At 40.4% G+C, this 140,217-nt stretch overlaps 10 protein-coding genes across 15 annotated transcripts; 3 read left to right on the top strand and 7 right to left on the bottom strand.

Annotated features, from left to right (window-relative positions):
- Window positions 1-2,368: 2,368 nt before the first annotated feature.
- LOC139466601 (serine-enriched protein-like) lies at window positions 2,369-4,202 on the bottom strand. Its single transcript, XM_071248191.1, has 6 exons — window positions 4,142-4,202; window positions 3,793-3,867; window positions 3,366-3,588; window positions 2,958-3,202; window positions 2,511-2,668; window positions 2,369-2,386 (listed from the first exon to the last, which is right to left on the bottom strand). The coding sequence occupies exons 1-6, from the start codon at window positions 4,200-4,202 to the stop codon at window positions 2,369-2,371; spliced, it is 780 nt and encodes a 259-aa protein (XP_071104292.1).
- An 8,346-nt stretch (window positions 4,203-12,548) lies between these two features.
- On the bottom strand, window positions 12,549-14,376 carry LOC139466593 (serine-enriched protein-like). The gene is made up of 6 exons (XM_071248186.1): window positions 14,316-14,376; window positions 13,972-14,046; window positions 13,545-13,770; window positions 13,137-13,381; window positions 12,690-12,847; window positions 12,549-12,566 (listed from the first exon to the last, which is right to left on the bottom strand). The coding sequence occupies exons 1-6, from the start codon at window positions 14,374-14,376 to the stop codon at window positions 12,549-12,551; spliced, it is 783 nt and encodes a 260-aa protein (XP_071104287.1).
- A 21,710-nt stretch (window positions 14,377-36,086) lies between these two features.
- Window positions 36,087-47,523, top strand: LOC139467035 (uncharacterized). Its single transcript, XM_071248746.1, has 3 exons — window positions 36,087-36,207; window positions 43,697-43,912; window positions 46,050-47,523. Exons 2-3 carry the CDS (start codon window positions 43,704-43,706, stop codon window positions 46,609-46,611), a joined length of 771 nt encoding a protein of 256 aa, XP_071104847.1. The 5' UTR covers window positions 36,087-36,207; window positions 43,697-43,703; the 3' UTR covers window positions 46,612-47,523.
- A 2,494-nt stretch (window positions 47,524-50,017) lies between these two features.
- LOC139466699 (uncharacterized) lies at window positions 50,018-57,536 on the bottom strand. 2 transcript variants are annotated; one of them, XM_071248331.1, is made up of 4 exons: window positions 57,498-57,536; window positions 56,337-56,454; window positions 54,318-54,426; window positions 50,018-53,686 (listed from the first exon to the last, which is right to left on the bottom strand). In XM_071248331.1, exons 1-4 carry the CDS (start codon window positions 57,523-57,525, stop codon window positions 53,576-53,578), a joined length of 366 nt encoding a protein of 121 aa, XP_071104432.1. In that variant the 5' UTR covers window positions 57,526-57,536; the 3' UTR covers window positions 50,018-53,575. The 2 variants fall into 2 exon arrangements, with proteins under 2 accessions (XP_071104432.1, XP_071104433.1); XM_071248332.1 differs by lacking the exon at window positions 57,498-57,536 and adding an exon at window positions 56,972-57,062.
- On the top strand, window positions 57,200-60,853 carry LOC139466698 (C-signal-like). Of its 2 annotated transcripts, none has more exons than XM_071248329.1 (3): window positions 57,200-57,348; window positions 59,102-59,485; window positions 60,452-60,853. In XM_071248329.1, exons 2-3 carry the CDS (start codon window positions 59,122-59,124, stop codon window positions 60,850-60,852), a joined length of 765 nt encoding a protein of 254 aa, XP_071104430.1. In that variant the 5' UTR covers window positions 57,200-57,348; window positions 59,102-59,121; the 3' UTR covers window position 60,853. The 2 variants fall into 2 exon arrangements, with proteins under 2 accessions (XP_071104430.1, XP_071104431.1); XM_071248330.1 differs by lacking the exon at window positions 57,200-57,348 and adding an exon at window positions 58,294-58,304.
- A 1,541-nt stretch (window positions 60,854-62,394) lies between these two features.
- Window positions 62,395-96,768, bottom strand: LOC139466697 (SCY1-like protein 2). 4 transcript variants are annotated; one of them, XM_071248323.1, is made up of 19 exons: window positions 96,688-96,768; window positions 95,641-95,823; window positions 94,259-94,416; window positions 93,877-94,018; window positions 92,727-92,876; window positions 91,629-91,652; window positions 87,695-87,910; window positions 80,641-80,757; window positions 78,839-78,964; window positions 77,842-78,018; window positions 77,269-77,289; window positions 75,276-75,398; window positions 72,430-72,543; window positions 71,626-71,758; window positions 70,996-71,114; window positions 69,332-69,432; window positions 69,007-69,088; window positions 68,361-68,498; window positions 62,395-66,746 (listed from the first exon to the last, which is right to left on the bottom strand). In XM_071248323.1, the coding sequence occupies exons 2-19, from the start codon at window positions 95,791-95,793 to the stop codon at window positions 65,913-65,915; spliced, it is 2,928 nt and encodes a 975-aa protein (XP_071104424.1). In that variant the 5' UTR covers window positions 95,794-95,823; window positions 96,688-96,768; the 3' UTR covers window positions 62,395-65,912. The 4 variants fall into 4 exon arrangements, with proteins under 4 accessions (XP_071104424.1, XP_071104425.1, XP_071104426.1 ...); XM_071248324.1 differs by lacking the exon at window positions 77,269-77,289; XM_071248325.1 differs by lacking the exon at window positions 91,629-91,652.
- Window positions 85,427-86,399, bottom strand: LOC139467073 (uncharacterized). Its single transcript, XM_071248792.1, has one exon. The coding sequence runs from the start codon at window positions 86,397-86,399 to the stop codon at window positions 85,485-85,487; it is 915 nt and encodes a 304-aa protein (XP_071104893.1). The 3' UTR covers window positions 85,427-85,484.
- Window positions 96,769-106,353: 9,585 nt separating the features above from the next.
- Window positions 106,354-115,414, bottom strand: LOC139466890 (trans-1,2-dihydrobenzene-1,2-diol dehydrogenase-like). Its single transcript, XM_071248617.1, has 7 exons — window positions 115,298-115,414; window positions 114,254-114,365; window positions 112,000-112,163; window positions 110,621-110,873; window positions 109,045-109,169; window positions 108,029-108,179; window positions 106,354-106,457 (listed from the first exon to the last, which is right to left on the bottom strand). The coding sequence occupies exons 1-7, from the start codon at window positions 115,412-115,414 to the stop codon at window positions 106,354-106,356; spliced, it is 1,026 nt and encodes a 341-aa protein (XP_071104718.1).
- A 2,202-nt stretch (window positions 115,415-117,616) lies between these two features.
- LOC139467034 (uncharacterized) lies at window positions 117,617-123,128 on the top strand. The gene is made up of 5 exons (XM_071248745.1): window positions 117,617-117,801; window positions 118,595-118,745; window positions 118,870-119,068; window positions 120,149-120,285; window positions 121,476-123,128. The coding sequence occupies exons 1-5, from the start codon at window positions 117,617-117,619 to the stop codon at window positions 121,941-121,943; spliced, it is 1,140 nt and encodes a 379-aa protein (XP_071104846.1). The 3' UTR covers window positions 121,944-123,128.
- Window positions 123,129-125,086: 1,958 nt separating this feature from the next.
- On the bottom strand, window positions 125,087-134,611 carry LOC139467033 (uncharacterized). Its single transcript, XM_071248744.1, has 6 exons — window positions 134,471-134,611; window positions 133,488-133,513; window positions 129,611-129,731; window positions 127,514-127,558; window positions 126,237-126,368; window positions 125,087-125,847 (listed from the first exon to the last, which is right to left on the bottom strand). Exons 1-6 carry the CDS (start codon window positions 134,609-134,611, stop codon window positions 125,659-125,661), a joined length of 654 nt encoding a protein of 217 aa, XP_071104845.1. The 3' UTR covers window positions 125,087-125,658.
- Between the last annotated feature and the right edge of the window lie 5,606 nt (window positions 134,612-140,217).

Here is a 140,217-nt window from a genome sequence, read left to right as displayed (position 1 = left end):
TTCGGCAGGACTATGTTATGGTTAAGTTGGTTTCGATAGATATTTACTTCAAGTTGTTATTTACAATTATTGGTTTGAATAATTCTCTCATTCTTTATCAACTCCAATTATGTTTACGGTTAGAATGGGAAGACAGTGATTTAAGTGATATTATTTCAGATCTCTTTATTTAGGTTATATTTTTATTATGGATTGACTGTTTTAATTTACTTGCATTTCGGCTATACGCCATTATTCCTAAATGAATTTATGTAAAGACTATAAGATAACTTGCATCAAAATTGGCACCCTTTAATGGAATTATCTCCGAAATGTAATTACTATGTTCAGTACAATTTTTTTGTTGAACTTTTTCAACAAAAGACATTCCACATTACATATATATAAAGTTTAGATGTAATAATTTCCGTTAAAAAGTGGAACTTGGGAGATACAGTTACACTCCCCATAATGAACGATTCTGCTTTAATAATTTCTGTTTGTCCAAACACTCTAAATATATTTGAAGATGAATACCATGTGATGTTTTATGTAAACGATATGGCACAAAAAGAAGAAAGGATCTCCCGTCATATTACACTGAATATCTATCTCTTATGAAATGCGCACAGCTGGTGCAAACAAGTTATAATATCTAATATGGGTTTGTTCTCAGCATAAACCTACAAATCAAGAAACACCTAATACCAGAGATCATATAATAGATTAAATGGTTTCTGCTAATACCTTTTGTCATGAAAATATATATGCGTGTGTGTGTGTGTATGTGTGTGTGTGTGTCATGCTATAGTAATGTATTATAGAAATAAATGGTCTGTATTTCTGATAATAAACGTATATAGAAAATAAAGTACTAGTGCAGTTATATTGCTTCTTATCTATGTATAATCAATTAATATATAAAATCATGCATTGTATATTTACTACAATATCATATTTAAATATACAGAAGTACAGATACATCTTCAAAACTCATTCTATGGATGCACATTTGGCCCAATGATTACGCATTTCGCTGTTTAAAGTTGCGTCCCCTATAGCTGCCAGGATCCGCTTCATGACAGCTTTGTCATTTTCCGATCATAAACATGTGTATCATATTTCCATTCCGTGAACACACAAGTCATCAAAATTTATGAACAGATAGATTGGCCACTTGTCTTCGCTGGCACTTGCTCGGCGCGTATTCGGTGCCAGTTTGCTGATGCGGCGTTATTCAGTATCCGTTCATTCATTCATTCACTTTAACATACATTACTCCTCTCACGTGGCACCTTCCACCCGGCCATGCTACAGTATTTGATGATAAAGGACACAGTATTGGGAGGACCGCTTCTTATCTACTGAAGTGAAACACCATTGATCTGAACGACGTTGTGCCGAATTAATCGTCCGGACTCATTTGTGTGGGGAAATGTTTCTTTAAATACGACATGTTTAAGATGTGTAATTTGATGTAATATAACGTATGCGTTTAAAATGTAGACGGACCCGTGAAGAGCCGGGGTAGAATAGGCCTTCAGCAACCCATGCTTGCAGAAAAAGGCGACCATGCTTAAGGGGCGACTAACGGGATCGGGTGGTTGGGCTCGCTGACTTGGTTGATACATGTCACCGTATCCCATTTGCGTAGATCGATGCTCATGTTGTCAATGACTGATTTGTCTATACGTTCATTACTGGACACTATGTAACTATCAACGATCACTGTAAAGTGGAGTCATTTGAAAAATAAAAACGTGTTAAAGATCAAGGGGATGTGAAATGGGTTTTAACGTTTATTACAAACATATAGCATATAGCACATATAGATCAAGAAATTATATGTAATAAATCCGTTGGCCTTGGCACTGCATTGTGATCGTGAAAATGTGATTGATATTAGCAGTCACGCTTCAATAGCCATTCATATAAGTTTACGCCCGTTGCGAGACCTATTGGTTACTCACTACTCTATAATTCTTAATAACGTAATATGATTCATATCTTCAGTTTTATTCCAAGAAAATGTAGAACAAAGTAACGTTTCCCGATGTTATCCATAAATTGTCTACTTTGCCATCCGTCCGTTTTAGTCAAACAACTTATTGAATATATATTCGATAAGGAATGTATCAACGTGACATGGGATCCGCGTGACATGGGACCTCAAATACGTTTCGTAAAACAGAACTAATGTTACGATATTCATCAGGTTCAAATGCTCCCATTCACCTAGATGATGTAATGTACTTGCAAAGGACAACGTCAATTCATGTGGTTTCTATATTCATATTTATTTGTAGTCAGTAATATGTACAATTTGAGCACTACGTGACATACGTCACGCAAGGAATAGCACAACACGGGAGAGCTTCTGGAGAATCTGCTATCGCATCTTGGAAATCTACAAAACACTGGAATAGGTTAGATTGTGCGAAAAATGTTGGTTTTCAAAGATGTATACTTTATTTATTTTTTTTCAAATCGTCTTTATAATCACAGGTATCAAAGTGATATAAGGTACTCACCATCTGAAGGAACAGCTTCACATGGGGTCGCTTCCTGTACTGAGCTCCAGACTTAAGAAGTGCGGGGAGGGTATCGGCTACCATACACATATCGACGAATTCCCAGCAGGCCTTGCGCAGATCATCCAACTGGAACTCGGTGGCGGCACATATCAATCCTAAAAGAAAAGATTTGTATCATATAATAGATGCAATAGGACCTGGTACCTCGGTCCGATAAATGTGTAAATACAAGTAGGAACTGTCAAGCTCCATACATCGAAGCATGCCCTACGTCACCAGTAAAGTATTGACAACAATTTGGCACTATATACGCTTCACTCATTCAGTGTATTCATACGCAGTTTCTGAAGCTTCTTGCGCCTTTTCGTATCACAAACTAGGAATACTAGATCGGTATTTCTTCATAAAAAGGCAAACACATACATTTATATTCTCGGTACTTACCTATGACGGTGTCTGTCGTCACAGTCACGTGACCTAGGTGAACGAATGAGACAACTCTCCTGAGTACCTCGTGGTCGTAGTCGGGGATGGGGATGGTGACGTGGTTGGCCCCGAGGTGACAGACTTGAGTTGCAGGCACGGATTCCGTTTTCTTCGCCTTTTTCTTGAAGAAAGAGAAAAAGCCCCTCTTATCCTCGCTGGACTTGCGTGTTTTCTTCTTTGAGAGAAACAGTTGATAAAAGTACCTGCAATCGAATACGAAAATAGAGATAGAGAGATTATACATCCTTCGATATTACCTATATTTGTACATGTACATTTATAATTTTAGAGTAGGGTGGTGGTACATCTTTCACTCTGAATTTCCACCCAATAGCTGGTTAAGAATAAATCTTTCTTGAAACTCACCTTGATCTTGACCCCATGACCGCCTGAAGTCCATAGACAGGCTCCTTCTTCTTGCCAGCAAGGAATGTGACGTCACACATTTCTTGTACACAGAGGATATACTCCAGTGTGTGGATAAGCGGCTTCGTGCTCTCAAACACCACTCCGTCGTCAACATCGTCTACGTCGCTCAGATCATGCGGACTGCTAGCTCGGGAACTATACCCAGACGTGGCTGATGAACCTGAAAGACAAATAACTTTCATTACACAAGTTGTACTTCAGACCAGTTTCCTTGCATTCAAGAGGAGGCACAGTCTGTGCAGATTTGATCCATGAAGCGTGTCAGAAGCTTGTTATCGGAGGTTCCAAGCTTAGGTGTTTCTTGTGCAAGATCATACCATTACACACCGATTCAGTAAAAAAAACAATACAAAAAGTATCTTACCATCTGTTTCCGATTCATCTGTGGATGAGTAAGCATCATTCACCCTGTAGGCAATACGGCGCCGGTTTCTGGAATCTGAGAACAGCAAAACAAACACAGAGTTAGATACGACGCCTTGATGCACCCTGTACTGTGATTGTACTACATGTATGTTGAATAGTGTTAAGTCGTTTTATTGATATGAACTGTATATGATAACAAGTTAACGATATATCATTTTATACACGCATTCATCTCGGCGTCAAACGGTGATTTACCGTTATTGATTCATCTGTATTTGTATGTTTTATAACAAGCGATATGTTCTACATATTCATCTCGAATCTGATATAAATAATAAAGAACTTACCTCGGGCTTCTAAACTATCCAAAGAAAGCGTACTCCCGTATTGGGCGTTGTTTGAGTTCATGGTGAAGATTCCGATTTTCAATGTCCAAGAGATTTGTCAGAGAACGCTTGCACTGGTCTGAAGTCTGTGCAGATATGACCTTCCAGTTCGATTGCAGCATGTTTATAATCTCCACCAGTAAAAGCTAAGGCGCGTGAGTTCGTTCACCAGTAATAAGGCACGCGACATATGACACGCCATGACATTTGTCATGACGTCACGCGCGCGTGAATTCAGTTCACATCTGATTGCCTCTAAGTAAAGATAAGAGGCGATAATCTACTGCAGTCTCTGGTGTTTGTGTGTCTATCAGCTTGTCTTTCTGATTACATCTCACCAACCTGTGTGATGGCAGGTAAGTGGTAACGGCGTCTATCGTTGCCCTAGTGACGAGGGTACAGGTGAGCACGTGCCGTGGCAAGATGTGAGATAAGTAGTAGGATTATTCTCACTTGTCGAGTTAGCCCCCTTGATGGTCGTATTAACAGATTCGCCAACATCTGTCAGCTTCATTCGACGAAACAATGAAATATTGTATATCTGTTCCATTTGACGTTACAGTTACCATAACGATTCAAAAATTACAATGTCAAAATATTGGGCATCCAAACCAACTTAAACGCATTATTTGCTTATCGTAAAACCTGAAAAGGCTCTGTTCTTTATCCACTTTTACAGCTCAACTTAAACCTAGAATATAAATTAACCAACGCGATGTATTAAATTATATTAAATGTTAATCATTCAAGATTTCCGTCTTAAAGTGCCTAAACTTCCCCAAGCATTACATATATTGTTTATCTCATTCTCGCTCCTCACGCTGAGACACCCGTTGGATTCCCCACATGGGATTTATGTGTGAAGCCCATATATGGTGTCCCTGACGTGATATTGCTTAAATACCGCTAAAAGCGGCGTCAATCCATACATACTCACTCGCTCTAAATTTTCAATGATATAAATTGATTATATATTAATTGAATTATTTGGCAAGACTTTTGTGTTGTTTCATTTGAATATGGACAACGATCTGGAGGAAGTGAAACAATGCCCGAGGTCTAACACGTCATCATTGTATGATTTCTGGCATTTGTGATGTTCTGTTTCTATTTATGTGTAACATACATTGATACTTAATGTTTCTATCCAAGATACGTAAATTTGTATGTAGCATACATGTTGATACTTTATTAATGTTTCTATTCAATTTATAAATTGTGGAGTTGTATTTTAAATTTGATGTTGAGACATTATAAACTGTTGTGATATTAGAATATTGATTGTGCTGTGATATGGAAATCATGTGAAATCAAATACGATATAAATAAAAAAAATCCCTGACTGCATGTTTGTTTATACTCCTATTCATTGAAATCATAGTGTGTCCATAGAACGTCGGTCACCCCTAAACAGACAGTCGGACATACCCACAGGTGTTAGTCCATTAATCCCTGGGTTGTTCTAAGTTTTCCAATGTTGGGAAACCGGGAGTACACCCCTTCACATTCACATTCAAAATCAAGTCAATTGTTCACATGGAAGAACACGGGAACATATGGTATAATTCAAAGTTGGGAATAGCATCGGACACCGATTGGGAAATGTCCTCCACATGTCAACCATAAAACGTTTTGAAGTCTGAACTGAGGCCTTGAATGGGGTGACCTTGATCAAACAACTTTGGAGACAGAGTCGTATGACGCTCTTTGACATGTTCGTAGAGAGAGTATGCTCGATTGTACCTCCAGGTAGATCCGTGAATATCAGAAGGAAACGACGTAGGGTGCGAGGTAAGCACATAGAGTGAGGTATTGATATTCATGACTTGTACCAGACGAAACCTTGCATACATGCGACTTGCACTCCTGCCTATCCTGTTGCTTTATTTAAGTTGTACCTGTCTAAATTACACCCAGAAAACGCCGCTCTCTACCAAGGACCACCAAGACTCACAAACCAATCTCTTGACACTAGGACGCTTCATAGGCACTTAATCGCAACAGCTTATCATAATGAAATCAATATAAGAACATGCACAGTGAGGCAAAACATACACGACCCACAACAGTCACATTTCTGTCTCCTACTGGCGACGAATGCCGTAAATTCATGAAATTGACAATGAAGAATATATCAGATAATGCCGAGTCGTCATCAGCTAAACAGAAGCGGTATTCAACTATATTTGAGGGTGTTTTCATTGGCAATCACGCAGTACCAGCAGGCTCATTCTAGAAAATCTACAGGCTTTTTTTCTTAAAAAGCATGATAGATCAGGTCTGTCACCTGGCTTCGTGCAATTTGTCAATAGCACAGAGACTGTCAACAGCCACTTTGGCAGCCATTGACACAAGTGACAAGTAACCGCGAATTAAGTAGATCAAGTTCGGGTTGGAGGGCTGTTCGTTTTCAATATTTAAAAAAAACTAGACGACTGTTATTGAATAGAGTTTGTTGAGAAATGTATTACTGCCTAAAGTCGCTCTTAATTGTAATAAAGAAGTTATTCATCCATAAATTCTTATCCTTACTGAGAAGTATATTAGTTCAGCGTTTTGTGTTACTATTTCTACAGCAAGACACTCTCCACAAGACGAGAAGAGAGGTGACTTCAACTTTCCCTTTATGTAGACCAATATTCCAGCTGCGCCAGTCTTTGGTGTCTACATTTCACAACTTTTGAGGTACACTCGAGCATGCTCTTTCTACATAGATTTCAAAGAGCGTCATAACATGTGTTTGATGAAGTTATCACACTCACGGCCTCGGTAAGGCTTTCTCTAAATTTCATTAAATCACGCTACGCGTTCGGTTTTAAATGAAATTTAGAAACATTATTCTAATTTTCAAACAAAGTACGTGTATCTCCTTAAAGACATTCTAAATACAAAAATGAGGCAAACGCTATGAAATGTCTACTCTACAAAGACACTGTACTTCAACCCAATGGTTTTATGACGTAACGTTATCAATTAGTGACGCTATGAACAATGCATGACGTCATGTACAATTGTAATCAACAATGCAGCATAATGACATCATACTTCATCACTTGACCAATCAACTTTGGGAATAGTTAAATTTGCACAGATGCAAACCTTGCCGATTTTAACAATCGAGCTGACAATCTTTTTTGATAAAATGCTCATTTCCATTCACACTAGTTTCTTATCTTTCGTAATAAAATAAATGGGGAATGAAGAATCAAACAGTATCGACATAATATCAAGAATAACATATTATGACGTTATTGTCATTTAAGACAATAATAATGTTTCTAACCCATGCATTTTATTGACATGAATATCGTTCAAGAATCATAGCAAAATAAGCTATCTATAAAGATAAGAGCTCCTGATGCGTAACACTATCTCTACGCTTTCTCGGGCCTCTCAAAGATTTCATAATGCTTCCATGTGTGAGACGAGGCGGTCTGATCGTGCCTGTGGTGTACTCAAGAGGTGACGTTGTTGCTGTAGACACGCCTTGCGCCGATGTAGTCGTTGTACATCACGACATCACGAGTATCGTTCTACGCAAATGTGATACAATGACATGCATCAACCTAGTCAGCGAACCTGACCACCCGATCCAGTTATTCGCCCCTTACGCAAGCATGTGTTGCTGAAGACCTATTCTAACCCGTTTCTTCAGGGGTGTATTTTGTCATAGCCTAGGTACTTTCACACAAGTTATTCAATATACGAATGCAACTGAACTATTAAATCATGTGACAGTATTATGTATTGCTATTGGCAGCAATGCCTGGTGGAGTGTTTATTGCAGTCATGATTGGAACTCCATTTCATTAATAGTTAAAAACAAAGAAACACTAACCTAATTGTATTTGTATTCAACATATTTAAAAAATTTAGTTGTTGTATCCATAAACTAATCCGTCTTTTTAATTGTATCAGGTTTAGGTATGAAAAATGTTTGTTACAGATGATTTGTTAATTGGTTAATCAGGACAGGTACCGTCCGGATTATTAGGGTATAACGGCTTGCTATATTTTGTACTGAAAGACTTAATCCTTACTTAATCTTCCCATATGTCAGCCAGTTTCCTAGATATAACCCAATACCCTTTCATACACTGTAACCCGAATAAATTATGTCGCGACCGTTGTATACCTTGTTTGCTGTGCACATGGCACGGGTGCTGGTGATTGAAAGACTGTGTAACAGGCGTCATGTTTTAATGCGTCAGTGAATGTCAAAACAGGATTTAGGGCCCATGCAGTGGAACATAGGGTGCATATACTCATATCTAGAAGGGAGTCTAAACAGCCGGGCAAAAGAAAGGATACACACATGTTAGCTGGTGGCTAAAAATAAACAAAAAAAGAAATGGTTATCCGATGGAGATGTAGTTTATGCGGGTATCATAGGCGATATTACATGCACCATATCAATATGAGTACCTGACAATAGGTGACGTGCACGTGACGCCTCAAGGACCATGGGGTCGCAAGTTTGCAAATTTTTTTGTGAATTTTCAAGTGTCTTTATGACATTTATGATGATTGTGGCAACTATTTTGAAGCGCCTGTAAAATATGCTTAACTTGGTAGTGATTGTGGTATAACATAAGGACGACTTTGACCAGAAATATGGTCTATTTGCGCCCAACACATCAAATGACGTGTCACAAACATAAATACTGGACTAAGAATATTTACTGCACCAAATCAATTAATTTACTATGTTTAAATCAACAGGAAACGATATAAAAGCTATAAATAAGTTTGGTCTCATGTTTATTTCTACCAGACACCATATTATTAGATTGTCTCGTGTATATTTTAGAATGGCCCTTTGACTTGAATCATACAGCTGGTTGGGGCCCAGTATTGCAGCAAGGGAAGATGTTTCACTTTTCTCGAGCACTGCACTTCTAAAATGTTGTCTTATGTTAACATAAAAGACATTCCAATCGGTATTGTTGAACTTTTCAAGCGTATTATCACTACATTCGTCAGACAAAGATGATATCTCCTTATCAACAAAACTTGTGTAGGCATTTAGTGTGCAGTGATCACGGAGTAGTCCATTTGAAACAACTGTTTCACGTCTCTTACGAAAATTGGTAATGCCTGTGACATAGAATTACCTCCCTTGGTCTGTTTTTAACTTTTGACAGTGCGCTACTCTGACGCCACTGAGTAGCTTCTCGGTAGAGTGCAAGTCTATTGAGCTTCTTTATAACTTCTTCAGGGGCTGCGGTGTTGTTTATATATTAATATATACATGCACACACACACACACACACACACACACACACACACACACACACACACACACACACACACACACACACACACACACTCACTCACTCACTCACTCACTCACTCTCACACACACACACACACATGCACACACTCTCTCTCTCTCTCTCACACACACACACACACACAATCTATGTAAAAACTGGTGAAAGTCCCATCTCTCGAAGTCAACGGTTCTGGGGATAAAGACGCCTGTTCCTGTGGGAGTTCCGATTGGATTATTATCCTATGGGAGCTCCCACGGGAATCCAATGTCACACATTTGGTTTCAAGTAAAAACATCTATGTGGGATACATATATCTACTGACTCCTTGCATCTGTACATGTCACAGCACAATTGGGATGTCATAGCTCAAAAACTAAAAACTTCCATGGTATTTTATCACTGAAATAATAACTTAAGTTGAAACAATTTACAGTTATATTAACATATTATATATTAACCAATATTTGATGTCCCCGCGCTTTACACATACCGGTAGATATAATAGTACATACAACTTAAAGCGGCATGTCATCGTATCTCAATTGCGTGGATCGATGCTCATGATGTCAATCACTGGATTGTCTGGTCCAGACTCCATTATTGACAGACCGCCGTCATATAGCTGGAATATTGCTGATTGTGGCGTTAAACAACAAACAAACAAACAAAAAACTTAACATACATTATCTGACTTAATAAAATAAAATCGTTTACTCAATCTAAAGAAGTCAAGGGCAGATTCTATTATTTTCAATCATTATCTTCTGACCGATTAGGCGTATCATACATGACAGTATTCAGATACTGTTATTGGTTTGAATAATTCTCTCATTCTTTATCAACTCCAATTATGTTTACGGTTAGAATGGGAAGACAGTGATTTAAGTGATATTATTTCAGATCTTTTTATTTAGGTTATATTTTTATTATGGATTGACTGTTTTAATTTACTTGCATTTCGGCTATACGCCATTATTCCTAAATGAATTTATGTAAAGACTATAAGATAACTTGCATCAAAATTGGCACCCTTTGATGGAATTATCTTCGAAATGTAATTACTATGTTCAGTACAATTTTTTTGTTGAACTTTTTCAACAAAAGACATTCCACATTACATATATATAAAGTTTAGATGTAATAATTTCCGTTAAAAAGTGGAACTTGGGAGATTCTGCTTTAATAATTTCTGTTTGTCCAAACACTCTAAATATATTTGAAGATGAATACCATGTGATGTTTTATGTAAACGATATGTCACAAAAAGAAGAAAGGATCTCCCGTCATATTACACTGAATATCTATCTCTTATGAAATGCGCACAGCTATTGCAAACAAGTTATAATATCTAATATGGGTTTGTTCTCAGCATAAACCTACAAATCAAGAAACGCCTAATACCAGAGATCATATAATCGATTAAATGGTTTCTGCTAATACCTTTTGTCATGAATGAAATATATATATATACACGTGTGTGCGTGTATCATGCTATAGTAATGTATTATAGAAATAAATGGTCTGTATTTCTGATAATACACGTATAAAGAAAATAAAGTACTAGTGCAGTTATATTGCTTCTTATCTATGTATAAAATTATAACTGATCAATTAATATATAAAATCATGCTTTGTATATTTACTACAATATCATATCTAAATATACAGAAGTACAGATACATCTTCAAAACTCATTCTATGGATGCACATGTGGCCCAATGATTGTGCATTTCGCAGTTGCGTTCCCTATAGCTGCCAGGATCCGCTTCATGACAGCTTTGTCATTTTCCGATCATAAACATGTGTATCATATTTCCATTCCGTGAACACACGAGTCATCAAAATTTATGAACAGATAGATTGGCCACTTGTCTTCGCTGACACATGCTCGGCGCGTATTCGGTGCCAGTTTGCTGATGCGGCGTTATTCAGTATCCGTTCATTCATTCATTCACTTTAACATGCATTACTCCTCTCACGTGGCACCTTCCACCCGGCCATGCTACAGTATTTGATGATAAAGGACACAGTATTGGGAGGACCGCTTCTTATCTACTGAAGTGAAACACCATTTATCTGAACGACGCTGTGCCGAATTAATCATCCGGACTCATTTGTGTGGGGAAATGTTTCTTTAAATACGACCTTATAACATGTTTAAGATGTGTAATTTGATGCAATATAACGTATGCGTCTAATTCGTAGACGGACCCGTGAAGAGCCGGGGTAGAATAGGTCTTCAGCAACCCATGCTTGCAGAAAAAGGCGACCATGCTTGTCTTAAGGGGCGACTAACGGGATCGGGTGGGTGGTTGGGCTTGCTGACTTGGTTGATACATGTCACCGTATCCCATTCGCGTAGATCGATGCTCATGATGTCAATGACTGATTTGTCTATACGTTCATTAGTGGACACTATCAACGATCACTGTAAAGTGGAGTCATTTGAAAAATAAAAACGTGTCCAGGGGATGTGAAATGGGTTTTAACGTTTATTATTACACACATATAGCATATAGCACATATAGATCAAGAAATTATATGTAATAAATCCGTTGGCCTTGGAACTGCATTGTGATCGTGAAAATGTGATTGATATTAGCAGTCACGCTTCAATAGCCATTCATATAAGTTTACGCCCGTTGCGAGACCTCCTGGTTACTCACGCGACATAAAACTAGGACATTCTATAATTCTTAGTACGTAATATGATTCATATCTTCAGTTTTATTCCAAGAAAATGTAGAACAAAGTAACGTTTCCCGATGTTATCCATGAATTGTCTACTTTGCCATCAAGTCAAACAACTTATTGAATATATATTCGATAAGGAATGTATCAACGTGACATGGGATCCGCGTGACATGGGACCTCAAATACGTTTCGGAAAACAGAACTAATGTTACGATATTCATCAGGTTCAAATGCTCCCATTCACCTAGATGATGTAATGAACTTGCAAAGGACAACGTCAATTCATGTGGTTTCTATATTCATATTTATTTGTAGTCAGGAATATGTACAATTTGAGCACTACGTGACATACGTCACGCAAGGAATAGCACAACACGGGAGAGCTTCTGGAGAATCTGCTATCGCATCTTGGAAATCTGCAAAACAATGGAATGGGTTAGATTGTGCGAAACATGTTGTTTTTCAAAGATGTATACTTTATTTATTTTTTTCAAATCGTCTTTATAATCACAGGTATCAAAGTGATATAAGGTACTCACCATCTGAAGGAACAGCTTCACATGGGGTCGCTTCCTGTACTGAGCTCCAGACTTAAGAAGTGCAGGGAGGGTATCGGCTACCATACACATATCTACGAATTCCCAGCAGGCCTTGCGCAGATCATCCAACTGGAACTCGGTGGCGGCACATATCAATCCTAAAAGAAAAGATTTGTATCATATAATAGATGCAATATGACCTGGTACCTCGGTCCGATAAATGTGCAAATGCAAGTAGGAACTGTCAAGCTCCATACATCGAAGCATGCCTTACGTCACCAGTAAAGTATTGACAACAATTTGGCACTATATACGCTTCACTCATTCAGTGTATTCATACGCAGTTTCTGAAGCCTCTTGCGCCTTTCCGTATCACAAACTAGGAATACCAGATTGGTATTTCTTCATAAAAAGGCAAACACATACATTTATATTCTCGGTACTTACCTATGACGGTGTCTGTCGTCACAGTCACGTGACCTAGGTGAACGAATGAGACAACTCTCCTGAGTACCTCGTGGTCGTAGTCGGGAATGGGGATGGTGACGTGGTTGGCCCCGAGGTGACAGACTTGAGTTGCAGGCACGGATTCCGTTTTCTTCGCCTTTTTCTTGAAGAAAGAGAAAAAGCCCCTCTTATCCTCGCTGGACTTGCGTGTTTTCTTCTTTGAGAGAAACAGTTGATAAAAGTACCTACAATCGAATACGAAAATAGAGATAGAGAGATTATACATCCTTCGATATTACCTATATTTGTACATGTACATTTATAATTTTCGAGTAGGGTGGTGGTACATCTTTCACTCTGAATTTCCACCCAATAGCTGGTTAAGAATAAATCTTTCTTGAAACTCACCTTGATCTTGACCCCATGACCGCCTGAAGTCCATAGACAGGCTCCTTCTTCTTGCCAGCAAGGAATGTGACGTCACACATTTCTTGTACACAGAGGATATACTCCAGCGTGTGTATAAGCGGCTTCGTGCTCTCATCAAACACCACTCCGTCGTCAACATCGTCTACGTCGCTCAGATCATGCGGGCTGCTAGCTCGGGAACTATACCCAGACGTGGCTGATGAACCTGAAAGACAAATAACTTTCATTGCACAAGTTGTACTTCAGACCAGTTTCCTTGCATTCATTAAAGAAGAGGCACAGTCTGTGCAGATTTGATCCATTAAGCGTGTCAGAAGCTTGTTATCGGAGAGTTCCAAGCTTAGGTGTTTCTTGTGCAAGATCATACCGATTCAGTAACAAAAAAACAATACAAAAAGTATCTTACCATCTGTTTCCGATTCATCTGTGGATGAGTAAGCATCATTCACCCTGTAGGCAATACGGCGCCGGTTTCTGGAATCTGAGAACAGCAAACACAGAGTTAGATACGACGCCTTGATGCGCCCTGTACTGTGATTGTATTACATGTATGTTGAATAGTGTTAAGTCGTTTTATTGATATGAACTGTATATGATAACAAGTAAACGATATATCATTTTATACACGCATTCATTTCGGCGTCAAACGGTGATTTACCGTTATTGATTCATCTGTATTTGTATGTTTTATAACAAGCGATATGTTCTACATATTCATCTCGAATCTGATATAAATAATAAAGAACTTACCTCGGGCTTCTAAACTATCCAAAGAAAGCGTACTCTCGTATTGGGCGTTGTTTGAGTTCATGGTGAAGATTCCGATTTTCTATGTCCAAGAGATTTGTCAGAGAACGCTGGCACTGGTCTGAAGTCTGTGCAGATATGACCTTCCAGTTCGATTGCAGCATGTTTATAATCTCCACCAGTAAAAGCTAAGGCGCGTGAGTTCGTTCACCAGTAATAAGGCACGCGACATATGACACGCCATGACATTTGTCATGACGTCACGCGCGCGTGAATTCAGTTCACACCTGATTGCCTCTAACTAAAGATAAGAGGCGATAATCTACTGCAGTCTCTGGTGTTTGTGTGTCTATCAGCTTGTCTTTCTGATTACATCTCACCAACCTGTGTGATGGCAGGTAAGTGGTAACGGCGTCTATCGTTGTCCTAGTGACGAGGGTACAGGTGAGCACGTGCCGTGGCAAGATGTGAGATAAGTAGTAGGATTATTCTCACTTGTCGAGTTAGCCCCCTTGATGGTCGTATTAACAGATTCGCCAACATCTGTCGGCTTCATTCGACGAAACAATGAAATATTGTATATCTGTTCCATTTGACGTTACAGTTACGATAACGATTCAAAAATTACAATGTCAAAATATTGGGCATCCAAACCAACTTAAACGCATTATTCGCTTATCGTAAAACCTGAAAAGGCTCTGTTCTTTATCCACTTTTACAGCTCAACTTAAACCTAGAATATAAATTAACCAACGCGATGTATTAAATTATATTAAATGTTAATCATTCAAGAATCCCGTCTTAAAGTGCCTAAACTTCCCCAAGCATTAAATATATTGTTTATCTCATTCTCGCTCCTCACGCTGAGACACCCGTTGGATTCCCCACATGGGATTTATGTGTGAAGCCTATATATGGTGTCCCTGACGTGATATTGCTTAAATACCGCTAAAAGCGGCGTCAATCCATACATACTCACTCACTCTAAATTTACAATGATATAAATTGATTATATATTAATTGAATTATTTGGCAAGACTTTTGTGTTGTTTCATTTGAATAAGGACAACGATCTGGAGGAAGTGAAACAATGCCCGAGGTCTAACACGTCATCATTGTATGATTTCTGGCATTTGTGATGTTCTGTTTCTATTTATGTGTAACATACATTGATACTTAATGTTTCTATCCAAGATACGTAAATTTGTATGTAGCATACATGTTGATACTTTATTAATGTTTCTATTCAATTTATAAATTGTGGAGTTGTATTTTAAATTTGATGTTGAGACATTATAAACTGTTGTGATATTAGAATATTGATTGTGCTGTGATATGGAAATCATGTGAAATCAAATACGATATAAATAAAAAAAATCCCTGACTGCATGTTTGTTTATACTCCTATTCATTGAAATCATAGTGTGTCCATAGAGCGTCGGTCACCCCTAAACAGACAGTCGGACATACCCACAGGTGTTAGTCCATTAATCCCTGGGTTGTTCTAAGTTTTCCAATGTTGGGAAACCGGGAGCACACCCCTTCACATTCACATTCAAAATCAAGTCAATTGTTCACATGGAAGAACACGGGAACATATGGTATAATTCAAAGTTGGGAATAGCATCGGACACCGATTGGGAAATGTCCTCCACATGTCAACCATAAAACGTTTTGAAGTCTGAACTGAGGCCTTGAATGGGGTGACCTTGATCAAACAACTTTGGAGACAGAGTCGTATGACGCTCTTTGACATGTTCGTAGAGAGAGTATGCTCGACTGTACCTCCAGGTAGATCCGTGATTATCAGAAGGAAACGACGTAGGGTGCGAGGTAAGCACATAGAGTGAGGTATTGATATTCATGACTTGTACCAGACGAAACCTTGCATACATGCGACTTGCGCTCCTGCCTATCCTGTTGCTTTATTTAAGTTGTACCTGTCTAAATTACACCCAGAAAACGCCGCTCTCTACCAAGGACCACCAAGACTCACAAACCAATCTCCTGACACTAGGACGCTTCATAGGCACTTAATCGCAACAGATTATCATAATGAAATCAATATCAGAACATGCACAGTGAGGCAAAACATACACGACCCACAACAGTCACATTTCTGTCTCCTACTGGCGACGAATGCGGTAAATTCATGAAATTGACAATGAAGAATATATCAGATAATGACGAGTCGTCATCAGCTAAACAGAAGCGGTATTCAACTATATTTGAGGGTGTTTTCATTGGCAATCACGCAGTACCAGCAGGCTCATTCTAGAAAATCTACATGCTTTTTTTTCTTAAAAAGCATGATAGATCAGGTCTGTCACCTGGCTTCGTGCAATTTGTCAATAGCACAGAGACTGTCAACAGCCACTTTGGCAGCCATTGACACAAGTGACAAGTAACCGCGAATTAAGTAGATCAAGTTCGGGTTGGAAGGCTGTTCGTTTTCAATGTTTAAAAAAACTAGACGACTGTTATTGAATAGAGTTTGTTGAGAAATGTATTACTGCCTAAAGTCGCTCTTAATTGTAATAAAGAAGTTATTTATCCATAAATTCTTATCCTTACTGAGAAGTATATTAGTTCAGCGTTTTGTGTTACTATTTCTACAGCAAGACACTCTCCACAAGACGAGAAGAGAGGTGACTTCAACTTTCCCTTTATGTAGACCAATATTCCAGCTGCGCCAGTCTTTGGTGTCTACATTTCACAACTTTTGAGGTACACTCGAGCATGCTCTTTCTACATAGATTTCAAAGAGCGTCATAACATGTGTTTGATGAAGTTATCACACTCACGGCCTCGGTAAGGCTTTCTCTAAATTTCATTAAATCACGCTACGCGTTCGGTTTTAAATGAAATTTAGAAACATTATTCTAATTTTCAAACAAAGTACGTGTATCTCCTTAAAGACATTCTAAATACGAAAATGAGGCAAACGCTATGAAATGTCTGCTCTACAAAGACACTGTACTTCAACCCAATGGTTTTATGACGTAACGTTATCAATTAGTGACGCTATGAACAACGTCATGTACAATTGTAATCAACAATGCAGCATAATGACATCATACTTCATCACTTGACCAATCAACTTTGGGAATAGTTAAATTTGCACAGATGCAAACCTTGCCGATTTTAACAATCGAGCTGACAATCTTTTTTGATAAAATGCTCATTTCCATTCACACTAGTTTCTTATCTTTCGTAATAAAACAAATGGGGAATGAAGAATCAAACAGTATCGACATAATATCAAGAATAACATATTATGACGTTATTGTCATTTAAGACAATAATAATGTTTCTAACCCATGCATTTTATTGACATGAATATCGTTCAAGAATCATAGCAAAATAAGCTATCTATAAAGATAAGAGCTCCTGATGCGTAACACTATCTCTACGCTTTCTCGGGCCTCTCAAAGATTTCATAATGCTTCCATGTGTGAGACGAGGCGGTCTGATCGTGCCTGTGGTGTGCTCAAGAGGCGACGTTGTTGCTGTAGACACGCCTTGCGCCGATGTAGGCGTTGTACATCACGACATCACGAGTATCGTTCTACGCAATTGTGATACAATGACATGCATCAACCTAGTCAGCGAACCTGACCACCCGATCCAGTTATTCGCCCCTTACGCAAGCATGTGTTGCTGAAGACCTATTCTAACCCGTTTCTTCAGGGGTGTATTTTGTCATAGCCTAGGTACTTTCACACAAGTTATTCAATATACGAATGCAACTGAACTATTAAATCATGTGACAGTATTATGTATTGCTATTGGCAGCAATGCCTGGTGGAGTGTTTATTGCAGTCATGATTGGAACTCCATTTCATTAATAGTTAAAAACAAAGAAACACTAACCTAATTGTATTTGTATTCAACATATTTAAAAATTTGAGTTGTTGTATCCATAAACTAATCCGTCTTTTTAATTGTATCAGGTTTAGGTATGAAAAATGTTTGTTATTACTACGAACAGATGATTTGTTAATTGGTTAATCAGGACAGGTACCGTCCGGATTACCAGGGTTTAACGGCTTTCTATATTTTGTACTGAAAGACTTAATCCTTACTTAATCTTCCCATATGTCAGCCAGTTTCCTATATATAACCCAATACCCTTTCATACCATGTAACCCGAATAAATTATGTCGCGACCGTTGTATACCTTGTTTGCAGTGCACATGGCACGGGTGCTGGTGATAGAAAGACTGTGTAACAGTCGTCATGTTTAAATGCGTCAGTGAATATCAAAACAGGATTTAGGACCCATGCAGTGGAACATAGGGTGCATATACTCATACATAGAAGGGCGTCTAAACAGCCGGGCAAAAGAAAGGATACACACATGTTAGCTGTTGGCTATAAATAAACAAACAAGAGATGGTTATCCGATGGAGATGTAGTTTATGCTGGTATCATAGGCGATATTACATGCACCATATCAATATGAGTACCTGACAATAGGTGACGTACGCGTGCACATGACGTCTCAAGGACCATGGGGTCGCAAGTTTACAATGTTTTTTTGTGAATTTTCAAGTGTCTTTATGACATTGATGATTGTGGCAACTCTTTTGAAGCGCCTGTAAAATATGCTTAACTTGGTAGTGATTGTGGTATAACATAAGGACGACTTTGACCAGAAATATGGTCTATTTCCGCCCAACACATCAAATGACGTGTCACGGACATAAATACTGGACTAAGTTTATTTACTGCACCAAATCAATTAATTTACTATGTATAAAACAGCGGAAATTCTAACAGGAAACGAAAAGTTAAAACGATATAAAATAAATAAGTTTGGTTTCATGTTTATTTCTACCAGACACCATATTATTAGATTGTCTCGTGTATATTTTAGAATGGCCCTTTGACTTGAATCATACAGCTGGTTGGGGCCCAGTATTGCAGCAAGGGAAGATGGTTCACTTTTCTCGAGCACTGCACTTCTAAAATGTTGTCTTATGTTAACATAAAAGACATTCCAATCGGTATTGTTGAACTTTTCAGGCGTATTATCACTACATTCGTCAGACAAAGGTGATATCTCCTTATCAACAACACTTTTGTAGGCTTTTAGTGTGCAGTGATCACGGCGTAGTCCATTTGAAACAACTGTTTCACGTCTCTTACGAAAATTGGTAATGCCTGTGACACAGAGTTACCTCCCTTCGTCTGTTTTTAACTTTTGACAGTGTGCTACTCTGACGCCATTGAGTAGCTTCTCGGTAGAGTGCATTTATGAACGCCCACGGTGCCTCTATGCACACGTTTCCAAGTCTATTGAGCTTCTTTATAACTTCTTCCGGGGCTGTGGTGTAGCCTGGTGGTTAAAGCCGAAGGCCCAGGTTCGCCGTGATATTGCTGGTATATTGCTAAAAGCTGCGTAAAACCATACTCACTCACTCACTGCGCCTTCCCTATTCGAACTGATACGACGTTTAATTCTCACTCACTCATTGCGCCTCCCCTATTCGAACTGATGCGACGTTTCTCACTCACTCACTCACTCTTGAATGAAAACACATTATGAAACCACACACAATAAAATTAGATATTGTTGACAAAAGGAGAAGTACCTACAACTGTAAACAACAACCAGTTGACACGTGCATGACACATAGGGTGAGTGTCCATATGCACCAACGTTCATATAGTTTGGCATGATGCTTGGCTGTACAATTAAAGTGTGGAAGAAACTTAACCTCTTGCTTGATTTAGCATATGCTTGATTTTTAGTTGAAAATATCTTAAGTTTGCGATATCGGCTGCATGTCGTAGTTTCATTTTCAAAATTTCATTTTACAAAATTTAGCATAAGATACAATTGATGATGGGTGTCTTAGACATGTTATCTTTGACTCGACAGGACGGTAAACCAGGCATGTCTTAACAGTGTTTTAGTTCAAGAAAAAGGACAATAGACAACAGGACATTCCTATTTAAAGACCATTCCAGTACAACATCATTTGTTGGCACAGCAGTTGTTTATATATTAATATATACATGCACACACACGCACGCACGTACGCACGCACGCACGCACACACACACACACACACACACACACACACACACACACACACACAAAACTGGTGAAAGTCCCATCTCTCGAAGTCAACGGTTCTGGAGATAAAGACGCCTGTTCCTGTGGGAGTTCCGATTGGATTATTATCCTATGGGAGCTCCCACGGGAATCCAATGTCACACATTTGGTTTCAAGTAAAAACAGTTATGTGGTATACATCTATCTACTGACTCCTTGCATCTGTCACAGCACAATTGGGATGTCATAGCTCAAAAACTAAAAACTCCCATGGTATTTTATCACTGAAATAATAACTTAAGTTGAAACAATTTACAAACAGATTATATATGATACAAATATTTGATGTCCCCGCGCTTTACACATAGATATAATAGTACATACTACCTAGAGCGGCATGTCATCGTATCTCAATAGCGTGGATCGATGCTCATCATGTAAATCACTGGATTGTCTGGTCCAGACTCCATTATTGACAGACCGCCGTCATATAGCTGGAATATTGCTGATTGCGGCGTTAAACAACAAACAAAAAACTTAACATACATTATCTGAATTAATAAAATAAAATCGTTTACTCAATCTAAAGAAGTCAAGGGCAGATTCTATTATTTTCAATCATTATCTTCTGACCGATTAGGCGTATCATACATGACAGTATTCAGATAAAAAAAACAGGAATAGAGTCTGGCGCACAGGTCAGTAAATAAAAATATATACCCCCAATAAGTCTCTACTTACATATAGGGGGTATATATTTTTATTTACTGACCAATAACGAGTTCCTGTGGTCTGGCGGTCGAAAAACCCGATAATGTATAGCGGTGGACGAATGTACCTGGTAATGTTGAAAACAAAATGTGAATTATAGACGACTTTATGCCATATAATGCTTGTTATACTTTGTACAATAATTTAGTTCAGCCTAGATTATCACAGCCATCAGCCATTTTCTGGAAAGCGTAAATTTAATTAAAGGGTGTCGTTTTGACTTTTCGTTTTGGTTTAAGAATCAAACACCCAAATTTGGCTAACCAACGAGAAAAGGGTTGAAGTGTACCTTCACTGAACAAGGAATTGAAATGAGACCGATTTTGGTCATTGTTCCATCGTTAAATCATTTCTGGAGTTTCGAATATGCGCTCGCAACTTAATGATGTTATTTTTTAGAGGCCGAACGATCGCATCCAAAAGTTGGGAGAGATTTGACAATCGGTATTAGCAGAAAATAGTACAGATAATCCACTTGAGGGTGATAATATGCGGGAATTACCAAACTTAACCGTAGAATGGACTTGTCCGACATTTCCTTGGTCGGATTCTGTTAAGGGAGTCGACATTGTTAAATTTTGCGGCATTTTCTCTAAATTTAGATGTGGCATTTAACCCTTATCGAACGCGGCAAATATGCCAAGCCCACAATACCACTTACCGAGGTGCTGTGAGTATTGTATTTTCTCCAACAATATACATATTAATATGGTAGAAGGTGAATTTCATTTCTTAACCAAATGTAACTTTTATGACGACATGCGCTTTAATACAAGTTGAACAGAATCATTTATTTTATGAAAACATTTATGAAGATAATTTTGATTTTCTTAAGGATGATATTAAACTTCAAAATCTTTTAGTTTCACAACTTTATGGTGTATTACAAAAAGCGGCAAACAATGCCATAACGTATTTCTTATTAAATATGTTTTAAGTTACTGTTTAATGTATCCTCTGGGTGTAAAGATATTTGTGTCTCTTGCAGGAGAGTTAAATAGCTTATACACTCGTTCCACTCGCGGGACGTTGTGTTGGTTGGTTAGTTGACGCCGCATTCAGAAATATTCCAGCTATATGACGGCGGCCTGTAAATATACGAGTCTGGACAAGGCAATCCAGTGATTAATATCATGAGCATCGATCTACGCAATCCCATTAGTCACCTCTTATGACAAGCATAGTCGTCTTTTACGACAAGCATGGGTTGCTGAAACCTATTCTACCCCGGACCTTCACTGGTGCGGGACGTTGTGACAGCGGCCGATTTCAGTGGGCAAGTTATGGTTATTGGTTCTAAATTTTAGAATAGAATAATATACATTTATGGTCGATAAGAGATACTTTTAACAAAAATAAGTTTCTTTAAATTCTTTGTTTTATAAACCCTTTCAAGTTTCCATAAAAGAACTGCGCCAGGTTTGGAAAAATTGATTTTTATATATTTCTTCCACCTTTCAAGCCAGCCATTGTGTAGAACTATAAACGGGTTATCAATTCAGTAAATCCACACTCATATATTGTTTATCACTAAAATGGTTTCAGAAATACACATTAAAATCGAGGCAGTCATTGTGTCTAATGCTGATAACACACACACACAAACTTAATACTTCGTGCATTCTTCAACAATGCAAACATTACCCTTATAATCACTGCCCTTAATCAGGAAGAAGTACGAGACATCCTACCTTCAATCGATACCACAAGGGCGGTTGTACCTGACGGTATAAGTAACAGAGTCAGCTGTAAGTATATCAAAACCACTAACTAGACTTTTTAACATGCCGTTACAGTCTTCCAAATTCCCCACAACCTGTTCACAAGAAGGGTGGTAAAAACAGATGTCCTTATTACAGACTAACTGCACTCACAAGCTGCCCAGCTAAAGTACTACGAAAATGAGTCTATAAATATGTCAGTTTTCTTAGAGATATATTAACGTTAAGTAATCTCCAGTCGGGTTTTATCCCAGGTGATTCAACGACTTACCAACTGATCTATTCGTATGACTTTATTCTAAAAGCCGTTGATGGTGGTAAGGAAGTTAGGGCAATATTTTGTGATATAGGAAAAGTAGTTGATAAGGTTTGGCACCGTGGATTAGTAAACATACTAGAGACATATGGTACCAAGGGAACATTATCAACATGGTTGAAAGTTTGTTATGGAAAAAAAGAGAGTAGTTATCAACGGATTTGAATACAAATTAAACTTTGCACTGGGGAGTACCACAAGGGTCTGTTCTTGGCCCGCTGCTGTTCTTGATTTATATCAATGACCTAGTTGATAATATTCATAGTAATATCCGACTCTTTGCTGACGATACTTCCTTGTATAGCGTTGATGGAAACCCAGACACAACAGCTTCAGCGTTAAACAAAGATATGATCGAAATATCCAACTGGACGAAAACTCGACAAGTGAAGTTTAACACTGGGAATACCGTAAGGATTTCATTCTCCCGCAAAACGGTATCATTAAATAAACCACATCTCCTAATGGATGGAATCATTGTAAAAGAAGTTGAAATGCATGAACATTTAGGCCTAGCTCTCCAGCGGGATAAACACTGACATTCTCCTATAGGTAGCGCTGTACTAAAGGTCAGTCCGACGATATACTGTTTTAGAAGTTTAAAATACCGCCTCTCCAAGAAGAATCTCTACATTATGTATTAATCATTCATCTTACCAATTTTCGATTATTGTAGTATACATTGGAATAATTGTACTTAATTACGATCAAGAATTGACACTGGAAAGATTAAATCGGGAAGCCTAAGAACCAAAAGTTGTATACAGAAACAAATCTGAAACTATGGTCACTAAGGCACAAAAATCAATCTTTATATTTATTCTCCAAAATGGCAAACAATTTAGCACCAGCGTATCTCTGCAACCTTATCCCAGACAAAGTTAACGTTTGCAGTGAGCACAGCCTTAGAAACTCCTCAGACCTCCAAACAATTAGATGTAAGACTGAGCATTACGGAAAATCCTTTATACCTAATTCTACAAAAGTATGGAATAATCTATCGGGTCATACTCAAATTTTGGAATTGTACCATATACTTATAAGAAATATTTCTTTAATACAGTTTTTGGAACCATATTCTGTCAAATTTTCCACTGCCGCCTCACTGCAGTCACTGCAGTGACCGAAAAGGACATAAATTCGACATACTCATAACTGACACCCCATGTTGTCCTTGTGGTCACTACTATGAAGACCCGTTACACTGCTTCTTTGTTTGTTCCAATTATGATCACATTAGAAGCAATATATTTTATAACATAAAATGATATGATATTAATATGGTACATATACTTTTACGGATGTGAAGGTCTATCATCTGAAACAAAACAAGACATTAAAATAAGCGCTGTCTTGTTTACCGATCCAAATTTCAATTGAAATAAAAATATGTTTAAACTAATGTAAACATAGCGTTCGTTGCATTTTGCACTAACATTTTTATTTAACATCTGGTTCTGTGTACTTGTACCCCCAGATGTGTATAATATTACCAATTGGTTATTCACCAAACGTGAATGATAATTTCGAATTAGTGTTCTTGATTATGGAAATCGCCGTTATATTGCTGTGGATTCGTCTGTCGTTTCGGAGCACCGTGACATCTACACCCGAAAGGGAGTACAATCTAAAGAATAATTGCGTTTTGTGTTTGACTTGTTAAAATCTTAATTTCGAATAGAGGTGGTATAGAAATAACACCGACTAGTTTTAGAAATATGACTGATCGGCTCAAAAACCAACGCATCCCTCAGTTAAGATTGGCCTGTCAAACGTCGCCTCGGCTTCAACTGACGCCACCTTCCACTGAGATGTGCAAAAGAATATATACAATATTGGTTGGCTAAATAGGTTCTTAAAAGAATGTATTCATGAACGCATCCCACTTGGGGATTACGGGTTAGAATTTGTATCCAACAATGTTTTCGTACGAGACGACTTAACGGATCAGGTGGTCAGGCTTAGTGATATGATTCATTGCGTGTCGTCGTTACGCATAATCACTGAATCATTTACAGGCCGTCTTCATAATGCTGAAATATTGCTGCGTGCCACCGTCAGCAGACATACAGGATGCCGTACGGTGAGACGGACATAGTGATGCCATACAGTTCTGCAGAATTCAGCCGCCATACAGGATGCCGCCGTCAGCAGATATACAGGATGCCGTACGGTGAGGCCGACATAGTGATGCCATACAGTTCTGCAGAATTCAGCCGCCATACAGGATGCCGCCGTCAGCAGACATACAGGATGCCGTACGGTGAGGCCGACATAGTGATGCCATACAGTTCTGCAGAATTCAGCCGCCATACAGGATGCCGCCGTCAGCAGACATACAGGATGCCGTACAGTGATGCCGCCGTCAGTGTTCTGAAGTGGCAATGGACGAATAAAGGTGCTAGTTCTAAAGAACTGGGCACCAACTGTCTGAATTAATGGGAAACTATATCGTGTCATTAAATGCTGCACTTGTGCATCGATTCGATTGTCTGCAATATATTTGAAATAAAATGGGTCATTACTGCCGCAGTTCGGAATCACTTACCTGTAAAACAAACAATATATTTAAAACATATACAACATATCTATTAATTTACATGGGGACACTATTGTTGGACATTAGCAATCAATAGATCAAGATTCAATCACATGGTACACAACAGTCATTAGCTGCTACATGCCCGGTCCATACTATATGCAATACAGGTAACATGACATAATGTGGTATATACATATAAAAACACATGTATATGATTCATGTGTCTCATATATGATAAAGTCACCTATATGACATAACTGGTCAATACCTGCACACTAATGCATCGATATCTATACATATACAGAAAACACTGACAGACTATTTTAAGTAGATGAAGCAAGTTGTTAAGACAGTAGCACTTGCATTTACACGAGGAAACGTGTGTCGTTGATCATGTGATAAATTCAGTGAGTAATGTCTCTATTGTTATGTATAAATGGGAAAATTATTATTATTTTTGCAATGTCATTAATTATAAATTAAGGAATGAATGAATAAACAACAATATAAATATTTCGTTTTTAATGATTTTATGACAAGGTACACACTGTTATTATCTATCGTGAAGACGTCCGACTTTCGATCACAAATCACTTAATTTCGTTAATCCGACATACTCGTTAATCCGACACAATCATGTGCAACCAACGATGTCGGATTAACGAGACTTGACCACACTATGGAACACCTACCAGGAACTTGGACTGGGTTTACAGAAACCTATGCAGTTCTGTAAGGATATGTAAATTAAATAAAATGCATGACACCATATGAGCATCTACACATAAGTAAACAAAGAACACATGTGACTAAGATAAGTCATTGAACACCAACTCTATGAATACTTAGTACATTTCATCCTACATAACAATCCAGCATACGTTATGGTAAGTGCTTTGGCTATTGTCAAGTTGGTTTTCGTGCACTGATTGATGTGCTTTGCTCGAGCAAAAGGAGTGAGTGAGGTTTTACGCCGCTTTTAGCAATATTCCAGCAATATCACGGCGGGGGACACCAGAAATGGGCTTCACACATTGTACCCATGTCGGGAATCGAACCCGGGTCTTCGGCGTGACGAAACCACTAGGCTACCCGACCGCCCTCGAGCAAAAGGAGGTTACAACTGATGGTGTACGTCGCACGAACACAAACGTATTAACATATATATCTATAACTGTTTGCACACAACTCACTAAACATAAAATGTGACACTGCTACACTACATATGGTTATCATTTATGCATTTGGGAATCATTTTTCTGTAGTAAATCATACTTAATAATCTCCATGGTAATTCTGTGTGCAATAAATGTGACACCTGGAATTAATCATATGTATTAATTTAAAAAGCGACTGTGCTTGTCGTAAGAGGCGGCTAACGGGATCGGGTGGTCATGTTCGCTGACTTGGTTGATGCATGTCCTCGTATCCCAATTGCGTAGATAGATGCTCATGATGTCAATCACTGGATTGTCTGGTCCAGACCCGATTATATACAGACCGGCGTCACATAGCTGGAATATTGCTTAGTGCGACATTTAACAATAACAAAAATAACATTGCTGCAGTTGAACAAAATTTGTGCAATTCGTGACACGAGGAGGGGACAAACTGTTGACCAAAAGGCAGGCCCTTGTTGAGCGGACATTGGAGTTGTTTGTTTGTTTGTTTGTTTGTTTGTTTGTTTGTTTGTTTGTTTGTTTGTTTGTTTGTTTGTTTCACGCCGCACTCAGCAATATTCCAACAACATGGCGGCAGTCAATAAATAATCGAGTCTAACCAGACAATCCAGTGATTGACATCCTGAGCAAATTCATTTAAAATTAACTGAACTAAATTATTTAGTTGGGCACCCATAACTCTAGTCTAGGGCATACCATTCTGTGCGTACAGTAAACAGTGCCTCGTATGTACGCAGTATCGCACACAGCCAACTATATATACGTGATATAAGCATACAGTCAATTTAACACGACATAGGACACAGCTGTACATGGTATAGCACACAGCTTGCAGTTGTCCATAATATAGCAGACTGCACATAGCCAATTACACAAAATATAGCTTACTGCACACATAGCCAGTTATACACAATATCGCATAGTGCACCCATAGCCAATTTTCCACATAACAGCATACTTCACACATAGCCAATTATACACAATATAACATTCTGAGTACATAGAAAAGTATTCACAATATAGAATACTGCTCAATCAGCCCCCTATATACAATGTAGCACACTACACGCACAAAGCTCCATCATAGTCATTGAAATGATAACATATATACAGTAGATGGCAGATATACTAACGGGAAAACTTGACTTTATTATCTGTTCTACATCAATTGAAATAGGTGGGGTTTTAACGGGTTTAAACACCTTTTCGATTAAAGACAATGACAACAACATTAAAACTGGACCAGTGCGACACGAAAGTTAGACGAACTATTTCATAATTGAGTACACATAAGAGACTTAAACTGGAAACAAAAAATTCAAATCATTGTGTTTTCTTATTTAATTTCGACTTCATATATAGTCCTTTAAGAATACAGCTTTTCCATGGATTGTCATAACAAATAAGAATGCGTGGTTTTTTTAGTTGGTTGCTTGACATCGGTCGAAGTGCAGATCTTCGATATCTCTGACAGTGTGTTTAAAGCATGTGCCGAGTGGTGTATTTCCCTGCGAGTTTTTACTAGGGGAAGGAAATAGCGGTTATTGTAACCTGTCTGCTTATTTGATATCTACCCACCGGCAAATTTCTAGGGGAAGATTATGTTTGGATGTCTTTCTTTCCGTATATGGCTGCAACTGCCATGCCGACAGAACAGATTGAACACCCTTGACTTTTACACATTGCCACTGATTGTCTGATAAGGCCAGTATGTGGCTGTAGAATATCAATTAACACGTTCGTAATAAGTTGAAAATTGCACTTCAACTTACTTACTTACTTACTTTGGAGATTTAACGTGCGCTTTCCGACTGATGCGTATTTCGCACACGGTGCACTTCAACTGGCCTGTAAAGTATTTGTAAAGTTTGACAATACCGACTAAATGTGCTAATTAGTGAAGACACATTACTAATGATTGAAGTAGCTACATTCCTTGGATCACACATCAAGTATTCATGGCCAGTGGTGTCTTTGTTGTCGCGCACTGAACCGGAAACACCGCTAATTGCCGCTACTCGTATATAACTCGAACAGCATTGGGAGCCGAGATCCAATCTTCGCACTGCTGTGGTATACGATCACTTATCAGGTATGTGTTTTACCACCAACTCTTCATCCACCTGTTCTATACCCCATATTTTTATTTTATCGGTACATGTCTACACTATGTGTTATACCCCGCTCTTTATCTACATGCGATATACCTCCTGTCTTAACTACCCTGTACATGTCTACACTATGTGTTATACCCCGCTCTTTATCTACATGCGATATACCTCCTGTCTTAACTACCCTGTACATGTCTACACTATGTGTTATACCCCGCTCTTTATCTACATATGATATACCTCCTGTCTTAACTACCCTGTACATGTCTACACTATGTGTTATACCCCGCTCTTTATCTACATGTGATATACCTCCTGTCTTAACTACCCTGTACATGTCTACACTATGTGTTATACCCCCGCTCTTTATCTACATGTGATATACCTCCTGTCTTAACTACCCTGTACATGTCTTCACTATGTGTTATACCCCGCTCTTTATCTACATATGATATACCTCCTGTCTTAACTACCCTATACATGTCTACACTATGTGTTATACCCCCGCTCTTTATCTACATATGATATACCTCCTGTCTTAACTACCCTGTACATGTCTACACTATGTGTTATACCCCGCTCTTTATCTACATGTGATATACATCCTGTCTTAACTACCCTATACATGTCTACACTATGTGTTATACCCCCGCTCTTTATCTACATGTGATATACCTCCTGTCTTAACTACCCTGTACATGTCTACACTATGTGTTATACCCCGCTCTTTATCTACATATGATATACCTCCTGTCTTAACTACCCTGTACATGTCTACACTATGTGTTATACCCCGCTCTTTATCTACATGCGATATACCTCCTGTCTTAACTACCCTGTACATGTCTACACTATGTGTTATACCCCGCTCTTTATCTACATGTGATATACCTCCTGTCTTAACTACCCTATACATGTCTACACTATGTGTTATACCCCGCTCTTTATCTACATATGATATACCTCCTGTCTTAACTACCCTATACATGTCTACACTATGTGTTATACCCCCGCTCTTTATCTACATATGATATACCTCCTGTCTTAACTACCCTGTACATGTCTACACTATGTGTTATACCCCGCTCTTTATCTACATGTGATATACATCCTGTCTTAACTACCCTATACATGTCTACACTATGTGTTATACCCCGCTCTTTATCTACATGTGATATACATCCTGTCTTAACTACCCTGTACATGTCTGCACTATGTGTTATACCCCGCTCTTTATCTACATGTGATATACCTCCTGTCTTAACTACCCTATACATGTCTGCACTATGTGTTATACCCCGCTCTTTATCTACATGTGATATACCTCCTGTCTTAACTACCCTATACATGTCTACACTATGTGTTATACCCCGCTCTTTATCTACATGTGATATACATCCTGTCTTAACTACCCTGTACATGTCTGCACTATGTGTTATACCCCGCTCTTTATCTACATATGATATACCTCCTGTCTTAACTACCCTATACATGTCTACACTATGTGTTATACCCCGCTCTTTATCTACATGTGATATACCTCCTGTCTTAACTACCCTGTACATGTCTACACTATGTGTTATACCCCGCTCTTTATCTACATGTGATATACCTCCTGTCTTAACTACCCTGTACATGTCTACACTATGTGTTATACCCCGCTCTTTATCTACATGTGATATACCTCCTGTCTTAACTACCCTGTACATGTCTACACTATGTGTTATACCCCGCTCTTTATCTACATGTGATATACCTCCTGTCTTAACTACCCTGTACATGTCTACTATATGTTTCATGTCCCTTGCTCTTCGTCTCTATATGTTAAACCCCGTATGTGCATCTACATGTACATATATATATACGGGTATTTGTTAAACCCCGTATGTGCACTACATTTACAAAGATCTACGAGTACTCGTTAAACCCCGTAAGTGCATCTACATGTACATATATATACGAGTATTTGTTAAACCCCGTATGTGCATCTACATGTACATAGATCTACGGGTACTTGTTAAACCCCCTATGTGCATCTACATGTACATATTTATAAGAGTATTTGTTAAACCCCGTATGTGCATCTACATGTACATATATATACGAGTATTTGTTAAACCCCCTATGTGCATCTACATGTACATAGATCTACGGGTACTTGTTAAACCCCGTATGTGCATCTACATGTACATAGATCTACGGGTACTTGTTAAACCCCGTATGTGCATCTACATGTACATAGATCTACGGGTACTTGTTAAACCCCGTATGTGCATCTACATGTACATAGATCTACGGGTACTTGTTAAACCCCCTATGTGCATCTACATGTACATAGATCTACGGGTACTTGTTAAACCCCGTATGTGCACTACATGTACATAGATCTACGGGTACTCGTTAAACCCCGTATGTGCACTACATGTACATAGATCTACGGGTACTTGTTAAACCCCCTATGTGCATCTACATGTACATAGATCTACGGGTACTTGTTAAACCCCCTATGTGCATCTACATGTACATAGATCTACGGGTACTTGTTAAACCCCCTATGTGCATCTACATGTACATAGATCTACGGGTACTTGTTAAACCCCGTATGTGCACTACATGTACATAGATCTACGGGTACTCGTTAAACCCCGTATGTGCACTACATGTACATAGATCTACGGGTACTTGTTAAACCCCCTATGTGCATCTACATGTACATAGATCTACGGGTACTTGTTAAACCCCCTATGTGCATCTACATGTACATAGATCTACGGGTACTTGTTAAACCCCCTATGTGCATCTACATGTACATAGATCTACGGGTACTTGTTAAACCCCCTATGTGCATCTACATGTACATAGATCTACGGGTACTTGTTAAACCCCGTATGTGCACTACATGTACATAGATCTACGGGTACTCGTTAAACCCCGTATGTGCATCTACATGTACATAGATCTACGAGTACTCGTTAAACCCCGTATGTGCATCTACATGTACATAGATCTACGGGTACTCGTTAAACCCCGTATGTGCATCTACATGTACATAGATCTACGGGTACTTGTTAAACCCCGTATGTGCATCTACATGTACATAGATCTACGGGTACTCGTTAAACCCCGTATGTGCATCTACATGTACATAGATCTACGGGTACTTGTTAAACCCCGTATGTGCATCTACATGTACATAGATCTACGGGTACTCGTTAAACCCCGTATGTGCATCTACATGTACATAGATCTACGGGTACTTGTTAAACCCCGTATGTGCATCTACATGTACATAGATCTACGGGTACTCGTTAAACCCCGTATGTGCATCTACATGTACATAGATCTACGGGTACTCGTTAAACCCCGTATGTGCATCTACATGTACATAGATCTACGGGTACTCGTTAAACCCCGTATGTGCATCTACATGTACATAGATCTACGGGTACTTGTTAAACCCCGTATGTGCATGTACATGTACATAGATCTACGGGTACTCGTTAAACCCCGTATGTGCATCTACATGTACATAGATCTACGGGTACTTGTTAAACCCCGTATGTGCATCTACATGTACATAGATCTACGGGTACTCGTTAAACCCCGTATGTGCATCTACATGTACATAGATCTACGGGTACTCGTTAAACCCCGTATGTGCATCTACATGTACATAGATCTACGGGTACTCGTTAAACCCCGTATGTGCATCTACATGTACATAGATCTACGGGTACTCGTTAAACCCTGTATGTGCATCTACATGTACATAGATCTACGGGTACTCGTTAAACCCCGTATGTGCATCTACATGTACATAGATCTACGGGTACTCGTTAAACCCTGTATGTGCATCTACATGTACATAGATCTACGAGTATTTGTTAAACCCCGTATGTGCATCTACATGTACATAGATCTACGGGTACTCGTTAAACCCCGTATGTGCATCTACATGTACATAGATCTACGGGTACTCGTTAAACCCTGTATGTGCATCTACATGTACATAGATCTACGGGTACTCGTTAAACCCCGTATGTGCATCTACATGTACATAGATCTACGGGTACTCGTTAAACCCCGTATGTGCATCTACATGTACATAGATCTACGGGTACTCGTTAAACCCTGTATGTGCATCTACATGTACATAGATCTACGGGTACTCGTTAAACCCTGTATGTGCATCTACATGTACATAGATCTACGGGTACTCGTTAAACCCCGTATGTGCATCTACATGTACATAGATCTACGGGTACTCGTTAAACCCTGTATGTGCATCTACATGTACATAGATCTACGGGTACTCGTTAAACCCTGTATGTGCATCTACATGTACATAGATCTACGGGTACTCGTTAAACCCCGTATGTGCATCTACATGTACATAGATCTACGGGTACTCGTTAAACCCCGTATGTGCATCTACATGTACATAGATCTACGGGTACTCGTTAAACCCTGTATGTGCATCTACATGTACATAGATCTACGGGTACTCGTTAAACCCCGTATGTGCATCTACATGTACATAGATCTACGGGTACTCGTTAAACCCCGTATGTGCATCTACATGTACATATATATACGGGTACTTGTTAAACCCTGTATGTGCACTACATGTACATAGATCTACGGGTACTCGTTAAACCCCGTATGTGCATCTACATGTACATAGATCTACGGGTACTCGTTAAACCCCGTATGTGCATCTACATGTACATATATATACGGGTACTTGTTAAACCCTGTATGTGCACTACATGTACATAGATCTACGGGTACTCGTTAAACCCCGTATGTGCATCTACATGTACATATATATACGGGTACTCGTTAAACCCCGTATGTGCACTACATGTACATAGATCTACGGGTACTCGTTAAACCCCGTATGTGCATCTACATGTACATATATATACGGGTACTTGTTAAACCCTGTATGTGCACTACATGTACATAGATCTACGGGTACTCGTTAAACCCCGTATGTGCATCTACATGTACATAGATATACGGGTACTCGTTAAACCCCGTATGTGCATCTACATGTACATAGATCTACGGGTACTCGTTAAACCCCGTATGTGCACTACATGTACATATATATACGGGTACTTGTTAAACCCCGTATGTGCATCTACATGTACATAGATCTACGGGTACTCGTTAAACCCTGTATGTGCATCTACATGTACATAGATCTACGGGTACTCGTTAAACCCTGTATGTGCATCTACATGTACATAGATCTACGGGTACTCGTTAAACCCCGTATGTGCATCTACATGTACATAGATCTACGGGTACTCGTTAAACCCTGTATGTGCATCTACATGTACATAGATCTACGGGTACTCGTTAAACCCTGTATGTGCATCTACATGTACATAGATCTACGGGTACTCGTTAAACCCCGTATGTGCATCTACATGTACATAGATCTACGGGTACTCGTTAAACCCCGTATGTGCATCTACATGTACATAGATCTACGGGTACTCGTTAAACCCTGTATGTGCATCTACATGTACATAGATCTACGGGTACTCGTTAAACCCCGTATGTGCATCTACATGTACATAGATCTACGGGTACTCGTTAAACCCCGTATGTGCATCTACATGTACATATATATACGGGTACTTGTTAAACCCTGTATGTGCACTACATGTACATAGATCTACGGGTACTCGTTAAACCCCGTATGTGCATCTACATGTACATAGATCTACGGGTACTCGTTAAACCCCGTATGTGCATCTACATGTACATATATATACGGGTACTTGTTAAACCCTGTATGTGCACTACATGTACATAGATCTACGGGTACTCGTTAAACCCCGTATGTGCATCTACATGTACATATATATACGGGTACTCGTTAAACCCCGTATGTGCACTACATGTACATAGATCTACGGGTACTCGTTAAACCCCGTATGTGCATCTACATGTACATATATATACGGGTACTTGTTAAACCCTGTATGTGCACTACATGTACATAGATCTACGGGTACTCGTTAAACCCCGTATGTGCATCTACATGTACATAGATATACGGGTACTCGTTAAACCCCGTATGTGCATCTACATGTACATAGATCTACGGGTACTCGTTAAACCCCGTATGTGCACTACATGTACATATATATACGGGTACTCGTTAAACCCTGTATGTGCACTACATGTACATATATATACGGGTACTCGTTAAACCCTGTATGTGCACTACATGTACATATATATACGGGTACTTGTTAAACCCTGTATGTGCACTACATGTACATATATATACCAGTATTTGGTAATCCCTTATTCCTATCTGCATGTCCCATAGATTACTTAGCAGTGCACTTCCACATTGCCATTACATAATTAACCGATCATGTGTAGTCGTACAATGCCATGTTAAAAACAATTGCAGTTGACTCCAGACCTGAGACTATCCACTTGGATTACGGCTTGATATCTTCTCCACAGGGATATTTCTCCCGTCTTTAGATACCCTTTGTAATGTTACACGATACCGTATCTTTCCTGTATTCGACGTAACAACGAGGAAGGTGGAGGCAGATAGTGCCGTGACATGTGACCAATATAACGTTCGTGTACACTTTCCTGGTTCGGCTAACTCCATTGTACTATATAACACAATGCAATAGCCCGGACGTCACCGAAGCAGTATATGATGCGGTAGTCTAAAGATTAATCTGGATTCTGTATAACATGTATGCATGCACACGACATGTACTCCAAATCAGTGCTTGGTTAATGATGTGTTCAACAGAATCTTGATTTAACCGTGCGACGTGAAACTTGCAGTAATTACTGCGTCCATTTGCCGTGTCCCCAAGGGCATGTTATCGAGACGCGAGATTAAAGCGACTAACAAACCATCACAATCGTCATCAGTGGAATTGGTTGCAGTGGTTGCGTCTCTGGCTGATTAGGAATACTGTCTTGAATGTTAATCAGCCAATATTGGAATTTAAGGTTCGCGCCAGCTGCAAGAATATACAGTGCACCACGTGACTGTTACAACCAATAGGCGTCTAGCATGTCGATCAGCGTCTGACAGAGGACGAGCGACTCATACAGTGAAGCTGTTATTCACATCAAGGATTTTTCTCTGAACTTTGTTTTGTGTGGAGTTTTCGGATAAATTATACTTTAGGTGAGTACATCCACTCTTTTTATGATAGTTTTAGATTTGTTACGCGTGAAAGGGCTTCAAACAGCCTTGATCTGAGATTTTTTCCTGGGTGAAAACGCTGACTGACATTTCTGAATATTATTTCCCAGTCCACAGCAGGGTCGAATTGTGTTAGCTAAATCCGCTACAGACGGATGTTTATCAGCAATCAGAATAGGAAAATCATGACAGGAAACTGTTTATGCAACGAAATATATATGTAAAAGCCGTTTCATGGCATTTTATGCCATCCTCTTTAAGGGGTTTATATTGAAACATGGCTGCCGACAATGGGGTCCCAGGGCGTTTCCAGCCACATATTCACGTGACATTTATTTACCTATACCTATCACTATTTAGAGAGACACAAAGGAACCTTTGACATACGTTCTCGGGTTTAAAACGCGACTCTGGTTGAACATGAAGGGGATGGGGCATTTGGCAAGCTTTCGGTATTAAAGGGATATCCACGTAAAATAACAAATTGGGTGTCATGATTTGATAGAATTCCAATTTTATTGCCTCACTTGATAAATTCTTGCAAAACCCGGGAGAGATTGCTCTGTCATGTGTTACACCCACATGGCGTAATGGAAATTCATTCATGAGTTATAGTTGGAGCGCATCTGTCTCTATCTTTGCGATATAAGGAAGGAAACGAGATTTGATCTCTCCGTTCTAAATTCAGAATCAACGTCGAGGGCTAACAGCTGGGCACTTTCCATCAGATAAAATAAAGAAATCCGATGATTTCAGCTGTAAGCAATCCCTACTCGAAGCATCCTCCAACCTTTGCTATCTTGTCACTGAAGCCGCCATGATGACTTGCGCACACGTTTGGCAGCGCTCAGACCTTAGCGAAAGTATGCGTGTAGGGGGAGGGCGGCCTAAGTTTTATAGGTCTAACTTTCATAAATTCCGGCCATGAAATTATCATAAACATAATTATTCATATACCGTTAAAATTATTTATCGATTATTCATTGCTAACGTGTATGAAAAAAACATTCATGATTTCAGTGTTCAAACAACAGCTGTAATGCAAGGACGCATGTATAATTATATTGTATACCTAATGTTTGGCAAAGACGCATGCATTATACAGTGGGTAGCTCTTTTCAAAGCCATTTCAGAAAGTAGCTATTTATCGTCAGAACTAACCGGCTTATCTCCTAATTCGGGACTTTCTCTAGAAAACTGTGTTTTAAGTATCGGCAGTAAATCGTATGTAAGTATGTTCGGACAGCGTTAGTCGCTGTCCGAGGCCTGACGTGTGTCCCACGCCGGGCGTTATCGCTGTCAGCAGGATTATTTATCACAAGGCCGGGTTTCCTTCCTCCACCTCCTGTGCAAATCGCCACACTGGTTTAATATCCCGCAAAATCCTACACACTTATGCATGTTGTTGTCAGGACTACACGCATCGACCCACTTCTATTGTCTCATCTGTGGACATCTCATCGCAGGAAATGCTGGGTCACTGACAAAACTCAGCAGCTATCACTGTTCAGGGTCGTTCAATTAATCCTACATTTGTTTCACTTTATACTTACGTAATGTTGATGACCATGTACCTTAAATAAACGTTCTATAAAAGTAACGGGTTTGCGTGCGTGTAGTCTTCATTTTCTCTCGCATATAACATGTAACGGGAACTAAATTTGAAGTATCATTTCGTCAGTTTTGTGTTGGCAGGTATTTCACACTGGTATAACATTTATCAGTTACTTTGCTCAAGACGTGTGTCAGCCCAACACCGGTTCAACAACACTGGAACTGAGCACTGCTCGCTGAGTTATCGCTTCACGCTAGGCTGCGTAGATAATGTCTCCATTATCTTCGATTAACCTCCAAGAATTTGTCGCTTCGGTTCGCGTTCGAGTAAAATCTAAAATTGCGATGAAAAGATTATGGATGAAATCCTACTTTAACGTGAGAGTGACATGGTCGTACAATCACGCTTCCACTCGAGAACCGGTCCGGCTTTATAAGCCCATGGATGACTAATAATGAAACATTGATGCGCTGCAGATACCGACAGATCTGTATCACTCCGTGTCCCGCCACAACTGTCCAGCACAACACCACCCTCACCAAGTCGAGGTTCATTAGCGCTAACCGTCAGGGGGACAGTGGGAGTATCAAATACAGCTGTAACAAGGTCTCAAGTTACTTAAAACTCGGTACAGTCAAATATGAGACTGCCATTGCTTTTAACAAAGGTATAGATTATGTAACGGCGTGAGGAAATACTAATCGTATAGTTTAATGTACACCATTAAATGGCGAACACAAATACACCTGTACTGTCCAATATACGTACGTCATGTGAAACTGATTCGCCATTGAGGACATTGCTACAATATCCCACCCGTGACAATTATATGAAAAGGAAAGGGATACTTCTATGAGAATACCTAAATAGCATATCTCAATTGTTGCTGAAGTGTATAAGTTCCCACGTTCTGAATGAGCCTATACACATGTCTACCTAACCTCCGGTTACATATCCTCATTCCGGGCCAGAAAGTGACAGTGCACGGACCCACAGACAGAACATTCCGGTGGAGGTGTAGCAATATACTCCGCTTCAATGCACTGTTATCACTTGCACCGACATCAGTTGACAGTTGGCAAAATTAGATTTATAGTTGTAGTTTGTAGACCTGCTCGCCCCAGCCGAGTGTGTGTACTGATATGAAATGAAACACGGACAATGGTAGTTCCAATGTCCTTGTGTGTCATATATCACACTACCACATAGGGCGTGTCGACATTGATACAGTGAAACACGGGTTTCATTAGCTCAGTAACACGTACGTCGAGTGAGGGTTCAGGTACATACGTTATTTCATCCCGTTCAAAGGTGATTTGACAGAGTTAAGCGATATCTACATCTGATGAATAAAACTTAGGTTAATGCAGTTGAATACCTGCAATTTATGCTGAGACTCTGGGTGAACAACGATGAAGCACCTTATCTGAGGTCAGTCTGCAGGTTGCAAGTTTAAGAAAGACATCGGAGCATTGTCCAAGATCAACAGACAAAGCAGAGCTCCTTGTCGACACCGGGATTGGCATATACTGACTGGAAACAGCTTTTAGATTCCGACGTACCTCTACCTATATGAATAGTACATCGCTGTATTTAAACAGTATAGTGTCAGAAATTAAGTGTTTTGATATCAAAAATAGCACTGGCCAATTGAAAACATTTTTATTTTTCACTATCTCATATAAGTATCACCTATACCCTAAATGTGGCGACACCACCTCGCCCGCACGTTCATCTCCATGACGTATCTTCCCAGTACATGTAATTGATTTCGCAAGTCATTTTAAGCCATAATTAATAACATTTCTTAGTTTTATATTCATGTTATGACATAAACGTCCACCTTCTGATGAAGCGAGGAGTGAGAAGTATGTAGAATCCCCTGAGGGTTAATTGTACCTTACTACAGTTCATAACATTCCGATCATTTTCAGGACTTACTCGGAAATACTTTAACAGGGGTCTTTTCGAAGGTATACATAAAATAGATGATGATATACTACACGCAAGGAATGTATGGCATCAGGCGCATTAGTCCTCGATAAAGACGTAGATGTAGTTGTGGTAGTGGTCGTGGTAGTAGTACTTTTACTAGTGGTATGGGGGTAGTTGTTGTGGTCGTGGGATTTGTAGTAGTAGTAGTACCGTTAGTATAAGTAGTGCTAGTAGTAGTGTTAGTAGTAGTGTTAGTAGTAGTAGTAGTAGTAGTAGTAGTCGTCGTAGTGGTGGTGGTGGTGGTGGTGGTGGTGGTAGTACATACTACTTCTTATCCTGAAATACCTAAACATGCTAAAACCCCAAACAATCCCCGAAACAACATTGTCACTAACAGAAAAAAACAGACCAGATCAATACGCATTGAATTGAAAATATGATTTCATTAGCATTACAGCGTTGGTTCGTTTCCCATGACGGTATTCCAATTTATCCTCCGGTAACGCATTACATCTCATTAATAAATGAGATGTCCAATATTCTGAGGCATGTGCGCGAAGGGGACGAGGAGTTGAAATAACCAATCCATTGATGATGATTGTAATTAGTTCGCCACTGGCAGAACTTCATAGATTAATTAGAAACAGCCGCACACGTGTCGGGGCAATATGGACAAATGTCTCGTCAAAATCAGGCGACTCAACGCACTCGGCCACCGCCAACCTGGCGCGTGGCAAGCCATGTCGATCGCAGCATACAGAGAGGGATAGCAATTGATTTGAGTTCATTATGCATTACATAATTTAAGCAAATTGACGCATGCATGAGTGGTATGCATTAATAGCCTGTGTCATGAGAAAGCAGCCTTCAGCGTACTTGTATGTTTGTTTACTTTGCACCGACATGACATGTGATGCTTCACGACTTCAATGTTTGAATTGCATTAAAGAGTTGCATGTTTGTTTGACATGTTTTGTTAATAGACAAGCATTCACTATGTGCAAACGCGCCACTATAAAACATCGTGTGTAGTTATGAAGCTATAATCAACACCGAAGAAAGCTCACACGTCTTTTAAATTGTATATGGGCCTCTCCATAAAGTATCTGCAGAAAATGAATAAATATTTGTGCAGGGGTGCGCGCCCATCCTTTGATCAGCATATGAAACACGTAACCGTATAAATATTATATAACTAACTCAAGAAACATTACACGACAAACAAACGCAATTTGTTCGCGAATTAATTGCATTCGCCCAGCACGTTGTAGGTCAAGTGCACCCATCCGTTTTATATGGCTCCTGTACACCTGAATAGATTAATAGAAGCCTGAAGGATTATTACTGCGGTCAATGTGGAATTGGAACCCATGTTCAGCGGATCCTTGCGTGATTAAGGGAGACAATTCTGCATAGTGAGATGCCTTTTACATGTTCACATAAGTTCTGCTACACTGCCAATCCTTTCTAACAGTCAACAAACAAGTTTATTGAATCCAACGAGCAGACGACAAAGACCATTATCAGTTCAAACACTAAGTGAGTCGTTCTAGTCTCAGGGGCGAGATGATATATATGTGATATATACACATGCAAGTAAGTTAATAACGATATTACTTACATAAATTAGATGACCTGTGCTCTGAACAGACGAAAAACGCGCTCGCGAAGCTTCGGGTGACCAACTAGTTTCCGATTGGTTCAGTGTCTCACGTGACACTGTGCCTGACCCAGTTCGCACTTGGGTAGAACAGTTAGACCATGCCTTGTGTTCACAAAACACTATCTCGCTATCATACTATTTCTAATTTGACGCAAAGTGTCAATATTTTCGATGATGAATAATAAGGCAAAATGTTTGGCAGAATTCTCAACTTTATCAATATACACGAGTCTTACCTAACAGAGAGAGTTATATAAAAAGTTGTTGATGTCACGTGTCATTCAAGAGGTAGCAGTTGTGGAGTCTTACACATCGTCATGACAACTAGTTAAACGAAGCCAATGCACGAGGACCTTCATTTGAGAACCCAACTTTCAACACTTGCAAACAGATTGTATTATATGGAATATAGATATGTATAATGACAGTGTCTTATAACTTTTCAACTTTTGTCACGGGTTTTAGCGTAGTTTTTCTGCAGATTAAGTTTTTTCTGTCGTTGTTTAACGCCGCACTCAGCAACATTCCAGCTATATGACAGCGGTCTGTAAATAATTGAATCTGAGCCACCAATCAATCCAGTAATTGACATCATGAGCATCGATCCACGCGACCGGGATAAGATGACATACATCAGACAAGTCAGCGCGTCTGCCCAACCGATCCCGTTAGTTGCCTCTTACAAGCACAGTCGCATCTTACGTCAAGCATGGGTTGCTGAAGACCTATTCTACCCCGGATCTTCCTGATTAAGCATTATTATTACATTGTTTGATGTGCTGCTACGTCATCCTGTGAAGGACCTTTTTACTAAAACTGTTCCTTGGTTTTAACATTGGACCGACTTTCGAGTCCACCGTCCCAATGTGTGTCACTGACTGACGTGCTATAAATAACAGTGGTGTAACTGCAATGCGTTATATTAGTGGTGGCATGTATAACTGTGTTATATTAGTGCTGACACGAATAACTGTGTTATATTAGTGGTGGCATGTATAACTGTGTTATATCAGTGCTGGCACGAATAACTGTGTTATATTAGTGCTGACACGAATAACTGTGTTATATTAGTGCTGGCATGTATAACTGTGTTATATTAGTGCTGGCATGTATAACTGTGTTATATTAGTGCTGACACGTATAACTGTGTTATATTAGTGCTGGCATGTATAACTGTGTTATATTAGTGCTGGCATGTATAACTGTGTTATATTAGTGCTGACACGAATAACTGTGTTATATTAGTGCTGACATGTATAACTGTGTTATATTAGTGCTGACACGAATAACTGTGTTATATTAGTGGTGGCATGTATAACTGTGTTATATTAGTGCTGACACGAATAACTGTGTTATATTAGTGGTGGCATGTATAACTGTGTTATATCAGTGCTGGCACGAATAACTGTGTTATATTAGTGCTGACACGAATAACTGTGTTATATTAGTGCTGGCATGTATAACTGTGTTATATTAGTGCTGGCATGTATAACTGTGTTATATTAGTGCTGACACGTATAACTGTGTTATATTAGTGCTGGCATGTATAACTGTGTTATATTAGTGCTGACACGAATAACTGTGTTATATTAGTGCTGACACGAATAACTGTGTTATATTAGTGCTCGCATGTATAACTGTGTTATATTAGTGCTGGCATGTATAACTGTGTTATATTAGTGCTGACACGTATAACTGTGTAATATTAGCGCTGCCATGTATAACTGTGTTATATTAGTGCTGGCATGTATAACTGTGTTATATTAGTGCTGGCATGTATAACTGTGTTATATTAATGCTGGCTTGTATAACTGTGTTATATTAGTGCTGGCATGTATAACTGTGTTATATTAGTGCTGGCACGAATAACTGTGTTATATTAGTGCTGGCATGTATAACTGTGTTATATTAGTGCTGACACGAATAACTGTGTTATATTAGTGCTGGCATGTATAACTGTGTTATATTAGTGCCGGCATGTATAACTGTGTTATATTAATGCTGGCTTGTATCACTGTGTTATATTAGTGCTGACACGAATTACTGTGTTATATTAGTGCCGGCATGTATAAATGTGTTATATTAATGCTGGCTTGTATCACTGTGTTATATTAGTGCTGACACGAATAACTGTGTTATATCAGTGCTGGCATGTATAACTGTGTTATATTAGTGCTGACACGAATAACTGTGTTATATTAGTGGTGGCATGTATAACTGTGTTATATTAGTGTTGGCATGTATAACTGTGTTATTTTAGTGCAAGCATGTATAACTCATATCAATAAACGCGTCTTCACCACGCGTCTTCCTCGTAGTTCCAGGATGCCGTCCGACATGATCGATATCGAGGAGAAGGTGAAGATCTGGGGATGGGAGACCTTCATGAAGACCCGATCTAAGGACCACGCCAAGCTTAAATACGAGGACGTGCAGTTGGAGGTCAACTGGAACAGGGTGAGGTTCGTGTCGTCCACGCCGGAGTTCACCGACAGGGTGTCGCTGGAAAAGCCCAACAGTCAGATCGTCTTCAGGTAGGTCAACAAAAAATCATCCTGCCCCAATCTGGGCCCTGTTCCACAAAACAACATTAGCGCTAAGGTGATCGTAAGTCGTAAGTTTAACCTCAAACTTTTGTTAAAGCTGATGTCCTCTTACACGAAACAACTTACCTCAGGTTAACCTTAAGTTACGATCAAAACGTAAAGTTGGTCCGGTCCGGCCCAACCTTAACTCACTACCGTTGATATAATGTATGTATTTATTCAACGTATTTTGTTTTAAAGGGGAAACAATTTATATGTTAAATACATAAATTGACCCTTTCTGCTCACGTGTATTCATACAGTTTGCACATCGGTTTGTCGATTCACACCTCAATGAATCGAAAAAAATAAACAGTCAATCCTTAAATATATATTTTCGTAAAACGCATATTTCCAATCATATTTTCTAGTTTCAATCTATCAATTAAAGTTAATACAAATATACACGGCCACATCGTGAAGGAATGCCAATAAATGACGGGCAGCATGGGACACTACCCTTCGAGCAAGTCTGTTGTGATGTAAGCACCTAAATTATATTTCATTCTATTTTTAAAACTCCCTATGAAGCGACTTGTCTTTCTTGTGTTTAAAGAAACATATCCAGTAATTCATAAACGAAGGCTGTAGCCTAAACATGTGTAATGCCGGTGAATGTATTGCTGGTATCGGATTAGAATTAACAACTTATGTATAAAGTAAGGTCGTAAAGAAGTATAGGTAAGAGAGGTAGGGTTGAGTCGATATTTGTAGTAAATTGTAAATTTATTTTAGTGACGTCCATTGTACCTGAATGACTAGAACCGGCATTACTGTCCATGTTTGAGAATTATCACACCTGCTCTGTTATATACAAGGACAACTGACACTTTTACAAATGTATGATGATCATTCATATAAACTGTCGAGTCATGTATCTTATTTGACTTGAGATACTTTCCACGAATGGATTCATATGTTAGGTGTTGAGGTGGACCTTGTTTACGTCTTCTTTGTTTGTTTGTTTGTTGTTTAACGCCGCACTCAGCAATATTCCAGCTATATGACGGAGTAAATGACGGTGTGTAAATAATCGAATCTGGACCATACAATCCAGTGATTGATGTCATGAGCATCGATCCACGCAATTTGGATACGATGTCACGCACTAACCAAGTGAGCGAGCCTGACCACCCGATCCCGTTAGTCGCTTCTCACGACAAACATGGGTTGCTGAAGACCTACTCTACCCCTGAGCTTCAGGGGTATCGTCTCCTTTATACAGAAATTGTTGTGCTATATGTATTTACCTAGGATTAAGTAAATACACATCTTAAATATATGTTCCTAGGTATGCACTGATTTGATATTATATGTTAAGTGCCACCTTATCATTTTTATAGTTCAATCAATGAGCTCCACCCATCTGACTAGTTTTCAGTTTTCAGACAACTTCTTCAGTTTCAAACGTCATTCCGGGGCTTATTCTTTACTCTTAAGGGGGCACGGGTGCCCCAGTCGTCTAAGACGCCGCGATTCGCTGTGCAGAGTTGCGTCCCTTGGGTACGCCAGAAACCTATGATTGTGGGTTCGAATCCCGGTTCGACCTGATTATGTTTCTAGGTTTGTCAGCACCATACCCGTGCTCGTGGGTGTCATCGAAGTGGTAAACGTCTGAGACCTGCATCACTTCGGGCTTTCCTCCCACATTAAGCTGACACGCCGCGATATAACTGGAATACTGTTAAAAGCGGCGTTAAAACCAACTCACTCAATCACTTTACTCTTAACCGGGTGGACAAGAACGAGCCGTAAAACGTTACGAGAGATTGTTACCCATGAAATTGTCTTGTCTTCGTGTTCTACCAACTTCTAATTTCCATAGAAGGCAACTTCTGTATTTACTGTAAAGGCCCTGCTTGACTACGGTATAAGGATCTGTAGATAAACGTCGCCTTTACATTATTTAAAGAAGTTGTTATCCAAAAATTGTGTCTACTTTGTCAGCCGTCAACTTCTAAGTAATATTTATCAAATAATTCAAATTTCCAATCAAAGATTTTACAGAAAAGTGAGTCACTCCAACATTTTAATCCCTAAATACCCCCTCTATCGCAACATGTACACAACCTCCCTAACATTACAGGTCCAAGTACGAGAACTGGACAGCACATGAACAGGAACATTCCTTCCACACCGAGCGCACCACCCTGTCCTGCTGCACTACCGAGGTATCTAAAGGATTCACCAAAGGATTTCACCTCGAGGTCAAACTGGGCTTGCCGGAAGAGGTCGCTTCTGCCACAGCGGGATTTGGTCGCGAGGTGAACATGGAGACGGCCGAGGAGAACACCAAGGAGGAGGCCATGACATGGTCCATCAACAGCAGTATCAAAGTCCCGCCTAAACACAGGACCATTGCCGAGCTGGTGGTCAAGGAACAAGAGTTCAATGCGTCCTTCAAGATGCAGGTCAAGATCAAAGGTCGTGTTTTGGTCGTTGTGACAAATCTGAGAGAAAATAACTGTTTTGTTCAATCGATTGAAGGAGACTTTGCGGACATAATGAAGCGAGAAAACGAGAGAAAAGGGTTTGTGATAGAGAAAAGATTAGTCACATTTGACCTCTCTGGTAACTGTAAGTTTCGGTTTGGAGTTGAACAGCACGTGCAGCTTCACGAAGAAGAGCTGAAGGAGGAAGAAAGATGATTCTTTTTTCATATTTGTGTGATGAAGAGTGGTGTATTTGTGTGATGAAGAGTGGGTATTTGTGTGATCATGACCACAACAGGTTTGGGGGACAACAACATCAACTTGTGGGCTTGTGGATTAAACATCTCCATGACTACGACAAGCATATGAAGGTTTGAGGTAATATTTGATGAATGTATTGAATGCGTCCTGTCCACTGTGTTGTGGTCGAATTCCGTGTTCGCGTCCCAGACCACTTAAAGATATCAGTGTAGATTGAGACGTGATCATTTGTACACGTATAATTCAGTAGGACTTTCGCAAACACTCAAATGACTTCTGTGGTTTTATATCCCTAAAGAATGGTTTTGGGTAATGGATGACTAGTTACTTTCATAAAATGTCACAAAAGCCTATCTGTGATTATTTCAGTTTTATACATGGATCCGACTATACATCTATTCTACTACGGTATCTATACCAGGACAACTTCCCACATTCACGTGCGCGTACGTCGCTAGATAAGTGCTATAATTTGGACGCGACGTTAAACCACATTTCAACTCACTTCACCTGAAATAGCTTTATTTTAAGTCAGATCGGAGTCAAATCCAGTCAAATTACACTAACGTGCAAACACAACTTTGGCAGCGAGTGTGTCCCGGGTATGTATCATAATAGAATTGTGAAATAGTACATTGATTTATCCAATATAAAACTTTAAAACTGGAATGCTTTAGTCCCTAGATATACAAACTGCTGAGTGAAAGTGATTAATTAAACCATATACAGAGAATACTATCTCTGATTACATCTACATTTAGTTAGAGTAGCTGTTTCTCCGAGCATCTTACATTTAGCATTTGTTCATTTAGCGGACTATATTTTGTAGTGGTTTCAACGCCAGCTTGTAAACATTTTTGTTCAGAATCAAACATACATATATTCATGTAATGCTTTTACATATATCTGCATTATTAATAAAGTACATGTTGCATTCCATCCTGGCATTTTTAATATTTGGCCACTGTCCCTGACCCATAGGTTTCAAGATAACTGATTCTTCAGGATCGAAATCACTTGTGTCAGTTACATCCATAGAACTGGGAAGTCCGCATGATCTTCCATGTACGATTCTGAGAGCGGAGCTGGGATTTTAGTCCGAGGACATTCAACATGTCCAACGAACAATTTATTTGTTTGGAAAAAAACGAACAAATTATTTGTTTTCAATTTTAGAAAATTAAATCAGAATAGCAAATCAAATGGTCAGGCCCCTAGAAAAAACACAAAGCATTGGTATTTTAGTTTGACCAGGATCATGTCATTGTGAAGGCACCAGATAGGTCGTCCAGAGTTGTCATCAGTTTCTTATTAAGGTGTTGGGGAAATAGTATACATGTATCTCTATGACAATGAGCCTCTGTTTAAATCTGACTTTGTCTTAATCACTTACTTACCCTAGCCTGTAGACAGCCGTTTCTCCAACCCTTTTCACTTCTGTTTAAGCTCAGAACCTTCTCTGGCTCCTAATCCAGTCCCTACCGTATCCTGTCCCCAAACATAGTCCCTAAACCTTGACCAAAACCTATTTTGCATTTTATCATAGCCCCATACTCTGACCCCATCAGTCCCTACCATATACCTTACCCTAGGTTCTTTGTACCCTTGACCAAAACCTAGTTCCCACCTTACCTTGGCCCCTACTCTGACCCCATCAGTCCCTACCACAGCCCTTACCCTAGGTTCTGTGTGCCCTTGACCAAAACCTAGTACCCACCTTACCTTGGCCCCTACTCTGACCCCATCAGTCCCTACCATAGCCCTTACCCTAGGTCGTGTGTGCCCTTGACCAAAACCTAGTACCCACCTTACCTTGGCCCCTACTCTGACCCCATCAGTCCCTACCTCAGCCCTTACCCTAGGTTGTGTGTGCCCTTGACCAAAACCTAGTTCCCACCTAACCTTGGCCCCTACTCTAACCCCATCAGTCCCTACCATAGCCCTTACCCTAGGTTCTGTGTGCCCTTTACCAAAACCTAGTTCCCACCTTACCTTGGCCCCTACTATGACCCCATCAGTCCCTACCATAGCCCTTACCCTAGGTTCTGTGCCCTTGACCAAAACCTAGTTCCCACCTTACCTTGGCCCCTACTATGACCCCATCAGTCCCTACCATAGCCCTTACCCTAGGTTCTGTGTGCCCTTGACCAAAACCTAGTTCCCACCTTACCTTGGCCCCTACTATGACCCTATCAGTCCCTACCACAGCCCTTACCCTAGGTTCTGTGTGCCCTTGACCAAAACCTAGTTCCCACCTAACCTTCGCCCCTACTATGACCCCATCAGTCCCTACCATAGCCCTTACCCTAGGTTCTATGTGCCCTTGACCAAAACCTAGTACCCACCTTAGCTTGGCTCCTACTCCAGTCCCTACCACAGCCCTTACCCTAGGTTCTGTGTGCCCGTGACCAAAACGTAGCTCCAACCTTACCTTGGCCCCTACTCTGACCCCCACGGCAGTCCCTAGCACAGCCCTTACCCTAGGTTCTATGTACCCTTGACCCACCTTACCTTGACCCCATCACGGCTCCCAATAGCAGTCCCTACCAGTGCCCTTGCCCTTGGTTCTAAGTGCCCTTGACCAAAACCCAGTTCCCACCTTACCTTGGCCCCTACTCTAGTCCCTATTGCCCTTGCCTAGACCCTACACCTTATCCCAACCCTTACCCCTACCAGACCCTACCCAATCCTAGCATGAATCCAAGTCCCTAACCCATCCACTACCCCAACCAAGCTCCTACACTGACCCCTACTGCAGCCCCTTCCCTTCAGATTCAGGAGCAGAATATGTCACAAGTACCAGATGCTTATCAAATGCATACTAAGGAGAATCAGGTTGTTACCATGTTTGACCTGGCTGTATGTGTCATAGGGCCTGGGATAGTTGCTCTGACTTTCAAATAATGATTTCAATAATACTGAGGTTTGATTATTTACAGGCCGCAGTGATCTGGCTAGAACATAGCCGACTGTGATGTAACACATCATTCATTACTACATACCTTACCAGGCCGTCCCCACCACAAACTGTAGCAGGGCCCACCTACACACAGCTATCTTTGCCCTAAGATGATTGTAAATCTCATACCTTAACATAGGCTTACTATAGTCTTAGCGCTGAGATCGATTTGTGCCTTAATCCAGCTCCTACCCTAGATCCATCTTAGCCTAGGCCTTACTACAGTCCCAACCTGAGAACATAACATTGCCCCTACCCACTTGTTTCTACTTTAGTCGGTCACCGGTGTTGTTTTATATAACTTAAACCCTACCCCTTCCCTATGCCTCTCCCCAATAATATAGCAAATATTGTTTTGTGAAAACAATTTCACAAATAACAATAATAACAAGAAAATGAACAAAAACTACAAAAAGGTAAATTTTACTCACTGTTGAAAATACATCAAATACTAGGTGATACAAGTCATATTGCATATAAGACAAAGTATGTTCACAATTCAATATGTTCAACACAGCTCATTCTCCCACCAGCAACCTTAAAATGAATACAATTATAACTTGAAAAATAGCATCATACAAGTGATGTAAAGTTGTCATTTTCAACATTTGCAAAGTGGTCAACAATACAAAGATCCTAAACAGAAGCAGAGTTGATGAAGAACTCTACCAGTCCATGAAAAAAGGTCCAATATCGCTCCATCCACATAAAAGTTAATGTAATTCAACGTAAGAACCAATCTAAAGCTCTACATTCTTTGATGGTTTTATTGTTTTCATTTTGAGGCTGGATAGGGAGAATTTTGATAAAAACAGACTTTATGTTTGGCTAAAAATTAACTTAAAACAACTGCTCTACAAAGGTGCCTCTAAAATAAAAAGGAGACTCCAGGACTCCAGACACTCCATTTATCACCCCATCATAAAAAAAAATATGTGATTTATCTAAACTGTGTCATTGTCTCTGTGTCATTAGTTTTACAAAATTTGCAAAATTAGTTTTTCAAAATGGTATAGCTAATCTGATGACTATTTATTGATTACATATGACAACAGTTAGAACAGTTAGTCGTTGAGCAAATGCTATCAAAATGGCAGTGCCTGTGTAATTCAACAAGTGAAACTCAACAATCATCAACAAAACTGACATGCAACGTTCATCAAATATGCTGGTCAACTAGAAAAATACTATTGATAATTATTTAGGACCAGTAATTCAAAAATTAAAATGCTTCTAACGTGACTAAGGATTTATGCTTCCCAAATAGATTAACAAACAATAATTGCCATATCAAGATGTGATGTCTTGTTTTGTTTACTTTATAATTTCCATGAATAGATGAATGAACAGTATTTGTGATATCAAGATGTGAAAATATGTGATATCGCTTAAAACAGATGATTTGTGGCTGTCTAGCTGTTCCAAAATTTGTGTGACCACCTTATGTTTTGATTGCACTGGTCCTGTTGGCAATCTGAGAAAATTTCAGTTGTTGAACCCTGCAGGTGGAGATTCCACATGTCAGAGAGTAATGCATCATGGGGTATTGAAATTAAAAATAGTTGTTGTCATCTCCTCATTATGCTGTTTGTGTGAACCAATAGTTAAATCATGAATGTATGGTCACCATCTTCCCGAGGCAGGGAAGTTAACTGACCATAAAAGTCCAGTTTCCACCCTGGCTGAACTACGCTAGAATTTCATGGCTCGATTGTTGCACCACCAGTGGCTATAACAAGTTATGTCCCTTCTATGACCCCCTATTGTCATCACTTGCATTTGCTTCAAACAAAATCACAACACCCAGTCAATGCGATCTGATCAATAATCAAGATCTATATTGTAATAAAACAGGCCTTACCTCGCAAAGTGCATCAAATCATTTGAGCACCTTCATTAAAGATATGAAAAGATCTTTAAAATAGCTGTCGACGCCCAGTTGGCAGTACACATGCTTTGCAAATCAATCGAAAAATGCACATTGAAATCCATGTTGTTTACCAACCAGATATCTAGTTCAGTGCACATTTATTATTGGACTATACATAGACTCATTTGTCCAGCCAATATGTAACTCCAGAATTCCAGCCTAATTCGGCAAGGGGGGGAAACAAGACTGTTACAGTCAGTTAACTCCCTTGCCTCGTGAAGATAATGTGTCACAAGAAATGCTAAAGGATGTCAATAAGAAAGGGCGCAAAATGCTACAGTAAACAAAACATGTACATGATGTATGATATAAGAAATTAGTTAACACACAAACATATGAAACATATTTCCCCACCTGTCACCAATCTCTGCTGATTAATTTAATATATAAAAAAGAAAAGGCTGATTCTAAAAAAATGTTCAGAAACACTTTACCATAATTTATGTTTCTTATAATTTCTTTATATTTCTAAACAAAATGGACCAAACAAAATTTGCAACAAAGAAAACATATAACTTTATAGATACCAACTTATTGTTTATTGCATATAGCAACTTTTTGACATAGATTCTTACACCATTATCGATCAATAAAGTTAAATGTTTTCATATCTATTCGCCAACTTCTAGAATGCCAATCATACAGTTAAAATAGCAATGTTATTTATTAAATAGCAACAGTTCAAACCTTACAAAGAGGACAAAGCAATATCTAACAAATGTAAACACATCTGCCAATTACAGTAAACAAATCATAAACATTTGCACTTTAAAAGTGTTAAACAGAATTGGGATATAAACAAACAATGCTGAGTCTCGTAAAATAATAAATTTCAACTGTGCAGATGTATCATTATGTATTCTTTACCTTCTCCAGGACAGCAATACATCCATAAACCAAACACATGTAAGATATGTCTTTATTACATCAACATGCATAATTGTGAGTTATTGATTGAAAGAGTTTTTTTCATATTGAACGTTGTGAATCATAGCCAAATATATCTGATGCCGAGTCCAGAGCATCTATTCCTAAACTTCTATATCTTCTATATCAATTAAATTCATCACAATAAAGTTCGAGCTATGGTTCTTATCAATGAAGTAAACACTACCTATTGGAATGCATACATAAGTCTCCATCTACCACCAGCGCTAACTGATCTTTAATTCTTTGTTCGCCCTTGAACTAATCAGTGCAAGAGCCATCAACTGTCAGCATCACATCAGAAGATAAATTCATTGTCCTTTCATGAAAACAAATATACATTACTTTTACCTTTAACACATGTTGACGTTTTGTTTTGTTCTTCATAAATGAATACAGGTACAACTGGTAAACTAGACAAAGATATAGTCCATGAACCTTTTTATTAAACAATACATTTCTCTCCTCTAAAATTAAGCAAAAATAATTTTCCTGATGAATAGTGAGTGAGTGAGTAACATTGGTTTTACGCCGCTTTTAGCAATATTCCAGCAATAGGGGACACCAAAAATGGGCTTCACACATTGAACCCATGTTGGGATTCGAACCTGGGTCTTCGGCGTGACGAGCAAATGCTTTAACCACTAGGCCACCCGACCGCCCCCCTGATGAATAAAGCTGACTAGACTGGCTTTTACATAAATCTAGATTGGTTTTGATTTCATAAAATACACATATTCCATTAATGGTGCAGGCCTACTGGTAAACCTCAAACAGATGGAAACTAACCAAGATTGATTTGTCAAAACAAGATTAACAAACAAGGAACTGTACCTTAAAACCATGACATGCTAGGAAACCTGCAATATCCCAGGAAAACTTAAATGAGCTGTTTCAGCCTTAATTCTCTTAGCTTGTATCACTAAAACTTTGGGTCATACTCTCACAGTACAAACAGAACATTACCTTCTGTAACCAGCATGGACAAATATTACAATAAACTCAAAGTGATGGTGAAAACAGTAATAGAACAAGATTGACAGCAGAGGCCACATACAGGCTGACCAAACACATCTGGCAGTGGGACACAGAGATAATACAGACTAGTCACTTTCATCAGAGGAGGCTTGTTCCAGCCCTGATGAAGAGAGCTGCACCGCCCAGGAAGACTCCTCCTTCTTCTTGAGGTCAAGGATGATCTGGTCCTTCTTGAACTGAAAAAAGGTAAGTTTGTATCAGTGTCACATTCGATGAGAAAACGTGGACAGACTGACAGTGGACAAGATGGACAGACACACAACGGTTGTTCCATGTCATAATATCACTATGATCTTCGATTCAGGTGATTTAAGAACATAGCATTATTCTACCTCCTCGATTATACTGTGCATCATATTACCATTCTAGTGTATCATATTACCATTCTATTTTAGGAAAACAACTGGACCCATTTGCCAGTATAGCATTAATTTGAGTAGCAGACGACTAAAAATAGTCATCCATTCAAATCACTCTTAAAACAAGAGTCTCACTGTACACTAGAGACAGGAGCGATAGTGACATCACTTCTATGATGATGAAGCTAGGGTCCAAAGAACTTTCCAAATAGAATGGAGATATAATACACTGGATTATCCTTAATATCCATTTTCCATGTTGTTAAATACAATCTTTGGCAATCTTTACATCAAAATCAAACATTACAACTTCTTATCATGTTTATATTTTCATATGAAATTTGTTGTCTTTTGAATATGTTGAAAACAGAAAAGAATTTGTCTTTTATCTTGACTGAAAACTTTGATAAACAAAAAAAAATAATTGAAAACCATCTTGCTACATTACCTTGCAGGAACATTTGTCAGGGTCTATTTCTCCTGGAAGCTTCTTGATAACCTGTTTGTATTTCACAATACCCTTCTTTCTGCGTACTTCTGCTTGCACACAAAATGATCTGGAAGATAAACATTTTCACCCAAGTAAGTATTTACCTCTGCATTCTCAGAGGCTGACATTCAGCCCTGGGCCCACTTGCACCAAACGATCTTTAAACTATTGTAAGCCTAGGTTAAAGTATGAGAGTTAGGATCATCTTAGTGCTAAGATAGCTTTGTGCAAGTGGGCTCAGGTCTTTGAAGAAAGGCAGCGCAAAAAGGAATTAACGAATTTCCTAATTCAGTATATAATGCACCTTCCCGAGGCAAGGGTGTTACTGTTTGGCTGGACTTACATAGTCTTAGTCTTAGCATAGTCCAATCAAATCGAGTAACAAACAAGATATCCTTTTCGTAAGCAACATGGATTTTAATGTGCAGATCTCGGTCGACTGCAGGATTTGCAAACCATGTGAACTGTCAACTGGCCGATGACAGATACTATCCAAATCTTTTCATGTTTTCAATCAAGGTGCTCAAGTGATTTGATACACTTCATGAGGTAAGGCGTTTTATTACTTGCCCGTGAAGAGATCACCCGTTTAATAAACATACAGCTTTATTACACATTGTGTAATACCAAAACGCGTGCTTATGTACTCTCGGAACACGTTTCACGAACAAATATTGAAAGCTCTCAACATCCCCTGGCGTATTCAACGACATTGTATGTGGAGATGATAGATCACTGGGAGGAGCTTATGCACACTCGATGACCCCAGCAACCTTGTTGCTAGGCTGACGTCACATGGCATTGTTTCGCCGATGGATCTTGCAACAAAATTCCACAAATTATGTCATCGGGTATTGTGACGTCATTGTAAACTTTGAGGTGCAAGGCCCCGTTCCACAAGGCGATCCTACGGTAGCGCAACGACAGTCGTTGGTCTAAGTTAAATTATGTGAGTTGTGATAGCCTTAGCGCTACGATAAGTTTGTGGGACAAACGCCTGAATTCTAAAGGTGGACCACTGTATGATATTAAATTCATACGTTTCAACTTTTGACGTATTTGAAGTATTATTCTGTTAAACTCAATTGGATTATGCCATTAGGATCGTGTAGGTGTCAGCCTATTTACACTCAACAGTATAATTCTAAAAACATTATAAATGACAAGTAATAAATAAAATACTAAACTCGCTCTCGTGTAAAACCAATTTTATGAAACTCGTGAATAGTTGTGGTATCTGACTCGCTTTCGCTCGTCAGATACCAGAACTATTCACTCGTTTCATAAAATTGGTATTACACGGGAGCTCGTTTAGTATTCTATATTTATTACAATAGAGATCTTGATTATCGATCAGATTGTATTGACTGGGTGCAGCCAATTTGTTTGAAGCAAATGCAAGTGATGTGAGAGGTGGAAGTTGATCAGTAGGAGGGACATAGAAGTGACGCAACTCTTAATAGCCACTGGTGGCGCTACGATCGAGCCACGAAAGTCCAGCGTAGTTTGGCAAGGGTGGAAACTGGACTTTTATAGTAAGTTAACGCCCTTGCCTTGTGAAGATGTATCTAATGATACATGTAATGTTTAAGTTTTAAAAGATGACTCATACTTCTCTGACAACAGGACCAATCAACATGATTAAGACAAACAGCCTAATGCTAACTTTCAATTACTGCACTCAAAGAATTCCCATGTCTGGACAAAAACAATATTTTCTCCTAATATATTTGCCTGTCATATGTACTTAGTTGCAAATTTTTGATAAATACCTGTTCACCAGATCAAAATATAAATGTTTTCAGACAAAACATTTGATATGCATGTTTGAACACGTTGAAATGTAAGTCACGACAATATCAGTGAACCATATTCACAGAAGGTGGCGATGAATGACATAAACATGCATGAACTTCACTGCAAGAAATCATGCCTATGATCACTGTAAAAGCTGTCAAACTGTGATATCAAACTCACGTTTCCTTAAAGTCTACGATGACATCTGCATTCTTCTTGCCACCAAGGGGTCCCACCTCTAGGCCCTCAACCACCAGCACGACTCTCACAGTCTTCAAGTCCAACTCCTCAGAGGTCACTGACAAAGCACATCGTGTTACATACTGTTACTAACAAGTGTTGCAACTGGATGTACCTAATTTATCAGAAACTTCTATTGTTATATGTAAATCAGGGTCTCATTCAACAAAGCAATTTTAGTGCCAAGACAATCCAATCATATTTCCAATAATTAGACGTACAAATAATAACACAAAGATCACTTTGTTGAAACGGGCCCTGGTCCACATGACAACTGTGCAAAGAAATTATGATTCAATGTCTTGAATCATTGAATTATAATGCATACCATCAGTATCCCTGTAACTCATATGGTTTACTGGATGCATTTTAATCTACAAATTATTTAGAATAGGCACTGTCACAGGGTTCAAAATCAATATCTATAACAGCTATAATCTGCAGAGGAATATTATCTGTCATGACTAATTTCCTTTACTGGATACAAAAACGGTAAAATAATTAAGACCATGGGGGATATTTACTGGTAATCAAGCCATTTGCTATGTCAATAGATAGTGCACCAATAGTCCTACCTATGTTCTGGGCCATATTAAATAAATAGTACTGTATCTCTGTCTTCTCAGCAACTAATCACTACAAATATTTCTGATAATATACGATGAGTTGTGCCTATATTTAGTACAGTATCCCAAAGCACTGTGGGATGCAATATAAGGGAACTAACTCCCTGCTTACCCGTTGCTAACAAGAGTTGGTATCAAGTTATACGCATTTAATTTGCTTAGAGTACTTTACAACTAATGTTAATGGAGCTTGTAATTTATTTCCAATGAAAGTAAGACCCGGAGGATCGATGCCACTCATCCCCCAGTCTAGGCCTAAGTTGTAACCTAACTTCCTTGTTTCGCTTCTACTTTCCCTGGCAGTAACAAACTTTAGGCTTTTTCGGGTAATGTTTTCGTGTCTATGATACCAGATTTGGTATTTAATGCAATACTATATCATTTGATTAGTAATTACTACGGCATATGTATTATTGCTACGTTAATATGTAAAATCAGTTGATGCAAATGCCATTGATTGTAGAATTATTTTCACCTGCGTTTGGTAAACGAGCTTCCGCCATTTTCTCGATACTTTAGAGTTACCCGCCCTTGCATCAAAGGCATTCGGAACCTTCCAATGTGTTTGTACATTGCTCGTAACTTTAAATGACTTCCGAAATTACTTTGATAATAAATACTTTTGTATACTTTGTTACAAATTGTATATCCAGACCCAACCAATAAGCTAGCGGTCGAATATATGTCGGACTATTTTTCTTTTAAAACAAATAGACAAACAAATAGATCTAGATGGATCTAGATGAACCTTGAGTTCATCAGCAACAGCTATACGTCGTTCCCGTTCTTCTTGAACAGACGAAGCGTTACCGCCATTCTCGTTACTCGTTAAAGAAAATTGTAAGAATTAATTATGTATTTCTGATCAGGGCTATTGGACCAAGTGTGAGCACGCAAGCATGCGTGAAAACGTTGTTCTACTCTGGTTTTACAAAAACAGAAAACAAATGGTCGTCCCCAAGGATTTTTGTTATATTCATCCGCCAGCATCTCTCTTGTGATGAAATATGCAACAAAGTTAAGCCTTATAGTCCCCGCCCCTTGAGATAGAATCACGAAATTTTGCTTTTAGCAATATTGCAGCAAAATCACGACGGGGGACACCAGAAATGGGCTTCACACTTTGTACCCATGTGGAGAATCGAACCCGGGTTTTCGGCGTAACGAGCGACCGCTTTAACCACATACGTCGCCCCCACTTGATCAGAACTCGATGATGGCGTGTGTCGCTACCAAAATGGTTATTTCATGAAAAGCGCATTTTACAATTTTTTTCAAAACTGTAAGTAATATTCCTTATCTGCGGAATGACTTGTTTTCACTCTTTCAGTATTACCACACATGCAGCTATCTTCGTTCAATAATAATTGCGATATTTCGTCATTCTATTTCAAGTGGCTATATTAGATTCTTTCTAGAATTTATTTGCAAGTTTCCTTTTGAAACCAATGATAAGGCTGTTTCAAATTCTTTATTTGTCCTAATATTAAATGGGAATATTGTATCTCAGTTCCATAAGGACACCACCCGACCGGTGTGTGACTGGGAATGTTTAATTTCAAATGCAAATGTTACACGCCTCTGCATATTTCGTCCGTCGAATTTCGCAATAAATGATGTTTTTCTCTTTTTGCATATATATCAAAGAAATGTGGTAATGTTTCTTTGTGTGACGCTATTCAAAAACTATGCACGTCAGCTTAGAGACGGCATAACGTCGTCTCCTCTCCTGCCACGTGTACTAACAATGGTATCCGGCAGTCACACACAAGGTCATCCTCTATCATGGGCGCCCCCCCCCCCCCCCCCCCCCCTTTTTTTTTATTTCGAACAAAATCTTTACTTCTGTATAAATTACCACCTAAGACAATAAATAGATCTTAATTGTGCAACAACAACCCCACCCCCTTTTTCAAAAAAGCTGTTTCCGCCCATGTCTATTATCCAGTGTGTAATATCTCCATTCTATAAATTCTCTAACGGAATAGAGATATAACACACTGGATATTCGAGGATGACTTGAAGAAGGTAATACCCAATCACACCGGAGACAATGAAGTCACGTCAAGCTGATATCAGTTTTCAGAAATCAGGCTGCAATGCTGAACCCAAGGTCAGTGTTTATAACAGGATGTTCCAGGGGTATAGGCCTAGAACTAGTCCGGCAGCTCGTGCACCTGCCCCACCCCCCGCGGCATCTCCTAGCTTCGTGTTTAGACCCCACCAACGACGAGGCACGTCAGCTTCGGGACATAGCTGCTGCCCACCCTGAAGTTGTTGTGGTCAAGTTGGACATCAGGAGTGACCAGGATATCAAGCAGGCGGTGGTCACTGCTGAGCAGGTGCTGGGAGAGGATGGGCTGAATTTGCTCATCAACAACGCCGCCATATTGTCCAAAATGTCTGGTGTGAGGGACGTGACGAGGGAGGATCTCGTGGATCACTTCGACTGCAACACGGCTGGTACGCACTAATATTAAAATAATTCGCATTGAAAGAATGTCTCCCAGAATTCTTTCAAATTATTTTGCGAAAATACTCCACTGTCAATGCAAACTTAATACCCTCAGCATCATAATATACTTACTTTTCAGTGTGACTGGTAAAAGCAAGTTGAACTAAATATTAAAAAAATAAGTCAGTTGTGTCTAACGCCAATTAAACATTTTTTATTTATATGACGGCGTGTCGGCACAACGTGGGAGGAAAGCCTGAAGCATGACGGGTGATGTTGATGATAGACCAAGGATTATTATCAGGGAGAATCTAGGAATACAACCACTCGTCATAGGTTCCTGGCACGCCTAAGGAACATAACTTTACACAGCGAACTGCGCCGCAGCAGACAATTCTGCAGAAATAGTCTGTCCCTAAGACTTTTATTGTCAGTTAACTCCCTTGCCTCAGGAACAAGTGAACTTGCTTAAAACCTTAGGCAAGACTTTTAAAACAATTTGGTTTACGAATCCGCCGAATCCCAAAAAAAAATTTGTGAAAAAAATAATGTTTTTATTCCGCCGCCCGGAAATAGGTACAAAGCTAAAAACAACTCATTTATTGTCGCTATCAATATAGATATATTATACTATTATAAAATACTATAATTAACACTTGTTGAACATTCATCTTAAACACTTCAAAAACACTACGAATTATGACGAATCCCAAGAGGATACACAAAATAATATTGGAAACTGGATTTTTGGTATATTTACTTTCTTCGACCAACGGACCTGAATTGTTTGGGCCTAACAGTTGTAAACCAAAAACGCCAGGACATAATATAAAGCTATGTGATATTATTGCAGTCTTTGAACTAACCTAATGTATGGTTCTTAGAAAATTGGTCTGGAGCAAACATAAAATCTTGAAGTTGTCTTGATTTAAGGTACCTAAGGTACTCTGTTTATCATGAGCGTTTTCTCGCAGGACCTATGATGGTGTCCAAGAACCTCCTCCCACTGCTTCTGAAGGCTGCCAACAACAGCTTGTCCTCCCTCAGTTGTAACCGGGCGGCCATCATCAATGTGTCGACAGGACTCAGTTCCGTGTCATTCTGTGTCAAGAATATGAAGCATCCCTGGTATGGCTACATCTGCTCCAAGGCTGCCCTCACCATGGCAACGAACATCATGGGGAGAGAACTCTGTAATGATGGTATTTTAGTGGCAGCCGTGAACCCTGGTCATGTTAGGACGAATATGGGAGGTTCTGATGCACCAATCTCGGTTGAGGAGTGCATAAGAAAGCTTTTGCAGACGCTTGCATCATTCAATGAAAACTCAGTTGGTCTACTTCACTCAACCAACGGAGATGTAATACCATGGTGAAAATGGAAGGAAAATTCAATTTGCATTTGTCCAAAAATCCTTTTCCGACTAATGAAAATAAAAGACTCCAATCTATTGTGTCATTACATGTGAACCATTTGAAGAAATGATATTACTTTGTGTGATAAGAGATGAGTGAATTGGATGTTAATTACTATTAATAATATTCTAGCAATATCATAGCGGAGACACCAGAAACTGCCTTCCCCAATTGTCACATTGGGAATCAAACCGAGCCTTCAGCATGATAAGCGAGCACTTTAACCACTATGCTAACACTGCACCCCTAGCAGATGAGTAAGTTGTGTTTAACAGTAGCTGTGGGCAGTTTGTATCTATTATCTAACTGTCTGTCTGTAAAATATGCAAGGAAAGTCAGAAATGATGCACAAGTAAGTCACATGTGATGCAAGGTAAGTTTTGCTTTTCCAGCTATATGAAGGCGGTCTGTGCAAATAATCGAGTCTGAACCAGACAATCCAGTGATTGACATCATGAACATCAATCCACACAATTGGGATCGATGACATGCATCAACCAAGTCAGCGAGCCTGAGCCTGACTACCCGATCCCGTTAGTCGCCTCTTACGGCAAGCATGGGTTGCTGAAGACCTATTCTACCCCGAATCTAGGCAAGGTAAGTCATATGTAATGCAAGGAAAGTCAGATGTGATGCAAGGAAAGTCAGATGTGATACAAGGAAAGTCAGATGTGATACAAGGTAAGTCAGATGTGATACAAGGAAAGTCAGATGTGATACAAGGAAAGTCAGATGTGATACAAGGAAAGTCAGATGTGATGCAAGGAAAGTCAGATGTGATACAAGGAAAGTCAGATGTGATACAAGGAAAGTCAGATGTGATGCAAGGAAAGTCAAATGTGATGCAAGGTAAGTCAGATGTGATGCAAGGTAAGTCAGATGTGATGCAAGGAAAGTCAGATGTGATGCAAGGTAAGTCAGATGTGATGCAAGGAAAGTCAGATGTGATACAAGGAAAGTCAGATGTGATGCAAGGAAAGTCAGATGTGATACAAGGAAAGTCAGATGTGATACAAGGAAAGTCAGATGTGATGCAAGGAAAGTCAAATGTGATGCAAGGTAAGTCAGATGTGATGCAAGGTAAGTCAGATGTGATGCAAGGAAAGTCAGATGTGATGCAAGGTAAGTCAGATGTGATGCAAGTCTTTGGTGAGTGCAGTGAGCAGGAGTATGATGTTTACAAAACAAGGATCAAGGATTTTGAGAGTTCAAACCAACCATCAAAGAGACTTGTGACACTTCAGGTACACAACACTGTAGGTTACACTGTAGGTTACACTGTAGGTTATGGAGACTTACGGCAGGCAACCCAGTGTCAGAGAGCATGAGCAACACTCTCACTGGGTGTGCACAATGTCACACAATGTCACACAATGTTTGTAACCACCCACATTACACACTTCAGCAGTCGGGGTGCTGAGGAACTACTCTACCCCCACAGGTATAACACCTGACAAACCAAGCCAAATAACACAACATATTTATACGTTTTATTCCTTCATGTATGGAACAAGGAGAATCACAGCCTGCTGTCATCAAATGGCATAGATATGATCAAAGAAGAACAATTGTAAACAGAGCACTTGGAATGGTACAAGCTTCGCAACATGATATTATGGCAAACAATAAATACAAATACACCAAGCTCAGCTCCCTAATGTAGCATTACTGTCCTAGTAAAGAGAAACCAGCTACAACGTCTTACTAGTATTTACTGGAAAAGATAAATCATAATATTGAAGTCAGATACCAACTGAAAAAAAACCAGTGCCACGGCACTGTAGCTCACCTGGATATGTAGTCAACAGCCTTAAATGTCAACAAAGATTGCCACTAAACAAAACTTGCTGTCAGCATCAATATTCAATTTTCAGCAGAAATATTGAAATTAACATTAACATCTAATGATTTGGCCAAAATATCATAAGAATATGCCACAAGTTCATCTCCTTAAATCTGGAAATTTCAGCGAAAGACTTTTACAGAGACAAATATGAGTTTTGAGAGAATACAAGAGCATGGTCATTGTAAAATGTTGAAAACAAACCCAAACATATGTAGTGAATCCCACAAATAACTAAACAAATACCAGATTTAATTAATTTTGTACAAAACTGGTCCATTAATGACAATGAATAGGATTTTCAACAGTGGTGGACTTTGAATATCAGATTCAAACCTCTTGAACAAATAGTTGTTGTTTTTCTGAAGTTTAAACTTCATTGGTCCAGTGGTTTCTGAAAAGGTGTTTACGACACACAATGCCAGACAAACAGAATATGACACAAGCTCACTTGACTTTCAGTCAGGTGAGCTAAGAAAGAAACATGATACACAGACCCTTCAGTCATTGGTTAATGTCAAAAAATGAATTCTTCCAATCACAGACTGATATGTTTGTAGAATGTAAATAAATGTCTTATTATTTCTGACAAAAAGATACTCTTTGTATGGACACAAGCATGAGAATATTTTCATAATATGAAGGAATACTTGCCCAAAAAATAATATTATATACCAGATACAAATTATAAAGAAAAGTAACTACCCCAAAGAATGTGTTAATCATTGGTTAATTGCTTTAAGCAAGCGAGTGAATGCCTAACATTTTCCCAGTAATATAGATGATATAAATGTAACGTCTGTTTGTATGTTTGTTAGTTGTTTAACATGGCACTCAGCAATATTCCAGCAATATCACTGCAGCCAGCAATATTCTGGGCCATACAAACCAGTGACTGATACAATCAGCAATGTCCACAACACCAGAGTTAATGAAATACAACCAAGTCGCTGTGCATGATCACCCAGTCCATTTAGTCGCCTCTTACCGCAAGGTTACTTCGGACCTGTTCCAACCAGGAATCGCCGAGAAGTAAATGTAACACGAGATACATGTTGTGTAACATGGTGCCTTTTCAATTACAACAAATGTATTTCCGTTAAAGCCATAACAACAGGGAATGTTATATAGGCATGTTGACTTCACAGCAATCCGAAGGTCTGATTAAGTGAGTGAGTGAGTTTGATTTTACGCCACTTTTAGCAATATTCCAGCAATATCACGGCGGGGAACACCAGAAATGGGCTTCACACATTGTACCCATGTCGGGAATTGAACCCGGGTCTTCAGCGTGACGAGCGAACGCTTTAACCACCAGGCTACCCGACCGCCCCTGGACTGATTAAAATAATGTACTTGCATGTATACATGTCTTTTTACAGTAACACCTTTCTCTGTACATACAGCATGTGGAGGTGTGTTTGATAGTTAAAAATCAGAATTTTAATCAGACTTCAGATTTTAGTCATTAAAAAAATAGTCTTGACTCTATGGCTCCAACTGCACCAGAGCATAAATAGTCTCTTGAATCTATGGCTCTAACTGCACCAGAGCATAAATAGTCTCTTGACTATGGCTCTAACTGCACCAGAGCATAAATTGTCTCTTGACTCTATGGCTCTAACTGCACCAGAGCATAAATAGTCTCTTGAATCTATGGCTCTAACTGCACCAGAGCATAAATAGTCTTGACTCTATGGCTCTAACTGCACCAGAGGAACAAATGTATAAAATAGCATCTTACATCTGCTTAATAACAACAAATACAACAACACATGTTTAAAGAGATAGTGTCTTCAAACTAGTGAGTGAGTGAGTGAGTTGGGTTTAACGCCGCTGTTAACATGCTACGCTACTCAGTCTAACAGTCCACTCAGAGATGCAAGTCACAAACCAGCCTCAATGTTGGGTTGGCAATATCAAAAACATAAGAAATTTAACATAAAAATACTGACTGACATGTAAAAGAAAGCCCTAAAAAATCTTTTTGATGGAAATGATGTCTTCATGTCCATTAAAACTGACAGGCGTTTTGGTTTCTAGGCAACACAAGATACCTCCTTACCCATTTTATTTTTTCTTACGTCAACATTTGGTTGATAAAATGTTCATGAAAATCAAGGGCAGGTAATTTGAGATCGTGATAACCACGGCAATGGATTCAGACGTTAGTTTACCGAAATGCCAAGCCTGTGGATACAGAGGATGGTACTTGAGGCCACGTGCTCTTTCATCAGTGGCATCTCAGACTTGTAACACAGTGAGATCAATGTCATGTGTAGATAGTTCAAGCAGACACACTCATGTTTAGGAAATAAAGAAAGGGAGGCGCTGAACCTTTGTCCAGGACCATATTTCTACTTTACAGCAGCAGTACTCCAGGTATTCGGAATAGCTTAGTATGCATCTTTTAGAGAACAGTGTCCCAGTTACTCCAAGATGGATCACTAGGACAACTTAAGGCCTTACAGTGTTATCTACAGCACTGCTGCAGGGCCAGTAGGACTGAATGACAGTCAGTTGATGCTATCAGCAATATTCCTGCCATATCAAGGCAAACTGTAATCATGATAACTGGCATGTACTACAAGCATGAAGCACTGGGGCCTCTGCTCACCCAGAATCCACAAGAGTTCAATACGTCACGCATACAAACAGGAAGCTTCTATGACAATTCAGTTTGGAAGATTACTGTCCTGAGTAGGCAGAAGGATGTTTGATTGATGGATATACTCAGATCATAAAACTGTGGTACCTCCACTCAATCAGTAATGTAAGTACAAACAAGAGCATTTTCCCAAACATATTGCACAAATAATCAGGCTCATACATGACCTCAACTATATTAACATAACATTATTGATGACTTGATGACTAGTGTCATTGCTGTGTCTTGAAGAGCATTTGCTACACATTCCCATATTGCTGCATCTTCAACAGTTTCACCTAACAACAACATATTAAGTACTCAGCTTGTCAGACAAGATTTACTTCAAGGGACATGTCTTGAGCAGGAGATAAAAACGATGTTCATAATTTGTCTTTTTCACTTGTCCGACTGTAACACAATGTTTCAAAACCAACTGAAACACAGCTCCTTTTGTAGAGTCCTTTTGTTTGTTATGAGAATAAACCATGGTAACCATGGTAACATTTAAAAATGATCACATAAACAATTCAGCCAAAAATATCAGCTAAGTCATTCCCACTGGGTTTCACTTGACTGGATGTTTGGGGAGTCAGCATTTGGGAATTGGACGTGGGCATGGATCCGGTACTCCCCACACATCCAAAGTTCATCTGGTTCCCCATCTGGTTCCCCATCTGTCCAAAACCTCCATTCATGTTCTGCTGGTATCCCATCATGCCCGGGTTTCCCATCACGCCCACATTACCCACCATCCCCATCCTCTGCCCACCCATCATGCCTTGCTGACCCGGCATCCCCACAGTTCTAGGTTGTGCCATTTCATTCATAGACTTCTTTGGTTGATTTGAACTGGGCAACAAGGAATCAAAAGCAGACATGTCCATTTTTTGTTTGTTCTGGCCAGCAGTGTTCATGGAGCCCATTCCTCCAAACCCAGAACTATTGTTCACTCCTCCAAACCCAGAACTATTGTTCACTCCTCCAAACCCAGAACTATTGTTTGATCCAAAACTGGAACTGTTGTTCATTCCTCCGAAACTGCCCCCACTGTTCATCCCAGTGTAGCCCCCACTGCCTGTTGATGAAGAGCTGGACATTCCGTATGAGCAACTGGACATACCGCCTCCCATCACTGGACCTGACTGGCCTCCCATGGAGGACATGGGCTGAGATTTGGGCGTTGTACTGGACATGTTTCTGAGGTTCGTGTCCATCAAGGTAGAAGTCAGGTCTTTCACTTTGTCATTTGTCTTTGGTTTATTCTGTGTGTTGTGAGCAGAGAGCGGTCGCTGTCCTTTCAGCTTCTGCTCCTGTTCTTGTTGTCGAGCTAGCCTCTGTTTCTCCTCCAAGGACAACGACACCTGCAACATTGAGTGAGTGGGTGAGTGAATGTTGTCTAAGGCCATATTCTAGCTTTTACATCAGCCTGTGTATATAGCAAAGCTTGGGTCAGACAAACTGGTGGTTGACAGAATATGGAACAATCCACCCTGTCAGGATATGAGTGGGTTTGGTTTAACACTTCTTTGAACAGTATTTCAGTACTATAAAGGCATATCAGTTTGATGTGGAAGGAAAGCCTGAAGTGATGCAGGTCTTAGACGATTACCATTTTGGTGAAACCCACAAGCATGGGCATTGTGGTGACAAATCTAGAAACAAAATAAGGGTAATCCAGGATCTGAACCCTTGATCACAGGTTCCTGGCAAGACCAAGGGATGCAACTCTGCAACCTTTGATGACTGGGGCCTTCATGACCCACATCAGGATATGCACACATGCCTTATAGTCAGTACCTTTTGACACAAGAGGCTGTGACAAGAGTGGATGTGTCAATGTTATTTTACTTTGGAGTTGGCAATATTCTAGCAGCATGAAAGTAAGTCTGGGTAAGGCAACCAGTGGTTGACATCATGAGCAACAATGCCCACTGTCGGGGCACAGTGACACACCATCAACCATATTGTGAACACAAGACAACCAGTGGTTGACATCATGAACAACAATGCCCACTGTCGGGGCACAGTGACACACCATCAACCATATTGTGAACACAAGACAACCAGTGGTTGACATCATGAACAACAATGCCCACTGTCGGGGCACAGTGACACACCATCAACCATATTGTGAACACAAGACAACAAGTGGCTGACATCATGAACAACAATGCCCACTGTTGGGGCACAGTGACACACCATCAACCATATTGTGAACACAAGACAACAAGTGGCTGACATCATGAACAACAATGCCCACTGTCGGGACACAGTGACACACCATCAACCATATTGTGAACACAAGACAACCAGTGGTTGACATCATGAACAACAATGCCCACTGTCGGGGCACAGTGACACACCATCAACCATATTGTGAACACAAGACAACCAGTGGTTGACATCATGAACAACAATGCCCTCTGTCGGGGCACAGTGACACACCATCACCCACATTGTGAACACAAGACAACCAGTGGTTGACATCATGAACAACAATGCCCACTGTCGGGGCACAGTGACACACCATCACCCACATTGTGAACACAAGACAACAAGTGGCTGACATCATGAACAACAATGCCCACTGTCGGGGCACAGTGACACACCATCACCCACATTGTGAACACAAGACAACCAGTGGTTGACATCATGAACAACAATGCCCACTGTCGGGGCACAGTGACACACCATCACCCACATTGTGAACACAAGACAACCAGTGGTTGACATCATGAACAACAATGCCCACTGTCGGGGCACAGTGACACACCATCAACCACATTGTGAACACAAGACAACCAAACATTCATTACAGAACACAGCCATGTGGGTCTTGGGTCAAAGGTGTCACTTAGTATCAACAGACAAGCCCATTCTCATGCCTGTTTAAGGTTCACAGTGGATGAATCAGGTATGCTCCATATGTCTTTAAAACTGAAGATCTGTGATAATATTGTAACAGGATGTATTACCTTAGCAGTGCCTGGTGGCTGGACAGAGGGCCTTGGTGTAGAGGGGGCGGCCACCGGCACAGGGCCCCCATTTGGCTCCGTCTGCTGGGAGGCACCCATCAAACCAGCAATCCCAAACCCTGACAGGAACTTGTCCATCTGTGGAACAGGCACACAACACAATCACTTGATGCTTTATACATTCTGATTTAACATAACATACCCGTATACATCTCCATGCAATTATTTAAAATAATAACAAATGATTTTCAGGTTACTTGCAATACTAGATCAATCAAAGTTTAAAAAAGAATATAATCAAATAAGACCCCCAAGTCTCTATAAAAGAGCTACAGCTGTATATATGTTACAGGGAGAAAAGACTTATAATAATATGTTTAATGTTTGCTAAATAAATATCAGAATGAGCTTCAATGTCTTAATGTTGGTAGGATTATTTGTTTGTTTACATAATCTTGTTTAAAATGATCAAGCATAAATCCAATTCTTACTTCATGCCGCAGAGACCCAGTACTGATTATCTGACTGAAGAGTTCAATCCATGAGGATATATTACATTCTTAAAACACAAATCACCATGAACACTGTGTGTGCCTGTAAGCTCTGATAGACACACACAGTTCCCCTCAGTGACAAGAGATCTCACCATCGTCTGGTTCTTCTGCTGCCCAACATCAGGGATCAGGTTCTTGTCTGCCTGACTTGAGATCTTCGAGATCTCCAGAGTCCTGCAGTGAACAAAACACAACATAAACCATATAATAAAAACACTTCACACATGGGAAGGTGCTGACGCAACAGTCCATTCCATCCGATCACAATAACATGCAATCACACAATTCATAGAGCCTGACTACCCGTTCTTGTCAACACTTATGACACGGTGAGATTACTGGGACAAGTTCCACACTGGGAAAGCCACAGGACTGTGACATGTGATGAGGTGTGGTGGCAGCATCTGACCCACTTACTTCTGTTCTTGCTTCATCTGGTCCAGCTGCTCCAGCTTGGTGCGCTGCTCACTCTCGACCTTGCCGAACATTTCACGTACTGTGGCTACAAACGCATTGAACTGCAATCAGACAGAAGGTTGAAGAGGATAATCAGCATGACACTGACATGATGACAAGATGGGAGTAGTGCTTTACAAAGTATAAATCCCTTTTGTACATTCTACATGATCGTGCAAAGCCTTGTTTGTTGTTGAACGCTGCGCTGCAAATTCCCCCTATGTGACGGTGGCCTGTAAATAATTAAGTCTGGACCAGGGTACGATGGCACGCACAGTCAAACAAGCAACCGAGATTGACCTTTTCGTCCAAAAAGGAGCCATTTATGACAAGCACCGGTTGCTGAGAACCAATTCTTACCCAGAATCCTTACAGATGATACGTCCCTGCTCATCAGATACCTCCCTGGTCATCGGATACCTCCCTGGGCATCGGATACCTCCCTGTTCATTGGATATCTCATTGCTCATTGGATACCTCCCTGTTCATTGGATACCTCTCTGTTCATTCAATGCCTCCCTGTTCATTGGATACCTTCCTGCTCATTTGATACCTCCCTGTTCATTGGATCTTTGGATACCTCCCTGTTCATTGGATACCTCTCTGTTCATTCAATACCTCCCTGTTCATTGGCTCTTTGGATACCTCCTTGTTCATTCAATACCTCCCTGTTCATTGGATCTTTCGATACCTCCCTGTTCATTCAATACCTCCCTGTTCATTCAATACCTCCCTGTTCATTGGATCTTTGGATACCTCCCTGTTCATTGGATACCTCTCTGTTCATTCAATACCTCTCTGTTCATTCAATACCTCCCTGTTCATTGGATACCTCTCTGTTCATTCAATACCTCCCTGTTCATTGGATCTTTGGATATTTCCCTGTTCATTGGATGCCTCCCTGTTCATTCAATACCTCCCTGTTCATTGGATCTTTGGATACCTCTCTGTTCATTCAATACCTCCCTGTTCAATGGATCTTTGATACCTCCCTGTTCATTGGACACCTCTCTGTTCATTCAATACCTCCCTGTTCATTGGATCTTTGGATACCTCCCTGTTCTTTCAATACCTCCCTGTTCATTCAATACCTCCCTGTTCATTGGATCTTTGGATATCTCCCTGTTCATTGGATACCTCTCTGTTCATTCAATACCTCCCTGTTCATTGGATGCCTCCCTGTTCATTCAACACCTCCCTGTTCATTGGATACCTCTCTGTTCATTGGATACCTCTGTTAATTGAATACCTCCTTGTTCATTGGATACCTCTCTGTTAATTGAATACCTCCCTGTTCATTGGATACCTCTCTGTTCATTCAATACCTCCCTGTTCATTCAATACCTCCCTGTTCATTGGATCTTTGGATACCTCCCTGTTCATTGGATACCTCTCTGTTAATTGAATACCTCCCTGTACATTGGATACCTCTCTGTTCATTCAATACCTCCCTGTTCATTCAATACCTCCCTGTTCATTGGATCTTTGGATACCTCCCTGTTCATTGAATACCTCTCTGTTAATTGAATACCTCCTTGTTCATTGGATACCTCCCTGTTAATCATCCAAGCTGTAACAAAGCCTGCCTTGTAGGGACACCTATTCTCCTGCTGTGTTCCACTAACCTGGCTGAGGTTGAGGTTGTTATCAATACACAGGGGCACCAGGAAAGGGATCACTTTGTTGGCCAGCATGTCCTTGGTCATTCCCAGCTTGGCATGGCCCATGGTCACCTTGTATATACCTGCACCACCACACAGAATGGTAAATAAACAAGAATGTATTACCTTCCGTAACAGCAAGATACTTGGGTACAGAATGGGTCATTTGCTCTAATATCCCCCACTGGCAGATAAGGTATAAACTTCATGTATCCATGATATGTTACAATGATATGATTATGCTATCACAAACCTGAAACCTATCAAATGCAGTTAAGTGAACTTAACCGAGAATATCTCATTGTGATACCAAGGTAAGTAATCTTGATGTGCTAAATGCATCATCTAGCTGTCAAATCATCCATGACACATTCACTATCACTGACAACATATACTGAACAAACAAAGTTAGGGATCATGAAATATCTTTAGGATATTTTGTTGCAGTGAAAACTATGTTTCTTTAAATGGGTATGGTATACAAATCTATAAAATAATGACCCCTCAAATTACCAGAGTGATTATTAGAGTATAGTTTGATTGCCCCCGGAGTACTACTGTAGATATCAAACCAACATGGCAGTGACCTCTCACCTAGTATGCTCATGAGGACCGCGGGTTCTCTGGAGGGTATCTGTGGGAGGAAAGGGAGGATCTCGTCCAGGACGTACCACCGGTCCATGTACTCCAGCAGCTTGCCCAGACACAGCAGGCAGTTCACACGGATCTGTACACACCAACCACACAGTCTCAGGGCCCTCAGTAGCATCACATACATTGACTGAATATCACAGATATTGACACTTTAACACGCCTGAGAACTCGGACTGCTGTACCACCATTCAATATCATATAAATAGATGGCAAGTGATTAGTATACCTCCATAACAAAGCAAAATGAAGTCAATTCTTAAATAAATGTTTCATATCCAGCAAGCAAGTTGGCTTAATGCTGGTCTGAACAAAATTGCTATGTGTAGGCTTAGGGGCTGAGCATTTAACATTCTAGGGGGTACCTGGGATTTTGTATCGTGGTTGGATATTTTTTCAACTACAGCTAGAAAACCAGATATCTTTTTTATGTAAAACTATGAGTCTGAAATTTTTGTTAAGGAAAAACACCTTGCAGCAATGTACTTTTTTGGGCAGGCAATTTCTTTTTTTCCATCAGTCCGAAGCATAATTATATTTTTCAAAATCCCCCCTCCCTCCACAAGAATATCAAATGGTTGGTCACTTACAGAGAGGAAAATTCTCAAAACCGATATTTATTGTCAACCTTAATTATGGGTATTGTGCTGACAATCCAAGGATCATAATCAGGGTGAATCTGGGATTCCAATCCTCCAACAACAATGGCACACAAGTGACTGTGCCCATGGTTTCCTCCACACTCACTGTTAAGGTGCTGGTTGCCTGACAGAGTTTCTTTATCCTGGGGACTATTGCATTCTTCAGGGAGGAATATTCGATCATCTCAGCAAATGTAGGCACAATGTTCAGGCACAGCTCCTGCAAGCAATCAGAAACATTTGAAATACTTCTCAGCTCGTACACCCTGGCAGCGCTATACTGTCATTCTATCCGGTCACATTTTTCAGCAATTTATTCCTTGTTGTCAGCAAGATAAATCCAAAGCTGTTGGAGACAGTGGAATGAAGCTACACAGAATCTCTTAATGATAAGTAATACATACCGGGTATAGAACGCTAAACGAGCTCCTGTGTAATACCAGAACTATTCACGAGTTTCATTAATTGGTATTACACGAAAACTTGTTTAGTATTTTCATTATTACTTGCCGTTTATAACTATTCTAAAATTTCACAGTCGTGTGTGAATAGGCAGACATCTACATGATCCACAGCATAATCCAAATGAGTTTAATAGAATAATACTTCAAAAACGTCAAAAGCTGACACATATGTATTTAATACCATACAAAGGCCTTCACCTTCAGAATTCAGGGGTCAGTTCCATAAAGATGTCGTAGCGCTTAGGTTATCATAACTCCAATACTTTAACATAGACTTGCGACTGTCATTGACCTACAATCACCATGTGAAACAATAACGTCACAATACCCTATGACATAATTTGTGGAATTTTGTTGCAAGATACACCGGCGAAACAATACTATGTGCTGTCAGCCTAGCAACAGGGTTGCTGGGGTCATCGAGCGTGCATAAGCTCCTCTCTGTGTTCTGTCATCTCTACATGCAATAAGCCGAGGGATGTTGGGAGTTTTCAACACTTGTTAGTGTTTGTTGGTTTGTTGTTTAACGTCACACTCAGCAATATTCCAGCTATATGACGGCGGTCTGTAAATAATCAAGTCTGGACTAGACAATCCAGTGATTGACCTCATGAACATTGATCCACGCAATTAGGATCGATGACATGCATCAAACACTAGTTGCCTCTTACGACAAGCATAGCCGCCTTTTATGGCAAGCATGGGTTGCTGAAGACCTATTCTTTCCCGGATCTTCACGGGTCAAAACTTGTAAGTGAAACTTTTTCCCTCAGTACATAAGCACACGCTTTGGTATTACACAATGTGCAATACATTACAATGTGTAATTCAGCTGTATGTTTATTAAATGGGTGATCTCTTCACAGGCAACTAATAAATCAAGTTTCAAAGATTTGACGAATTATCTGAACATAACGTACTAAAGAAGCAGACTTTAAATGAGGGGAATACGGTGTGATGTTGACTGTGTGTGGCTGTGTGCCTAGAGCCAACTGGCGACCATACTCATGAACAGGCAACAACATCTTACCGCCATGTTTATCATTTACAATTTGACAACATTTACATCAAACTGAGATTTTTTTATATTTAATTTATATATATTTATATACCGCTGGTTACCAGGTATAGTATCTGCACGAATGTGGTTTTATGTGTTCCCCGACTAGTGGATCTGTTTGCATTCCAGTTTTACCATTATATACTCCCTGGGGAGTACACAACCCAAGCTGACTAGGGGTGCTAGAAGGTTTTTACATCCACCTCACATATCGGGTACCCATTCCCTGCTGGGGAAAGAGGGGCACATTTGTATGGGCGGCCATTCGGTAAAAAAATATAAAGTTGAAAAAAAGGACAAAAGTACGCAATTAAGGTCAAATATTACGAATAAAGAACTAAATGTTACTGCTAAAGGTCAAAATACAATATTAATAGTCAAATGTTACGAAAAGACTTATTCCGCCGTGTATAGTATATGATAACTGCATGCCGAGGTGCACAATGTATGAGTGCACGAGGAATGACGTAATACATTGTGCACCTTGGCATGCAGATATCATATACTATACACGGCGGAATAAGCCGATTAAACTCGGAATGTTTTACAAATTGCAGCGCCATCTGGCGTTCTTTATTGTCAACGTCCTTTAGTGTTCACGGACGTTCTTTATTGAAAACTTCCTTTCGTGCTCACTGACGTTCTTTATTGAAAACGTCCTTTCGTGCTCACTGACGTTCTTTCGTACACATAGTTCTTTCTTTTCTTATGACGTCTTTTCGTAACATTTGACTATTAATATTGTATTTTGACCTGTAGTAGTAACATTTAGTTCTTTATTCGTCATATTTAACCTTAATTGTGTACTTTTGTCCTTTTTTTCAACTTTGTATTTTTTGACCGAATGGCCGCCCATACATTTGAACTAAGACACCACAAGTACACTAAGTACGTAATGTACACTAGGGGTTGTGACAACACTGTAAAGACCTGTAAACATTGTTGGTCTCAGGGCTGAATAACACCCCAGTCACTAGCCGGATACGACCTCAGTACACTGTGGGTAGTGACAACACTGTAAAGACCTGTAAACATTGTTGGTCTCAGGGCTGAATAACACCCCAGTCACTAGCCGGATACGACCTCAGTACACTGTGGGTAGTGACAACACTGTAAAGACCTGTAAACATTGTTGGTCTCAGGGCTGAATAACACCCCAGTCACTAGCCGGATACGACCTCAGTACACTGTGGGTAGTGACAACACTGTAAAGACCTGTAAACATTGTTGGTCTCAGGGCTGAATAACACCCCAGTCACTAGCCGGATACGACCTCAGCACCTGGCACTTGCTAGCCAGGCACTTTTGACTGCTTGCCCACACCCTGCATGCCAAGGTTTTATTTGTTGGTATGTTGCCGGGTGAGCTCCACACAATGATCTGATTACGTTTAGTCATAGGACTTTAGGGGGCCTGTCTGCTGGTCACCTGTATCTGTGGGTTGTCCACCTCTAGCGCCCGGTATATCATGGGCAGGATCTGAGTCTTGATGTCTTGTTGGGGTGTCTTGCCAAGGAGCAGGTTCATGTTTTGAAGAAATATCAGCGAGACCTACAACAAGGAAAACACACGTCACACAACCACTCAGCACACATGGATCCCAACATGGATCCTCGGATCAACACATTTCATTCCCCTCACTAACAGATCAGGACCAAGCCAGTACAAATATTGAGAAACTTGCTGGCTCTAAGAATTCAAATGCCATGTAAGGCCACACTATTTAAACTTTGCTTCATGGATTTATTCCAGTTTTTCCACACAAGGTTGGTCGGAACAAAAATACACAGCTATGTCAATTTTTTATTTAATTGTGTTTGTTTGTTTGTTTATTAACTTATATATTTGAAAATCATTCTAACGTGGAGTTAAAACTGCAGCTGACTTTTGGAATCACCTATGGTGATGTAGACATGGAATTTATATATAACATTTTTTATTAAGGATCAACATTAGTAGCAGGATACTTATATGTCTAATTTATGTCTTTTTTGAATGCTTTTCAGTAGGGGCAGCGGGCCTGTGAATCAAAATATAAAAACTGTGTGCCTAAGCTGCAAATGAATATCACTCACAATCTGATATTTACCAACAAGACATGATGAGGCCATAATAAATAGATGGATTTCCATCCCTGAACATCATTCTATTGTCCATAATTAACATTTTGGGTTATAGGGGAGATTTGTTTAGGGCTGTATCATATTTAATGATCTGAATATTTTATGTTACATTTTTTCATGCCTTCCCCCAAATACATCTACTGGTAACAGTTTTCCATGACCCCACCCTCCCTATAATATATGATCAGTCCCTAATTAATGTTCAGTGTTCAAGTATAGTTGTGATATGCTTTGGCGAGCCCTCCTCTTTCGCTATTATTTTTTCATACCCATAAAATGTTGAAGTAAAATGCCGGCAGTGGGCATAGCAGCAACAGCCTAAAAGCTAAACAGTCAATATATACAAAACTAGCTGAGGGAAAATAAACTCATTTAAATCAAACTATTTAAATCAAAACATACCAGAGAACAGCACAACGTGATTGGTAACAAAAGCAGTCTTCTAAATATGCCAAACACTGTGGTGTATTTTTGTATGTATGTTGTTATGACTCAATACTTGTGGAAAAGATGTTAATCCTTGCCCAGAACAGACATCAGTACTGTCGGGGTCTGAAAGGGTTGATCACAGGGCACAATTTACAGAAACTGACCACATGGCTTTCCAATCTGAAGATCCTTGAACATTGCCGTCCCTGAGAAATACTAGCTTTGAATGTTAATTTGTTTTTATCGAAGCCTCAATATCCTACATAAAGGTCCAGATCTTGTAACTACACAAAATAATTAAATCTGAGCGGTTTGATTCTATAAATGAAAAATTTAAAGTTCTATCCTTTGGCATTTAAATCAAACCATTTATTAAAACCAAACTGGCTTTAAGAAATCTCTAAAATGCTAAACTGGACGATGCTCCAGTAATCACAATGACAAACCAGAGCAATGTAAGTACAACAAAACACAAGGCCTGTTATCAGTGCTTGATAAGTGAGCAAACATGGCTCTGTGAGTGTGTGAGTGTGTGAGTGTAGATGGTGTGGTCAGCCCTATTCCAGCATGTCACGGCTGGAAACAGCTGACCAGGGAACGTACTCGCGCAGCCCCTGGGTATCCACACTGCACTGCAGCACCACTGGGTCAGCAATGTCCCAGGGGACAGCAGAACTCGGCACAAAGTCCATTACAGTAAATATGGTTAATATCAGAAATATAAAGACACTTATTAATACATTTAGGACAAGGACACACACTTCGGACATGACACGTTATTTGAGTGGGAAGCAACTACATCTACATGTCTAGCTGGACACATGGTTAGTTGAACATGTTAAGCAGTGAAGATGTGAAAGCAAGTTCACCGTGTATGTTGACTGTGGTCTCTATAAAACAAAAGTAATAAGAAAAGCTAATTATCCAAACTCATCAAACAGACCATGCTCAGAACAGAAAGAAAATCATGGAACATATGCCAAGGAATAACTACCAAATAATATTCAGCTTTAAAGAGTACAGTCATGAAATGAAATGCTGTTAGGACTCTCATTGATTGAATTCTGTGAAATTAATATCCTAAAATATCTATATCATGTATATCTTGATTAATGATATGACTAGGGACACATTTCAAAGTACATTTGTGTGCCAACAGATTTTAGTCTTTGGAGATGCTAAGGACTTATTTATACCATATATATATATAGGCTGCATCATCATCCATGCTCATCATGCGCCTAAAGCATATGTTAGAACTTCCATCAATATCAACATTGAAAATATTAAAAATATTATTCCATGACAGCCCCATTATATGCAATGATAAGAACAACTGCTGTGAATGCTGTGCACATAAGTATCGATACTGTGTGACACAGTTGCATGATACTCATCATAGTCATACTGTAATACTGTAATACTGTAATGTGAGGCTCTACCTGAACTGGGTCGTGTATCTTGAAGAGCGGGATGAGTTCTGGAAGAATGAGGTTGACGTATTCCCGTTCGGTGGACTGTTCAGCAACAAGGAGGATTGTGGGGAGGACGAAGGGGACCATGTCTGGGTTCACACACTCCTTGTACAACGCCGGCAGGATCCGCTGCTGATTCACACGCTGAAACACACACAGATAACTCCTGTACATTCAATCATGGTAGGAGGCGAGAGGTTAACTTTGTTATCAGCCAATCAGCCCCAGGCTTCCAAACATGAGGTACTAGCGAGCAAAACTTTCAGAGCAGCCTATCTGACTTCAGCATCTCTAAAATGAACACAAATTGTCAGTTCCAAGTGGAAATAATAAAGGACCCACTATCATAGTGTTGTGCATATTTTAGACGTTCTGTGTATTTTCTTCTTTTGCAAAGATCAACATTACCAAACCATCAAAGAAATGAAGCTGGATCCTATTAGAAAGGTATTTTCTGATTGGTTCAAGAACACACATCCTTCATCTAGATTTGGCCAAAGTTTACTCAGAGTTCATCCAACATGACCTTCTATGGAGGTTACTGTATCGGAGAAAAAATCTGATTGTGAACCACTCCCTTTGTCAAGAGCACGGTGTAACTATCCTATAATAATATGTTGGCTCTTAAGACAAGAATGGGATATTATGCCACTATTGAGCCCTGGAATCTCACAGGGGTATCACTCAGGAAAGGTTGTTTGCTGTTTAATGCCACCCTAAGCAATATTGGGGTTATGTAACGGTTACCTGCAAATAACAAAGTACGGACCAGAGAATACAGTAAGAGGTATTCTCAGCAACAATCAACCAACTCACTGAGCCTGACCACACAATCCATTATGTAACCTTCTACATCACACCACGGTCTGACCTTGAAAAGGTCAAACCACACGGGGAAGAAGCTAAGTGACATGTAAACAGTGAAGAATGTTGAAGTAACTCAAAGGGTAATAACATGTCCCACCTTTGGCAGTTTGCCAGCTATTTTGGGGAGCCCCTTGAAGAACTGGGACTTTTGTAGATTGTCTCTCTGGAACAACGTGTCCATGTACTGGAGGGTCATTGTCCCCACATCCTCAAAGAAGGACACCTGAATGAATGAAGATTTATAACTTCACATCAGCAAGTTAAAGGGCAAGTTCACACGGGAATGAACCATTTTTTCTTGTACTTTTTCCACATCAAATGTGTTAACATAGAAGTGTCATAGACAAAAATATAAAAACATCATATTTAATTAACATATTTTTTGCACTAAAACGATTTATATTTTTCACATTTACCAAGTGTTCTATTTCCATAACAAAAACACCATGGCTTATGCCCCTTGCAATATGACGTCATTGGTGCCAATTGATAAACATTATGACGTCATCATGCTTTGTTAGAGCCGCTTCACGTGGTGTAGGTACAGTTTTGTGATTCTAGCACCTCAGATGCCAGCCAGAATTGTGTTGTGCTGAGTCACCACTGCGCCGGAGTGTGTCGTAGACCATGTTGTTTTACCGCAAACTGGTCCTTGATATCTTTTGCGTTGAGAATAGACAGGGACCCAGTTGAATTGGCACCAATTACGTCATAATCTAAGGGGGATAACTCAGGCCTATTTCGCTCGTTAAATGAAGGCCTCATAACGGCATATCACTTTCACACTATTGTGAGCTTCCTACTTTCACTGTGAAAAAAAATAGTGTATATTTTCAAACACAGATACTAACTAATTCTAAAATTGCGTTTTGTTTAGAAAAAGAAAGAAAGTGATTTTTGCGTGTACACTTCCCCTTTAAAGGACACCTGAAGCAACACCCAAAACACACATGACAATTCCATGACAACTACAAACACACTGAAGAACTTTACTTATTATTTACAGAAGGAGAAGATGTGTTGCTGTAGACAGTAATAACATGGCCATCATTTCATTGGCCTTTATTGTTTGTTTGCTGAATGCCACTTGAGTCTAGACCAGAGAATCCAGAGACTGATATCGTGAGCAACGATCTAGGCGAGCTGAGTACGATGACACATAATCAACCAAGTGACTGAGCCTGACGATCCGATCTATAAGTCGCCTCTTATGACAAGAATAGATTGCTGCGGACAGTTCTAACCAAGGATCTCAATGGAATTGGCATTCATTAAGTAACATTTTGAAATTGTGTCTGAGAGGAATTAAAATATGTACAAACTAGATTGCGTAGATTATGATGACTGTGATTTGGTCTCACAAAATGCCATTTATCCATTGACAGGTTAGTGAATTGTGTTATATAATAGTACGAATTAGACACAGCAGCTAGTCTGGCAGCCCAAGACATGTGACAATCCAGGAACTAGCGGTGTTTCCCAAAAATATAATTGTTTGACCACTAGCCCCAAATGAGGCTGTGGACCAGTTGGTGTCTATTCCTGACATTGTGTCATCCTAATGAGAGAAATCTTGGAGACACATGTTGTAAAGCCTAACGGTTGTTGATGAAACCATGAGATATTGAGCTGACAGACCAAGGACCATAATCAGGTCAAACACAATAATAAAATTTTTTTTTAAAAATAATAATAATCAGGTCAAACTTGGGATTCAAACCCACCATCCAAGGTCTAGGACAAAGGCTCTGTTTAGAGCAGCCATCCACCTAGATTTCAGGTCAAACTTGGGTCAACCAGTTTGACTATATCACCCAGAAAGATGCCCAGTAGTGAGCCAATATGTACGTAACATCGTGTATGGAAAATATCAATTTTGAAACTGAATGATGTTCTGACTTTTGACAACTGTGCAGGGTCCGGTCTGACAGTGTGCTCAATATTCAGCAACAGTTTGACGTAGTCCCTCAGTTCATCAGGGATGCTGCCCAGTAGGGTGGAGCGGAAGTGTCGCAGCTGGAAGACAGGAGCAGCATCAGTAACAACATCAGACAAGGGACTTCTACACTGGCAGATATCCTACATCCATCACCACGCAGTGTTTGGAATTGAGATTTTGATCCTGCAGTATTTGAAACAAGGGAGCCCCTAGATTTTAAGCCTGTGGTGAGGACTCCTTGACTGTCAAGCTTAATTTCAGGCACTGATCATGCTTGTTACAATGTAAACATTCATCATAAAAACAGACTTAACCCAACTGAAAGTCAAATCTAACCTATGTGAACTAGATGTATCATGGTATGCCTATCTCAAGTATCGATGACTCACGATACCTGAATCACAATGTGATATGTATCCAAATACTGAATTCGTGCTTTTGGGGATAAAAATGCCCATGTTCCACATGGTCCAGCTGATATATGGTTTAGCTTTCAATCAGTTTCTTTTAAACTTGCATGACTAGTAAATCTAGGCTCCTTCTAACAGCATGATTCAAGGTAAGGTAACAACAGCCTGAATAGCTAGCAGGCCAAATTTGTAACAATTATGTTCTGAAAATCAGTTTTGAATACAATCACGCGCGATATTTGAGTAGGGGAATGTTACACAGCGATGCAGTGACATCCCTCTATATACTACTGAGAGCAGTACAACCATGAAATGACACTATGCCCAACAGTGTTTCGCCCCATTGTGTCTATATTATTAGTGTCGTCATTAACTGTTACATAGCAGCACTGTTATAACAGACAATTGAGTGAAAGTTGTTTTGTAGAATTTTCCTATTCGGAATATTCTATAAGTAATACATTACCACTGTTATACCGAGGCTGTTGTCTCCCACAACTGCTGCTATAGCGAAATCTACCACAGAGATCTCAATTACCTCATGCAGCACGTGCGTAGCCACCTAGCTGCCATGTGACACCCTTCACTCTTGTCTCCTGCGAGAGCAAGTGCTCGGGGGACGGACGGGCGGGCAGCAGCCCAGTGGTAACGTATTACTTATAGAATATTCCTAATAGGAAAATTCTACAAATTACATTAAGTAATACGTTACCACTGTTATACCGAGGCTGACTACCACAGTAGGCGGTGGGGAGCACCTACAACCCGAATCCTGACTGCTAGCGTTCCTTCCGACCAGCGGAAGTAAACACCAAGGCGGAAGCACTCGATGCGCATGCACCTAGCTAGGCGTTACCCTATAGGAATACCAAAGCACTGTCAAGCGCATACCGTAAGGCTCAATCGTCATTGCCAAAACGATTGGTGACTCCAAACGGCCCCACTGGATAGGTATTTCATCGCCGCAGCGGATGAGAACACTGTATCCGCGTGAGCTTAATCTTAGATCAGGTTAAACAGTCGAAAAGAGGGAAATTAATTTCCTTCAGACCGTATATCCCAGAGCAAGCCTACTTAAAGTATGCATTAGGCGCGTGACCTAATTCCAGTATTCGTAAGCATGTATCACAAGGTTGGAATACACGACAGACAATTAAATGAATAATTGTCAAAATACAAATAAGGATAAAACACACAAAAAGCCGCCTCACCTGTGGTGTGAGTGCGCTGGTTTGCAGGACCCCCACTCCTGTACCCACGGCGTGGGAACATTGGAGACGACCCAGATTGACCACCGTGCAAGGACTGACGACTGCGGAGTTTGGAATTGCGCTGGACACACCCCCTAGATGACCGCTTGTGCCGCGATCAGCGGCCCAAGACGGTGCACCCCCTCCACGTCTTCATCAGAAACCTTTCTGAGGTAATGATTGGCAAAAACCGAGTCAGAACGCCAGTAACAACCTCGTAATATTCTGTGAACAGAGATATTCGAGTGTAGGGCAAATGTTGCCGCTAGGGCCCTGATCTCGTGCGGGTTTGACCCCGCTACCGGTAACCCCCGAGACCGGTACGCCAGATTGATGACAGAACGAAGCCACAACGCAATCGAGTTGCGAGTTATGTCAACCGTGCGATTAGGGTTACACGATATGAACAGACGGTCACGCCCTTGTCTACGTTCATTCGAAGCCTTAAGATAATACTTAAGGGCCCTAACCGGACACAGCGCTCTGTCCTCAGTATCAGCAGGATGTAAGATTTCTTTGAGGGATCTTACAGTGAATTCTCTCTCTGTTTGCCCGACTCTCTGATTCTTGGCGACGAAGCCCATGAGCAGGCCCAGGCGGACCGCTCCTTCGTCACCCCTATCGAATCGTACCTTGGCGACATCGAGTGCATGAATTTCGGATACACGTGCCGCCGTGGCAAAGGAGAGGAGAAATGCTGTTTTCCAAGTCACATGCCGGAACGAAGCACTATGCAAGGGTTCATACGGAGCTTCCGTAAGTGATTGCAACACTAGGGAAAGATCCCAGGCCGGTGCCCGAAGGCGGCCCTTCTTAAGATCGTGCTGTTTGAAACCCTTGATAATACCCCGTATCACCGGCTCTTTGGAGAGACTGGTACCCATAGCAACGTCCCGTACCGTAGCAACGGACGAAACATAGTTGGCAATGGAACCCCCGGAGAGTTTCCGGGTCTCTCGCAAGTGAGACATGAAACGAGCAATATCCTGCACAGATACCTTATCTGGCGAATGAATGTGATGTTTACAACACCACTTCGTGAAAATAACCCAACGTGCATTATACACCTTCTGGGTAGAATCACGATGCATACTAACGTATGCCCGAGACGCCCGGCGAAAAAAACCTTTACTCCTCAGACCCTCGGTGACAACATCCACGCGTGCAGATTGAACTGCCCTGCGTTTGGATGAAGCTGACGGGTGTGAGGGTGGATCAAGAGATCCGGTCTCACAGGCAGTGGGAGTGGCGACTGCGTGACCTGGGTCAGCAAGTCGGGGGTACCACGATCTGTTCGGCCACATGGGCGCGATCAGTAACATTCGACAGCGAACTCCTCGAAGCCGGCTTAGAATGTGTGGTATCAACGCTGTCGGCGGGTAAGCATAAGCGTCCAAGCCCGTCCAGTCTAACGCGAGAGCATCGTGATCGATGGCCCTCGGGTCCGGGACTGGTGATACAAACAACGGGAGTTGATTGTTGAACCGTGTTGCGAACAGGTCGACCATCGGACGACCCAAACGTTCGCACAGCCACTGAAACACTACTGGGTTCAGCATCCACTCTGTGGGGCTCGGATCCTGAGGCCTCGATAGAGCATCGGCCAGTACGTTCCGCACACCTGGGATGTGACGGGCGCGTATCTGGCACGGGACACTGTCCACCAGAGCGTAAAACTCGAACGTGAGATCGAGTAGCGAGTGACTGTGGGTTCCCCCCAGTTTGTTCACATAGGACACTACCGTCGTGTTGTCGGTCGCCAGCATGAGCCGGGCGTCGACGAGACGATGCTTCCAGTGATTGACTGCGTTGATCACTGCATTGAACTCGAGACAATTGATGTGAAGACCTAGTTCGTCTACGCACCACAGCCCCGAGCTCACCTCCCCCTCTAGATGGGCGCCCCAGCCCACTAGAGAGGCGTCTGTATACAGGTTCAACGTGGCCCGGTAGGGCCGCATAGAGACTCCTGATAAGACATTGTAAGGGAGCGTCCACCACTCCAGATGCGGTCGGAGCCGATCCGGGAGGGCGACGGTCGCACTGTTCACCTCCGTTGCTAACAACTGGATTAAAAACCGTTGCAGCGGGCGGAGTTGGAGACGACCCCGTTCGGTGCAGTCCTGGGCTGATACAAGTAGCCCTAACAGCTGTTCCCAAAAGTGAACAGTCTGTTGCACCGCTAAGACTTTGGCAATCATCGCCTGAATTTTGTGCCACCGGTCTGGGGGGACAAATAGGCGATGGGACACCGTGTTGAACCGACCTCCGATGAACTGCAAGTTCTGAGAAGGGGTTAACTCGCTCTTGGGGAGATTGACAATCCACCCCAATTGCTCCAAGAGCCGACGTGCGAAAACGAGATGGCGTGACAGGGTGTCCGTCATTCGATTTGCTACTAGCGAGTCGTCCAGGTACGCGAAGTACCGGACACCCCTCCGGTGGAGGAACCCCACTATGGGGGTGGTTAACCGGGTGAACAGCCAGGGAGCGGATGAAAGACCGAATGGGAGTACAACCCACTCGTAGTGCCTGCCTTGAAAGACAAACCTGAGATACTTGTGATGATCCGAGTGAATCGGAACATGCAGATAAGCATCCTTCAGGTCGATCGAAGCTAGCCAGTCGGCCGGCATGATCAGTGCTTTCAGGTCCGTCAAGCTCAACATTCTGAACTTGGGCGGCTTGCGCAGGTAGAACTCGTTGAACGATTTCAAGTTGTGAATCATTCTGAGTTCGGCACTGTCCTTCTTGGGAACGAGAAATATCCTGGAGTAAAACCCCGGTGTTATTTCTGGTAGAGCTAACTCCCGAACTGCCCTCTTCTTCACCAACCTGCCGATGGCATCGGCGAGGAAGGGAAGATCGGTTTCCGAATAGAAACCTGCCGACGGGGCAACGGTGAGCGGCGGATTCGCTTTGAGATCGAGCCGATAGCCGTACCGAATCGTGTTGACCACCCACGGGTCGTCGAACACTTGTTCCCAATTCTCCCAATAAGTCTGGAGTCTGGCTCCCACTGGGGACACAGAGGGGGGCCGGACGGGCTGCGGCAGGCGCAACTGTCCAGGGCCAAGTGACTCGGGTTCGCCTACGGGCCAACCGAAGTTGGCGCTGTCGGCATACGAACCCCTCCAATGAGAGTCACCTGGAGGGGCCCTTGCCGTCCTTAGACGACTTGGGCTTCCCCCAGTTCCCCTTCTTCCCGCGAAAGGGCTGCTGAGAACCCTTACCGGAGCCCTCAGAGCGGGGCTTCTTCCCGGAGGAAGAAGGACCCGACCCCTTAGGCCTGCCGGACGCAGCATCCTGGGGCGCGCTCCGCTTCGGAGCGGCACCCAGGCGCCTATGCAAGGACCCCACAAGATCCAGTGTGTGCCGAGAGGCATCGGCAGACACAGCGGCCTGTTGTTCCTTCAGAACCCCAGGGATCTTGTTATTAAACAGGGTCCGAGCAGACCAAGGCTGCGAAAGGAGCACCTCCTGATTGGCAGCGTCCAACCCTGAAGCAGCCAGATACGACTGGCGCCGAAGAAAATGGCACGTGCCGGAAACAAAGGCCGAAGCCCCGGCAACGTACTCCAGGGAAGCATTCACACCGAGCAAGCAGTTGTAAATGCGCTGGTCTCGGTCGGTAGGAGAACCTTCGACCAGACTGGCCGCTGCAGCCAGGTATGTGTCTCCGTGAGACAATGCCAGCATGGAGTGTCGAGCGAGGGTGTCCAGCTGTTGCAAGGTACCTTGTGGTACCGTGGCAACCGGTGGGGCACGGACCCCCAAACGCTCCACATGGGCTTCCGCAGAAGGACCAGCCTCGGGAAAGGCAAGGTCATGTACTGGGAAAGACCCTTTTCTCCACGACGGGGGAGGTAACGGGAGACCCCGATCGGAGGCAGCCGTGAAGGCCTTCTCCAAAGAAGGCTTAATCCCGCGCAGCAAGGTTGATGCCGGGAAAGCCTTGTCGGACGTCTCGTCGTATACCTCGGAGGAACCCACGGAACCGTGGATTCCCCGCGGTATCGGCAGGGGCTTTGGCATGTCCTCAAAGAGGTCATACACCATGGCCACGCGGTCCTTAACCGATAGCGGAAGCAACGGTTCGGGGGAAGGACCGGTAACCACGGCAGCCGCCGCCGTACCGGTGGACCCCGCGTCCGAACCCGCGGCCACCGAAGAGGCCGGGGACGGAACAGCCAGCGGCCTATCTTGCGATAAGGCCGCCAGCTTGGAGTCCACAAGTTTCGACAACAATGCGGCGACGGAATCCCCAGACAGTCCGAGGGCCGCAAGGGGATCCGCCGCAGCCGAGGAGGTGGTTCCCGCACGGGGACCCCGACCCGACGAACCGGCCACCACAGGGGTGGAGACGGACTGTACGTACAGCCGGTACCGCTCAAACTCCGCAGGCCCCAGACCTTCGCACAGGGTGCACCGGGTGTCCCCGCAAGGAACCCTGCACCGCGGGCAACGATCGTGGGGATCCCGGGACGACAAAAACTTTCTGCACACCCCACAACTCCGAGGAGCAGGGGTAGAGGGGGTGGATACTGGGGACATATCCATGTCAGACATTGATTGTTTGCTATAAACAAAGAACAAAACATGGTTACAACGCACGCACCACAATGATTCACAAACGAGCATTTTCACAAGAAAATAAACGAGCAATGTGAACATATAACATACACATATAACTTTTATTAAAGAAATAAGTTATGTTAACCCCCAAAACATACAAGAACAGGGGAAACGTAAAACACAACGTGCATACGCGAACCCCGCAAGTATATAGAAAAAGGGCGGGAAAAATTTTCCGTTTGGCGGGAAAATTATAACCAAGCGTAGCTACCGCAACGCCCCATAAAAGCACAGTTTATTAGAGAATAAACTATAATAAATATCACCAAATGTTCAGGAACGCTTCAGCAGGAGAAAACACGTCTTGCTTAGCAGACGAAAGAGACAAGAGTGAAGGGTGTCACATGGCAGCTAGGTGGCTACGCACGTGCTGCATGAGGTAATTGAGATCTCTGTGGTAGATTTCGCTATAGCAGCAGTTGTGGGAGACAACAGCCTCGGTATAACAGTGGTAACGTATTACTTAATGTAATTAATGTCAGCAATATTCCAGGAATATCACATCATCCTGTGTATAATTGAGTCTGGGTCAGGAAAACGACTGGTTGACAGCTTAAGCACACTATGATGTATCATGTATCATGTATCATGGTTCAGTGGCACACACTGTCACCTCCTGACCATCATTTAAAGATGTCCCACAGAACAGGCACTGGGTGCAGGGAGCTACTCTGATCTACTCTGATGTATGACATAAACATGATAAAAGATGTACCCACCTCTTCTGCATTCTTCTTGAATGTGGATAGTTGAGTCCTGCACTCAAACAGGGGTTTGCCATTGTTGAAGAGTGCAAATATGAGCACCCCTATAGAGTACATGTCGCTGGCGAGACTGCACATCATTGTGAGGGCGTACTCTGGGGCAAGGTAGTCCAGGTGAGGCTGGCAGCATGGGGGGATGTCCGAGTCCCACTCCTTGAACGCAAACATCGGCTACAACACAGGAACAGGTTCAGTTAGTTTGTTTGTTTGTTTGTTTGTTGTTTAATGCCGCACTCGGTCGAATCTTGGATTAAAAAGACCAACACAACCTTTGGATCTTGGTACGGCTTATCGATGCAACTCTGTACAGTAAATTTTCAAAGTCAAGAATAAAAAATCTGTTATTTAATCATGATATAATTATGTTGTCTTATTGTTTCCATATTTTGTTTTGTTTGTTTGTTGTTTACCCCTTCACTCTGCAATATTTCAGCAAATGAGGGCAGCCTGTAAATAATCAAATTTGGACCTGACAAACAAGAGATTGATATTACGAGCATCAATTCACGAGTCTGACCCACCAATCCATGTAGTTCCTTCTGCAACAAGCATGGGTTGCAAGGGACTAATTCCATCCCAGACTCTCCACAGGGATATCATAAAAATACAACTTCCCTATTTTCAACTTCCCTATTTCAACATAGAGAGCATGCTGTCTGGAAATAACCTAGTCTGAGACACAGGCAAACTAGTGGTTGATAGCATCAACAACACTTCATGTTGTCAGGGCATGATGATACACAATTAGTAAGGCCACCCATTCAGTCTGCGACATTAGGCACTTGCCTGTACCTCAAGTCTAGTAAGCTTCATTGTGTCTAGTATTTTCTAGGGTTGGGAATTGGACCAAAAAGTGTATTGCGATATACTGCAATATTTCAAAAACATATTGCAATATCATTATGATATATTGGGAAATAATTTCTACCAAGAGAAAAGCTTTTTTTCATATCCCTTTGACAAATATTAATATTGAAGCTGCAATGTTAACAATTTGGTCAAAATTATGAACCAATTTTAATAAATTGTACTATTATTTTTATCTACAATCAAATAAAGAGTTTGAAGCAATTGTTTTGTCTTTGTTTTGATTTAATAAGGTAAGACTATACATCATGGCATATACATGTCAGTCACAGTCTCCAACCTATTTCAATTAAGGATTGACTGTGTATTTTTTTCGGTTCATTGAGGTATGAATCGAAAAACCGATGTGCAAACTGTATGAATCCGCGTAGCGGATTCTTACAAAAGTTTGCACGTCGGTTTTTCGATTCATACCTCAATGAACCGAAAAAAATATACAGTCAATGCTTATAATTAAATTCGACAACGTAAACCATGTTTTATCTACAATAGTTTAACCCAAAACAGTTGCATATATCAAAACAGAAAAAATGACGACATTGATAAGCATTCCAGGGGTAGGAATACATACAGTGGTGTGACATGAATCAGGTGATCGTTTAATTTATGCACATAACTTGACACGCCTACACAGTGAGTAGCCAATCAACGGAGAGTGGGATTAAAACAATGTTCATTGGACCTGTCAATTAAGGCAAGAGGCGAAAAGAACTGCAACAGTCAAACTGTAACGAACCGGAAGAAATATGTCCGAGAGAAGGCGGCTGTTTCAAATAACATGGTCATTTACCGCGTGCCTAAAACATTACTTCCCTGATTACGGTAAAACACAGTTGGAGAAATGCTAGTTAGAAATGAAACCCGAAGACATGAAAGTTGAACCGAGGCGAGCGGGAAAAAAACAGGCGAGCGAGCCTGCACGTTTGCTGTTTCATTCATTCTCGGCCTTCCGTTTCAAAGGGTAGTTTAGACAATGAATATGCATGAAAGTCGCTAAATGTCCTGTGCATGACGATACACGTGAGCAGAAAGGGAATTCCCTCGACTGTAATATATTGGGATTCCCCGACATTCCGCAATAATAAAAGTAGTGCCCCGCTGTGGGCGTGGCTTAATTTTTTACATTCATTGGGAAATGAATGCAATAACACGTGACCAATTCAGCTAATCAGAATGCAGGAATTTCCATGAACACAACAAAAATTTAATTATTCACATTTGAATAATGTTAACTCTCTGAAACAGTTTGAAAAACAATGAAACATTAACATTAACATTAACATAAATTTAATAAGAATTATACATCATGACAAATTCCATGTCAGTCATTGTCTCTCATCAAACATTGTGAAAAAATTACATTCAATGTCAAAATATTTTCCCTTTTTGTTCGACACGCTGTCAAAGGCGTCCGCCATGTTGGATAAACAATCCAGGGAAGTAACTCTAGTTCCAAGGTGTCAGCAACATTCATTCCCTTTGATTTCCGATTGTAAAATACGCATTTTTATCAGGTGGTGTTTTAATAATGAGGGAAAAACTGATACGCCAAAAAACTTATCGTGATGAATTTGTATTGCAATATACCAGTATACCGATAAAACCGCACATCCCTAGTATTTTCCGTTAATGTATATATGAACACAACGATGAGTTTGGGCCAGTAGACTCATTAAAATCAGATCTTAGTTCTCCCTACCGCTAAACAAAGATCTCAGGACATCCCAATATGTCACATCAGACCGGACTTTTGCAAATTTCAACCGACATGTGGAATGACTGACAAGAAGTTAACATCAGCCAATAAGAAGGCAGTTGTCTTGTGCTTTACTGTTTACACTAGTTTCAAACTGGTGATGGCGCTTCAAAACATAATTTGACAAATTCTTGATTAAAAATTGGGAGAACATTCTACAATGGCTAATAGATGTCGTATCTTGTACTGATTCAGTCGTAAAGCTTGTGACTGTTGTTAAATGTTTCGAGGTTGCATGATTAGAAAACACATTCCTACTGTAATTTCCTGATCTGGTAAGCAACGCTCTGACTGGTTGGATGAAAGATTCCAGTGTGACCCATAATGGGGTGTCCTCAAGATCCTTGTTTAGTGGTAGCAAGAATCTGATTCTAATGAGATTGGTTTGGGACAGACGGCACATCATCAACTCAATCCCCACTTCACCCATCCTCATGGATTAATTGATTGATTGATTATGGCTTTAAGCTGCTTTTAGCAATATTCCAGCAATATCACGGCGGGGGACACTAGGAATGGCAATTCTAATGGAGAAATGCATGCATCGCAACCATCACCAGTCTTCTCAGCCCAATAGAAGTAAATGTTTTTCAACAGATCATAAAGACACGAAATGAAAAAAAGATATCAAATGCATATGCAGTGAACACAGACTGGAAACATAAATGTTTCTTTGGGTGAGTTTCAGCTACATAACACACTTTCACTGTTAACGGCCTAGCTACATATATAACTCCTCGTTGTTTCACATGTCCACTTTAGCTGCACTGAAGGTGAATACACGGTACACATGTACTCCAGATCATTCAAACTAAGCGCCCTAGTTTCAAACCCTGGGTCAATGTGATGTGTGAGTTCATTAGAGTATGAACCTTCATAGAATGATGGCCAAACTGTATGAATGTCGTTTTGTTCACTAGGATAAGTCAAAGCAAGTATATTCGTGGACAGCCATGCAGCCAAACTTTTCCCAATGAATGCAAAAGAGTTAAAGAGTAAAGGAGTATAGGATCAAAATCAAAATAGCCAGAAAGAATGCTTCTTTTTCTATTTGTGCTGGGGAATTAGCAGGGGATGAAATATGTACAACCATCAAACTTTGTTATTCATGAGCTAATTTGAACGTCAGTTTTGAGGTCATGTGACATCCATTGGAAAAGTTGTATATTGTGTACACTTTAGACAACAAAAACATAAATATTTGATGAATATGAAGACACCTTGACCAAAAATAGAACTGCCTCAAAACATATTGATATTCCTTACCACAAAGGAACCAGCTTTAATGAGCTGAAAGAAGCAAGCAGTAAGTGTAACAACCACACGACAAGGCAAACAGTGGCTCAGTTCACATTCATTCTAGTTCCTTCATTCTAATGCATGGTTATGAAGTTAGTAACAGTAGGTTGTTACATTTTATTTTACTTGGGTCACAGATCTGCCGACCATGAAATAGAAAATTGGGAAGGGGGGAACAGAATCAGTATTGCCATTAAGAAATGGTGCTGTCAGCAGTAAAAATCATTCCTAGAAATAAACAGATTCTCAAAATACTTTGCATCTGCCAAATTTTGTAAAAGCAAAACAATACAGAAATTCAAAACTCATGGCCTCATTCTGCAAACAACTATCAAAAATGTGTACTTCCTCTAGTATCAATTATCACTGAAATAACAGATTACCCGATATCCATTATAATGCAGAAAAGACAATAAAACTGGTCAAATTTATTATTTTTTTCAAAGTTTGTGTAACTTGGGCTTGGCAGATCCATAAATAAAGGAAGCCTGACTGTTATGTATGTCTTGGACCAACTACCAACTTCAGTACTGAATCAAACAGCGGTGACAGAGATGACTAGATGTTTGTACCGACTGTTACGTATGTCTTGGATCTACTACCAACTTCAGTACTGAATCAAACAGCAGTGACAGAGATGACTAGATGTTTGTACCGACTGTTACGTATGTCTTGGATCTACTACCAACTTCAGTACTGAATCAAACAGCAGTGACAGAGATGACTAGATGTTTGTACCGACTGTTACGTATGTCTTGGATCTACTACCAAATTCTGAATCGAACAGCGGTGACAGATATGACTAGATGTTCGTACCAACTGTTACGCATGTCTTGGATCTACGACCAACTTCAGTACTGAACCAAACAGCGGTGACAGAGATGACTAGATGTTTGTACCGACTGTTACGTATGTCTTGGATCTACTACCAACTTCAGTACTGAATCAAACAGAGGTGACAGAGATGACTAGATGTTTGTACCGACTGTTACGTATGTCTTGGATCTACTACCAACTTCAGTACTGAATCAAACAGCGGTGACAGAGATGACTAGATGTTCGTACCGACTGATCTGTTGTGTTGCTGTTGAGAACACAGAAGTCGAAGCCCGCCAGCTTCCACGTCCCATTCTTGTTGAGGATGATGGACTCAGGGCAGATGTTGTGGTGCAGGATCTTTGCATCATTGTGCAGGAACGTTAAGCCTTCAATCATCTGGAACCAGAGTCACAACAATCACAACAACGTAGAGCAGGGACAAGTCCAAACTTACAACCCAGGTACTCAATCCCCTATTACCTGACCCTACCCTAGTTGAATACATAATGTCCAACTGGGTATTGTTTTACCAGAGCCCTGGCAAATGCTATTTACTTACACATATAAAATGATCAGATCATGCATACACTGAAGTCGACTGAAGCTTTATCTTTACTCAAACGTATAAAAGTCAGAAACAATGTATCAGGACCCATCCGACCCGAGTACCCAAGTTACCCCCCCCAGCCCTACAACAATGGCTGTCTATCTTATTCTGTAAGTCCCATTATCAGTATAACAGCAACATCACAGCCAGGTAGATTCTTTTGTGTTCTAGTGGTATGTGACTGCTGAAGGCTTGATGATTTAACATTTCATCTGTGCATGCTACACGTCACCATGGCCCTTTACAACAATTGTCAACAATCATCATTAATATGGTAAGAATTTAACACTAGTCCACTAGCCCGGGGCTACTACAAATTCCTGTGGGCTAGTACAAATTGCCCCATTGTCTTAACATTACAAGAGCATTTTATCTTTACCTGGGCTAGTGAAGCTTTTGAGTTTAGTTCTAACCCTGATTTACATGATGAAAATTCTTAGATTTCCCTTTAGTTGGGCTAAACCATTTCAAAATGTTTTCATTATGGCAAAATCATCAATAATTTTTCAAACAGAATGTTTTATAACACACACAAGAGACAAAGCAGTTTTTGTAGCAATGCTATTTAAAAAGTGATAAGGTTATTCTATTACCGTGATTACAGGAGGGTAGGTAATATTACAACAGAACATGAATGAGATGATCAATGTGATGGCACTTTTATTCCTTAATGACTTTACCACTGAAGTCCACAGATCAAATAAAATGGATTCTTCCGTTGCCTGTGGAATGCCTACTGTCCCAAAATATTCTTAACAGTAGACTGTTAGTTGTCCTAGATGCCCTCACCTGCAGCAAGCCATGTCTGACCTCCACATCATACAGCTCATACTCCTGGAGCTCCTTAGGAACTGTTGTCATGTTGTCAAGGTTACCCAATACATTAGCCAAACTGCCGAACACTGGCTCTGTGGCGAACGCAAGTGTTTCCCTGTGAATATGTTGGTACATAAATTAGTCATACATCAAACAAAAGGTTATCAGCTGGTAATAAACTATGTGGGTTAATGAGATATTGAATATGTTATAATGTTTAAGCCATATTGTAGCGAAATTACAGTGGCCTACAAATAATCAAACCAAGGACAGTGATTGGCTTCATGAGCTATGAATGATTCATCTCGTAGTAAAAGATCTACTTGTATTATTCAGATGAAGTTCCTGTATCTACCTGGACTCTTCAAGTGGTTCCATTACAGACAAGACTTTGGGGTGACGCAGTTTAGTTAGCTGCTGAACCCCCTTCCTCAATGAGTCCAGTATCATCTCTCGGTCGCGCCGGGAATACCGCTCCAGGCAACGCTTCTCAAACACAAAGATGGAGGATTCCTGGCACAGAACACAATATACTCAAGTAAGGCTAAAAAAATCATGTCCGTCTGAAAACTTATTATTACAGGGCATTGTAAACATTTGTCAGTTATCATGGCGATGGTATGCTCTGCACTACCTGGTAAGGGCATGATATGCCTTCCTCATGTGGCAATATATACAAAGAATTTCATGCGAACACATCACAGATTAAGTATCCTGATGCCTATCGTATCATCACTCAAGTATCGCAATATATTATTGGAATCAGAAAATACACATTCAAGTCTGACATTGACTTAATCAAACAGAAGGTTATCTGAGTTCACCTGATAAAGTGCAAGAAGTAGTCCTGGAAATACTTTATAAGTTTAAATATTATTTACTGAATATTGTTTACAACTGGACAGAAAGTTTTGAGAAAGAACAGTTTTGTCGCAATATGCAGAAGCAAACATATGCATCAATTTCACTAAAGTGAGGCTGAAGGAGTCGTTGTCGGCACAGGTACTACAGAAACGTACCTAAGGTAATTTCTGTATACAGAAATATACCCTAGCCAAAATCAAAACACAGAAACGTACCCTAGGATGAGTCTATTCCGCCGAAGGGCGCAACGTGCATAACTGGTTCTTTTGGTTTTGGTCACTTCCTGTATGCCAAACCGCAGTTAAATTCAACATGGCAGTACTTATGAGATGCATTCTAGTGTATCATATAGGAAACAATCATACACAGTGACGTGCGTACATTAATGTAATATTCAGCGATGCGCGTATGCACTCGTAATCAGGCAACCGGAACTACAACATGAACCGTTTAGGGTACCAGGTATGCTTCTGTATTCTAATTTTGGTTAGGGTACATTTTCTGTATATTCGGTTAAAGTGAGTGATTGAGTTTGCATAAATGCTGATTTGAACAGAATGTCAGTTATATTCCAGCATCTCTCCATCTTCCCGTGGCAAGGGAGTTCATTGACTTTATACCGGTAAGTTCAGTTTCCACCCTTGCAATACAGTGTTATTGTATGATAAACAACTGCCACTCATCATTTATTTCTTAGATACAATGCTCAGTTGATCAGTATAGAGCCAATCTAAATGATCCATACTATTCCAAACATACAGACAATACAATTGGAATCTCATTTTTATTGGCAAATATCTTATTACCCTGACAGAAAAAATTCAACATTTCTGGAACAAAGGGTTTCTGCAACACAGACTAATTCTGTATTACCTGTTTGGTGGTTTTCTTCATTCCTCCATGTATTTTCCACAACATCCCTGGGCCTCCACTGGCTATTTGGTTGTACAGGTCAAAATCTCGGGATAGTGGGTTGCCAGGCAAAGCATTGCTCACGGCAGTCTTCAATCTGTTAAACATGTCCATCACGTCCTTCTTCTCCTAGTCGGTTAGTGTCTTGAAAACAAAATAAAATGGCTTCATCATCAAAGACATTTGATCACAATCATGATAGTTATATTTCTAAACAGAAAAAAAATAGAGAATATTTCTCATGGAAAATCTTATATGGGATGGGGCAATAGGCAGCTAGTCTTTAATAGCTAAATTAGATTACCATGTTCACCCTTTCTCCTGTCGGTAAAACTACTGAATTCCCTAAAGCCAAATATATCTAAACATCCATAATTGGCTGGGAAAATAGCTGAAGATCCTTAAATATATAATGTATCCCCGATACACATAGTAGGCCCATATGAGCACTGAGAATGTTCATGTATCAAATTAATAGTACTGAATTGTTTTCTTTAGGTTACTGGCAACTGTTATGAAAGACAATATGATTAAAGAGCAGAGTCATTGATAATATTCACAGTACCTGGTCATACATTTTTCCCCAAATTAGTTTCAGTTATATGAGATAATATAATCCAATAGTGTTCATGGGGATGAATGATATAGACGTAAGTTGCCTTGTCTTCGTACGATACTTGACCACTGTTTACCATCAGATCTATTCAATCCCTGTTCAAACTAAAAAGAAATCAATAACAGAATAGATGTCACGTCTGCTGTTTTGCAATAACAACACTGGTATCAAGATCAACTTTGCCAAAGACATGTCACGTTAAACGACAGCTGTCACTGTGGAAAAGACGCAAATTACATCTTCTACTTAGAGAACTAAAGCCAGTCTAGTATCGGGGTAGTTTCTGGATAATCGTGTTTTCGCCACTGCCCACAGACTATGAAACAGGCAATCAGCACAACATCAACAAATGGTATTTCTGCTAACTTAGGAAATAATAAATCTATGTTTACCACAAATAAACCAAATACAACCGGTAATCGGCTGTCAAAACGCCCTGCCGACTTCGTGTAAGGAGCTGAGAGCCATATCTGTGACGTCATAAAATATATGATGATGCACCGATCTCTTTTCTAAAACAAGCATTCCTTCATAGACACTTTTGAAATTTTATGGACAGTAAAATTGAGAACTTTAATAATTACTAATATTCTCTTTATCTAATGTCTTGCCTTATTTTTATATGGTGTCTAAAAACGTAAAATACTACATATATTATTCATGTTGAACATCACGTTCAAGGAACACAACTCTAACACGCACATGTCGGCTCATTTCTGCTAATAAATCTTTGAGCAAAAGTTTCGAGGATCGATCCTCTCATCATCAACTGCACATTCATTTTGCTTCAGACATTGTAGCTATATGCGGAATTGAACCCAGTTTTCGGCGTGATGAGCAAACGTTTTAATCTTTAATTTGTTTGACACATATAGCTACATAAATCTACACCTTCATGCACCTCCAGACCCGTGAAGATTCCGAGGTAGAATAGGTCTTCAGCAACCCATACTTACCGTAAAAGGCGACTATGCTTGTCATAAAAGGCGACTAACGGGATCGGGGGTCAGGCTCGCTGACTTGGTTGATACATGTCCTCGATCCCAATTGCGTGGATCGATGCTCATGATGTCAATCACTGGATTGTCTGGTCCAGACTCGATTATTTTACAGACCGCCGTCATATAGCTGGAATATTCCTGAGTGCGGCATTAAACAACACACAAACAAACAAACAAATCATACACCTCCATAACTTCATACAGCTATAGGTACATACACCTACAGCTACATGCACCTACAGCTACATACACCTACAGCTACATGCACCTACAGCTACATACACCTACAGCTACAAACACCTACAGCTACATACACCTATAGCTACATGCACCTACAGCTACATACACCTACAGTTACATACACCTACAGCTACATACACCTACAGTTACATACACCTACAGCTACATACACCTACAGCTACATACACCTACAGCTACAAACACCTACAGCTACAGACACCTATAGCTATATGCACCTACAGCTACATACACCTACAGCTACAGACACCTACAGCTACAGACACCTACAGTTACATACACCTAAAGCTACATGCACCTAAAGCTACATACACCTACAGCTACATACACCTACAGCTACAGACACCTACAGCTACATGCACCTAAAGCTACATGCACCTACAGTTACATACACCTACAGCTAAAACAGCGATAGCTAAATACACCTACAGCTACACAAACCTACAGCTACATACACCTATATGCAGCTACATCGCCTACATGTACATACACCAACAGCTACATGCACCTACAGCTACATACACCTACAGCTATAGACACCTACAACTACATACACCTACAGCTACATACACCTACAGCTACAGACACCTACAGCTACATACACCTACAGCTACATACACCTACATGTACATACATCAATAGCTACATGCACCTAGAGCTACATACACCTACAGCTACACACAACTATAGCTACATACACCTACATGTAAATACATCAATAGCTACATGCACCTACAGCTACATACACCTACAGCTACATACACATACAGCTACATACACCTACAGCTACATACACCTACAGCTACATACACCTACAGTTACATACACCTACATGTACATACACCTACATGTACATACACCTACAGCTACATACACCTACATGTACATACGCCTACATGTACATACACCTACAGCTACATACACCTACAGCTACATACACCTACAGCTACAGACACCTGCTGCTACATACACCTACAGCTACAGACACCTACAGCTACAGACACCTACAGCTACATACACCTACAGCTACAGACACCTACAGTTACATACACCTACAGCTACATACACCTACAGCTACATACACCTACATGTACATACACCTACAGCTACATGCACCTACAGCTACATACACCTACAGCTACAAACACCTACAGCTACATACACCTATAGCTACATGCACCTACAGCTACATACACCTACAGTTACATACACCTACAGCTACATACACCTACAGTTACATACACCTACAGCTACATACACCTACAGCTACATACACCTACAGCTACAAACACCTACAGCTACAGACACCTATAGCTACATGCACCTACAGCTACATACACCTACAGCTACAGACACCTACAGCTACAGACACCTACAGTTACATACACCTAAAGCTACATGCACCTAAAGCTACATACACCTACAGCTACAGACACCTACAGCTACATGCACCTAAAGCTACATGCACCTACAGTTACATACACCTACAGCTAAAACAGCGATAGCTAAATACACCTACAGCTACACAAACCTACAGCTACATACACCTACATGCAGCTACATCGCCTACATGTACATACACCAACAGCTACATGCACCTACACCTACATACACCTACAGCTATAGACACCTACAACTACATACACCTACAGCTACATACACCTACAGCTACAGACACCTACAGCTACATACACCTACAGCTACATACACCTACATGTACATACATCAATAGCTACATGCACCTAGAGCTACATACACCTACAGCTACACACAACTATAGCTACATACACCTACATGTAAATACATCAATAGCTACATGCACCTACAGCTACATACACCTACAGCTACATACACCTACAGCTACATACACCTACAGCTACATACACCTACAGCTACATACACCTACAGTTACATACACCTACATGTACATACACCTACATGTACATACACCTACATGTACATACACCTACAGCTACATACACCTAGATGTACATACACCTACATGTACATACACCTACAGCTACATACACCTACAGCTACATACACCTACAGCTACAGACACCTGCAGCTACATACACCTACAGCTACAGACACCTACAGCTACAGACACCTACAGCTACATACACCTACAGCTACAGACACCTACAGTTACATACACCTACAGCTACATACACCTACAGCTACATACACCTACATGTACATACACCTACAGCTACATACACCTACAGCTACATACACCTACAGCTACATACACCTACAGTTACATACACCTACAGCTACATACACCTACATGTACATACACCTACAGCTACATACACCTACATGTACATACACCTACATGTACATACACCTACAGCTACATACACCTACAGATACATACACCTACAGCTACAGACACCTACAGCTACATACACCTACAGCTACATACACCTACAGCTACATACACCTACAGCTACATACACCTACAGCTACAGACACCTACAGTTACATACACCTACATGTACATACACCTACAGCTACATACACCTACATGTACATACACCTACATGTACATACACCTACAGCTACATACACCTACAGCTACATACACCTACAGCTACATACACCTACAGCTACAGACACCTACAGTTACATACACCTACAGCTACAGACACCTACAGTTACATACACCTACAGCTACATACACCTACATGTACATACATCAATAGCTACATGCACCTAGAGCTACATACACCTACAGCTACACACAACTATAGCTACATACACCTACATGTAAATACATCAATAGCTACATGCACCTACAGCTACATACACCTACAGCTACATACACCTACAGCTACATACACCTACAGCTACATACACCTACAGTTACATACACCTACAGCTACATACACCTACAGCTACAGACACCTACAGCTACATACACCTACAGTTACATGCACCTACAGTTACATACACCTACAGCTACATACACCTACAGCTACATACACCTACAGTTACATACACCTACATGTACATACACCTACATGTACATACACCTACAGCTACATACACCTACAGTTACATACACCTACATGTACATACACCTACATGTACATACATCAATAGCTACATACACCTACATGTACATACACCTACAGCTACATACACCTACATGTACATACACCTACAGCTACATACACCTACATGTACATACATCAATAGCTACATACACCTTAGGTTACATACACCTACATGTACATACACCTACATGTACATACATCAATAGCTACATACACCTACATGTACATACACCTACAGCTACATACACCTACATGTACATACACCTACAGCTACATACACCTACAGTTACATACACCTACATGTACATACATCAATAGCTACATACACCTACATGTACATACACCTACAGCTACATACACCTACAGCTACATACACCTACAGCTACAGACACCTGCAGCTACATACACCTACAGCTACATACACCTACAGCTACATACACCTACAGCTACATACACCTACATGTACATACACCTACATGTACATACACCTACAGCTACATACACCTACATGTACATACACCTACATGTACATACACCTACAGCTACATACACCTACAGCTACAGACACCTACAGCTACATACACCTACAGCTACATACACCTACAGCTACATACACCTACAGCTACATACACCTACATGTACATACACCTACAGCTACATACACCTACATGTACATACACCTACATGTACATACACCTACAGCTACATACACCTACAGCTACATACACCTACAGCTACAGACACCTACAGCTACAGACACCTACAGCTACATACACCTACAGCTACATACACCTACAGCTACATACACCTACAGCTACATACACCTACATGTACATACACCTACATGTACATACACCTACATGTACATACACCTACATGTACATACATCAATAGCTACATACACCTACATGTACATACACCTACAGCTACATACACCTACATGTACATACACCTACAGCTACATACACCTACATGTACATACATCAACAGCTACATACACCTACAGTTACATACACCTACATGTACATACACCTACATGTACATACATCAATAGCTACATACACCTACATGTACATACACCTACAGCTACATACACCTACATGTACATACACCTACAGCTACATACACCTACAGTTACATACACCTACATGTACATACACCTACATGTACATACATCAATAGCTACATACACCTACATGTACATACACCTACAGCTACATACACCTACAGCTACATACACCTACAGCTACAGACACCTGCAGCTACATACACCTACAGCTACATACACCTACAGCTACATACACCTACAGCTACATACACCTTCATGTACATACACCTACATGTACATACACCTACAGCTACATACACCTACAGCTACATACACCTACATGTACATACACCTACATGTACATACACCTACAGCTACATACACCTACAGCTACAGACACCTACAGCTACAGACACCTACAGCTACATACACCTACAGCTACATACACCTACAGTTACATACACCTACATGTACATACACCTACATGTACATACACCTACAGCTACATACACCTACATGTACATACACCTACATGTACATACACCTACAGCTACATACACCTACATGTACATACACCTACAGCTACAGACACCTACAGCTACAGACACCTACAGCTACAGACACCTACAGCTACATACACCTACAGCTACATACACCTACATGTACATACACCTACATGTACATACACCTACATGTACATACATCAATAGCTACATACACCTACATGTACATACACCTACAGCTACATACACCTACAGCTACAGACACCTACAGCTACATACACCTACAGTTACATACACCTACATGTACATACACCTACATGTACATACATCAATAGCTACATACACCTACATGTACATACACCTACAGCTACATACACCTACATGTACATACACCTACAGCTACAGACACCTGCAGCTACATACACCTACAGCTACATACACCTACATGTACATACACCTACAGCTACAGACACCTACAGCTACATACACCTACAGCTACATACACCTACAGCTACATACACCTACAGCTACATACACCTACATGTACATACACCTACAGCTACATACACCTACAGCTACATACACCTACAGCTACAGACACCTGCAGCTACATACACCTACAGCTACAGACACCTACAGCTACAGACACCTACAGCTACATACACCTACATGTACATACACCTACATGTACATACACCTACATGTACATACACCTACAGCTACATACACCTACAGCTACATACACCTACAGCTACAGACACCTGCAGCTACATACACCTACAGCTACAGACACCTACAGCTACAGACACCTACAGCTACATACACCTACAGCTACATACACCTACATGTACATACACCTACAGCTACATACACCTACAGCTACATACACCTACAGCTACAGACACCTGCAGCTACATACACCTACAGCTACAGACACCTACAGCTACATACACCTACAGCTACATACACCTACATGTACATACACCTACAGCTACATACACCTACATGTACATACACCTACAGCTACATACACCTACAGCTACAGACACCTACATGTACATACACCTACATGTACATACACCTACATGTACATACACCTACAGCTACATACACCTACATGTACATACACCTACAGCTACATACACCTACATGTACATACACCTACATGTACATACACCTACAGCTACATACACCTACATGTACATACACCTACAGCTACATACACCTACAGCTACAGACACCTACAGCTACATACACCTACAGCTACATACACCTACAGCTACATACACCTACAGCTACATACACCTACAGCTACAGACACCTACAGTTACATACACCTACAGCTACAGACACCTACAGTTACATACACCTACAGCTACAGACACCTGCAGCTACATACACCTACAGCTACAGACACCTACAGTTACATACACCTACAGCTACATACACCTACAGCTACATACACCTACAGCTACATACACCTACATACACCTATAGCTACATACACCTATAGCTACATACACCTACAGCTACATACACCTATAGCTACATACACCTACAGCTACAGACACCTGCAGCTACATACACCTACACCTACATACACCTACAGCTACATACACCTACATACACCTACAGCTACATACACCTACATGTACATACACCTACATGTACATACATCAATAGCTACATGCACCTAGAGCTACATACACCTACAGCTACATACACCTACATGTACATACACCTACATGTACATACACCTACATGTACATACACCTACATGTACATACACCTACATGTACATACACCTACATGTACATACACCTACATGTACATACACCTACATGTACATACACCTACATGTACATACACCTACAGCTACATACACCTACATGTACATACACCTACATGTACATACACCTACATGTACATACACCTACAGCTACATACACCTACAGCTACATACACCTACATGTACATACACCTACATGTACATACACCTACATGTACATACATCAATAGCTACATACACCTACAGCTACATACACCTACAGCTACATACATCTACAGCTACATGCACCTACAGCTACATACGAAAATAGCTATAGTCTGTAGAAGCTACGTTTCTCATGCAACAACTTGCTACATTGTATAAGAGTACTCAACTATATGTAATCTTGAATGTTGATTCGTGTTTTTGGTCCACGTTTTTTTTTTTTATATGATTGACTTTCTTACCGCTGTGAAGTCACAGACCCTCAAACGGTGGTGTGTGTGTGTGTGGTGGGGGTGTAGGGGTGTTTGTGTGTGTGTTTATACATTCGTTCTGGGGCCATGGTATTGTTATGGTATGAATAAATAACACACTTATATTTATCACCATTTTCAGTTCGGTATATGAATTCTAATGTGCACACTTGTTTTATGCATATTCCTTTTTTAGTGACATTAAAACCAACTTACGACGCCTTCCATAAACACAGCGGACAACATTGTAATAAATAAACTGCATATAAAGTGCAAAAGTTTTTAATTTATAAAAATACATGGAATACAAGTGATATATGAATAAGAGAACATTTAGTTTTAGACACAGTAACATGATATGCTTTCATGGGTTCCCAGCCGCGTCTACCAAATACACGTGGGAAACAATGCACACAAACACATCTCAACATTTCATTCTGACGTGTTGAAAATGTAGGCTCGTATTTCAAAGGTACTGACAGAAAAGCTTATTGCCCTTTATATTTTCATTGTTCCCTCATTCGTTTCCATCAGTATATATAAGCTGATTTCTATGAAAATGGTTGTGTAAATATTTCAAAACAAGCCTCTCCAATAATTCTCTCGTATGGATAATAAGCTTTATGGTCTATAATGTTGAGGGAAGGGAAGAATCTCTCCATTGGCGCCATGTGATCACATTTCGCACAACCCTAATACCTACCCACACGGATCTGCAGCAAACTGCTCACGAAAGTACTGAATGAAAAAGGGTGGTTGTGGAGCGAGGGAGAGGGAAGGGGTGTGTGTGTGTGTGTGTGTGGGGGGGGGGGGGGGGGGGGGGGGGGGGGGGGTTATTTAAGTATGCCTATATATGTACAAACGTGTAAATATAATATGATGTTAAATGAATATCTCCTACTCCGCCACCGTGGTCTAGTGTTGGAGCCTCCGCCCAGAGAGGTCCGGGGTTCGATCGTTAAAAGATGGTTCTTGTTGTTACCCTGTCCGGCGCTCGGCATTTAGGGGTTACACGGACAGCATGGTCGGCTCGGAGTCAGTATACTGTGTCTGAGTGGGGTATTCATGTTCAACTGCGGCATGGGATCTCAGTGGGCTAGCACTATAAATCGGCATCAGTCCGGACTATTTCAAGCAGACACACACACACACGTACATGCACGTCGCTATATAAGTGCAATAATCTTGGACGCGACGTTAAACCCCATTTCACCTCACCTCTTAAGTTGGCGTGTTTGTGTTCCACAGTGAGCCCAATGTTACGCTTTGCATGTAATGCACATGAAACACGTACCTTTTAATGCACTGAGAGCATAATATTATTTTATCGGGATGAAATATACCCCACGTGGTCTAATGGCGATCTCTCATTGGACAAGAGTGGCTCTGCCTCTGACCATGTATCATATCTGACTTGCGTTATCTGTCAGTGTTGACACGTGGCTGTGCTTCAATAGTAAATGCAGCGTATTATGTTTAGTCCATACTACAGAAAAAAAAAACACAACACGATTTTATCATTGCAACCTGTATCTAATATTTTGAATCAGTATGCTAGATAACATAACATTTGGATAGATAAGCATTATGTAAATATAGCTAAACTTGAACGACTAAAGACAATTTATCCTAAGGGTTGGTGAAAAAGTATCTCTACCCTCGTGTTTCGACGTATATCTGTTTTACTAACATGAATGATTACAATTAATAAGATATTAATTCCTCCCAGACAAAAAGGTAATTCAGCATTCACTCAATCCACCGTGGAGCAAACTTATCAGAAAGCTTTTCCTGGTGTAGACACTTAGGTGAAAATGTCCATGTATCCAGACCGTCATCCCAGAAGTAAGGATGGCTAATCACGTGACTGCAAAGCTTGTGTCAAGGTTGTTTAATGCATTGCTGAGAAGATTCTCAACGATGATCCCGCGAACATACAATACTAAGGGGAATCGTACTGTATACCAAACTGTCGGAGAATCTCGTCCGATATGGCAGCGATTGTTCTGCTCTCTGCGTGGGTGATCACTGGGTTCTCGGTCAGCCCTGAAACATACAGGTTCGCACAACTCAAACATACAGTTACGCACAACTCAAACGTACAGTTACGCACAACTCAGACGTACAGTTACGCACAACTCAAACATACAGTTACGCACAACTCAAACATACAGGTGTGCTCATCTCAAACAGACAGGTACGCACAACATACAGTTACGCACAGTTCAAACAGACAGGCGTGTTCATTTTAAACATACGGTTACTCACAACTCAAACAAACAGGTACGCACAACATACAGTTACGCGTTACTCAAACAGACATGCGTGTTCATTTCAAACATACGGTTACTCACAACTCAAACAAACAGGTACGCACAGCTCAAACAAACAGGTACGCACAACATACAGTTACGCACAACTCAAACAGACTGGCGCGCTCATTTCAAACATACAGTTACTCACAACTCAAACAAAGAGGTACGCACAACATACAGTTACGCACAGTTCAAACAGACAGGCGTGCTCGTGTCAAACATACAAGTGCATGTCTCTAACACTCATCCTTCACATAGGATAACGGACTTGCTTAAAGTGAGGCAGGCCGTAGACGTGTACAACTGCAGTGAAGCATAGGAACATAGCATATTTTACAACGTTAAAATATATACCTACGTACCACCATGAAAATCGCAACATTAGACATATTTACAAATGACATTGAAGCCAATAGGATCACAAACCATAATCTTGTATACATGTATTTCATGGACTACATTCATTGATTCTATATTCAAACTCATACTTATTTGCACATTATGAACGCGCTAGGACAAAACGGCCTGAGGCTCTCTGTTATCACTAAAATGATATGATTAATAACCAGGCATTAAAGAGACCAGGGCCCACTTGCACAAAACGATCTCAGCGCTAAGACTATCCTTAGCCTGTGTTATAGGGGTTAATATCATCTCAGCGTTAAGTTCGCAGGTCAGTGTGCGCCCAGTTATGTTCATTGAAGTGTTATACAAAATTTATTTGAAACGTTTTTCCCCCTTTCCGCTTTAGAGAACAATGTCCCGGAGAAAAAAAATTGTATGCAGCCTTTAACTGCATGCCGTGCTTTTCGTAAGAGGAGACTACATTGGACCGGGTGGTCAGTCTCAGCGACTTGGTTGCATTTCATGAAGTCTGGTGTTGTGGACATTGCTGATTATATCAATCACTGGTTTGTATGGCCCAGAATATTGCTGGCTGCAGTGATATTGCGGGAATATTGCTGAGTGCCATGTTAAACAACTAAGAAACATGTTACATTAAAGTCATGTCTTTATATTACTGGAACAATATAAGGCAATCGCTCGCTTGCCCGTTTACAAATGGAATGGGGTTTTATACATGTGTAGCTAGGAGTGGTGCTCAATGTTGACCTTCATTTGACCCTTGACCAGGCTCCTAAAGTGTACGCCATCGTTCCAAGCGGTGATGATCGTAACTTACAATATCAATAACTACATTGTCTGGCTTAGATTCAATTATTTCCATGAATTCTCGATATAGTTGTACTATACTTGACTGCGGCGCAAAACAACAAACAACCTCACCATCTGCTAACTCACCTTTCTTCAGACAGTCTCTGACGGCATTCTGTTCGTATACAAATCCCGAGGAATACTCATAGTTGTAGTGATAGTCACTGTCAGGAAGAGGGAACTCATAGTCCCCGGTCGGAGTGCGAACCTTAGTTGGAATCCAGAATGGCGCCTCCACCTGAAGGTGTTTACATAGGCAAAAGACGTGGTAAATGTGCTGAAACAACGTGAATGAGTGCGTTTGGTTTAAGTCCGCTTTGAACAGTATTTCGGTTATATCAGCCTGATGTGCGCGGAAAACAAATAGTGGTGCTACGATGTTTTGTTTGTTTGTTATCTGTTTAACACCACACTCAGCAATAATCCAGTTATATGACGGCTGTCTGTAAATAACCGAGTCTGGACCAGATAATCCTAATGATTGCTATCATGAGCATCGACCCACACAACTGGGATACGATGACATGCATCAACTAATTCAGCGAGCCTGACCACCCGATACCGTTGGCCGCCTCTTTCTACACGCGTGGGTTGCTGAAGACCTATTCTAACCCGGAACTTCACGGGAACGATGTCTGTCTACTGACGTCCTAATTGGTCCACAGCAACCTACGCTGGTCGTAAGAGGCAACTTAATGATCATGGATCGTTCCTCATATCAAACAGGGGCCGTTTCCAGACTCGATTATTTACATATATTTGTTTTCATATACTCTTCAAAGTTCGCTCAGGATCACCACTTTAAAAAGTAATACGTCAAATTGTGTGAATCTTCTGAAATAGCCAAAGACAGGAAATTGAGTGAAGACATTTCCACGACTGTATGACTCTGTCCGTTCATCATGAAATTGAGGTCCTGTAGGAATTACCTAATCATTGTGTACCGGGATATTTAAATCTGTATTTTTTGGATATTTTTTGGTTATCATCAAAACGTGATCCTTAGCAAACTTTGAGTAGTATATAACTTGAATATTGCAGAAAGCGGCGTTTAACAAGCTGATTTCCGGCAATAGACAGCGGAACATGGCACTTGTACCCACGTGTATGCTCCCTCGTGTGCCCAGTATGTGCAGGCTGTTGTCGGCCCCTGTTATATGGGTGTGGTATGTCAGCACCGCCATCTTACCCCAGGGATAGCACAGAATGACGCTCCCGCCGGCATCCACTGCAAACAGCATCATCGGATGGTCAATAGACCATGCATCATACGAGAGACGTAGCTACACATAACATCCTCGGTTAACCAGTGCATTATATTACGATAAATACCCTGAATCCATTCCCTAACTTAGCTCAGCATTTCTGGGTGATTTATTTGGACGTCTTTATTCTATTTTAAAACAAAGTTATGGTGGCGAACGCGTACAGGGTATTTATAGTAATTGAAAGAAGGTGTAAACACTTTATAATGGAGGAGGATGTGTGCTAGCACCGGCATTAAACCTCACCCGCTCTCCCATAAAACATCGACGACGCTCTTGCATAACTACACCGCCTCTGTAGCCTAGTGGTACAGCGTCCGCCCGCAGAGCGGAAGGTCCGGGTTCGATCCCCGTCGCGTCATACCAAAAGACGTTATCCTTGTCGTTAACCGTCTGGCGCTCGGCATTAAGGGGCTAAAACAAGGACTGGTCGGCTCGGAGTCGGTATACTCTGTCTGAGTGGGGTATTCATGTTAAACAGCGGCATGGTATCTCAGTGGGCTAGCACTATAAAATCGACATTGGTCCAGACTAGTACAAGGAGACACACACACACACACACACCACACACACACACACACACACACGTGCATGCACTTCGTTACATAAGTGCAATCATCTTGGACGCGACGTTTAAACCCCATTTCCCCTCACCTCACTTCTCGCAAAACTACACTCTGGCCCATCTGTAACACTATTGAGTACAATGCCATTACGAAAGTACCGACTAACACCCCGTTCACATATACAGCATTCACTAACGTAAGCCATTTTACACATGTGTAACTATGCATACGTGCGTATATGTAAATTTACTATGCGTTCACATGAAAAGCATCTTAGGTGTGTAAATAAAGCATGTACATTAAGTAAGGCACACATATTCGTCAGTCCATTCACGACTTTCAACACAAAACAGGTTGTTTTGAAAGTTGAATGAGAAGAGAGTTACTTCACCGAAAAATGTGTTTGATTTAATTTGTACATAAAGTTTTGACTCCTTGAAACCAAAAGAAAACACCGTCCGCTCAACTCTGTATATACGCATAAAAGTTGGCAACTGTTGACAATTTGTTTGGTGTTGACAAAAGAACAGATATTAATTAGAACATATACACGCAGTGCAAATTTACATTTACATTTGCACGTGCTCCAGACATGCAAATTTGCTCCTGGTGTAAATATACACACATGAGTAAACGCGTTCACGTGACAAGCATACTCACGTATGTATTTCTACACACGTATGCACATATACACACATATGTATAGAGGCACATGTGAACGGGGTATAACTCTACCCAAGCACGCACAATAACAAGAAATGGAATTTTATACATAATACATAGTGAAGCTATCAAATTATCGGTATTCAAAATAAAGAATTTGAAAGTAAGATGTTCCTCGAACTAACCACCGTTGTCAGCCATGTCTACTTCGGCTACAATTTTAGTCGGCATTTCTTTGAAGGCGAGAAGTGCAGCCTGGATGGTGTAGCACCCGATGTCCTTGAGGCCTCCCCCTCCCAGCGCCCTCTTCTCGACTCTCTCACAACGGGGTCCTGACATACAGATGGATGTTTGAATCAGCTTCACGTCTCCAAGACTCCCAGAATCCAGTTCCTTCCTTATTTGGTCATACACGGGAAAGCAGCGCGACCACTCACCCTAGGGGTTGAATAAAAGCACTCCTTAGGGGCCGACCATTTGATTTTCGGTCTGGGATTTTATCGCAAAAAATATTTGAAAAAAACCCATTGTTCCCGGAAATTCTTGAAATATATTATTATGCTTCATATTGTTGGGAAAATATTAAATTGCCACAAAAATTATTGCAATTTGTTGTTTCACCCAAGAATATCAAAAGGTCGGTCCTTTATCGCTGATGATAATGCGTGTTTAATTACATTCGGTTTAAAGATGAGTTGAAAATAGCGAGATCCTCGTCCAATGTTTAACCATATGAATATATGTAAGGGTTCTGGAAGTTATTATCATAATTATTGCTATTGCAGTTATATTTATTATTATGTTGATGATGCCACCGTAGGGGTTTCTGGATAAAATAGTTCCCTATACTGGCCGTACGCAATCGACCATGTGTCCAAGGTCGGTGATGTGGACGCTACTGTGTCCTTGTACCCCGACGATTGGATCGTTGCTCATATCGCTGCAGCTAGACGGTTGTAATCCGACGGTTATTTACACACCGCCGTCTTATATATTCTCCAAAAGGCGTAAGGGGTATTCGAAAATAACAGCTGATTACAGAAATACAAAGATGTAACAAGTGATGGTAATGGGTGGATTAGAAATAGGAAGGACTAGGTGTAACATCACAATCAACAGAAAATGGTGGTGGTGTATTGTAAGTGTGAAAGCAACTAGGAAAGACGACATTGATGTCTTGTCAAACAGTGAACGCTTGAGTCTTTATCAAAAATGGACTAGGCCCCCACGATTGGTCAAACATTCGTTTATAGGCGCGGCATGGCCCGAATCAATCTCCCAATGACAATTTGAGGGAGTCTTGTCCACTCTTCTTGCAGCAATTATCCCAGTTCGGCTAACGTAGCAGGTGGTGACTTGGTTGATACATGTCATCGTATCCAAATTGTGTGGATCGATGCTCATGATATCAATCACTGGATATTATGTTCCAGACTCGATTATTTACAGACCACCGTCAAATAACTTGAATATTGGTGAGTGCGGCGTTAAACAACAAACAAACAAACAAACTTAGAAAGACCGCCAAAACGTGTTCCTGCTTTCAATCGCCCTGAATGTTTACCTCCATAAAGAAGAGTTTCTTCTCCTTGGCAACCTTCAGGATCTCCTCGCAACCAGCCAAGGTGAGGGTCATTGGCTTCTCACACAGCACGTGCTTGTCTGCCTTCAGGAACATCAGACACAGTCGATGATGGTCAGGGTTGATCGTAGCAATATACACTACATCTAGAATGACACAACCATGGATGTCTTCAGCCAACTTGACAGTGTTATATAGACATAGTATCAGGTCTGTGACAAAATATATATTTGGGACCACCTTAAAAAGCAAAAACGATCATATATGTATATATCTAAATCCATGTCTATACATCTATAGCTATGATATACTGAACCGCAAAAGAAACGTCACCCCAAGTGACATTGCATGAAGAGTTGTCATTTAAATATCTGGGTAATTTTTGTCAAAGTGTATAAAATTTAACATTACCTTCGTCCGGGAAAATGAAATTTGATGATAAAAAAAACAAAGCAGATGACAATAAAACCGATCGCCCAAACGCATCACGACAACGGCCATGGTAACCTGATGCACGTTCCGTAGTTCCGTGCAAATTGAAATGCACACGCGTTCTCCCATTTTTTGCCCTATAAAAATCCACCCAGATCGGATAACATTCATTCGTTATTGAATTGCTACCACATGCCAAGATTGACAAGAAATCAGCGACACCAGGCCCTTGGACGATCTCAAGCTGTGCAAACCGCCCGGCAAGTAGCCAATGCATTACAAGTCCACATAAGGACCATATACAGGCTCCAGTAACGGTACCAGACCACCAACACTACAGATGACCGACCACGTAGTGGAAAACCAAGGGTCACCACCCGACGTCAGGATTGTCAGATTGTGCGACAGCATCTTCAAGATCGCTTTGTTACTGCTGCGGAAACTGCTCGACAGACCATGGGGACACACCAGCGACACATTAGTGCTGACACCGTGCGTCAACGATTGACGAGCAGACACCTCCACTGTCGCAGGCCACACAGAGGGCCCATTCTTACACCACGTCTTCACTTGTCAACACAGCACCAACATTGGAGCCATCAGCAGTGGAGAAGAGTCCTCTTCTCAGACGAGAGCCGTTTCTGTATCTCAACAGCAGATGGCAAAGAGAAAGTCTGGCGACGCCGTGTGGAACGTTATCCGGATGCTTGTGTTGTTGAGAGAGACTCGTGGGGTGGTCCAAGCATCATGGTGTGGGGTGGAATTGGTCTTGCACAGAAGGTCGGCCCTGTGGTCTTCCAGAACATCGGTCCAGGGAGACGCAATGGTGTCACAGCAGCTCGGTACATTGATCAAGTCTTGAGACCACACGCCATACCTCATTTGGCGCGTCGCCGCAACCACAAGTTTCAGCATTATAACGCCCGTGCCCACACTGTGAGAGCAACAAGAGACTTCCTCCAGCAGAATGGCATCAGTCCCGATTTAAATCCCATTGAGCACCAAGGCCGAAAACTGCAGCTGAACTGTCAGGCGTTTCTGAGAGTGTGGGCTCAGGTGCCTATGGCCTTCACCAACCGCCTCATCCATTCCATGTATCGACGTTGCACGGCAGTCATCATTGCACATGGAGATACTGACTTGTGATGCCATTTTCTCAGAGACTAGTGTTGTTTCACTTTAAGAGCATTTGACATTTTAATTTCAACCTTGATGATCAGTTTTGCCAAGTTTCATCTTTTAAATATGTCTCAAAGTATGTTTAAAGTGTTTGGACAAATAAGGTTTCTCATTTATCTATCCATGGTGACGTTTCTGTTGCGGTTCAGAATATATTCAAAACTCAAAACACATTGTCACATTAAAATATGATTTCACATATACACAGGAATGTAAATGTGCTTATAGATAGATATACGTCCAAATATAGTCTTCATCCCCATCTTCATCTACATCCTCATCCACATCCACACCCACATCAGGTTCATATACACGTCTACATCAACGTCAGCATTCACGTATACATCAACATCAACATCAACACCCACATTCACCTCTTCATCTACATCCACGTCCACGTGCATCGTTTCATCCACACCCACACCCACATCAGGTTCATATACACGTTTACGGCAACGTCAGCAGTCACGTCTACATCAACAGCCACATCAACACCACATCCACCTCTTCATCAACATTCACGTCCATGTCTACATCTACATCTACCGATATCTATTCATCCAGTGTTAACCCTAACCGTACATCCACATCCGAATGTATCTATAAGTCATTTACGTGACCTCACCGATGTCGGGGTCGTCGGCCATATCCTCGTACGACTCGTAAACCTTCTCAATGTTGAATTTCTGGGCATACAGTTCTGCATTGTCATTGAATGTATCGGCGATAGCCATCAGCTGCCAACACAAGACCGTCACATAAGCGGACCAGGTCGGGATGGTGTGTAGTTAAGAAGAATTATTTTTTGGGAGAAGTGAATTAGAAATGGGACTATTGATCTGTTCACTTAAAGCTTTTGAAACATCGAGAAGAGATACTTGATACAATACTGAAATACTTGATGCAAAAGCCAATCTGAAAAAAGCATACGCCGCTGGGAAAATATTAACTCTCGTCTCCAACAAACACTGGGTCCAAAGGCTCCAGATAATATTTATTCACGTTATCATTCACATTGCGTATTGATAGCAATATTCAAAATAATATTACTTTCTTGATTTCAGTTTATTGGGTATTTGTACACCAACGAATAGACATTTTATTAAAATAATTAAGCTTTAATGCTGTTTCAGGTGACATCAAATTGTGTCACACAAGCTCACAACAGCCATATATGTGACTCATTTTAACAATATGCGAAATGTAACGCCTTGTTCATGCATTATTCTAAACAGTAGACTATAGTTTAAGTGATGCTGCATTCTAACAGTAAATAAAGATATGTCATGAAATATAGGTACACAAGGTAACCTCCCTATTGTTAGACGGCATACACGGTGATGAGATAAGTTGAGTGCACCAGTAATTGTTACCTGCTTACCTCGGTGTAAAGTGGAGCTTGGAGCTTGGAGCTTGGAGCATGGAGCATGGAAGCCCTACATATACTCCATGTGGGATTATTCTCTTAAAGTAATGTTGTTTTTGTAAAAGAGATGTCTTACGTAATGGGAAAAGTGTTTTGTAGATTTCAAAGAGACTGTCGTCTGCTCCACTGTCCAGCTATATGGGCGCGATGTTATACGTGTGCCGTGAAACACGAGGCAGGAACAGGAATGAAAGCCAGAACATGGTTCTGAAAGTGGATTCTTTTGTAGAAATATGAACCTACCTTGTGTTCCTCGCGTGGCAGTGTCACCATGGTTGCACAAAAGTCTTCGCATATTCTCCCCGCACCGCAGAATCCCCATCTTGTAGCCATTGTTTCTGTGTGTACAAGTACATGCATGAAATATGCAATTAATGATGTGGTTTATACGGTGGCCCATAAGGGACATGGAGTCTGTTTTTCAATATTTTGATATTTCATAACCTTTTTGAAAATTAACACAATTTGTCATGCAAATATGTGATAAATCATATATAAAAACAACCGAAAACATGGAAAATGTACTTTCAAGTAGCTATTGAATCGCTGAAATGTGAAGCGAAAATGTCAAAAACTAAAATGAATATGTCAAAAACAAAAACAAAAATGTCAAAAACAAAAGCGGAAAACCAAGACAACATACATACCATTCCCCAACTAGCATTTTCATCCTACTGTATCAAATCATTCCAACCGCTGTTTTCATTATTCATAGGTAGTGGAACCCGCACTGTTGATTAACAGTGTATTTTAATATTCAAGTCACTCGCTGGGCAAAGTTATGTTAATAGAAAAGAAGCGCTCTATGTGACGCGAATTTACAGTTAAATTAAGAATTTACGGAAATTAGTACCCGTGCATCACTGACTGTCATGGGAAATAGTTCCTGTGTATCACTGACTATCATTAGATATAGTTCCTGTGTATCACTGACTATCATTAGAAATAGTTCCTGTGTATCACTGACTATCATGGGAAATAGTTCCTGTGTATCACTGACTATCATGGGAAATAGTTCCTGTGTATCACTGACTATCATGGGAATTAGTTCCCTTGCATCACTAACTATCATGGGAAATAGTTCCTGTGTATCACTGACTATCATGGGAAATAGTTCCTGTGTATCACTGACTATCATGGGAAATAGTTCCTGTGTATCACTGACTATCATGGGAAATAGTTCCTGTGTAGCACTGACTATCATGGGAAATAGTTCCTGTGTATCACTGACAATCATGGGAAATAGTTCCTGTGTATCACTGACAATCATGGGAAATAGTTCCTGTGTATCACTGACTATCATGGGAAATAGTTCCTGTGTATCACTGACTATCATGGGAAATAGTTCCTGTGTATCACTGACTATCATGGGAAATAGTTCCTGTGTAGCACTGACTATCATGGGAAATAGTTCCTGTGTATCACTGACAATCATGGGAAATAGTTCCTGTGTATCACTGACAATCAAGGGAAATAGTTCCTGTGTATCACTGACAATCAAGGGAAATAGTTCCTTACATCACTGACTATCATGGGAAATAGTTCCTGTGTATCACTGACTATCAAGGGAAATGGTTCCTGTGCATCACTGACTATCATGGGAAATAGTATACCACTCAAAAGAAGTTAAAGAACATCTATTATTTTATATTACTATAGTTAATCGGTCAATCCTCTTTTGAAAGGTATAAATAAACGCAAACAAAGAATTATTTTTCAGTGTAACAATATCCAAATCTGGCGACCCCACACTGCCGAATAATCATAGGTGACGCCATGATATAACTGGAATGGCGTTCACAAAGCGTTGTTAAAACACATTCACTCACTCCCTCACTCCGTTCCTCACTCACTCACTCACTCACTCACTCACTGATGCATTATGCGAAACTGAAACATCGGTGTTAGATTCATATGCAAGTTAACATTTGAGTGACACAGTTGAGTGTTGACAAGTTCAATTAATCTTGCTTAGATTTTCAATTTGGCCGAGCCTAGTACAACTCTCTCGATCATTTTCTTTGTGATACATTTATCCAACATAGAGGAAACATTCGATAAAAACTTATATTGTTGAGCTAGATATAGTCTGTCATACAAGATCTCTAACAAATGTATCCAAATTAGCCCATGCAAGTCTATCATATTTGGCAAGTCTAAATTACGGATAATGAAGAGTCTCTGGGCTACTGCTTATTATATTTTATTAAGATAATTTAAGAACTGTTTTGCCTGTAAAATATGTTCATTTCAGAGACGAGGTGTTAGTCTAGAGTTCATACAAAAACAATCTCAGACCTTTCGTTGGTTATTATATATATGAATTAATCTGATTATCAGTCAAGTCGCTTAACATGCAACGATTGTTGCTGTGTTCTGATTGTCTGATTCGTGTTTAATATGGGAAAATAAGTTCGTTAATATGACATTTATTTTTAGGCTTTGTGTGAGAAAACAGAAAGCCACATTCCATGACCCGTGCTGGCGTGGGCAATGTCTATGAATAGACTTGGGGGTTTCCCCCACGATATCGGTCACGTGACATAGCGTACTAAAATCAAAATGGCGACGTCCATGACATGTGAAGATGACGGTGGGGAAATAAAAGGACCAGAAACAAAGTGTCGTACCGAGAAAATGGTGTTTATATCTGAGGAAATGGAGCGATGGAACTGCTTGAGGAATAGCCTGGGTTTGGAAGAAAAAGACAACCCAGTTGTTGCAAAATACTTGCTAGATTTGTACAGGTTTGACATCCAAACTCCCACCGATTTATCATTGTAGATCTATCAAGATCTTCACATCTTTTGTACTACAATTATACAGTAATGATGTCTGTTTTACCCCAAGGCGATATCTGTTTATCCCTCGACTCGGATTAAGGCATCTGAGTTTAATGGCATTGCTTTTCTGTAGTCTACAGTGTCAGCCTAGAGATGTAATGATATTAGCGGCATATAGCCTAAAGGCCTGATGGTTAAAACAGTTGTGGCTTGCTTCGACACTGCATTTGCTTCCTTATAATGGAATTCTCCTATGGTAACGTGACCTTTTATTTAAGGATCTACTAACACTCCTATGTCTTAATTACCATGAACATGATGAGATTTTCACTTTTTAGAAACTTATAGTTATTAAAATGAATCACTAGCAGCAACAGTAACACATGGATAGTTTGATCTATATAGGCCTCGAAAGGCATTTAGAAGTGATACACACAAGAAAGAGAATCTATTGATGTCAACTTCTTTATTATGAGGAACACAATGTTTCGGAGTATATGCTTACTCCTTCATCAGGTGATGGAGTAAGTGTATACTCCAAAACGTTGTGTTCCTCATAATAATGAAGTTGACATCCATAAATTCTCTTCCTTATGGATCTATTAGATCTATCATTCTCTTGCATATTTTTGCATATTCTTGTTTATTATTACCGTTACATGACTGAAAGTTGATTCCAGAAATATTAGGTGAGCGGCACAACCTTGTGGTTCTCTAGTTGTATCAATGGTGATGAGTGTTGTTGGTTTTGTTTCAGCAATGTGGGAAGTACTGTCACACAACGAAACATTCACTCGCTTCCAGACTGGTCACCCCCAGGCTCACCAGGCCTCATCACCAACTCAGGTCTTGAGGAGACACGCAAGAAGAGAATTGAGGACATTGCATCAAAAATTAGAAAAAGAAAGGTCAAGATAGAACTTGTGCACAAAAATATTTGTGTTAATTCTTTCTTAAAATGTGATGATGTTTTTATCGCAAGATTCTCTAACATGTAGGGTATCACTACAAATTAACCGTTTTCTCCAACAGCTAAATGATTGTCAAGATTCTCTATCCACTGTGTCGGAGCCACCACCTGCCACCGACCCGGTCAGTCCAGTGTCCAGCCATATTGTGTTCAAGGAGCTGGACGCACACTCAATTATCATGATGTCCAGACACCCCGTGGTCAGTCTGGTCAATGACCAACAGATCCTCGCCCTGGACTCTGCCATGACCTTGTCTCAAGGTTGGTACCAGTCAGAGCAGATATAATTGACTGCAAGTATCATCAGTCCAGAGTCTATGTTGCCTCAATGTGGAGCATCTCAAAGTGCTGAGTGGGTGAGTGAGTATGGCTTAACGTTGCTTTTAGCAATGTTTCAGCAATATCACGGTGGGAGACACCAGAAAATGGGCTTAACTCATTGTACCCATGTAGGGAATCGAACGTGACGAGCCAACACTTTAACCACTAGCCTATACCACCGCCCCCTCAAGGTGGTGAGTTAACCTCTAGGCCACAGAGGTGCTAATAAGAATCTATTTTTCTAGTATGCCAGCACGTTATATAGTACGTCCATTTCTAAGGTAAAGTCTGTTTAAATCATAAACTTGTTGATAAATATAGATTTTTCATAAAGTTTATAAGTGAGGTAAAACACATGCCTCAGTGTTGAATTAAGAAATAAACGATGAGTGGGAGTTTTTTATAATACAATGCAGGGAGAATAAAACATGAGGGATACAGCCCTAAGCAGTTATTTCTCCCGAAGAGTTTTACTGTATGGTAAACAACAACCACGAGTCGTTTGTTCTTATATAACATATCAACATAATGTGCAGCCTATTTAAAGATCTTAATATAATGTACAAGCTTTGTGAATATTTACGCGTATTTCAATAATGATGACTCCCTGAATACAATCCGACCTCGGCAGTGTTGGACAAGTCTATTTTATGAAATGGGGGTTACGTTTGGTATTTCCCAGATATTCTTACAAGTCGATCGATACTGATTGTCATATTTTGCCCACTATTGAATGCAATTGCGATAATCTGCATTGCCCATCTAGATCTATGGGGAACAACTCACAACACACTTTCCTCTCAAAAATAACATTGTCTAATTTACGACATAATTAAGTTGGCATGTTCGTATCTCCAGAAATGACGTCATGACAGAACAATGTTTTATCACGAGAAAAAACATTCTTCCTTCTTCATTGTTCTTTGTGATTGATCGTGTTGCTATTTTATATTGAGATTTAAGTCCCCCAACAGTGTTTTTTGCTACGCTTACAATGTGGTCTTATGTTTTCTGTTCCAGAAAACAGTCGTAAATGGAAGCAGTTTTGTGCTGCCAACCGTGATGGCAAGACCTGCGTGTTGCCAGGCCTGTACAGGCTGTGGCAACAGAACAAGTACCTGGACGCCGTCCTAGTGGTCAACAGGCACCGGGTTGCTGTGAGTTGGAGGATTCAATACACTTCTCAAATTAAGGGGGCCCTTGGGTCCTTAAAGGGTTGCTGCAATGTTATTTGTATCATGGGAACTGTTGTTATTCCAGGTTAGGATTGGCGCTGAGCAACCAATGCTGGTGGTAAGAGGCAACAAGACTGGGTAGCCAGGTTCTGTGACTTGGTTGATTGTGTGTCATCGTAACCTCATGGTGTGGATTGTTGCTCATGATATCAATCACTGGTCGTTTGCATCAATCACTTCCTGTGACACACTCATTTAGTTCCTGGCTGCTATCATAAAGCCACATTTCTCCAGTGTTAAACAACAAATGCATGACAGAATCCTCACCAGTGTACTTTAAATCGTCAAAGTAAAAAAGTTTTAAGTCAAACGCTTCTGAAACTATGAAGACATTAATTTAGGATAAAAATCATCTTGTCAAATATCAAGTTCGGATTTTGGTGAAAACTGGACTTTTTTACAGTCCCAACAGAGTCCGAATTGGACAGATTCCACTGTATCTTTCTCTATACTTGCATCAAGTAAGGAATCCTTAATTAATCTCCATACCATGCTGATATTAATCTGCAGTACATTTCTGTCACTCATCAGTTTGAAATCAACAACCATTCAAAATGACCCTTTAAAGCCAAGTTCTGCATAGATCTCCATTCAAAATAATAACTTATTGAGTCTTCAATATATTTGACTGAATCAGAAGAGTTTTACAAAATAATTTTTTAGCTGGAAAAGATGTATGAATTGTTTGATAGGCATTACTTAGAAGTTGACGGATGACAAAGCAGACACAATTTATGGATAACAACTTCTTTAATACTGTAAAGGCGACATTTCGTTATAGATCCTTATACCGTTGTCAAGCAAGACAGCTTTGACGAAACGTCAGCTTTACAATATTAAAGAAGTTGTTTTCCATAAATTGTGTCTACTTTGTCTGGAAAAGATGTTTCCCTGGGCACAAACATGGGTGGGGACCCCTAATGCTGCAAGATGTTATGGTTATTTTTGAGATTTCACACATACATGAAGTAGAGCAATAATGAAAGACAATGTTATTTGAGTTGGTGTCTATTTTTAGCTTTGTGACATTCAAATTGGACTCAAAACAATGCTTGGAATGTGAATGGGTCTAGAGATTAAATACTAATGGAGGATGTTTGTTTTTCCTGCAGCTCCACAAGATCCTGCTGATTGGAGCATCGCCAGTGCTGAGTGGCGAGTTCGGGCAGGAGCCCATCCACGATATGAACGAGTACAGACTCGAAATAGACAACACTGATATGAACAACACCGTGTTGGTGTCACTGGTGCGCTACCTGTACACCGGGCTACTGGTGTGTAGTCCCCGCCAACAGATGGCGCTGCACAGGCTGGCCAGACTACTGAAGATCGACAGGTTGTGTGCCATGTGCAACAAAGTGAAGCATGCTGGGAGTGCAGACAGGAAGTCAGTGGGGCGGGCAACGAACAAGGGCCATAATGAACAAGACAAAGGTGATGATGTGTGTGTTGAGAAGCCTGTCAGTCGGGAACACAGTGTATCCCTGTTAGGGAATGGACAAGCAGTGAAAGACAACACAGTCAGTACAGACATGCGAACCTGCAGTGGTGACAAGGTCAGTAATGGAAGGTTTGGCTGAGATGTGCAAGTTGACAAGTGATGGCTCCACTGTCTACAAAGTGATGGAAAGTTTACTCCATCAAAGCCCCTACAGAAAATCAGTTCAGATGAACCGGCCCCCCCAAAACGAGGACAACCCAATCTATATGAATGATGAGTGAGTTCTTTAGTCATCAGATGTTGCCTTTCATGATGATTTGTTCAGAAATGTTGATTTTATCAAAAGAAAGCCCACACATTTTCGATCGATGGTGCTCCCTGAAGGGTTAAATATGTGGTGGCACTCAATAACGACAGGGTGTATATTAAATCCACAACCATATAATCATGATAATGGTGTATCCTTTACTATTTACATTTGGAACTGAGCTTTTGTTTTCAAGATCAGATATCTTGGTCTGAATGTTTTACTCACTCCTACTGAAAAATTGCCTCAATGCTGATTGGATAATTAGAAAGTTCTCGATCTTCAATTATCCAGGTTCAGAAAGTTACCCTGATGCAATCTCTTGTGGATGGGTGGTCAGATCTTCACACAGAGATGTGTTATATCAGGGTTAAAGATCTGATGTTAAGGAGACATAAGAACCCAGTAATGAAAGCATCAAGCAGGGTATACAGATCCTTGATTATCCAGGGTGTTGCATCCATTCAGTCATCATCTATACTCTGGGCCAATTCAAAACCTCACCTTTGTTTGGAGTCTGAATTGAATGACATAATGCTACAAATAGCCATCCAATCCAGTAACACTCGTGAACGAGAGAAATTTTGTAGGAAGCTACTGATAAGAAATGCAGATATTTTGACTTCAGTTTCCAAAGGAAGCTCAGTTGCAAATGGCCCAGGGTATTTGTCACATAATAAAATGGAGATGTTCACACTTCATGTTGATCATTTAGGATGGGGTAAACAGTAAATCTTTGTTTGAAGTCAGACATTAACAATCTCTCTGCCCTCAAAGTGGTCTCCTCATCTTCATATTTGTTGTTATGTGACTCCCATAGTTGTTGGACAAAGTGACCGATTCTCTCTGACTTCTGACTGATCAATCATGGGGTTGGGTTGACAGTAAGCAACATGTTAATTACTGTCTGTGACACCATGGGGAGCAATACATGGATTTGGAACTGATATTTAGTAGGCATGTATTCACGGGAGTGGACCTGCTTTGTGAAATCTAGGGTTGGAAGATACGTAAACCCAGAAGTAAAAATAAAGCATAAACATGTTCCTTTTGCATTGTTTCTTTGTTCTCCCAAGGTGTGGTCGAGTCTGGGACAATGGGCAATGATCCATGGTATGTGATAAGACACATGGCCATCCCCTCTCTCCTCCACAAGGGGCCTAGTCTGGCTAACCCATCCTTCAGGAAGTATATATGCACCTTCATCAACTGGCTCCTTTGGTTCAGTCAGCAGCATCTGCCGTCTGTCCAGTACTAATGGAGACACTGATTTAGCAGTAAGCTTTTATTATCAATGGGACAGATTGCAAATATTCATGTATCAAAAATGTAAGAATTTGGGATGCACAAGACAAATAGGCATGTACTGATGATGTAGACGAGGTGAAATGGGGGTTAGCATTGTATTCAACATTACTCACTCACAAAGCAACAAATATGCAAGTGTTTGCTGCTGCTTAAGGCCAGGCTATTTTTATTTTTAGGATTACGGATTTTTCAGCCCAAAGTCCAGGGTTGGAGGAGGGAAAAAAGGCTCAAAAGACCGCCATTTGTGACGATAGAGCCCCTTGTAACAATAAACATTCTACCACTTACAACACGGACAATTATCAAGGGAGGCTATTCATGTTCGGCTTTAGAGATCAACAAAGATCGATTATGTATCTCTTTTCTAGTTTACAATGGTAAATTCATATGTGTTTTATTAAAAGGTGATGATAACAAATCAAATAATTGACTACGTGGCTATCGGCGGGAAAAAAAAAATAGAAATGTGATTTAATTTTTTTTACATTTTCTCAAAAATTAAAGTCGGCGCGCCCGAAATCCGAAAAATATAAAACACCTGGCCTAAACTAACGATAGTCTTATGCCAGGTATATGGCGCTAACAAACTGAGATACCATGGATACCCCACACTGACACAGTATACCGACTCTGAGACAGACAGTCCTTTTTTATCACAAAATGCTGAATGCCACAGGGTAACAAAAAGTACCATCTTTTAACATCTTTGTCACGATGCAGCCAGGGGATCGAACCACGACCATCCTATCCCCAGGCAGACATTACGCTACAGAGGTAGTTTAATAGACACACATATTATAAGAAAATCATTTTGATAATATAAATCATTAAATACTTCTTTTAGATGGAACAAATCCTGAGATTACATAAGTATGAGCAATGCCCACTACACCCCATGCCAAGGCATGTATATGGTTCACAAGTTGACTAAAATACAATGTAATGCCCACTTGGGTATAGAACGTTGCTATTAAAAATTACATCCCTGGTAAAGCACCGAACAATCCTGACTAGATAGGTCCACACTGGAGCACTGCACTCCACATTTTAGGAAGATTTTGAAACTTGACCATTGCCTTTTTTTTCCTCACAAGGTAGATATCGTAACAGTAACTACCTCCTAAACAATGAACTGTTTAACTAAAAGTTCAGCTTGTCAACTTTGAACCCAGTGTGTTTCAGACTTTAATACAACCACTGTGATACATGGTCAACTTCCTGTCTACAGAATGCTATATACCGGTAATAATAAAACTCAACACCATTCAGATAACTTTATGCCATATGTGTCATAATCTTGACAACTGATATAACTTGAAATGTTATTTGACAATACATGTATTTCCAAGTACACATCTTTCAACAGTCTCAATACATATATATATATATATATATATATATATATATATATATATATATATATATATATATATATAAAGTCAGATATATATTGATATATTCTCAAATGGACAATTTCTCTGAAGTACATGCTTAAGGTCAATAATGTAGAATATAATTTTCATCCCGTCAAAAGTGCCCTGCACTGATTCTTAATTCCAATCTTCAAAAACCCGGCCAGCCTCCCACATTTAAGGAAATGTGACCAACAATGGCTTTGTGCAGCATCATAATCATGATAATACATGACATTCCCAATGTGGACCATAAACATAAACATCATAACAATACTGTAAGATCAGCCAAAAAACTACTGTAAAGGTAAACGTGAAACAAGGACATAAAACTAAGATTTTACTTCTTATCTTATCCCTCTTGATTTTTACACCGTGCACAGTGATATCAGTTGATACACTGCTTATATATCATTAGAAAAAGAAAAGCCAAATTAGGTTTTAGTTCTTGAAACACCACACCAGGTAGATCTACAATCCAAATAAACAAGGTTGACCTAATGCAGAATAAATATATTGCATTTGATTGGTTAACCAAACAATTGTTCCTGATAGGCTGATAACAGAATGGGCAGGCTAATATTGCATTATTGCACAAAATGATGTCACTGATTTTGTTGTTGACATATTTGTGTGTGTAAGCAGTCTGTAAGTTATATATTTGTGTTTACAGAGTTATAAACGTAAACATCTGGTGTGCACATTTTGTGTAAATCCACTACTAGTTTGGTCATCGGTTTATATGTTTATATCTCCATAAAAGTCAAATCTTAATTAATCACATTATCCCCCATATGCCCAAGCTTGTCCTGATCAAACCAACACGGTTAGGCATTGGTGTGGTGGAAGCCGTCGGTCTCGTTGATGTTGAGGTAGTTGAAGACCACAGAAGACCCTGGTGCAGTGACTGGCTCACACGCAAACAAACCAATCTTCACATCTGCTTTTTGCGGGTTGTTGAGGTGAGCTATACGGATGAACTCCCAGTTGTCAGAAGAAGGGTCCTTCCTCTCAACCTGAACAACAACACAAGTGAAATGTTGATCGCTGAACAATGAATTATCACATTATTTCAACCATGTCTGCAGAATCAAAATGTTAATTTTGTATCTTGATCATATTATTACTCAAGAGATAACAATATATGAAACAACACTGGGTCAATTTAGTGTCCTCAAAAATAATGATAAAAATTATATCCTTTTATCAAACTTAAAAGGATTTTGGTATTGACAATGTGATTGATGTTGCAACAAAAAAACAATTTTGCTTCGGCAGATTTGAAGACAAAGCAATTAAAAAAAACACTCTGGACACAAAATCCTCCAGATGTGGTTCATAAGGATATATCTTTCATCTGAAGGAATATGAAAAATGGCTGACTGAGTGACAGTGTGTGACCTACCACAATACTGTCTCCCAGTCTGAAGAGTCGCAGAGTGAGCTTGCTGCTGTCCCACTTGGTGGTGGACCAGTCGCTGTTGTAGTTGGTCACCACACAACTCAGCCGCCACGCCCCGTCCGAATACTCCAGACCCTACAAACAACAGTCACAGGTACTTGCTGATTGGCTTGAGCAAAGGGATGTCAGACCAGTGATTGACAGCATGAGCACTGATACACACAATCTGGGCACTATGATAGACTAGCAATCCCATCACACATTGTAACTGTCCAATGCCTATTCTTGTCGGCTGTGGCAACAAGCATGATCACTCGGGACATGTTCTCTGCTACATCTACTCCATGTTTATTAAGGTACAAGTAACATTTTGTTCACTTTGGTGTGTCATTTTCACAACAGTGACCTTTACCTCCAATGTCAGGCACCTCAGAGCAGGTACACCACATTAATAATGTCTGTGAAAACACCTGATACATGTACAAGATCAAATTCAGACACACATTAAACAACCATGTTGTACTCTATAAATGACAGAGAATTAAAATGTCATGACATTAGTCTCTCCTTATCACATATTCCTTGGTTAACATGAGAGCATAACTTGGTGAGTTGGGTTTAACACCGATTTGAACTTGTCACGGTGTGTCAGCTTGCTGGGGGATGAGTAAGTGATACAGGTCTTATATATTTTCCACCTTTGTGAAACCCACGAGCACAAATATGCTGCTGAAAATTAAGAATCCTACTCTGTGAATCTGGACTTAAACCCACGATCTTAGATTTCTGGCAGTACTTATGGATGAAAGCATCGCTGACTTCATCACTGTTTGATGGTGATTCATACACAGATGCTTCACAGCTTGTAGAGTCGGAATTGTACAATGGATTGCCTTTACCAGCTTTAGTTTTCTATGATTACGGAAATGGTCTTTTTGCTTCCTTAAATGACAATTTAGCCACTCCTACCAAGGACAAGACAACAGTACTGTGAGAGGCAGCCTGGATTATCCAGTGCATTATTTCTCTATTCTCCAGTACAATAAATACCCTGGATCTATTTGCCACCATTTCGGAAGTAACATCCCCACCTTCATCTTTCTCATCTCTATCAAAGCACAGAATTCTCTCGCTCAGAAGAGTAATTTTATTGGATAGCTATTTTTAGAATTGTTCTTTTAGAGTAAGGTTCAAAACAAAGCTATGTCCACAAATAGGTCAAGGTTATTTATCATAAGAACATACACTGTAGAATCAAAGATAAGTATGATGGAACTTACGGTCTTGACCCAGTGATCTCCGTCCAGTCTCACCATCAGGCCAGCCTATGGAAACAGATAGAGTCGTCTACAACAGTCACTTGACAACACAGAGTCAGCCACAACACTTGACAACAGATAGAGTCAGCCACAATACTTGACGACAGATAGAGTCAGTCTACAACACTTGACAACAGATAGAGTCAGCCACAACACTTGACAACAGATAGAGTCAGCCACAACACTTGACAACAGACAGAGTCAGCCACAACACTTGACAACAGATAGAGTCAGCCACAACACTTGACAACAGATAAAGTCAGCCACAACACTTGACAACAGATAGATTCAGCCACAACACTTAACAACAGATAGAGTCAGTCTGCAACACTTGACAACAGATAGAGTCAGTCTACAACACTTGACAACAGATAGAGTCGTCTACAACAGTCACTTGACAACAGATAGAGTCAGTCTGCAACACTTGACAACAGATAGAGTCAGTCTACAACACTTGACAACAGATAGAGTCAGTCTACAACACTTGACAACAGATAGAGTCAGTCTACAACACTTGACAACAGATAGAGTCAGCCATAACACTTGACAAAAGATAGAGTCAGCCACAACACTTGACAACAGATAGTCAGTCTGCAACACTTGACAACAGATAGAGTCAGCCACAACACTTGACAACAGATAGAGTCAGTCTGCAACACTTGACAACAGATAGAGTCAGTCTGCAACACTTGACAACAGATAGAGTCCGTCTACAACACTTGACAACAGATAGAGTCAGCCACAACACTTGACAACAGATAGAGTCAGTCTACAACACTTGACAACAAATAGAGTCAGTCTACAACACTTGACAACAGATAGAGTCAGCCACAACACTTGACAACAGATAGAGTCAGTCTGCAACACTTGACAACAGATAGAGTCCGTCTACAACACTTGACAACAGATAGAGTCAGCCACAACACTTGACAACAGATAGAGTCAGTCTGCAACACTTGACAACAGATAGAGTCAGTCTGCAACACTTGACAACAGATAGAGTCCGTCTACAACACTTGACAACAGATAGAGTCAGCCACAACACTTGACAACAGATAGAGTCAGCCACAACACTTGACAACAGATAGAGTCAGTCTGCAACACTTGACAACAGATAGAGTCCGTCTACAACACTTGACAACAGATAGAGTCAGCCACAACACTTGACAACAGATAGAGTCAGTCTGCAACACTTGACAACAGATAGAGTCAGTCTGCAACACTTGACAACAGATAGAGTCCGTCTACAACACTTGACAACAGATAGAGTCAGCCACAACACTTGACAACAGATAGAGTCAGTCTGCAACACTTGACAACAGATAGAGTCAGTCTGCAACACTTGACAACAGATAGAGTCCGTCTACAACACTTGACAACAGATAGAGTCAGCCACAACACTTGACAACAGATAGAGTCAGTCTGCAACACTTGACAACAGATAGAGTCAGTCTACAACACTTGACAACAGATAGAGTCAGTCTGCAACACTTGACACAGATAGAGTCAGTCTACAACACTTGACAACAGATAGAGTCAGCCACAACACTTGACAACAGATAGAGTCAGTCTGTAGCACTTGACAACAGATAGAGTCAGCCAAAACACTTGACAACAGATAGAGTCAGTCTGCAACACTTGACAACAGATAGAGTCAGCCACAACACTTGACAACAGATTACTGCAGTTTCAGTATCTGAAAATGAAGAGAGTTTCTGGGCTCCCTTTTATTATTTTTTTATTAAGATAATTGAACAACTGGTTTTTTTCTGTACGATATGTTCATTTCAGAGATGAGATGTTAGTCTAAATAAAAGGGTAAACAAGAAGATGCAAACATACACAACAGGTGTTTTGGTACAACAAAACAGTATAAATATTGCGTAATGATAACAGAAAAGGCTTTATTGGGTATTACGGTAAATTACAGTGTTGTGATAATATATTGAAGTTTTAACTTTTCTCTCTGAGTATTGGTATATCAGAATGATTAAGGTAACGGGGATTTATTTTGCATATTTCACACAGATGTGCAGCTTATCTCGAGCCCGGCATTACCTGGTCAAACTTGTTGGTACTCAGCACCTCAAACTCGGTCTCCACATACACCTTGTCTTCTTTTATCACTGTGTACAGGAAGTGACCATTATCGCTTCGTAACTCAGGAACATAGTATGTTCTGAAAAAGGATTATTTACCTATTGAATATAATACATCTAAAAGAGAATTCAGAAAATGACTTGGAAAGCTTTTTAATGTGAAGAGATGGTATGTGTAATTCTTGAGTTCCTAGACACCAGGATCATTACAATCACGGATCTTACTCCAATGCAATACCTGTCAGACAACTTCCATAGGTCAAATCAGAACCACGAGTGAACTTAGTCTGCTCAGTCTGAATTAAGGATGAGTGAGTTCTTGAGCCAATCAGATGTCTGCTTGCGAAAATGATTCGGCTTCATTTCTTTTCCACTTCATTCCGGGGAATGTGATTTTAATAAGAGATAAGTCTCACGGAAGACAACTATTCCTTTGATGGTATTCGCTTTTGGTGTTGATGGCATGGTACCCAAAATGTCCAGAAAATACATGACTCAGCCTTTATTATATACATATAAATAAGATATGCTGGTCACTTGTCTAGAGAAATTAGAAGAGGCAAGGGAGCTAACTGACTATAAAAACCAATTCCACCTTTGCCGAACTAGCACCTTGTTTAAAAACATGAAAATATTTGGGAAATATCCGTTAATCCCGAGTTCGCGGTACATATGCTTTGCAAATCCTGTAATCAACCAAATTCTGCCCGGCAGCTTACGAAGCGGATGTCGATTTCATGTTGCGATTTTGATTGGACTATGCATAGACTCGTTAGTCCTTAATTCCAGCCTTGTTTGGCAAGGGTGGAAACTGGACTCATATATCTAGTCAGTTACCTCAGGAAGATGTCCTAAGAATTGATTATAATGAGATTGTCCAGGCATATCTGTGATACATTTCTGACTCTCAGAGCATCTCTTTGCAAGTATATCTCCCTCCTTACCAACCATATTTGTAAAACAGGAAAACAATGTGCATGTTTATGCACATACACATACACTGTGGACATATTCAATTTGACAAAAACTGGAATAAAAAAATTTGAGCCAGGACGTTTTGATGACAAGGCAAAGAAAACCCATACATGTTTAAGAAAATAATAACATTCAACAATATCCCAAATCTTAACAAAATAATTTGCCTGCAAAGGGCATTTTGTTTGGATTTGTAGATACATCCAACTCTGCCATACAGTCATGCTTTAGGCTAGTTAAAGGGAAACCACACAAGAACAACTTTGAAAGTATTGAAATATGGATTGGATTTTTCCTCGTGTATTCAAAATTTGCTTCTTATGGACTATAATATCGTCAACTTGTGTTCTGACCAATCAGAGAGAAGAACTACTAACCCCATATGAGCCTGTATACCGTCAATAAAAATCCAAGATGGTTGTTACTGAGCTACTATGAGACAGTATACTATCAGTAGCAGCAATTTTGGATTTTGCAACACCCGCCTCAAAGATTAAACATGAAAATTTGGGTATGGAAATTCCTTATTAGACACTGTTTGTGTTTTAATATCATTAATTGTGATGCGCAAGGACATTAATGTTGATAGAAACCATATTTGTGATTTTAATAGTAAAGAGAAAAAAAGCTTACAGCGGAGGTCACGGAGTTACAAATAGCAACGTTCCAGAACATAATATAGGATGACGTCACAAACAAGAAACGTGACGTCATTGGATAGATTGCTAAGCAGCCCGTCGTTAGGGGAAAGTGGACTGCTATCAAGTTACATTTGCAATGTGTTTTTTATGAAAATTCTATCCATTTTAGCTATAATACTTGTTTAAATATTTACATTTAGTGCATTATATATTCCATTGTTAACGTTTATTTTCTAAAAAACTAAGCCAGAAATAGCAATCAGCTCTACGCATATTTTCTCCCAATCTACCGGTGATTTGGTAACAAAATACCGAATAAATATAACTTCAAAGAATTTTGATGCAATGATCGGATAAATTGTATCTGAAACTATTATTTTATCATTTATTATTTAATCGAGTTATTTCAGTTGCAATGTTTACTGTATATATTTAAAATAATAATAACCATATGCATAGCATTTTGGAACAACTGATAACTTACAATTGCCGGATATGTTTTACATTTAACAATTTGATCAGTCACAGTGGAGGCCTCTCTCGTTGTTGCTACAGCAAATGAATGAAAACAAAATGCAAACATCAACAAAAGTTACATGAAAATATTAGGCAGTTCCCTTGATCAAGGAATGTATCTGTCAATATCCACATAAAGGACCAATATCCCATACAGCTGAAGCTGTACAAAGACACTTGTTCGATGTCACATCTTTGTAACAATGTAATATTTTGAAATATATGTAGCAATTCAGGATATAATAACCTGTCTTTGTCTCCTATCTGATCATGTAAGTTTGTTTCATGTGTTTCAAAAAGGTGTCATATGTCTCATTGGTCAGCAGAGATGGCACATGTCACATGTATGTGCATGATGTCTGCAGCTCTTTATAAAAAAATCCATTGAGTTAGATAAAATAAGCAAACAATCAATGTATTATCAGCTAAATCCTTTAAACAAAGTACCGTATTCGACGTAATATGTGTCCAGGGCGCTCTCAAAATTAGAAATAGGGGGCTCTTATTAGAATATTATTTTGGTGAAAAATAAATTTTGAGGTTTATGCTGACAGCCTGAAATGTTTATATACGCAGATATATTTTTCCAGAAATTAGATGTCCATAATTAAGGGTGCATATAACACACGAGTGCATATTATACGTGAATAAATAAGTCTTTTGTACATTGACCAATCGGAAGGGGTGCTCATTAGGATTGTTCACTAGCCAATATATTAGCAAATATCGCCATGGGCGCTTATTAGAGCGGGGCGCTTATTACGTCGAATACGGTATATTGTTTTTACACAGGTACTTCACTCCCAGATATGGGCGTATTCTGTCTGCTTTAGTAAACCTTCATGTATTAACACTTAATTTTGACAAATCCACTGTGCTAGATAACAGTGACTAGTCAGTCAACATAATATTGGTTAATCTTTCGGTTGGTGCATTTTTTAGTAACTCAACAGACTATTCCCCCCTTGCTTCCATGTGAATATTACATAACATGTAATTCATTCACCATATCAGACCTGGATTTACAGCCCAATTTTAGATTGAATAATTACCCCTGACAAGAGAAATGCCAAATACCTTTCCAGGTAAACTGAATGGTCCTACCACTAATTACACCTGTAATAAAGTCATTAACTGACCATCAAGTGAAGGACGACAAATAGCCAGGTGTACAGTTTTATAACATGCAACATGGATGACAAGAAGGGAGAAGTTATTGTTGTATTTTGCGAACACCTGGTATCATCACTGTTTGGTAGTGATTTATAAACATATGCTCATGATAGTCAGAATCTTACAATTGACTCTGTTTTTGGCAGAGATTCTTTATGAATTTGGAAAGGGTTTTGTTGCTTTTATTAATACACAATTTGCCTGAAAAATAAGGGTCACTGCTGTTTTGAGTAGATCCTATATGAACTTAACTTCATTGTTGCAAAAATAATACGTACAAGTATTTGCTGTATGCTAAACTACATAACTGTGAATACACATTTACACACGTAAACAAATTTTGCAAGATTATATTATCACCATCCAATCAAATGCGAGGATTCAAGGTGATTCCCCCTTACTGTCAACGGGCTTGTTCAAAGCCCAGTTTGATGGGTCGATGACGCTAATTGGCATCTACTGATTACGAGGGCTAATTAAAATGGTGCAGGCTAGACTATTGAGTTGGAGTGTTGTTTCCCTCTAACTCACCTCTGCCAGAAGTCTGTTTGGGGATCCTGCAAGAAAATAACTTATACTTGTACACCACTGTCATGTCAACATGCATATCTTATCAGTGCATATTTCGACACATATTTGTGCACACAAAGGTCATGATACATGCAATATTCGTTTCAACATTTAACGAGCACAAGTCCCGGAATTTTCACCAAGTCATCTGTCAATGCCTATAACCCATTAGCTGCTATAGCTTGATTCAGTCACTTATATCATATCACTCGGTACGTAACGGAGATATGATGATAGGTCCTAGCAAAGACAGAATCGTGCTCAAGGAGTATTTTATTCTAAAAACCCTGAAATAGTATAAAAGGTGTGTGTAAAACTGTGGTGACAGTGTTATGATGGCTGCGTTACAGAAAGTTGAGTTCATCATTTCTCAGGCTGGAGGACAGCAAGTCTTGTTTGGAGGATTCAGGTATCGCCTGAACAACCGCCGACAGAAGTGGAAGTGTGTCTTGGCTAACTGTCTTGGCAAAATTAGCACAGATGGTCAATTTGTTCGAAATTCATCCCCTCACAACCACAAAGTTTTTGAAGACGACACAACCTTACGCCTCATGAGTAAACTACGGTGCCGAGTCAAAGAAGATATCAAGTCCATACAGCAGATTTACAATGAAGTCATGAGTCCTCTAACTATTGATAGATCTGGGCCCAATTTCTCAACACAAAGTTTTTGCTATTAAATAACATTAAATATTACACATTCTTTTTTGTTTATTTAACAATCTGGACACTGTTATTATTGAAATAGGGGTGTTCTCATTGTGCCTACACTATAATTTACAGTGTAGGCAGACTGAGATGTAGGCAGACTGAGAGTGAACCGGTGTGCCTTATGTAGGCTTAAGTTTAATCAGCTGTCAGTGCAACGCTGTAGTATGCAACTAATTTGGGACGTCGGTTGATTAATATACGCGGTGTAGAGTTTGACAATGGCGGCTTCCTACCATGTTGAGTTTGAGCCCTGATCCATTGTTAGCTTTGGACTGGTAGCTTTTCGGCGGTGAAAACCACTGTAATCCAGGTGGAAAGTCATCTGTTTCAAATTTAGTCGAGACGATCTTCTTCACAACAGTCGGGCCCGCCATCTTCTGATCATGTGACTTAACTGAGTGATACAGATCACGTGATTTCACATTCTTATCGACGCGATTAAGTTTGGTACCTTTTCCCAAGCATGTCGATCTGATGTTCGTAACAAGTTTGATTGATCCTCGATCTAACTTACAGTTTGTTGTAAATCGTATGATGAGTTCAATAACTAGACTAATGTGTTCGATTACTCGAACCCCAGATGTCTGGTCGATATGTTTGTAACTTTAAAATTGTACCCATGGCATATGACATTTTTCAGTTGGCTGAATCAGTGGCAGGCAGGTCCAGATTGGGTCGGGAAGGTTCTGGGGTGGACATTCCCCACCCAATCCCTTTTTTTATACATCTGATGACATATTTTGTATGCGCTATTCCTACTGTGATAACATGTTGGTTTGTTAAAGTAAGGTTATTTGTAATGGTTTACCAGAGACCATATACCGGTATATGGTCTCTGGGTCTACGTATAGTGTTTGTGATTTATTTATTTTTTAAACACACATAAAATATGACGGACACATACAGTATATATGTACTAATAACAACATCCCTATATATCATATTGCCTCCATGAATGTGACTTTGATTTCATTCTTATTTTGGAATGGAACATTGTGTATGATGTACTTACATGTTACTGAGTGGTCCAGACAGACACAGGCCAGTCTATACTGTCAGATGAAAACACAACTCCAACCATGTATGTATTGTTTAGAAACCACTCACTGGCACCACACCGCATCCTATTCATGAAGATAACGCGCGCAAAGTAGCTTTATCACTCTCGTTCATCATGTTGTTATCCTCCTTCTCCTCCTCCTCCTCCTCCTCCTCATCATCATCATCATCATGATTCTTCTTCATTTGCGTGCATTGTGGAAGTTTTCTTTGATTTTTGTATGTGTTTTCTTTGGGGTATTTTTTTGTGCGGAGGTATAACAGAATATCTGAGCTAATGGGTGTATGTTATACAACGCCCATTACATGTATATTCCTGGATGTCCTGTCCTACATGTCCTCCACGACTTGTAACGTGAGACGCAGGTACAGCTGTACACAACCAGGACTGATTGACCCAGGTCAGTAGCCAGGACTGACCCAGGTCAACAACTAAGACCAACGTCATACAAAGTGATCACTTTAGACTCACGACTGATTTCCAGTTGCGGTATTAATGGTTCCCACCTCCTAACATACATCGCGTATGACATCAGCAGAGGTTGAAAGGCCAAGTCATAGTCGCCTGTTAGACAAAAAAAACCATACACATATATGTATGCACGATCTGTAAAACCTTTCAATACGAGTAACGTGTGGCACTCAGCAATATAACTGCTTGTATCAAGGCGACATGGAAGTGTTCGATTTAAACTCACAGCCGACACCCACCTCTGCCCTTGCATATAGTAGACAGTTAAAACGCGACGTGTAGAGGACGTGATGCAGGTCTAAGAGGTTTACCACTTCGGTGAACCCCACGACCACGGGTATGGCGGTGACAAACCCAGAAACACAATCAGGGCGAACCGGGATTCGAACCGATCATAGGTTGCTGGCGTGCCCAAGAGACGTAACCTTGTACAGCGAATTGCGGCGCCTTAGACGAATGGGCCACCATTGCAAAGTAGATGCACGTGTGTAGGAAAGATGATGTAGCAAGAGCCGTGGTGCAAGTCTAGCAGTAAATCATGGTAGATGCACATGTACAGAATAGAGGATGAGAAGAGAATAGAAGAGCCATGTGCATGTAAAGTTCCATTCAAGTACACATTAAGAAGATGTAGCAAGGGTCATGTCCTTCAACACTTAAGGAGATAAATCAACATTGTACATCAATTTCTTAGTGTGATCCCAGATACACCGATTCCTTGGTCAAAGGCATGGGTAAGTGTGTTTAACGCCGCTTTGAACAGTATTCCAGTCATATCACGGCGACAAAGGCATGAGTGAGTGAGCGAGTTGTGTTTAACGCTTCCTTGAACAGTATCTCAGTCATATCCCGGCATCCAGAGCATGAAGATGGGGGCCATGTGACATGTTTTGCTTACACTCGTGTCATTTCACATGCTCCGATGTCGTATTACCAGAACAGTAATGACAATTTACAATTTTGATAAATTTGATGCATCAAACAAACATATTTCTGTCAATCTTATTGGTTCTGCTTACCATACAGTTGTGATTTCATTGATTTCATTTAATGTGTGAGTACGAACTAGCGATGTGGCGTCTGAAGCGCGCGGAGCGCCTGCTGGATATTGGCATGCTGGAAACTGGCAGAAGTCAGCGTGCCGTGGCCAATGCGTTCAGTGTTTCACAGTACGATTAGCAGACTATGGAACGGGTACCAACAAACCCCAAATGTTGACGATTGACCCCGATTCCATTCAGGGCGTCCAAGGTCAACGGCAAGAGTACAAGATCCATTGATCCGTAACCACGCTCTGCGAAATCGAGTCCAAACGGGGAAGAAATTGCTGCAAACTTTCATCAGGCGACTGGAGTACGAACTGCGGGTCAGACGATTTGAAATCGTCTCCATGCAGCTCATCCCCATGCTCGACAGCTACGTTATATGCCGCACCGTACAACTCGTTATATTGCCAACAGATATCAATGAACGTCAAGTCAATGTCAACGTGAGACCTCGTGACATATTTGGAGGTGGATAGGTTATGGTGTGGGGTGGCATCACTATGACTGAGCGAACCTCACTCCATATTGGGCAGGAAAGGGTCACTGGACAGTACTACTGGGACAACATACTGACACCCTTTGTTGTCTCGTTTGTAGGAGTGTGGGTCGACGATTTATCTTTCAGGACGTCAACGCCCGTGTACACCTTGCAAGAATCGTCAAGTGCTCATCTCCAGCAGCACATCAATAGCATGCCAGGGCCAGCAATGAGATCAGACCTTCCACCTATTGAACACGTCTGGGACATGACAGGGAGACGTGTGCGTCAACGTCATAGGCCGCCGACCACGTTGGCTGAACTAGGCCACGTGCTGCAGGTTGAGTGGAACAGCCTCCCTCAAATCGCCATTGGGAAACTGATACGCAGTATGCCCCGTCGAGCGAATGAATGTTTGACAAATCGTGGCGATCAGTGATGGGAGACTGCCATGCATTGTCTTCACCAATTGAAACCTGTGTCTACCCGTGCCACCTATACCCAAAGCCAACACCTTGAACTGCCTGCCTCAGAACAAAAGAGGAAAGTGCAAACTATGCTCAACACGTCCACGCCATGACACCTTTAGGTCACACTGTATAGATCGACTGGACCAGCGTGATGGGCCATTGAGGAGTCTTCCACTGAACATGCAAGATAACTTGGATCCAGAGGATCAACACGGCGCAAAGAAATGTTGTAGCGTACCTACCTATTGATGCCAGTACCTATACTGCCATAAAACACACATGTGTAGCCCAGAAGAAGAAACAAATGGTAATTTGAATGTGGTACCTTCAGACCCAGGAATGAGAATATGGCACATTTCAGTTTAAATATTTATGTAACATAAAAGCAGAAAATAAACATATCAAGAAAACAAAACTAGTAATATGTTTTCACAACAATGGCTTCCTGAAACATTTGTTATAAGGAACAAGGGGTATTAAGTTGACACAGTCATAGTGGTATGTAGACATGATACTGTTGACATTGATATATCTACAGTGGTAAAGGCGCCGTGCAATGATGCATCTCACGAGTATTTTCTATCATTCATTTGTTAATTAAAATACACCCAGTCTTTGACGGTTGACGTTTACTCATGACCATGTAATGTTCTCCCTCCGATCATTTTCTGCAACAAACACAAATGTCTGTCGTGCTGTGCAAAGTTGTGTCCGCAAAGAGTCCCCATGGCCCATGCCCCCGTTTTCTCAAACCTATAACAAACAAGACACGGGGCCTGGCGCCGTGCAACACCTAACCACACAAAGAGATACGTCAGGGGCGAATCTTAGACCAAATACAAGTGTAGGCACCAAACCAAATACCGTAAATGTGAGGCGGCAAAGCGCTCGAAACAACTAGGATGTGGGCTGAGGGCATTTTATGTATTATATTGTGACAGGATCAGATAATTGTATATATTTTCAGAGTTTTATTAGTTTAGATTTTTACTGAATTAAATGTTCAGTCAAGTATGTTTTAAACATTAAATACTTCACACTTCAGCTCTCCTAGTTCTCTGTTTCAGCTTACTGCATGAGTACTTTGCCACAGCCTCAATCACCTTATGTACTATCACACAATAGCCTGCCCAAGCGCGCCCCTCACAGCCCCTTTGTGTTTAACTTTCTAGCTTACTGTCTCCAATTCAAAGGGTTTAGTTTTACTACAGTTTATATCACATTTGATGTTACTGTGAAACACACGTATATCATTGGACATTTTGGAATTCACAATTTGGACTAATTGTGGTGTTTGATTTATTGACTTTGGAATTCACATCTAAAGGTTGGTCTTTTGATGATATTTTATTGTTTGTACGTATTCCTAGGATTTGTAGGTATATTGTGTTTATGCTGTTGATAATTTGGCTGTTTTTGTCATGTTGTAAATATTAGCCAGATCATAGTAATTAGTTGTATTTCTGTATGCATTACAAGTGTTATTATTTGCTTAATGTAAATAATTCAGTAAGCACTAAGATTAGGACTAAAATACTATTTAACTAAATCTTCAATCACTGTGAAGCTGATGTATGAACGTATGAAGTATGACAGTAAGAATGTGAAACATGTGTTGCTAGGTAACATATTGGTATATATGAATGTGTAATGTATGGATGTATGAACGTATGAAGTATGAAAGTAAGAATGTGAAAGTAAGAATGTGAAACATATGTGTTGCTAGGTAACATATTGGTATATATGAATGTGTAATGTATGAATGTTTGATGTATGCATGGATCAGGGTTTTACTATTATATTTTAGAAATGTTTTAAGTTACTCTGCAATAACACTATGTATCGGTTTGTAGTAATATTGCTGCTATCAGATTGGTCTGAACAGTGTATATATATATTCATTTATTTGTCGTGCAGATGTAGCTGTATTACTCGTGCAGAGGTCTGTGTCTGGACTGATGAACCCAGGTCCACACACTTAATTGGTGGGTTTACTAGGTTTTATATAGATTTCTCGCATATTGTATATTGTATGTACACATGATAGTAAATGTATCATGTCACGTCTATCTTACTCTATTCATGTGATACGCATATATAAGTATATGTGCGGGTTAAGTATGTTTATGATATAAGATTAATTAAGTTTTGATGAGATGTAAGTTTATCAATAAGTAGTTACAGCATTTTGTATATATCATCAAATGTAATGAAATATTTGATGTCAGCATATGTTTATATTTTGTGTAATGAATGTTTTCCAATTGTTTCAGGGTTTAAAAAAACAAACATTTATCAGTAATAAACTTGGCCGTAACTTCGAACAACACCTGCGTCTGTCCTTCATGTCATGAAGCAGTTCCGGTTTCAATATGAATAATTACACATGGTCCCCGATCCTCAAAATTGTCACACATCAATGTCATTGACCCAGGTTCCATATGGTACACATGGA

Source organism: Haliotis cracherodii, unplaced genomic scaffold (assembly GCF_022045235.1).
Source record: "Haliotis cracherodii isolate W230 unplaced genomic scaffold, xgHalCrac1.p SCAF_19, whole genome shotgun sequence".
NCBI classification, from domain to species: Eukaryota; Metazoa; Mollusca; class Gastropoda; order Lepetellida; family Haliotidae; genus Haliotis; species Haliotis cracherodii.
This window is presented reverse-complemented; position numbering and strand designations above follow the sequence as displayed.

Excerpts from the sequence above, each read along its gene's own strand:
- LOC139466601 (XM_071248191.1), bottom strand. The coding sequence starts at position 4,202 with ATGAACTCAAACAACGCCCAATACGGGAGTACGCTTTCTTTGGATAGT. Across the intron at positions 3,868-4,141 it reads GGATAGTTTAGAAGCCCGAG|ATTCCAGAAACCGGCGCCGT; the intron begins GTAAGTTCTTTA and ends TGCTGTTCTCAG. Across the intron at positions 3,203-3,365 it reads GTCATGGGGTCAAGATCAAG|GTACTTTTATCAACTGTTTC; the intron begins GTGAGTTTCAAG and ends ATTCGATTGCAG.
- LOC139466593 (XM_071248186.1), bottom strand. The coding sequence starts at position 14,376 with ATGAACTCAAACAACGCCCAATACGAGAGTACGCTTTCTTTGGATAGT. Across the intron at positions 13,771-13,971 it reads AGATGAATCGGAAACAGATG|GTTCATCAGCCACGTCTGGG; the intron begins GTAAGATACTTT and ends TTTGTCTTTCAG. Across the intron at positions 12,848-13,136 it reads GACGACAGACACCGTCATAG|GATTGATATGTGCCGCCACC; the intron begins GTAAGTACCGAG and ends CTTTTCTTTTAG.
- LOC139467035 (XM_071248746.1), top strand. The coding sequence starts at position 43,704 with ATGCCGTCCGACATGATCGATATCGAGGAGAAGGTGAAGATCTGGGGA. Across the intron at positions 43,913-46,049 it reads AACAGTCAGATCGTCTTCAG|GTCCAAGTACGAGAACTGGA; the intron begins GTAGGTCAACAA and ends CTAACATTACAG.
- LOC139466699 (XM_071248331.1), bottom strand. The coding sequence starts at position 57,525 with ATGGCGGAAGCTCGTTTACCAAACGCAG. Across the intron at positions 56,455-57,497 it reads AGCTCGTTTACCAAACGCAG|TGACCTCTGAGGAGTTGGAC; the intron begins GTGAAAATAATT and ends GTGCTTTGTCAG. Across the intron at positions 53,687-54,317 it reads CTGACAAATGTTCCTGCAAG|TTCAAGAAGGACCAGATCAT; the intron begins GTAATGTAGCAA and ends ACCTTTTTTCAG.
- LOC139466698 (XM_071248329.1), top strand. The coding sequence starts at position 59,122 with ATGCTGAACCCAAGGTCAGTGTTTATAACAGGATGTTCCAGGGGTATA. Across the intron at positions 59,486-60,451 it reads CTTCGACTGCAACACGGCTG|GACCTATGATGGTGTCCAAG; the intron begins GTACGCACTAAT and ends GTTTTCTCGCAG.
- LOC139467073 (XM_071248792.1), bottom strand. The coding sequence starts at position 86,399 with ATGGTGTATGACCTCTTTGAGGACATGCCAAAGCCCCTGCCGATACCG.
- LOC139466697 (XM_071248323.1), bottom strand. The coding sequence starts at position 95,793 with ATGGACATGTTTAACAGATTGAAGACTGCCGTGAGCAATGCTTTGCCT. Across the intron at positions 87,911-91,628 it reads TTAAAGCTGGTTCCTTTGTG|CCGATGTTTGCGTTCAAGGA; the intron begins GTAAGGAATATC and ends CCTGTGTTGTAG. Across the intron at positions 78,019-78,838 it reads TAGCTGGCAAACTGCCAAAG|CGTGTGAATCAGCAGCGGAT; the intron begins GTGGGACATGTT and ends TGTGTGTTTCAG.
- LOC139466890 (XM_071248617.1), bottom strand. The coding sequence starts at position 115,414 with ATGCATGTACTTGTACACACAGAAACAATGGCTACAAGATGGGGATTC. Across the intron at positions 110,874-111,999 it reads AGAAACTCTTCTTTATGGAG|GGTGAGTGGTCGCGCTGCTT; the intron begins GTAAACATTCAG and ends TTCAACCCCTAG. Across the intron at positions 108,180-109,044 it reads GCACACGAGGGAGCATACAC|GTGGAGGCGCCATTCTGGAT; the intron begins GTGGGTACAAGT and ends AAACACCTTCAG.
- LOC139467034 (XM_071248745.1), top strand. The coding sequence starts at position 117,617 with ATGGCGACGTCCATGACATGTGAAGATGACGGTGGGGAAATAAAAGGA. Across the intron at positions 118,746-118,869 it reads CAAAAATTAGAAAAAGAAAG|CTAAATGATTGTCAAGATTC; the intron begins GTCAAGATAGAA and ends TTTCTCCAACAG. Across the intron at positions 120,286-121,475 it reads TCAACAGGCACCGGGTTGCT|CTCCACAAGATCCTGCTGAT; the intron begins GTGAGTTGGAGG and ends TTTTTCCTGCAG.
- LOC139467033 (XM_071248744.1), bottom strand. The coding sequence starts at position 134,611 with ATGGCGGGCCCGACTGTTGTGAAGAAGATCGTCTCGACTAAATTTGAA. Across the intron at positions 133,514-134,470 it reads CAGGGCTCAAACTCAACATG|GATCCCCAAACAGACTTCTG; the intron begins GTAGGAAGCCGC and ends ATTTTCTTGCAG. Across the intron at positions 129,732-133,487 it reads CAAACAGACTTCTGGCAGAG|AACATACTATGTTCCTGAGT; the intron begins GTGAGTTAGAGG and ends ATCCTTTTTCAG.